This window comes from Rhinatrema bivittatum, unplaced genomic scaffold (genome assembly GCF_901001135.1).
Source record: "Rhinatrema bivittatum unplaced genomic scaffold, aRhiBiv1.1, whole genome shotgun sequence".
NCBI classification, from domain to species: domain Eukaryota; kingdom Metazoa; phylum Chordata; class Amphibia; order Gymnophiona; family Rhinatrematidae; genus Rhinatrema; species Rhinatrema bivittatum.
This window is the reverse complement of record NW_021820736.1, coordinates 21,442-165,620: the sequence shown is the minus strand read 5'-3', so window position 1 is coordinate 165,620 and position 144,179 is coordinate 21,442. Positions and strand designations below refer to the sequence as shown.

Below are 144,179 nucleotides of genomic sequence, written 5' to 3'. Positions count from 1 at the left end.
CCCCTGGATCGAGGTAATTCGTAATGGGACCTCCTGTCTATGCGTAGGGATTCGCAACTGGGAGACTAAGTCGTGCAGGATGAAATTACCTCCGGCTCCAGAGTCCAGGAATGCCATCATCTCAAAGGAACCTCCAGGGTATTCCAGAGTAACAGGAACAGTGCATTGAGGAGCTGTAGCACAGCCTAGGAGGAGCTCCTCCTGATCTCCTAGGCTTTGGCGTTTTCTGCACTCTCCTGGCAGCGTGCCAAGAAGTGGCCCTTCTGGCCACAATATAAACACAACTTCAACGAACGGCGACATTGTCTTTCTTCAAGAGAAAGCGGGGCCCATCCCAGCTGCATGGGTTCACTGGTGGGGACGTCTGGACGAGAGCTCTTAAGAGAGGGCGCAGGTCTCAGCCCATGAGCCGGACTATGGCGCGAAGAGCACTGCCCTTGGCCCATTGTTGTAGTCGGCAGTCTATACAAGCAGCCATCTCGATCAAGGCATTGAGGTCTTCTGGCAAAACTCGAGCCACAATCTCATCTCTCATCCTTAATGCGACCGGAAAGGCCTTCCAGGAAGATGGCCTTAAGACTACCATCCTGCCAACCTACTTCCTGGGCTAAAGTCCGAAACTCCATTGCATAGTCTGCCAAGGAGTGAGCCCCCTGATGAAGTTGCAGCAGATCAGATGTACCCGTGGCTACTCAGGCGAGCTCATCAATGGCCTGGCGAAAGTTCGTGATGAACAATTGTAAATCCGTTAGTGAAGAATCATTGTTTTCCCAAAGGGGAGAAGCCCATATCAAGGCTTTCCCATCGAGCAAGGACAGGATGTATGCCACTTTCACCTCATCCGAGGGAAACTGCCAAGGCAACAAGGAGAACCATACAAAACATTGGTTCAGGAAGCTGCGGCAGGTCCTTAAATCACCAGCGTAGCGGGAGGGTGCTGGCAGCTGAGTCACCGACGAATCTTGAGCCTCAGGTGCTGGTTCTGGGGCAGAAGAGGCCCGGGCATCCAGTTGGGCCGACAACTCCCCTACCAAACCAGTGAGGACCTCGAGGTAGTGTTGCTGATACTGCAGCTGCTGGGCCAACCCTGGCAGGTGCAAGGGAACAGGAGCATCCGCCGAGTCCATGGCCTTGAAATCTGTTGTAGGAGTCTCAGTTTAGTGGACCCTTGGGCCGACCTGCTGGAGACTAGGAAAAGATGGACAATGTCTCTGATGAACAGCAGGCCGGGAGGCAGATGTTCAGGCGGGACGTAGATGCTCTTCACCCTGGAAGCTGGTGCTCCCCCGGGAGGAGCCCTTAGGAGCCCAACCGCTGGGACTTAGGTGGCTTCACCCTTGGAAGCCGAAGCCCCCCTGGGAGGAGCCCGTAGGGGCCCGGCCGCTGGGACTTAGGCGGGTTGTGGATCAGGACAGGTAACTGGAACCAGACTAGGACAGTAGTGATACTGTAACTGGGTACGGGTTCTGGAACCAGGCAGGAACTGTAGCAGGACTCGGGTACTGGAACCAGGCAGGAACTGTAGCAGGACTCAGATACTGGAACCAGGCAGGAACTGTAGCAGGCTTGGATACTGGAACCAGGAAGGAACTGTGCAAGACTCGGGTACTGGAACCAGGCAGGAACTGTAGCGAGCAGGCAGGAACCAAGCAGGTACTGTAGAAAGCAGGCAGGAACCAAGCAGGTACTGTAGCGAGCAGGCAGGAACCAAGCAGGTACTGTAGCAGGCAAGCAGGAACCAAGCAGGTACTGTAGCAGGGATGGAGCGACATAGCCAAGCAGGTCACTCCGGGGCGCAACGCAACAGGAAACCAGAATGCTAACCCATTGCAAGGCAAAGGCTGGATGGGCGCGGCTGGCTTATCAAGGCCGCGGCGTCTGACGTCAGGAATTGGGCAAAGTCAGTATTGGCGGGAAATGGGCTACAAAGGCACCCAAGTGGCGCGCACGCGCGCCTAGGAACAGATCATCCACCGGAACCTTCACTGCGGTGCTCCCCAGCGGGGACGCCGCCAAACAGGCCGCAAGCCAGGACTCCGGAGGCGGGAGCAGGTCCGGGAATCAAGATGTAAGGGCCTGGCCGCGGTGCTCGCGGCCAGGTCCGCAACAGTACAAAGACAAAAAATTTGAACAGCTAACTCTATATAATTTAAAAATGTGGCTCTAATAGTAAGCCCGCTGGCTAGAACTGCTATACATGTTACACAGAACCATAAAAAATATTGCTACCAATGAAAACCTCCGGAGCTGCAATAATCATAAAAAGCTATATATTTCTTCAATGTCAGTGCTGTCTTAACGTCATTTAAAAAAGAAACAATATGCAAGGACAAAAACTTTGTCTTCTGTAGCCCTGAGGTGATGCGCATGTATTGTGCATAATTTTCATTAGATGGGAGCGGTTCAAGACAAAAAAACAAAACAGGTGACTGAAAGATTCAATTACCACACGAGATTAGAAGTAAATATAAATACTGCCTTAACTCCACTTACCAATAGGTACATCTTAGAGTACTAATGCCGCAGACAGCTCAATCTCAAATGCACACGGAAAAAGAATACAAGCTTGTAAACGGGCATATAAACACTGAAAACCGTGCTACAGAAGACAAAGTTTTGTCCTTGCATTTTGTTTCTTTTTTTTTTTGTCCTTGTACTGTGTTTTTTATCTACTATTCTATTCACTTTTTATATATAGCCTGCTGTTTGAATTGACCATTCCCTGTACGTACCAGGATCAGTCCAGGACACCTGGGTTGTGACTCCGCACCAGTAGATGGAGACAGACTAAAACTTGTGGGCGGAGCCATATATGCCCCTGTGTCAGTCACAGCCCCTCAGTCTTACTCTGTCTCCAGTAGGTGGTGCAGGTCCGGTCACAGCCTCTGCCTGCACTGATTCTGGTAGTTAGTCAGGTTTTCTGGAATTTTTCCTTCTTTATTTTGGTTTTGGGCAATTTTTTCTTCTAAGTAAAGAAGAATTTAGTTTTGGCCTTTGTTCATCTGAAGAAAGAAGACTCCCTCGTCCTGAGAGCCTCCCAGGGGGGTTGGGAGGTTCTGAGGGGACCATCCCCCCCTGGTAGAGGCCGCTGCTGAGGGTCGAGGACCTGGCCCTTGCTGGCAGCAGCGTCGGGGGTGACACCGGGGAGCCCGGTTCACTCACCCCCGCTGGAGCAGGCAGGTCAGGACCAGGGACAGCGTCCAAGCGGCAATCGCAAGTAGTAAAAAAAAAAAAAAAAAAAAAAAAGGTCTGTTTTGTTTTGTTGTGCGGCTTCCTCGCCTCGCCGGCTCTCCGTCCTTCGCGGCTTCGTTCCGGGGGGGGGTTGACTTTAGTGGAGATCCCTGGGCACTTGCCGGTCGCGGGGGGGATGCCACGTGGAGCCTCCTGCCGCGCACGCCTGTATAGGGGCGGTCAGAGTCAGGTCGGGGTACCTTGTTTTCGGTCAGCGTCGGGGCCGCCCTGCAACGAGCAGGCAGGGATAGCGCTGCTGTTCCGTGCGCGGGAACGGCGGCCATTTTAGCTGCAGTTTGTCCAGACCACGAGACAGGTCTTAGCAAATGGAGGTCTCCCTCCGGCGTTTTTCCCGCAGCAGCGAGCCCCCGGGGGGGCCTCCCCGGGGTGGAGGGGCTGCTTCTCTGGTTGAGGTCAGTGCGGAGGGGGCCTCCTATGTTTCGGAGGCCTTCTTCGGTTTTCGCGTTCCTTTTACGGACGGTCCTGGAGGGCAAAACATCTAGGCAGCAGAGGGGGAAAGCTGGAAAAGGATCTGGGAAGCCCTCCGATCCTCCAAAGCAGTAATGTCCGGTGCGGGGCAGACCGCAGGTGACGGACTCAGGAGCCCTCCGACCCTCCAAAGCTGAAGTGCCCGGTACGGGGCAGACCGCAGGAGACGGACTCAGGAGCCCTCCGACCCTCCAAAGCAGAAGTGCCCGGTGCGGAGCAGACCGCAGGAGAGGGACTCCGGGTCCTTCTGTTCGGAGGACACAGCCCCGGACGCAGCCCCGGCTGGGGGGGCGCTGATGAGCCGGAGGTAGAGGGGTCAGGCCTGCCAGGTACCAGCACAGGTACAGCAGTGGATGGAGATGACCCCAGGGTAGTCCGCTCGTTCCAGAGGGAGGCGTTGGCTCCCCTTATTCGGGCCATCCTGCAGGAATTGGGAGTGGAGGCCCCACAGGTGGAGTCTAGACCGGGAGCCAGGCTGGATCCGGTCTTTTCCAGCTCTCCGGCCCAGCGGTGGCCTTCCCGTTCCTCTGTTCGGCTTCGAATATATTTTCCGGGAAGGGGATTCCCCGGAGCTGGACCTGAAAGTGAGTAAAGCCGTGGACAAGTTGTATCCATTGCCAGAAGATACCCTGGAGCTTCTTCGGGTTCCCAGGGTGGATGCAGCGGTGTCGGCGGAACCTGAAAGGTCAACGGTCCCGGTTACAGGAGCGACCGCTCTCACGGATATCCAGGATAGGAGGAGGGACTCCAGCTGGAGCAAGTGTTTTCAGGGGTCGGCCTTGATTTGTAGTCGCTTGCGCTGCGTGTTGGGTTCCGTGGGGCTCGGGTGTTCCAGGCCATCGCGGATCGGTCGGAGGAGAAGGCGCGGCAGGCGGATCGCCGCAGATGCTTTGTATGACTTGCTCCGGGCGGCCGCCAGAGCTATGATCTCGCCAGGGTCAGCGAGGCGCCTCCGACAATCGTATAGGTCTTCCTCCTTCCGTACCCCGCAGTGGCAGCGGCAGTTCCTTTCGGGGGAAGCGTTTCGGAAGACAAGGCGATCACAGGGGCCAAGTCTTCGCAATGAAAGCTGGTCGGCCCACCTCCCACCGCGGCCTCAGCTCGCCGTCCCCAACGTCGGGGCGCGGTTGCTGTCATTTTTACGGGAGATGGGCCGGTGTATCGTCGGACCGGTGGGTCCTCAATGTGATAAGACACGGCTACGCGTTAGATTTGGCTCGTACCCCAGTGGACAAGTTCCCTGTCTCACCCTGCAAGGCCCCCAAAAAGAAGGCGGCGGTGCTAGGCACCATCCAACGCTTGGAAAGCTTGGGTGCTATTTCCCCCGGCCCGGTCAGCCAACACGAGGGGCGTTACTCCATTTACTTCATCGTCCCAAAGAAAGACGGCACGTCCGGACCAATTTTGGATCTCTAAGGGGTAAACCGCTGTTTTCGCGTTCCTCACTTCGAACTGGAGACGATTCGTTCAGTCATCGCCGCGGTACGGCCCGGCGAGTTCCTAGCCTCCCTGGACCTCTCGGAGGCGTATCTTCACATAGGCAGTCTGCCGTCGTTCCAACGCTTTCTCCGGTTCTGCATTCTAGGATGGCATTATCAGTTCGAGCACTCCCGTTTGGGCTCGCGACGGCCCCCCGTACATTCCCGAAGGTGATGGTCGTGGTGGCGGCGCAGCTGCGCCGGGAAGGTCTCCTGGTCCATCCGTACCTGGACGACTGGTTGGTTCGGGTGCAGTCCGAGGATCAGTGTCACGTGGCAGTGGCCAGGGTCCTACTTCTTCTGCAGTCCCTAGGTGGGTGGTCACCTTCAGCAAGAGTCATCTGACACCCACGCAGACCTTGGAATATCTGGGAGCTGTTTTCGACACGAAGCAGGGCACGGTGTTCCTATCGCACGACCGGGTGTGCAAACTGCAAGCCCAAGTACGGCGCTTATTGTCTCTCCGCCAACCGCGGTCTGCGACTACCTTACGGTCCTAGGGCCTATGGCTTCAACGCTGGCGCTGCTTCCCTGGGCATTCGCTCATCTGCGACCTTTACAGTCATCCTTACTATCCCGCTGGAAGCCGGTCTTGGAGGGATTCCATCTACCGCTTCCTCTAGCGGGCTACGCGAGGTCCAGCCTGCTCTGGTGGCTGGATCCCAGTCGTCTGTCCTCTGGAGTCTCTCTTCGGGTGCCCAATTGGACAGTGGTGACCACGGATGCCAGCCTCTCCGGTTGGGGAGCGGTCTGCCTGCGGAGCTCGGTCCAAGGCCTATGGTCAGCGTTGCAAGCCCAGTGGTCTATCAATCGCCTAGAGACCAGAGCGGTCCATCTGGCCCTGCAAGCCTTCCTACCGTTGCTGCGGGGAAAGGCAGTCCGAGTGCTATCGGACAATGCGACCACCGTGGCATACATCAATCGCCAGGGCGGGACCAGGAGCCCCCAGGTGGCGGAAGAAGCTCAGCGCTTGATGGCCTGGTCGGAGCAACATCTCAGCAACCTCGCAGCGTCTCACATTGCGGGAGTCGACAACGTGCATCTCAGCAACCTCGCTGCGTCTCACATTGCGGGAGTCGACAACGTGCAGGCGGACTATCTCAGCCGTCATCGTCTGGATCCCGGAGAGTGGGAGCTGGGGGACGAAGCGTTTCTTCTCATTTGCGAAACGTGGGGTGTGCCCCACATGGATCTGATGGCCACGTGGCACAACGCGAAGGCCCCGTGATTTTCCAGTCGACGTCGAGAGCAGGGGGCAGAAGGCGTCGATGCGTTGGTGCTTCCCTGGCCGACGGATGTGCTGCTCTACGTGTTTCCCCCGTGGCCGATGATCGGCAAGATTCTACGGCGCATAGAGTTACATCCGGCCAACGTGATCTTGGTGGCACCGGAGTGGCCTCGCCGGCCGTGGTTCGCAGACCTCGTACAACTGGCAGTAGCGGCACCCCTTCGGTTCCAGGGAAGGGCGGCCCTGCTCCATCAGGGCCCCGTCTGTTTGGAGGATGCGGATCACTTCTGTCTCGCGGCATGGCTTTGAGAGGAATCGACTGAAGAGAAAAGGTTATTCCGATGCGGTGGTGGCCACGCTACTGCGTTCCAGGAAGCAGTCGACGTCCTTGGCCTACGTCCGTGTCTGGGTGGTCTTTGAGAACTGGTGCGTGCAGCGTGGGGTGGACCCCACTTCGGCTTCCGTCGCTGATGTTCTGGCGTTCCTTCAGGCGGGTCTGGCCAAAGGTCTGGCATGCAGTTCCCTACGGGTCCAAGTGGCGACGCTGGGGTGTTTGCGAGGTAAGGTCCGTGGTACGTCTCTGGCGCTTCACCCGGATATTGCTCGTTTCCTTCGGGGTGCTAAGCACCTTCGCCCCCCGTTACGTCTTCCTTGTCCGGCTTGGAACCTCAATTGGGTTCTCTCCGCTCTATGCACGGCGCCGTTTGAGCCCTTGAAACGCGCAACTCTTAAGGATCTCACTTTAAAAACGGCATTCTTGGTGGCGATTGCCTCGGCACGGCGTGTTTCCGAGTTACAGGCCCTGTCCTGTAACTTTCTTGCGTATCTCTGATTCGGGGGTTTCCTTACGGACGGTTCCTTCCTTTCTTCCGAAAGTGGTCTCGTCGTTTCTCGTAAATCAATCGGTGGAGTTGCCCGCTTTTGCGTGCAGAGAGTCCTCTGTTCCAGAAGAGAGGGAGTTACGGAAGCTTGACGTACGGAGATCCCTTCTCCGATATCTGGAGGTCACTAATCCGTTTCGGGTCACAGATCATCTGTTTGTCCTGTTCTCTGGACCAAAGAAAGGAGCTGCAGCGTCCCGCACAACGATCGCTCGTTGGCTCGAGGAGGCCATCAGTTCGGCGTACTTGGTGCGGGGGGAAAACCTCTTCCCGTGGGGCTGCGGGCTCACTCGACTCGATCTCAAGCAGCGTCTTGGGCGGAAGCTTCTCAGGTGTCGCCTCAAGAGATTTGCAGGGCGGCTGCCTGGAAGTCTTTGCATACCTTTATCAGGCATTGCCGGTTGGATGTCCGGGCTACCGAATCCGGAGGGTTTGGAGAGAGGGTACTCCGAGCGGGACTCTCTGCTTCCCACCCTCAGTAGGTTGCTCTGGTACATCCCAGGTGTCCTGGACTGATCCTGGTACGTACAGGGAAAGGAAAATTAGTTTCTTACCTGATAATTTTCGTTCCTGTAGTACCAAGGATCAGTCCAGGATCCCGCCCGCAGTGCTGCGCTGAAGTAATGGAGAGTCCGCTCTTTGTTCTGAATTACTCTGTTCCGCTTGTTTGGCTCTCTCGATTGGAGAGTCCGTTTCCAGGAGGGGTATTTCTTTCCCCGTTCTATTAGCGGTTTGTAGCTAGTTTACTTCTCTGGTTGTGTTCTACTTTGACATTACGTATGACTGAGGGGCTGTGACTGACACAGGGGCATATATGGCTCCGCCCACAAGTTTTAGTCTGTCTCCATCTACTGGTGCGGAGTCACAACCCAGGTGTCCTGGACTGATCCTTGGTACTACAGGAACGAAAATTATCAGGTAAGAAACTAATTTTCCTCTTTTGTTCGCTAACTAATCTCAGCAATACTGACTACAGCAACACACTGCCTGGCACTTGTATCCAGAGGTACCTTTTTATGTATTAATTTATTATTTTTTATTTATTATTTTTATTTTTCATTATTACTGTCCTCCTTTCCTTTATATTTTTTACTATCGAATTTATTAATCCATTTAATTCGTAGCAATAATGTTCTCTATCATTTACATCTTCCAGACCATCTGATGCTTCTCCTTTATACTTTATCTGAATTATCAAGAACTCTTATGTGATGAAGCAGAGGTAATGTTCATATATATGTGCTTTATTTGTACAGTTGTTTCCCAGATACACACTGAATTCGTGTTACATGAGAGACATACACACATGTTGTTTTCACATTTCTATGTTACCATTATATATGTCTGTTTTCTGTTATGTATTTATAATTTAGTTTATTTATAAGTGTTTATGTATTTGTTGTAGCCCCTGACGCAGCCCTGTTGCATGAGGGCGAAACTCGGCCTGAGTCGGGCTTTTTAAAGATATTCAGTTCCACAATAAAGAATCCATAATTTGGACATTTTGGCTTCTAATTCTCAACTGGTTGCCTACACTATTAGTGTGGCCTTCTCTCTATTTTCCTATTATTGATCTTCTATTGTTTTGGCCTTTTTCTTTACCCTTTTAATTTGTATAATTTTCTTTGTATATTTAGTGTGTCTAGTTTTTCCTACTTTATTACTTAATGCAATAAAAAGTTTTGAACTTAAAAAAAAAAAGACTCTCTTAAGATTCTCAACTTTTGCTTAGGCCCCCTCAAGGTGTGGTATATATACCAATGCTAGCAGAAGCGGACCAGGACACTGGCGACACTTCCCCATAGTGGAGATCCCACCATCTCTCAACCCCGCTGAGTGCAGGCCCACATACCAGCATGCTGCCTTTCCACCAGGATCACCTAAGGCATGCATGCATGCTCAACTTCTCCTCTTAAAGGGCCCACTGCGGGAAATCCCCACTGTGCCAGTGATGAGGTCATCCAGCCTTACTATTTAAGGGCTATTCAGACACCTCTCTAGAGCCTCAGAAATGGGTCTCCTGCCATAGTAGTGTGTGTTGCTAGCATTTCTGGTTCCTGTTATCATGCATTCCTGATTCTTACCTCTTCCAGCCTTGCCTTCCTGCCTTGTTTCATCCTGCCTTCCTTGTCTTCTCTGGCTTCCTTCCTCCAGTCCACCTTGTCCTGTTCATCTTGTTCATCTCAGCCAGTGTCTTCTGTGTGTCTTTGTCCTCCGACCATCTGACTGAACCTAACCACGTTTTGCCTGCTGCATGGACCTGGCTTCTTACTTGGACCTGGCCACAACTGTTCACTGTCAGTCCTGACCTCTGCCTGGTGTTTGGACTCTCATACTTGCCACCACCCTAAGGAACCACCGAAGACCTGTCAGCCACCAGAACTCAAGGGCTCCATCTATGGGGAATGTGGCTGCTATAGGCAAATCTCTTCCAGCTGATGGCATGAACCTAGCAGGTTTCCCTGCTAGGCGGCGCCAATCAGCCCTTGGCATCAAGGGTCCACTATCACCAGATCCTCTACAGGAATTATGGTTTGCTGAGGCCATGGATCCAGAAGATCTGGCCACCCTGCTGTCCATTTCCAGCATTGCCCAATGGATACAGCAGTAGTAGAATGTCTTTGATCAGGTCACTGTGGTTCTGGAGAGACTGGTTTCTTGTATGGATTCACTACCACTTACCCACTGCCTGCATTTAGTCCAGTAATCCCACTGCCAGCAGGTTCAGACACTAGCTCCTAAGTCTATGCCATAGCTGTCACCCAAACCTTATTTTCTTGGCAAGCCTTTGGACTGCAGAAGTTTCATTAACCAGTGCCGCATGCACTTCATCCTCCAGGCAGTCCTTTCCCACTAATAAAGCCAAGGTATCATACTTTGTCTCAGTTGGGGGCTTCAGCATTGGCTTGGTCCTAGTCCTTCTAGGAGAGGGACAATCCTTTCTTGTCCAATCTGGATCAGTTCCTCTGGCAATTCCACCTCATCCCTGATAAGCCAGTCGCACCACATCCACTGCAATATAATTCCTCCAGCTCCATCAAGGCACCACCTCAGTGGGGGACTACACAGTTTATTTTTGGACATTTCTTTTGAAGCTCCAATGGAAGTAGGAAAGCCTAACCACAATCTTCTGCCAAGGCCTGTCGGAATCCATAAAGGATGAACTCATGGAGCGAGACCTTCTGGCCACCCTGGAGGGCCATATCAACCTGGCCATCAGGTTGGATCTATTGTTCCAAGAACATGCCAGAGAGAGGGGCTTATCTTGTCATCTACCCACAGGACTTCTATTTCCCACCCTCACCAAAACTCCCAGTGTTGAGAGGACTGCTGCCCCACTGGACGAGCCCATGAACATAGAACGTTGCAGGCTGTTACCTGAAGGAAAGCAGAGGAGGAGTTACCATAATCTCTGACTCTTCTATGAGGGCCAAGGGTACTTTATAGCATACTGTCCTGATAAAGCGGGAAACAGCTAACTCAGATATTCAAAGTTAGCTGGATGACTTAGCCAGCTAAGCCTATTCAGGCCAAAGAGCTGTAAAAAGTTAGGAGGCTATAATTAGCCAGCTAACTTTAAGATAGCCAGCTGCAGCTGCAGCTGCATTATTGAAAATACTTCTAAAAGTTATCCAGATAACTTTGCAATACAGACTGTGTCTAAATTTGGACCTCAGGACATTTATTACCTTGCATTAAGGGCTTATGGCCCTTAGAACCCAAATGTTTCTCAGATATCCCTCATAGGGAGGGTAATTTATTTATTATTTTTATATACCAACATTTGATCTCAATTGAGATATCACATCAGTTTACATTCAGGTACTATAGGTATTTCTCTAGCCCCAGAGGGCTTATAATCTAAGTTTTTGTACCTGAGGCAATGGAGGGTAAAGTGACTTGCCCAAGGTCACAAGGAGCAACTGCAGGACTTGAACCCTGGTCAAATGGTTCATAGTCCACTGCTCTAGCCACTAGGCTATTCCTCCTCATTCTTAATGCTACAAAAACCCATGTAACTTATGCCTTGCCAAAAAGCTTAAGTTAGGCCAGTTTTCAAAGCAAGCCTACGCCCCTAAAATTGCTTTGAAAATTATCTAAAGTAACGTACACTAACTCACCCACACAAAGTTATACCTGCTCTTTGCAGCATGTAACTTGTGCAGGTTAATTTACATGTGTACTTTTAAAATCGAAAGTATGCACATAAATTCCACCTATACATCCCTCCGCACCAGAATGCCTAGCTTTGGTGCATATACAGGTATGTGAGAAATCGGGTTATGCATATATTCTTATGCACACAATCCCATGCAATTTATAAAAAGCTACTTCTGCACATAGACCCATTTTTATGCACAGAAATGGCATTGAACATCAGACCCTAAATATCAAAATAATAGATATTTTTTGACCCCCATTCACCTGATATCCTTCTCTGAATCTAAATTGGATCAATGGGGTGAATGGGCAATAGCAGGATCTATATAAGGTTAGGGATTTGGGCTGGAGAGACCTCTGCTTTAATATCTAGCTGCATTCTAGAATGATTTTAAGATATTTAGGAATCCATTTTCGAGTGCTTGCAAGTCATGGGCATTTTGCAAGGGAAACGTCCTGCAGAGTTTCTCATTAAAAATCCAAGAACAGCAGGAAGACACAGGTGCTTTAGGCACAAGACACTTTCTCATAAAAAAAATCAATCAGGGTCTTATCTAAATCATACTATTGTACCAGCCCTTATTGAAAGTTTAATCATCCCCTTGTAGGACACTAGCTGATTAATTAGTAAATTCACTTTATAAATTTAAAGTACTCTCATTCCAACCCCCTTAGTATCCTAAATTTAACTAGGAACTCAATAAAACTAAGATGAAGGCAGCAGTCCAGCAGCAAGAGGGGGGGGGGGGGTTTCCAGTCTTTTCCATTGAGTGTCACATGTATGATTTTTTACCCGCTGGTGAGAGATTGTAATGTGCACTCAGTGCAAAGAGCTCCTGGCTCTCAGGAAATGAGTCCAATCTCTGACATAGGAAAATGTGGGAGAGAGGTTCTGGACGCCAAATTTAGGATTTTAGGTAGGAAGCTGAAATCCAGAATCTCCAGGGTGGCATTCTCTGAAATGCTTCCTGTTCCACGTGCAAGTCCATAGAGGCAGGCAGAGCTCCAGAGTTTCAATGCGTGGATGAGACAATGGTGCAGGGAAGAGGGATTCAGTTTTGTAAGGAACTAGGGAAACATTTGGGGAAGGGGGACACTTTTCCGAAAGGATGGGCTCCACCTTAAACCAGAGTGGAACCAAGCTGCTGGCACTAACTTTCAAAAAGGAGATACAGCAGCTTTTAAACTAGAACAAGGGGGAAAGCCGACAGTCACTCAGCAGTGCATGGTTCAGAGAAATGTATCCTTGAAGAATACTAATGAAACAGGAGAGTTAGGGCATCCCAACAGAGAGGTTCCAATAAAAGCAAATGTAGTCCATGTGCCTATATGTAAAAAATCACCAAAGCTAATGATTTCTGAATTATCACTAACTGAAAAGCAGGTTGTTAATACAAACAAAAAACACACTTTGAAATGTCTGTATGCCAATGCCAGAAGTCTAAGACGTAAGATGGGAGAGTTAGAGTGTATAGCAGCAAATGATGAGATTGACATAATTGGCATCATAGAGACTTGGTGGAAGGAGGATAACCAATAGGATAGTGTTATATCAGGGTACAAATTATATTGCAATGATAGGGAGGATCAACTTGATGGGGGTGTGGCACTTTATGTCCAGGAAGGTATAGAGTCCAACAGGATAAAGATCATACAAGAGACTAAATGCTCTGTAGAATCTATATGGGTAGAAATCTCATGTGTGTTGGGTAAGAATATAGTGATAGGAGTATACTATAGTCCACCTGGACAAAATGGTCAGACAGATGATGAAATGCTAAGAGAAATTAGGGAAGCTAACCAATTTGGCAGTGCAATAATAATGGGAGATTTCAATTACCCACACATCCAGCATGCAAGGAAATAGTAGAGCAAGTCCACCTTCAAGATTATAATAAATTTTTATTGATTAGCTGAAATTCTTCAATATTAATAGTGGCAACTCCATACGTCTTCAACAACAAATATTAAAGTCCCCCGACACGGTCCGTGTTTCGCGGTCGCTGCATCGGGAGGGACCCACAATCAATATCATCTAAAACATAAAGATAATAAAGCTGATGGACCTGACAAAAATGGCTATACAGTTTCAATAAATTTTTTAAAAACATACCTTATACGTGCATCATGGAGCGCATCGGCTCACACGATTGAAAGACCATTTAAAGAGGTAATTTGGCGCCAAAAGACAGCAGCTATCGCGATGGGTTCGTTTGTATAAGCCCCGCCCTCTCTATACACGGTTCAACCAAACAAATGCCATTCTACATCCCTGTTTAATCCCTTAGGATGTACGGAGGAAAGCATAAAGATCCACTTCTGTTCCCGTCTACCTAAAATTTCTGAATAATTACCTCCCCTAAATGGGGGGACAACCACCTCTAAGACTGAAAACTGCAATTCAGCAATAGTGTGTTGGTATTGAACCCAGTGTGTAACCAAAGGTTCATCCATCCTAAGGAGACGAATGTTTGAACAATGTTCTATAATGCGGGTCTTGATCATCCTAGAGGTCTTCCCCACATATAACATGGAGCACGGACATTGTATAACATACATCAAGCCCTTAGTGGTACAGTCTGATGTATTGCAAAGTTTAAAGTGAGCCCCAGTATCAGGATGAATAAAGGAGTCTGAATGGCTGGTGTGTTTACACCAGCCATGTGTGTTTACACGGACCGTGTCGGGGGACTTTAATATTTGTTGTTGAAGACGTATGGAGTTGCCACTATTAATATTGAAGAATTTCAGCTAATCAATAAAAATTTATTATAATCTTGAAGGTGGACTTGCTCTACTATTTCCTTGCACGCTGGATGTGTGGAGATTTCAATTACCCCAATATTGACTGGGTAAATGTAACATCAGGACTTGCTAGAGACATAAAGTTCCTGGATGTAATAAATGACTGCTTCATAGAGCAATTGGTTCAAGAACCAACAAGAGAGGGAGCTATCTTAGATTTAATTCTTAGTGGAATGCAGGATTTGGTGAGAGAGATAATGGTGGGGGGGCCACTTGGTAAAAGTGATCATAACATAATCAGATTTAAACTAATAACTGGAAGGGGGACAATAAGTAAATCTGCTGCTCTAACACTAAACTTTCAAAAGGGAAACTTTGATAAAATGAGGACAATAGGTAGAAAAAAACTGAAAGGTGCAGATGCAACGGTTAAAAGTGTTCAACAGGCATGGACATTGTTTAAAAATACAATCCTAGAGGTGCAGTCCATATGTATTCCACACATTAAGAAAGGTGGAAGGAAGGCAAAACAATTACCTTCATGGTTAAAAGGTGAGGTGAAAGAGGCTATTTTAGCAAAAAAAAAAATCCTTCAAAAATTGGAAGAAGGATCCATCTGAAGAAAATAGGATAAAACATAAGCATTGTCAAGTTAAGTGTAAAAACATTGATAAAACAGGTGAAGAGAGAATTTGAAATGAAGTTGGTCATAGAGGCAAAAACTCATAATAAAAATGTTTTTAAATATATCCGAAGCAAGAAACCTGTGAAGGAGTTGGTTGGCCCATTAGATGACCAAGGGGTTAAACGGGCTCTTAGGGAAGATAAGGCCATTGCAGAAAGACTAAATGAATTCTTTGCTTCCATGTTTACTAATGAGGATGTTGGGGAGATACCTGTTCTGGAGATGGTTTTCAAGGGTGATGAATCAGAAGAACTGAACTTGGAAGATGTGTTAGGCCAGATTGACAAACTAAAGAGTAGCAAATCACCTGGACCAGATGGTATTCATCCTAGGGAACTGAAGGAACTAAAAAATGAAATTTCTGACAAGATGGAAGCGGTACAGAGAAGGGCGACCAGGAAGGTGGAGGATCTTCATCGGATGACGTACGAGGAGAGATTGAAGAATCTAAATATGTACACCCTGGAGGAAAGGAGGAGCAGAGGTGATATGATACAGACTTTCAGATACTTGAAAGGTTTTAATGATCCAAAGACAATGACAAACCTTTTCCGTAGGAAAAAAATCAGCAGAACCAGGGGTCACGATTTGAAGCTCCAGGGAGGAAGATTCAGAACCAATGTTAGGAAGTATTTCTTCACGGAGAGGGTGGTGGATGCCTGGAATGCCCTTCCGGAGGATGTGGTGAAGACCAGAACTGTGAAGGACTTCAAAGGGGCGTGGGATAAACACTGTGGATCCATAAAGTCAAGAGGCCGCCAATGAAGAGTGGGTGACTCGCCAGAATGATGGCTACTGCCAGGAGACAATACCCTTATTCAATAAACGTACACATGCTTACTGTGACTCCAACATCATTCTAGCTTCAACAGCAAGAGGAAATGTGGAATAAAGGATCTGCACTCACAAAGGGGGGAGTAGCTGGCTTATTACGGCGGTTACTACCCCAAACCAAATAAGCCTGTTACTTCGATTTCTATGCATATACAGCATAGTTCTCTGCTTCAACGGCAGGGGAGAAGAAAAACTGATACTACACACATCCAGCAGAGCTCTCTGCTTCAACGGCAGGGGAGAAGAAAAAAGGGTTCACACTCACAAAGCGGGGAGTAGCTGGCTTGTTACGGCGGTTACTACCCCAAACCAAATGTGCCTGATACTTCACTTTCGATGCATATCCAGCATGGCTCTCTGCTTCAACAGCATGGGAGAAGAATAAACTGATACTTCAAGCATATCCAGCATAGCTCCCTGCTTCAACGGCAGGGGAGAAGAAAAACAACCAATAAGGGCTGTATAACATAGTCTGAGTAAAACAAATAAGCATGGGTGTAGCTTGCTTATTGCGGCGGTTACTACCCCTACTACCCCTAACTTATCAGCTAGATATTCACTTGGATGCAGCTCCATCACTGCTTTCTACATTAATGGTGGGGGTGGAAGGGAAATAGAACCAAGAGCTAAGAGAAACAGATAAGTATGAGAGAAAAAAGTGTGTGAAGCTTGCTGGGCAGACTGGATGGGCCATTTGGTCTTCTTCTGCCGTCGTTTCTATGTTTCTATGTTTCTATATTAGTTACAATTTGTAACCTATCATTAAAATCATCCATTGTACCTGAAGACTGGAGGGTAGCCAATGTAACCCCAATATTTAAAAAAGGCTTCAGGGTGATCTGGGTAAATCTAGACCAGTGAGCCTGACTTCAGTGCTGGGAAAAATAGTGGAAACTATTCTCAAGATCAAAATCATAGAGCATATAGAAAGACATGGTTTAATGGAACATAGTCAATATGGATTTACCCAAGGGAAGTCTTGCCTAACAAATCTTTCTTCATTTTTTTGAAGGGGTTAATAAACATGTGGATAAAGGTGAACTGGTAGATGTAGTGTATTTGGATTTTCAGAAGGCATTTGACAAAGTCCCTCATCAGAGGCTTCTAAGAAAACTAAAAAGTCATGGGATAGGAGGCGATGTCCTTTCATGGATTACAAACTGGTTAGATACATTACAGGAGGACCTTGCAAGACTGGAAGATTGGACATCCAAATGGCAAATGAAATTTAATGTGGACAAGTGCAAGGGAAATTTAATGTGGGCAAGTGCATATAGGAAAAAATAATTTAATTGGACAAGTGCATATAATAATTTAATGTGGACAAGTGCATATAGGGAAAAATAACCCTTGCTGTAGGTACACAATGTTAGGTTCCATATTAGGAGCTACCATCCATGAAAAAGATCTAGGTATCATAGTGGATAATCTTTAAAATCGTCGGCTCAGTGTGCCGCAGCAGTCAAAAAAGCAAACAGAATGTTAGGAATTATTAGGAAGGGAATGGTTAATAAAATGGAAAATGTCATAATGCTTCTATATTGCTCCATGGTGAGACCGCACTTTGAATTCTGTATAAAATTCTGGTCGCCGCATCTCAAAAATATATCGTTGCGATGAAGAAGGTACAGAGAAGGGCAACCAAAATGATAAAGGGGATGGAACATCTCCCCTATGAAGAAAGGCTGAAGAGGTTAGGACTATTCAGCTTGGAGAAGAGACAGCTGAGGGGGGATATGATAGAGGTCTTTAAGATCATGAGAGGTCTTGAACGAGTAGATGTGAATTGGTTATTTACACTTTCAAATAATAGAAGGACTAGGGGGCATTCCATGAAGTTAGCAAGTAGCACCTTTAAGACTAATCAAGAAAATTATTTTTCACTCAAAGCACAATAAAGCTCTGGAATTTGTTGCCAGACAATGTGGTTAGTGCAGTTAGTGTAGCTGGGTTCAAAAAAGGTTTGGATAACTGTAAAGCAGGTAAAGAAGTCCATTAACTGCTATTAATCAAGTTTACTTAGGGAATAGCCATTGCTATTAATTGCATCAATAGCATGGGTTCTTCTTAGTGTTTGGGTAATTGCCAGGTTCCTGTGGCCTGGTTTGGCCTCTGTTGGAAACAGGATGCTGGGCTTGATAGACCCTTGATCTGACCCAGCATGGCAATTTCTTATGTTCTTATGTACAAGCATGAAGCTACTCGCAGAGATTTAGAAATAGAATCACTGCAAGCACTTTCACTCTTTCTGTTATGTTCGTGGACCCTTGGGCCGGTTGGAACAGAGGATGGAGTGCTGTAGAAGTCCACAGCGAGTGTACCAACCAGGAGGCGGTTCGGAGACTCGGAGCAAGCTGAGATACTGGACTACGGTGAAGTCCTATGCGACCAAGGACTCAGAACTCAGTGAAGGATGGACGACGTTGGACCCTGGTGATTGAAGAGTCTTCACCCTGGAGACCGGCACTCCCCCGGGAGGAGCCCTTAGGAGTCCAGCCGCTGGGACTTTTGGAGAATCACCCTGGAAGCCGAAGTCCCCCCAGGAGGAGCCCATAGGGACTCGGCCGCTGGGACTTAGGCGACTCCCTGAAGGTTGAAGATGGTCTGGACGCAGGCGCCTCCTGCAGTTCGTAGGTTCCAGATGGCTGGCGCCTCCAGCAGGTCGTAGGTAGTCTTTGAAGAAAATCCAAAGGCCGGTCCAAGAGTCGGAGTCCAAAGAGCAGTCCGCAACCAATCCAGGGGTCGGTGTCCAGAGAGCGGTCCAAAGCCAGTCCAGGGGTCGGTGTCCAGAGAGCGGTCCAAAACCAGTCCAGGGGTCGGAGTCCAGAAGAGTCAATCCAGCAAGGAGGGCAGAGTAGAAGTGGGACAAAGAACCAGAGCCAAGGATGAAGCGGAGAGGAGCCAGGAGACAAGCCGGGTCGGAACGAAGACAATCCAGGAATGCAGCAACAACAACCGGAGACCAGGAACCTTGTTGCAAGGTGAAGATCCACTCTGAGCTGCAGGGTGATATACCCTGCAGCATCTGACGTCATCCGCCGGCAATCTGTGGTTTTCCCGCACTGGCCTCTTTAAGAGGGGAGTCCCCGCGCGCACGTGCGCCTGTGGGGCAAGGCCAGCGACGGGAGTCGGCGGTGTCTCCCTCGCGGTGGAGACACTGCGGCAGGCAGCAGGGCAGGCCCGGAGGGCTCGGGAAGGCATCGCACAGGCCGGGCCGGCCCCGAGGTGAGTGAAGGGACCGGGCACGGCCCGGTCCCGTAACAGTACCCCCCCCCCCTTACGCCCCCTCCCTGGAGGCCTGGGTTTACCTGGGTGGTCGAGATGGAACTGGTGGAGGAGGTTCTTGTCCAAGATATTGGAGGACGGCTCCCAGGAATTCTCCTCAGGACCATACCCCTCCCACGAGAGGAGGTATTCCCACCAGCGGTGGTGGAAGCGGACATCCAGGACATCTTTTATGGTGTATATGACATTAGGATCTGCCGTGGCGGCAGCCAGCTCGGGCGGTTTCGTATGAAACTTTGAGAGGATCACAGGCTTGAGTAGGGACACGTGGAACATGTTGTGGATCCTCAAAGTGGAGGGCAGCCGCAATCGATAGGAGACGGCCCTGACTCGCTCAAGTACTACGAATGGACCAATGTACTTAGGGGCCAGACGCATAGAAGGAGTCCTTAAGTGAATGTTTTTGGCACTTAACCATACCTTCTGCCCTGGAAGGAAGACCGGAGCAGGCCGTCGAGACTTGTCCGCATATTTCTTAGCCTTGGCTGCAGCCAGACGGAGCTTTTCCTGAGTGTTCTGCCATAAGTGGTGCATTCTAGAAGCACAGTCCAGATGTATTCCACACATTAAGAAAGGTGGAAAGAAGGCAAAACGATTACCGGCAAAACGATTACCGGCATGGTTAAAAGGGGAGGTGAAAGAAGCTATTTTAGCCAAAAGATCTTCATTCAAAAACTGGAAGAAGGATCCAACAGAAGAAAAGAGGATAAAGCATAAACATTGGCAAGTTAAATGTAAGACATTGATAAGACAGGCTAAGAGAGAATTTGAAAAGAAGTTTGCTGTAGAGGCAAAAACTCACAGTAAAAACTTTTTAAAATATATCCGAAGCAGAAAGCCTGTGAGGGAGTCAGTTGGACCATTAGATGATCGAGGGGTTAAAGGGGCACTTAGAGAAGATAAGGCCATCGCGGAAAGATTAAATGATTTCTTTGCTTCGGTGTTTACTGAAGAGGATGTTGGGGAGATACCTGTAATGGAGAAGGTTTTCATGGGTAATGATTCAGATGGACTGAATCAAATCACGGTGAACCTAGAAGATGTGGTAGGCCTGATTGACAAACTGAAGAGTAGTAAATCACCTGGACCGGATGGTATACACCCCAGAGTTCTGAAGGAAGTAAAAAATGAAATTTCAGACCTATTAGTAAAAATTTGTAACTTATCATTAAAATCATCCATTGTACCTGAAGACTGGAGGATAGCAAATGTAACCCCAATATTTAAAAAGGGCTCCAGGGGCGATCCGGGAAACTACAGACCGGTTAGCCTGACTTCAGTGCCAGGAATAATAGTGGAAAGTGTTCTAAACATCAAAATCACAGAATATATAGAAAGACATGGTTTAATGGAACAAAGTCAGCATGGCTTTACCCAGGGCAAGTCTTGCCTCACAAATCTGCTTCACTTTTTTGAAGGAGTTAATAAACATGTGGATAAATGTGAACTGGTAGATGTAGTATATTTGGATTTTCAGAAGGCGTTTGACAAAGTTCCTCATGAGAGGCTTCTAGGAAAAGTAAAAAGTCATGGAATAGGTGGCGATGTCCTTTCGTGGATTGCAAACTGGCTAAAAGACAGGAAACAGAGAGTAGGATTAAATGTGCAATTTTCTCAGTGGAAGGGAGTGGACAGTGGATTGCCTCAGGGATCTGTATTGGGACCCTTACTTTTCAATATATTTATAAATGATCTGGCATCTGGACAGGAACTGTAGCTGCCGGAGAGGGACCAGCTCTGGGTGGGGTAGAACTGGCAGCCATGGCCCCACCGACGCGTTCGGCTAAGGCTTGTACAGTTGCCGTCAAGGTGTCCAGACATGCTTGCTGTTGCTGCAGCCTCTGAGCTATACCGGGAATGGCTTTCAAGCCTGCAAGGTCAGCCGGGTCCATGGCCTTGCAATCTGTTATGTTCGTGGACCCTTGGGCCGGTTGGGACAGAGGATGGAGTGCTGTAGAAGTCCACAGTGAGTGTCACAACAGGAGGTGGTTCGGAGACTCGGAGCAAGCTGAGATACTGGACTACGATAGAGTCCTATGCGACCAAGGACTCGGTACTCAGTGAAGGATGGACGACGTTGGACCCTGGTGATTGAAGAGTCTTCACCCTGGAGACCGGCACTCCCCCGGGAGGAGCCCTTAGGAGTCCAGCCGCTGGGACTTTTGGAGAATCACCCTGGAAGCCGAAGTCCCCCCAGGAGGAGCCAGTAGGGACTCGGCCGCTGGGACTTAGGCGACTCCCTGAAGGTTGAAGATGGTCTGGACGCAGGCGCCTCCTGCAGGTCGTAGGTTCCAGATGGCTGGCGCCTCCAGCAGGTCGTAGGTAGTCTTTGAAGAAAATCCAAAGGCTGGTCCAGGAGTCGGAGTCCAAAGAGTGGTCCGCAGCCAATCCAGGGGTCGGTGTCCAGAGAGCGGTCCAAAGCCAGTCCAGGGGTCGGTGTCCAGAGAGCGGTCCAAAGCCAGTCCAGGGGTCGGAGTCCAGAAGAGTCAATCCAGCAAGGAGGGCAGAGCAGAAGCGGGACAAAGAACCAGAGCCAAGGATGAAGCAGAGAGGAGCCAGGAGACAAGCCGGTTCGGAACGAAGACAATCCAGGAACGCAGCAACAACAACCGGAGACCAGGAACCTTGTTGCAAGGCGAAGATCCACTCAGAGCTGCAGGGTGATATACCCTGCAGCGTCTGACGTCATCCGCCGGCAATCTGTGGTTTTCCCGCGCTGGCCCTTTTAAGAGGGGAGTCTCCGCGTGTGCCTGGGGGGCGGGGCCAGCAACGGGAGTCGGCGGCATCTCCCTCGCGGTGGAGACGCCGCGGCAGGCAGCAGGGCAGGCCCGGAGGGCTAGGGAAGGCATCGCACGGGCCGGGCCGGCCCCAAGGTGAGTGAAGGGACCGGGGCACGGCCCGGTCCCGTAACACTTTCAACCTAACCCTGCCTCTTTTTTTTTTCTGCTGGCAAAGGGGAGGAGCAACTTTCAGACCAATTTTTCACATGGACAAAAAGTCATTTGCCTACATAAAGAGCTCTGAAACTGGCCCTCCCTGTCTTTAATTTGCTTCTCATTACAGCGCAAGGTTTTCCCTTGCAATCGCCTGTTCATGGAGAATTGGAATATCTCGTGTCTATGTAATTTTCACTTTTCTATTCTTTGCCTTGGAATAGATGTTTGCATGTGCATTCTTCTTTGATCCCTGGGTTTGTTTCCTTTCAAGCAGGTTTTGTACAACAATACAAAACTGCTTTGATGAAAAATAAAAGTAATTTTAGTTTCCAATCTATGCACAGCATATTCAAGCAATATTCTGACCACCCAAAAAGCAGATGCAAGTGATCGTTTGTTCTTTGTGCCTGTGGCACTTATCCAAGATGAAAGCACTCATGGGCCTTGGTGTTTAAACATTACTCTCTTAAATTGAACTAGTCATCTATTTTCAAATATGGTCCCAAGAAATATGTAAAATTCACAACTAATCTATCATTCGTATCGTTTACTTATGACCATAGAACCTGTTTTGGATAATTTTGAGTGGCAGCGGGCTTCTCAGGGCATGGGTGCTTTGTAGTACCCTGCAGGCTTGTAAGCCCTTTATTAAAAAGAAATTCCCCACAGAGTTTCCCTTTAAAAATTCACTGCACACCCAGTGACAATGAGGAAGTCTTTATCTCACGCATTCCATGGTGGAAAGCAGGCACGAAGATTTCAAAATGAAATCCCTGTCATACTTTCTCTGGTATAAAGTATGCTAGCTGCCAACAGCATGCATACTTTTATCCAAGTTTTCAAAGGGGCCTTCTCCCTAGATATATACCCATTTACTCATGGAGAATACCTTTGAAAAAATTCCCCCTAAGAAGGCAAGGGTTTTATATATATTATAAATGTTATATTAACATGAATGTTGTTCAGTCATTCAGATGTTATATTATGCATTATAAAACAACTCTGATCTAGAAAAAGGACATTTATTTGATGTCAAAGTTCCAGAAGAGGTTGCTATGGTCACTATAAAACTGAGAGGATTTTTACATTTTTTAAAATTCCTTATTTACAAATCTATAATAATTCATCTGCATCCACGAGTTTAAGAAGAAAAAAAAAACAATACAAAACCAATAGAAAGGAAAAATAATTTAAGAAAGAAGAAACAAATGATTAATTGCTTAATCTACAAGTCCACAATCATGAGAGGATCCAAACACAATTTATAGGAAATTATAGAGCAAATACAGAAGCAAAGGTTACATGACCATATTTGCACATCCAAAAATCCTAAAGCTACAATTAAACTAGGAAGATCATCTAACTGGTCAAGTTATTGTAGGTTGGATATCAGATGACTTATTGCCAAGAAATATCATAAGCTGGGAGGGCTCAAAGAAAATACATTTAATGCCCTGGTACTTGACCAGGCGTTTATAAGGAAAACACAAGAAAATGAGGTTTCCCAACTGTAAAACTAGTGGCTTTAAAAGAAGAACTACTTCTTTTTTAGGTAACTTTACAACCATCCAAAAACATTCCTGTCTAATGATTCAAAAGCAATGAATCTTTCACTTCATTTTAGGAGTTCTTGGCAAATGTAATGATCAGTGTAGATGAAACTGCCTGATTGGTGTCTGATCGTTCTAATACGGCTTTTAAAAGCAAAGTATCAGAGGCTGACTAGGGAGATTGCTCTAATCCCTCAGCCTCTTTCTTTTTTTTTAACTGTGGAAAATAAAATGCCCTAGAAAGGGGTGGCACCAATTAAATACAGAAACAACATTTTTTTAAGCATCTCAGCTGCAGATTTTGAGGGTGCCCTTGGGAAATCCAAAAGACACAAATTGTGCCTTCTCATCACATTCTCCATATTTTCCAGTCTACTACGAACAACTGTAAAATCTCTAATAAATAATTCTTCCTTATCTTCAAATTGTTTAATTTTATCCTCAAATACTAAGACTCGTTTATTTGAAATTTTCAAATCCTAAATTTCACAATTTCTACCAATTCATTGGCACAATAACATTAACTTAAAACACTTAAGGCAGTGCTAATAGTTTATGAGAAAACAAAGATTCAGAATAGAAACATGAAAATTACCTGAAGTTGATTCGATAATAATCTCTACAAAAAAGCAGAATAATTTCAGTTTCAAATATTCCTCAAAAAATACACTTCTTTAAAAACAATAAGCTAATTGAAAATGAAATACGAAGAAAACAGCAGTGATTTTAAAAACTTAAAAAAAAAACCAGATTATTTTAACTGATGTTTTAGTACCTGGAGTGCTTCTTGGTCCTAAAAAGAGCAGAGGGGTTTTAGTTTGTTTAGAATGTTATTAACAACATTTTGAAAACTATTTGAATGTCAGTAATAAAGAAAATAGTAGTGTTTTCAATGCGCTACTAAGATAATAAATACATTTAACTGATGTTGTAGTACCTGGAGTAGTAGTAGTTCCTACAAAAAGCAGAGGGGTTTTTGTTTAGACTTTTGCTTTAAAAACATTCATGAGAAAACATTAAGCTGTTGTAAATTGAAATATGAAGAAAATAGTAGAGGTAGATGTTCAAAGGCTAGCCAGGACGTTAACCAGATACAATTATCCACCTACCTTAACTGGGATATTCAGCAACACAGCCATGCTGCTGAATATACCCGGATAAGTTTTTATTTAGCTGGATAAGTTTTTCCAGCTAACTTTAGTCCTCAATAGTAGGTCTAACTTATAAGGTCATTTATCAAAGTGCGATTTGGCCTTATCGTGCTCATTAAGGTCTTATCATGTGCGTTAGAGCCATTATCGCGTGCCTACCACACATGATAATGACCACATCGTGACGGTATTATTTAAATGAGGGGAAGGGAAGGAGTGTGGGCAGGGTTTGGGCATGGTTATGGACCAGCAGTGCTGCGAGCAAAGTTTTCCACATTATCGCTAACAGCACCTCAGGAAATAACTACACCTTTTCCCATGGTGCTAAGGGTGCTAAAGTGTGCCACCTGCAACAGTGGCGGGCAAAAATGCACCGCCACGATGAGGTGAACTGAACAATTTTGCCCCACCCCTTTTTTAGCACAGCTCATCATTTTGCTATATATAGCAGAATGATGAATCTAGACATTATTCAGCTAACTTATGGCCTGATTCACTAAGGGGCAGATTTTAAAAGCCCTGCGTGCATAAATCAGGCTGGATTTACGCGTGCAGGGGGGGTATGCACGCCAAGCCTATTTTGCATAGGCCCGGCAATGCGCGCAAGCCCCGGGACGCGTGTATGTCCTGGGGCTTTGAAAAAGGGGTGGGAAGGGAAGGGGCGGGGCGCCGGTCCAGGGGCAGCCTGGGGGCGGTCCGGGGGTGGTCCGGGGGCGGTCTGGAGATGGAACTGAGGCCTCCGGCACAGAGGACAGCATAAATAACAAAATAAATACGTCCAATTTTATAACATGTGCGTAGCTGCGCGCACATGTTATAAAATTGGACGTAGATTTGTGCGCGCCAGGTTGTGCGCACAAATCTACTCCCGCGCGTAGCTATTAAAATCCGGCCCTAAGGCTTTTCCCCCATTCTGTGTCTATGGGAAAAAGTCTTAGTGAATCTGGCCCTTAACTAGATAAGTCTCAATATTGCTACTTATCCAGCTAAGGACCAGATTTATTAAAACTTTTTTCCCATTTATGGGAAAATCACCTAGTCAGTAAATTTCATTCTGGCACGTGAACGTACATGGGCGTGTGTTTGTCAGCACTCCCACATGGATGCATCCATTTTATAACATACGAGTGTATATGCACGCATGCTAAAAAATCGGCAGGACGTGCATACATTTGCACACAATTTTATATGGGTGCATGCAAATGCCGTGTCTACTGCATAAGTGGGGGGATTTTGTAAGATATGCACGCCAACATCAATACCCATTTTCCCCAGTCCATTCCCAGTTCATCCAGTTAAAAGACAGTACTTCCTTACCTGCCCCCCCCCCCCCCCCCCCCCCAATTAACTAGCCTTTCTCCTACCCTACCTGCTTCAACCCTTAAGAGACATGAGTGGATCTACCAGTTTTGGCATGCATAGATCTTTTCAAATCTTCCTGTTAATGAATCATGTACTAAGTTAGCCAGATAAATAGCTGCTCCCTCTTATGCACCTGTCCACCCACCACTTAGCCGGAGAAGTAGTTATCTGGCTAAGTGATGGACACTCAGCGCAGCCAGATATTCAGATATTATTTGGCTAAGTGACACTAAATATTGGGGCCCAGAGTATTTTTCAATGCTATGTTAACACAATGGATATTTTTAACTGATATAACATCTGTAATGGTTGATGAGCCCATAAAAAGGATATTATATGTTTTATAATTTTAAAAAATTATAATTATTATTTATATCCTGACATCAAACTTCAATATTTAGGGGTCAAATCGCCCATCTTGATGCTGGAAAAGAAGTTATAGGGCCTCATTTTCTAAAGTATCGCAGGCCTGAGATACTTTAGGAAATGAGGGGCGGGGGGCCGAAATGGGGGACGGGCCTGTGCTAGCTGGCAGCGATCGCACCGTCGCGGTGCGATTGCTGCCGGTTTCGCACCCATAGCGCCACCATAGAAGGTGTAACTATTGGGCGCGAACTCGGACGCGAAGAGGGCCTTATCTTTTCGGCGTCCGCAGCATCTTTGCGGAGTCAGCCCCGGTGACGCCCCAACTCCTCCTCTTCCGGGGCCGACTCCACCCCCATTTTGATATCGCACGCGATAAGGGACTTTTCGCTTGTGAAACGTCCCTTATCGCGTGCGATCCCTATGGAAAATGAGGCCCATAGTGAAATGCAAAATGGGTTGGCTGGTGAATAAAAAAAAAAACAACACTGCTTACCTGCAATAGGCTTTCTCTGAAGACAACAGTTCATCAGTCACACAGCTGATATCATCCAACAACACAAAAACAGAACACTTTCCTTTTTTTAAATTTTAATCTTTATTAGCTTTTAAGCAAAACATTGCAATTAACTAAAATAAGTCAGGGCAAATTAAGGCAGAAATTTGCATTAAGAAAATCAATTTAAGATAAAGAAAAATTACAATCCTCAGTTCCCTCCAAGTCCACAATTAGGAGCCTATACAGGAATATTAAACAAAAGTAAAGTAAAATATACATTAAATACAATAACCTGCTGTCAAATTCAACTTCATATTTAAAATACCTCTTAAACATTAAACTTCCTGAGTAACACAAGATTTGTCCCTAATAAAAATCTCCAGGTGATCGGGATCAATGAAAGTATACTTATTCCTCTGGTGAGTAATTAAGCATTTACAGGGAAATTTTAGGAAAAATATGCGCGCACACACACACACACACACACACACACACTCTCCCTCCCCCCCCCCCCCCCCCCCCGGGACTGAATCTTCGACCTTCAAGATAAAAAATATCTCCTACATAGTTGTATCTAATACAAGACATCTGGAATGATCTGTATCATAGCTCCATAAAACTTTTCTGTCTTATACTTAAAATGCAAGGATTTTTGGCCTCAATATATTTTCAAAAGATTCCATTCTAGAATATATATATATATAAAGGCAATCTTTTATGTTAGCAGCTAATGATGCCTGTATATTAGATATAGACTCGGAGGACATAGCGCTTTGCTTCTCAATATTTGAAACTCTATTGTTTAATTCTGTTAATTTAGAGGTAGCTCCTTCTGAAAAAAAAAAACCAGATAATTAAGCAATAAATTTACTCAAGTTGAATTCAGTTCTAGTTTCAACTGTCTAAATGTCTTCTAAAATAATTTAATCTGGTTCAGCCACATGTTCATTCTCACCCACTCCAGATTCACCCAAAGATGTGTGATAGAGTCAGGCACTGTTAACATCTCCTCTTCTATTGGTGTAGAAGTAACCATATTATCGTCAACATCAGGAGTCCAATAAGGCCAGGGCAGGAGTGGAAGCTTGCATCATACCACTGTCCAAAGATCTGGGTGGTGGAATGACAATAAAAACCTTCAATGAAATTGAAGGAGAATTTAAAGGATCTACACTTTCCAGAACTTTATCCCCATGACCACTGGAAAAGGAAGTAGAGTGGGGTGGAGGGGAAGGAGCTGCATAGTTCAGAAATGTCTCACATGAAGATTCCTGCAATGTACCTTCAAATTGCACAAAGGGATAAATCAGGTGATTGCCTGTTGGCCCTCTCACAGGAACATGAACAGCTGGGGAAACAAAAGTTTTCAGTTTTCATTTCCTTCCCTTTTCTTCTTGCCAAATTTTCCCCAAGGGGCACACCCCTTAGATGGACAGCTTTGGCATGCAGGCGGCATGCCACAGGGCACCAGGTTTTAAAGCACTGGTGTAGGACTCCAGGTCTTGGCTGTCTTCCTCCTGCCTGAAGAAAATTGTGGGGAGCACCAGCAGGTCTTACAGGCTGGCTAACTCTCGCTGCAGGGTGCTGTGTTTTGAAGCATTGGAACGGGACCCCAGGTCTCGGCTGTCCTCCTCCTGCCTGATAAAGATTACAGGGAGTTACAGCAGGTATTACAGGCAGATTCCAGCAGAACACTTTTCTAAGAGCTTTCCAGTAAAATCTTGAATATATCTCTGAGCATTTGTGTAGTTCTCACATTCTTGAGATCGTATAGCATGCCTCACTTCTATAATTAAGCTACTGAACTCAATTTCAGAAAGGAAGAAAGAAGTCTTGTGTGACTTATAAACTGTGGTCTTCAGAAAACACCTGTTATAGGCAATCAACTTTGTTTTCTCAAAAGACAAGAAGTCTGGCTAATCATATAGATAAGACTACCAAGCAAAAGAAGTACCTTCAAAAGAAAAATGAAGACAACAATTCCACCAACTGAGCAGAAATTGTTGACTGGTAGTCTTTGAGAATTTCCACAGCCTCTTGACTTTATTTCTAATTTGATTCATTATAATACAAGGCACATCAGTGAGTCTCTCCTGCATGTCATCACAAAGGCTAAATGAGAGTGCACTAATTTACATTAGCCACTGCAGAGGCTCTCAATGCCATTTCAAAAGCATCATATGCTGAACAGATAAGATACTTCTCAAACACCTGGCTTTGAGCCAATTATTGACCAGAATTTATCCTGATTTTTTGAGGGAGATAACTGGGAATCCCTGTGCCCCTTCCAGAATGGTGTTAAGTATAGGTCTGCTCAGGTACGTAGGATCACAGTATTCTGATATTACTTCCTACCAAAAAGATCCAACATCCTTCACATCCTGAGGAAACCAAGGTATGCTTCTTAGACGTTTTGGTCCATTTAAACATATTTCATAGACTTGGCCCATTATTACCATTTCACAGACTGGTATGGCAGTTGTGGCCAGTTAGATTTCTTAGACACTTGGACATGATATCTAATCATGCAATGCACAGTTAGCATTCTTAATAAATGAGTGCATAAAGCATGAACATTTCCACATTCCCTTATGCACCTCCTGGTACAAAGAGTGAACAGACACTGCCAATGGAGAGGCTACGCATCACTGCCATCAGCTTTTCTTTGACCTACAACTGAACAGTGATAGATTTCGCTATAGTCTGTACAAAATCAGAAAAGAAGAGAGCCTTGTGGAGACCTACTCCTAGCCTGTGAAAGAGAAAGGTCTAAATGAAGTTCAGATGTGAATTTCTCTTCAGACCAAATCTCCATTGTCTTGTAAGAAGATTGCTATGAATGCTCAAAGCTACTCTTAACATAAACTGGAGAAGATTGACTGCCTTTTGGCACTGCTAAATCACTCAGAGTATCAGAGTTGACCATCAATGAATACATGTGGAGGCTTCCTTCTTGGACACTGTCTTTCTATGACTCTGCATGCTTGGAGCTGACATCAAAATGTGACAAAAGCTCGATGAAGCGCCAAAGACATTCAGCTACACTGAAGAGATTACAGTATCACTCAATGCTTCATACAGAATCAAACCAGTTAGAATTCTTCATGTGCTGAGCAACTGCTTTTGCCACTTGCCTTCAAACTTTCTTCTCAAAGATTGCTGATCCAGAGTTGATAAGACTAAGCAAGAGAGATGACTTTCCTCACTGTGTCTCATGGTGTCATTTGAAAACTTGAAATTGAACCTCCAGAGACCAACACAGTGAACATTCTGTCTGGGAGAAAGAGCTTCATTTCACATGCAATTTGGGGTGGAAGTGCAAATGCCTTTATCCCCACTGTTCTTGGAGCCATGCATCATGCTGTAGTTTCCTCTTCCTGGATCTTTGGCGCTGTTTCTCCACACTCCATGCACAAGTGTTCAGAGCCTGATCCTTGATGTGAGTTGAAAGAATGAGATCTGTCTTGTTCTCTGAACGTATCCATAGGTTTTTGTACTAAAGGAGTCAATGCAAGAAGTAGAGAGATAGTGGATGCCCTTCAAGGGGCTCTGCACAAACAAATTATAATGCAACCCGTGAGGGAGGGCATGATACTCTATCTAATGATCACAAATGGGGATAATGTCTCTAATATCCAGATATGAGCTCACCTGGGTTTGATTTCACAAATTGGATACAGAGAGGTCACTCATGGAGCCAAGTGCTGATTTTCAAAAATAGACTTTGTCAAAATGGGGACATACCTGGAGGAAGAACTAAATTAAAAAAAGCTATTACAAAGGCAACACATGTACTCACAAATAGACGATTTTTAAACACACACATGTATATGTGAATATACATGCATATGTTTTAAAATCGCTGCACACGTGCGCCCATGCGCAGCTCTTAAAATGCACCTCTAAGTGGATCGCCAAAGAAGTAAAGCAAGGTGACAAAACATTTTTCAGATATGATCAGAGAAAGGAGGAAGGTCTGAGGTGGTATAATAAAATTGAAAGGTGACAATGAGCAATATGTGGAGAAAGACAATCAAATAGCAAAAATATTAAACAAATACTTCAGTTCGGTGTTCATTAAAGAAGACCCTGGAGAAGGACCACTGCTGGTTGACAAGGCCATGAATGGGAGTGGACTAGCTGCAACTCCATTTACAGAAAAGAATGTAAGTGAAGAGCTAGGAAAACTGAACGTGGGCAAGGCCATAGGGCCAGATGGGGTACATGCTAGGATACTAAGGAAGCTCAGACATGGGCTGGCGGGTCCACTGAAAAACCTGTTCAATATATCACTGGAAAAGAGAGTGGTGTCACAATGTTGTATAAGAATGGTTGTGGTCCTGCTTCATAAGAGTGGTAGCAGAGAAGAAGCTGGAAACTACAGGCCACTTAGCTTCACCTCGGTGGTAGTAAAATTAATGGAGACTCTGCGAAGAAAAGGATTGTAAACTATTTACAATCTGGTGGATTGCTGGACCTCAGACAGCATGGATTCACCGGGGGAAGGTCTCATCAGACAAATCTGATTGACTTTCTTCATTGGGTGACTAGAGAACTGGATCAAGAGGTCATGATGTGATTTACTTGGATTGCACACAGCGGCAGTTACTACCCTTAAAAGAATACATGGGGGCAATTAACTTTGACTGTCATAAACAAATTGATGGGCAGACTGGATTGATCATTTGGACTTTATCTGCCGTCTTTACTATGTTACTATGTAATGCATTCTTCAGTTATTGCATGGTCCTTGTGCTTCTTTGATGCCTTCAGCACACCAATACCTCTTCTCATCTTCAAGATGAGACAATCATTTTATTTTATGTATCTTGATGGTCCTTGGCAATATTCTGTAGCAAATGATACAGTGGGACACATCATGATCCTCTCCCAGATATTTGTAGCTGATTGGTGAAGGACATCTGAATGAAGTCTGGGTCCTTCTTGAAGCTGATCTTTTCTGCCATCATCCAAAAAAATAGATGATGCAAAATCAAAGGGTGAAACATTTTCAAAAAAGAGAGTTTCTGAAGATCCATTGCTGAATTCACCTCTGGCCTATAGGTAGGTCTGTGAGATACTTGGACTCTCTATTAGGTTTTCCCAGCTATGTGCTCTTCACTTCCCCACCAGCCCACACACACAAACATACATACAAAACATTTAGTACAATCACAACTCTATCTCATGATGCATTTCCAAACTATGTGCCAGGACAAAAGCTGCCAGAAATAACCAGTATGTGTCTAAAAGTAAATAAAAACAATTGTTCCCTTCTACCCAACCTTTATTTTCTATTCTTTCCTCATATCTGGCCGCCATGAAGGCACAACTTTCAAAGGAAACAGAGGGACAACCATGTCAGCCTTCAATCTCACATTGCTAGCATGCTTTCATCATTTCCCATCCCATTTCCATACTTTTAAGAAAGGTTAGGGATGCTGTCGACTGAAGTTTCATCTCCTACACACAAGGGATCTATCACTGCTGCATCTCCCCTTCATCTCCAGCACTCATGGCTTCATATAACCTACTCCTGCATGCATGCTGATACCTTCATCAACACAGCCATAATACATATTGACTGCCATTGATCATTCCAGGTCAGGGTTCCCCAAACATCTTCTCTCAGAACTCTGACCAAGAATACATGTCAGTTTTGGGGTGGGGAGAGAAGCAATGAGGGAATCTTGCCACTCCCTCTTCTTAACCCTTCTTTCAAGGTAGAAGAATAGAAACTCCAGACAGCATAAGATGCCTCTCAGCAATGGCAAGGGAATAAAATAGACTTGGCCCCTTTAAGGGCTGAAAGGTGCCACCTTTCAGTGATCACACTTCTAAAAGGCAGGCATTATGTGATCATGCTCATTGCTTGACTGAGAACATTGCCAATAACTCTGCTTTTCCCAGCAGCAACCCCAGCGTGTTACGATCCTGCTCGCGGAGCCCATCCCGTGAGCAAATCCTCCACCTACCGCTTCACTCCGATGATGCCGGTCCCTGTTGATGCGGTCTATGCCACCCCAGACTGCCGCTGCTTCACGGTCCGATGCCGCTCTCACAGCAGGAGGGGCCGTGGCCATCCATCTCCATGGCTGGGAAGCCACTGCTGCTCCTCTATCTTCACGACCTAGGATACCGCCTACTCCGCCTCCGTGGTGGGAAAGCCGCCACCGGGATTCCTACTAGCGTCCGGAAGCCGCTACCGGTGCTGCCTCTACCTTCACGGCCCTGCACCGCCGCCAGGACCTTCTCAGTGGCAGGAAGCCACCTCCAGCCTGGTTCCCCATGCGGCAGGATGCCGCCGCAGGCCTCTGCTCTTCTGGACTCTCCCTAGGCACGGGCGCGTGCCTCTTCTTCTGTATTTAAAAAGCCAGCGGAGGAAAAAGCCCTGCAGCCCTTATCAATGATGTCATCATCCATTGCCTGGATCAGCCCTAGAAAAGAACTCTGCTTCATTCCCTCAGGGCCTTCGGCTCTGGTCAGCACAGTGGTCTGTGGTCTTCATTTTGATCCAGGTCCTCTGTGTTCTTCCTGTGCCTTGATGGATCTTTGTTCCATGTTCTTCGGGTTCCTGGATTTCTTCACCTTGATGTTCCTGGTGTAGTCCCTCGTCAGAGCTCCCTCATCACTTGTTCCTGATGTTCCAGATGTCTAGTCGTCCTCATGTCCAGATGTCCTGTTGTTCCTGATGTCCGATATACCTGTCCTGACTCCGTCCGTCTCATCTTCAGCTCTTCGTCCCGTTCCCAGATCCCTCATCTGTTCACCTTTCCTGGCGTGCCACCAACGTGGTCCATGACCAGCCCATGGGGGGCTGTGTAGGGCACCTTGTGGTACAAGGCCTACCTTCTCGTCTGCAGTGCAAGCCTCCGGAAGATTCCTGTATTTAATACCTAACTTCTGAATCCTGAGTCTTGAATCCTGTTCTGGTCTTTGGAGTTCCTTGTGCTTGCTTCTGTCCATGTCTAAGACTCTGCCAGAACTTACTTCAGCATGGTCCGCGACCAGCCACAGGTGGCTGTGTAGAGCGCTCCCCCGTTCAGGCCTCTCCTGAATCTTCGTCATGTCCTGGCTTCAAGTTCCACTGCTTCTCCTGGAGTCTGCTTCGCTTCCAGCGTGGTCCGCAACCAGCTATGGACGGCTGTGTAGGGCGCGCTGCAATGCAGCACTCACCCAGTACTTTCTCCTGAATCCTTGCCTGAAACCTTCAAGTAACCTGAATCCTTGTCTGAGTCTTCTGAGCACCCTGAATCCTTGTCTGAGTCTTCTTGTTCCTGCCCTCAGTCTCCGTCTGGCCTCACGCACTCGTTGTTCCCAAGCAGCGGGTCTGGAAGGGCTATTGAGTGGCCGGAGGGCTACTCTTGAGACCAGCATTGCGTTGCTGGGTCTCATGGGTTCATGTAGGTCCAGTTGAAGGCTGAGCCTGCCTTGCTCCTGTTCCAGTTGTTCCTTGCCTTGTCTTCAGTCCAGCCTTGTTTCTGCTCTGCCCATGCTGGTACTCTCACCTCCCACTGTGTGCATCTTGGGGCTCCTCCCTGAACTTTCCCGTGGTCCAAGGGCTCACAATCGCCCTTGATAAGCGACCGCACCTCCGTGACTTGCAACAGGATCTGAAGGCCCGCAGTCGTAACACAGCGCTTCTGAAGTTGATCCACAAAGACCAGTACTAGGATCGAGATCGGTAGGGCAGGCATGACTTCTATCTAGTCTCTTTGTTTGATAATGGTAGGGTACACACACATTGATGGGTCCAATGTGTACTGCCAGAGGGGCCAATGTAATAAAGTGCTTTCAGTAGAGTCCAGAGATTAACCTGGAGTTGTGTGCATATTTTTGTGCGTAAATTTTACCGCTGATGCTATAGATTTAGAGGAGCCTCAAATGGAGAAGAAAAATGGCTAGTGGGGATCCCCAGGTTCTGCTAGCTAAAGAACCAAAGAAGTTCTACAGAGAGAAAACATAGCTGGCAGGGATCCCCAGGCCCTGCTATCCGAAGATCCAGAGGAACCCTGCATAGGTATACTGCTATAGACAGAATACAAGTATTTAAAATAAATAAATAAACTCCAGAGTGAGACTGATAATGGCTGGCAAGGATCCTCAGGCTCTACAAGCTAAAGATTTCAGGAGTGCATGCAGTCCTTCAGCTGCATAGTTGTCTGCCCTAAAGCTAATCCTCCAGCTGCTGACTGCACTGTCTGCTGTGCTATCAGCAGCATGGGTAGGAGGAAGAGCAAGTGGGGACTGATGGAGTGGAGAAGGTGAAAGAGTGTAGGTTATCAAACACACACACACAAACACACACACACACACACATCCCTACACTTCACCCACCCTCTCAGCCCTCTATTCAAACCCACGGAAAGAACTGCAAGACATACATGTTCATGCTACCCACCCAACCACCCACACACTATCCACAATACCCATGTTCATACTCTTCCCAGCCCAGTCCTCTACCCCCATGAAGCAAGGCACACAACACGCACATCTTCTATAACAGACATGAGGGTTATGGAATCACAAAATGCACTCTATGAAGTTACCATACACTTATAGACTTGTTTGTTTGTTCACATTCATTTCATGAAAAACTAATTTAAGAAAGTATCTTTTCAGTCAATGCATTATTAAGCTATAGAATTTGTTGCCAAGGATGAGGTCAAGGTTAGAAGTATTGCTGGATTTAAAAAAAGGTTTGGATGAATTCCTGGAGGACAGGTCTATTAACAACAAGTATTAGCCAGGTAGGTTTGCTGAAAGCTGTGAGTGAACAACAGGGAATGGATCTCCCCATTGAGATCTGTTGGATACTTCTTCAAAGTATCCTGGACTGAAGACAGGATATTAGGCTTAAAAGACCATTGGTTGGTTAGTTGTTTTTACTGTGGGCATATTTCCTTTCTTTTTGTGTTTTCTATACTGGAAAGCCATGTGCTATTTCTCTCTTCTTTGAGTAATGTCTAATATGCTGCTCGTCTTTTTATTTCTGGTTACACTATATGTCTTCTCTCTTTTGTGCATGCTTCCTTTGCATTCTTTCTTCTTACTTCTTAATGTAATTGTTATCCTCTTGCGCCTGCATTTCTTCCCACTTTTCTTTTTTGCTGGCTTTTACTCCTGGTTTAACGGATTTTTTGGGGAGTTAAAAACCCTGTTAAGTACCAGTGTTAACTTTCCAGAGAAAAATGCACACTAAAACAGGAGTGTACCTTTTTTAATCGGCCCCACAGTGTGATAACTTAAGAACAGCCAAAGAGCTGCCTTAAAGTTAGCTAAATAACTTATCTGGCTAACTTTAAAATATCCACCTAACTTTGCTAGTCAGCTAGTGGCTGAATATGTAAATCATACATTTTTTGAAAAATTAATGTTTACACTTTTACATATCATCTTTTACAATATGAGGAAATTCATAAACTTTAAAAAGAGTATAAATAAAAATATATTTACCGAATATAGTTATTGAAAATGGACCTTCTATAAAAAAGCAAAGGTTCATAGCTTTAAAATTTAATTTCAGAAAATCATTAACTTAGAACAATTATATAGTAGTTCATACATTGTAAGGACATAGCTGAAGTTTTGAAACAAAAAGAAAAGAAAATGAAAATAAGCAGATAATTTTATTCCTGCTGGGCCCAGCTGCTGAGAGAAAGTGGCTATGGTAGCAATCATGGAGTATGTCAACATGGAGCCAATGAGCCAGTGCACAGGTCCTGTTAGTAGCAGAACAATGATCACTTAGGCTCTGGTGTGTTTTCTTTTTGTTCCAATTCAGACGCACATCCTTTCTTTCTCCCTTCCTTTCCCTTGCCCACTGCTTGCAGTCTTCTTCCCCCAATGCTCTAATCTCTCTCCCCTACGAGTGCTCTCACTCCTCTCCTCCTGCCCAGTGTTTTCACCCCCTCTCCTCTGCCCAGTGGGTTCACCTTTCTCCCTCACTGCTCAGTCCTCTCATCTCCCCTGCCCCCCCCCTCCCCATCTCTCCCAGCTATGACTGCCTCAGTTTCCTGCCAGGGACCCTGCACTAAGTGCTCTCACCTCTCTCTCTCCACCCCTCCCAACACCCAATGCTCTCACTCCTCTTTCCTTTGCCCAGTGCTTTCAATTCACACTCCCTGCCTATCCAGTATATTCAACCCACTTTCCCTATTGTTCCAACCCCTCTCTCTCCCTGCCCAGTGTTCTCAACCCTCCCACCCTCACCCAGTGTATTCTTCTCTCCTCACCATCTGCTCTCATTCTTCTCCACCTTATGCTTCCATCGCTCTCTCCCACCCCATTTCAGTCTCCCTGCTTACCTCCCTTGCAGGGTCATTCATCAAAATGTGTTATGGCATTAACACATGCAATAAAGCATTAACACATGCATTAATGCCATGACGCATGCGATAATAATGCTACTGCATGGCACGAAAGCAAATTTTGGCAAGGGGCAGGATTAGGCAGGATTTATGAAAATGAGGGGCAATACTACACCTTGCAATAGCATAATGCATGCTATTGCACGGTTTTAACACCAGAAATAACTCCACCAAAATGGCTGTAACACAATTCATTTTTATAATTGCATTTTGCCTATTTCTGGGCTTGAGAGAGGTGCTGGTGGTGGTTTAGGGGCCAGTTTTTCATGCACAGTGAGATATACGTACAGCACAGTACACCTCAGTGAAGATTTGACTTCATTTGGAGTGACAAAAATCTCACAAAGATGACATTTTGTACTATGTTATCTCACACTAGCTTAATGGTACCCTGTTATAGAGTCCATCAAGCTAGGGTAAGAGAACATAATAGAAATGTCATCTTTCTAATTGCACAATCGAATCTTTATGGGTAGAAATCTCTTGTTTGTTGGGGAAGACTATAGTGATAGGAGTATACTACTGTCCACCTGGTCAAGATGGTGAGATGGACAGTGAAATGCTAAGAGAAATTAGGGAACCTAACCAAAGGGGTTATTTTGTAAGCAGGGGGCGGAGTCGGGGAGGGGAGGAATCAGGGCGGCGAGGAGGCGGACGCGGTGGTAACTTATCTGGTGGCAATAAGGTAAGACCCATTATCGCCGCCAGTAGTGCGCCCAATAGCGCCACCTTTCACTGTAGTGCTATTGGGTGCGAACGCCGGCAGCGATAACACCATAGTGATGCAATCGCTGCCGGCTTTCGCAGGACTGCCCCCCGTCCCCCGTTACCACCGGGATTCACCATTCTCTGTGAGAATGGAAAATCCCGACCCAAATTGATAGTGCGGTAATAATGGGAGATTTAAATTACCCCAATATTGACTGGGTAAATGTATCATCGGGACATGCTAGAGAGATAAAGTTCCTGGATGGAATAAAAAGACAGTTCTATGGAGCAATTGGTTCAGGAACCGAAAAGAGTCGGAGCAATTTTAGAACTAATTCTCAGTGGAACACAGGATTTGGTAAGAGAGGTAATGGTGGTAGGGCCACTTGGCAATAGTGATCATAACATGATCACATTTGAATTAATGACTGGAAGGGGGACAGTAAGCAAATCCTTGGCTCTCGTGCTAAACTTTCAAAAGGGAAACTTTAATAAAATGAAAATGAAAAAAAATTGTTAGACAAAAACTGAAAGGAGCAGCTACAAAGGCAAAAAGTGTGCAAGAGGCACCTGTTAAAAAATACCACCCTAGAAGCACAGTCTAGATGTATTCCACACATTAAGAAAGGTGGAAAGAAGGCAAAACGATTACCGGCATGGTTAAAAGGGGAGGTGAAAAAAATCTACTTTAGCCAAAATATCTTCATTCAAAAATTGGAAGAAGGATCCAACAGAAGAAAATAGGATAATGCATAAGCGTTGCCAAGTTAAATGTAAGACATTGATAAGACAGGCTAAGAGAGAATTTGAAAAGAAGTTGGCTGTAGAGGCAAAAACTCACAGTGAAAACGTTTTTAAATATATAACAACATGCCATGCTGGGTCAGACCAAGGGTCCATCAAGCCCAGCATCCTGTTTCCAACAGTGGCCAATCCAGGCCATAGGAAGCTGGCAAGTACCCAAAAACTAAGTCTATTCCATGTTATCGTTGCTAGTAATAGCAGTGGCTATTTTCTAAGTCAACTCAATTAACAGCAGGTAATGGACTTCTCCTCCAAGAACTGCTTCACTTTTTTGAAGGAGTTAATAAACATGTGGATAAAGGTGAACCGGTAGATGTAGTATACTTGGATTTTCAGAAGGTGTTTGACACATGAGAGACTTCTAGGAAAAGTAAAAAGTCATGGGATAGGTGGCGATGTCCTTTCGTGGATTGCAAACTGCCTAAAAGGATTAAATGGACAATTTTCTCAGTGAAAGGAAGTGGACAGTGGAGTGCCTCAGGGATCTGTATTGGGACCCTTACTTTTCAATATATTTATAAATGATCTGGAAAGAAATACGACGAGTGAGATAATCAAATTTGCAGACACAAAATTGTTCAGAGTAGTTAAATCACAAGCAGATTGTGATAAATTGCAGGAAGACTTTGTGAGACTGGAAAATTGGGCATCCAAATGGCAGATGAAATTTAATGTGGATAAGTGCAAGGTGATGCATATAGGGAAAAATAACCCATGCTATAATTACACAATGTTGGGTTCCATATTAGGTGCTACAACCCAAGAAAGAGATCTAGGTGTCATAGTGGATAACACATTGAAATCGTTGGTAACGTGTGCTGCAGCAGTCAAAAAAGCAAACAGAATGTTGTGAATCATTAGAAAGGGAATGGTGAATAAAACGGAAAATGTCATAATGCCTCCATATCACTCCATGGTGAGACCGCACCTTGAATACTGTGTACAATTCTGGTCGCCGCATCTCAAAAAAGATATAATTGCGATGGAGAAGGTACAGGGAAGGATTACCAAAATGATAAGGGGAATGGAACAGCTCCCCTATGAGGAAAGACTAAAAAGGATAGGACTTTTCAGCTTGGAGAAGAGACGGCTGAGGGGGGATATGATAGAGATGTTTAAAATCATGAGAGGTCTAGAACGGTGTGAATCGGTTATTTACGCTTTCGGATAATAGAAAGACTATGGGGCACTCCATGAAGTTAGCATGGGGCACATTTAAAACTAATCGGAGAAAGTTCTTTTTTACTCAACGCACAATTAAACTCTGGAATTTGTTGCCAGAGGATGTGGTTAGTGCAGTTATTATAGCTGTGTTTAAAAAAGGATTGGATAAGTTCTTGAAGGAGAAGTCCATTACCTGCTATTAAGTTCACTTAGAGAATAGCCACTGTCATTAGCAATGGTAACATGGAATAGACTTAGTTTTTGGGTACTTACCAGGTTCTTATGGCCTGGATTGGCCACTGTTGGAAACAGGATGCTGGGCTTGATGGACCCTTGGTCTGACCCAGTGAGGTAATCAAATTTGCAGATGATACAAAATTGTTCAGAGTAGTTAAATCACAAACAGATTGTGATAAATTGCAGGAAGACCTTGTGAGACTGGAAAATTGGGCATCAAAATGGCAGATGGAATTTAATGTGGATAAGTGCAAGGTGATGTGTTGCAATTCTGCTTGTGGGTTAGGCCCACAAGCAGCCTCTCATCTCTGTGAGGCCTGGAGGCCGCCGCTGCCGACACCAGTTCCACCGCTGCTCACAGCCGCTGCCACAGCGGGACAATGCCATCATTGCCCTGTCTCCGCGGCAAGAGCCGCCAACGTCCCTCTTCTTCTGTGCAGCCAGGAGGCCGCTGACGCCACTCCTCGTTGGCCCAGAGGCTGCCCTTGTCCGTTCTGCACGGCAGGCCCTGCCATGCTTCCATGCGGCCAGGAGGCCGCCGATGTGGGACCTTCTTGTGCCGGGTACCTCTTTCTCTGGAACCCTCCTGCTGCAGGGAATGCCGTCCTCAGTCCTCGCTGCAGCTGCTAGGGCTGCCCCCCAGTTTTCTCCTGCGGTGGGAGCCATCTCGGGCCTGCTTTTCCTGCTCTGCAGCATGGCTGCTGTCCCTGGTCCTGCCTCCTTAGGCGCGAGGCCTTGCCTCCTCTCCTGATTTAAAGAGCCAGCAATGGGTGAAGTCCCTGGCTCTTCCTCGTGATGTCATCCTGGGTGTTACTCTTCAGCTCTATAAAGATGGCCTTCCTTCAGTCTCTCATCGCCTTTGCAAGGAGTTGGTTAACTCCTGGAGTTCCTTTGGTTCCAGCTCTTCGTTCCAAGAGTCTTCTCTGCTTCACCTCGCTTCTTCAAGGCATTCCGATCTTCATGGGAATTCTCTTGCCTTCATCTGTGGTTCCTGATCCTTTGTCTTCACCTTTGTTCCAGGTCCTGGTCTATCGGATCCTGTGTCCTCGTCCATCTCGTCTTCAAGATGTTCCTGTCTTCAGATGCTCCTCCCTCCAGATACTCCTAGTTCTGATGCTCCTGCTCCAGAGGTATCTGAGGATCCTTGCTCCTTGTCGCAGATGTCCCAGATGTACGTTGTCATCTAGTGGTTCCGATGTCCTAATGTTCCAGTGTACCAGATGTCCTTTGTTCCTGTCCTGACCCTGATGTTTCCTTCACCAGCTCTTCACCCAGCTTCCAGGTTTCTTTTGTCCATTCTTCATCATGCAACACAAGTCTCAGATGTACCCTTGCTTTTAATGTTCCTGATCCGAGCTCCAAGTTCCGAATCTTGAATCCTGAGTCTTGCATCCTGTCCCCGGTCATCGTAGTCCTTGCCTGATTCTGTCCATGCCTAGACTCTAGAAACCACCAAGGCAATTTGAATGTAGTGAGTGGTTTTTGTGTGGGAATTGGTAAATTGTTTTGTTTTTGGTTGTTATAGGGATATTAGAAGTTTTTCCCCTGAGGAAGCCTGCTTGACAGGTGAAACGAAGATCTTCGTCGGGGATTAGTACTGAGCAGTACTTATTGAATCACATTGTGGCAGTAATTAATGGAGGAAAGCCGTAGAGTTGAAAACTACTGGAATCTGCATTGAAAAGCACTTTAATGAACTACATGTGATGACTGAGATGAGATCTTATTGAGTACATGATGTTTATATAGGAGTCACTGTAAAACATTATGATATGGTGCTAGAAATGATGTGTTAAATAAATTGATGATTATATTTGTTCACTGCCTATATGCTATTCAGTATGTGATGTTTTAATGTGTGGCTGATTATATTGTATGTATTTAGGGGGTTGTATTAGGATGTATTATTCTTAATAAATGTGTTTTAAAATTATATATGAGATTAATAGTTAAGGTTCTCCTTTTGTGTTGGGTGATAGACTCTAGAAACAGCAAGGAAGGCTGTCTAACAAAGCCGTGAGGGCAACAAAACAGGATTAGCAGCCAAATGTCCAAAATGGATTTCTTTATTGCAAGGTAACACGAGTGTGTGAAAAGTGCCCGCTTGTACCTGCAGTAGTCTAACAGGGTAGAGGCATGGAGATTACTTCTCACTAGACCTTTACTTATGTTGATAGTCTCTTCCCATTTCTTTATGAAATCCTCAAAACCATTATTGTCTTTGAAAAATGGTTCTTCCGGTAGCATAAGTAAAGGTCTAGTGAGAAATAATCTCCATGCCTCTACCCTGTTAGACTACTGCAGGTAGAAGCGGGCACTTTTCACACACTCGTGTTACCTTGCAATAAAGAAATCCATTTTGGACATTTGGCTGCTAATCCTGCTTTGTTGCCCTCACGGCTTTGTTAGACAGCCTTCCTTGCTGTTTCTTCAGTCCTTCACTTTTGAGGATCATGTCCTTTTCCCCGTGGAAAGACATTTTAAGTTACAATGACGGGCATCTTAATCAATTGCTACTGGAAGAACCATTTTTCAAAGACAATAATGGTTTTGAGGATTTCATAAAGAAATGGGAAGAGACTATCAACATAAGTAAAGGTCTAGTGAGAAGTAATCTCCATGCCTCTACCCTGTTAGTCTACTGCAGGTACAAGCGGGCACTTTTCACACACTCGTGTTACCTTGCAATAAAGAAATCCATTTTGGACATTTGGCTGCTAATCCTGTTTTGTTGCCCTCATGCCTAGACTCTGCCAGAACCTGCTCCGCTTCAGTGTGGTCCGCAACCAGCCATGGGCGGCTGTGTAGGGCACGCCCTGGTGCATGCCTCTCCTGAATCTTCCTTAGTATGGTAAGATTTTCCGGATATCAACAGAGCCCCTGTCGGTGGTACCCGGCCCCCTGAAGAAGGAGGTTTCTCCGAAACACTCAGTGTCGGGGCAACGTCAGAGTCGACCATTTTTTCAACATCTTCACAAGGCTCATTGACGGACAAGGCAAGATAAGTACACTTCCGGATTTAAGCGTGCGAGCAATCCGTTTATAAGTACTTACAGACTCAATGTGCATAAAAGGGCAGCTTTTTTGGTAAAGCGCCCCTTACATTCAGCCCACTGAGACCAATGATTAAAATGTAATTGAATGCTATCAAAAGCTTACATTAGCTTAGCTTGTTGGCATCTAAATATGAGGTCTCTATGAGCTTATCCACTCATGATATTATTTCAGGATCTTTAATGACGTAGTAGGTCTCCTGAATCTTCATCATGTCCTGGCTTCACCTTCCACTTCTTCACCTGGAGTCTGCTTCACATTCAACGTGGTCCGTGACCAGCCATGGCAGCTGTGTAGGGAACGCTGCAATGCAGCTCCCATCCAGTACTTTTGCCCAAGTCCTGAATCCTTGCCTGAGACCTTCGTTTAACCTGAATCCTTGTCCAAGTCTTCTGAGTAACCTGAGTCTTCATCCAAGTCTTCTGAGTAACCTGAATCCTTATCCTAGTCTTATGAGTAACCTAAGTATTCGCCTGAGTCTTTTATGTAACCTGTTTGCCTGTCTGAATCCTCTGAGCATCCTACATCTCCATCCTTGTCTGAGCATCCAGCATCCTTATCCATGTCTGAGCATCCTGTATCTTCATCCATGTTTGAGTATCCTGTACCTTCGTCCACGTCTGAATCCTTGCCTGAGTTCCAAGTTTCCTCGCCTCGTCCATGTCTTCACTTCTCTTCATCTCGTCCAAGTCTCCAAGCTCCTTGTCTTGTTCCTGTTCCAGTACCATCTCTTGTCCTCAACCTCTGTCCATCCTATCGCATCTGCCGTCCCAAGCGGCAGGTCTGAAAGGGCTATCAAGTAGCCAGAGGGCTATCCCAGAGACCAGCATTGCGTCGTTGGGTCTCTTCTGGTACAATGGGTTTGGCAGAGCTCAGGCTCCCTGGTCTTCTAGCTGTCCGCCTGTGCTTGAACACGTCTTACCGCAGTGCTTCCCTGGAGTCCTCTGGGGTCGTGCCAAGTTCTGGGCACACTAAATCTCCCTGAAATCAGAATCGCTTCCCATCGCTCCCCCAACATGATGCATATAGGGAAAAATAACCCATGCTATAGTTACACAATGTTAGGTTCCATATTAAGAGCGACCACCCAAGAAAGAGTTCTAGGCATCATAGTGGATAACACATTGAAGTCATCGGTTCAGTATGCTGCGGCAGTCAAAAAAGCAAACAGAATGTTGGAAATTATTAGAAAGGGAATTATGAATAAAACAAAAAAATGTCATAATGCCTCTATATTGCTCCATGGTGAGACCGCACCTTGAATACTGTATACAATTCTGGTCACAGCATCTCAAAAAAGATATAGTTGCAATGGAGAAGGTACAGAGAAGGGCGACCAAAATGATAAAGGAGAATGGAACAGCTCCCCTATGAGGAAAGACTAAAGAGGTTAGGACTTTTCAGCTTGGAGAAGAGACAGCTGAGGGGGGATATGATAGAGGTGTTTAAAATCATGAGAGGTCTAGAACGGGTAGATGTAAATCGGTTATTTACTCTTTCGGATAATAGAAAGACTAGGGGGCACTCCATGAAGTTAGCATGTGGCACATTTAAAACTAATCGGAGAAAGTTCTTTTTCACTCAACGCACAATTAAACTCTGGAATTTGTCGCCAGAGGATGTGGTTAGTGCAGTTAGTGTGGCTGTGTTTAAAAAAGGATTGGAGAAGTTCTTGGAGAAGTCCATTACCTGCTATTAATTGATTTGATTTAGAAAATAGCCACTGCTATTACTAGCAATGGTAACATGGAATAGACTTAGTTTTTGGGTACTTGCCAGGTTCTTATGGCCTGGATTGGCCACTGTTGGAAACAGGATGCTGGGCTTGTTGGACCCTTGGTCTGACCCAGTATGGCATGTTCTTATGTTCCGAGATTTTCATCACTCCAAATGAAGTCAAATCTTCACAGAGGTGTACGTCTCACTCTGCATGAAAAACTGGCCTCTAAACCGTAAACCATCACCAACACCTCACCTCGAGCTATTTGATGCCCCTCCTATAGGTATATAAATACTTGACTACTATGAAGACCTTATAGATAGTCTCTGTCTCTGTCTCTCAATCTCACAACACAAGCTGCAAAATAAGTTTACTGCATCATGCAAAGCACTATGTTACCACATGGTGCAGTAGTTAAAAAATTACCCTAAACATGCCCCTTTTTTTTATTGTGGGTGTTATCCATGTGTTATTATCACATTTTGATGAATCTAGGGGTTGATGATTTCACCCCTCTCTTCTCCCACCCAGTTCTACTACCCAGACTTTCCTCCATCTTCCCTTGATCTTACCTCCTGCAGACCTGTACACTGGGAATGGGAAGAAGCCCTCCTAAGCAGAGGCTTCTTCTCCCTCCTCCCACAGTTAATTGATACGTCAGCAAAATGAGCCAATCAGTTGTGGGAGGTGGGCCAGCAACAGCTCAACAGGTCTTTCTCTCCTCCTCCTATGATTATCCTGAATGCTTTTCAATCCTTAATCTCAATTAAGAAAACGCTATCTGGTAATACTTTGATTGATTTTAGATTGTTAACATATAAATTATATTTGCCTATCTTTGCTTAATGTTAATTTTTTTTACAAAATGAGGCAATTTTCAAAAGCCATGTGCCTAGGTAAATGGCTATTTTACCTGCATAAATTGGTGCTCTGGAAATTGCCTGCCTTTTTCTCAGGTAAAAAACCCAGGTCAGGGAAGACAACAACGTACAGAGTTTTGTATTTTCAAAACTACACATGCTGTTTTTTTTTCCAGGGAATATCTCTGTGGGTGCTTTTTTTCTCCTAGGCAATTCGCTTTGAAAACTGGTGCAAAGTTTAAATACCCACGGGCTTTGCATCCAGCTGCTGACACTTGAAAATTGCTCCCAATAAGTATTGGCTAGTTCTGTTGCAAATACTGATATAGAGTCACTGAAGTGGAATGAGCTACACCTGAAGAATGCAATACCTGAAACAGACAAATATTTGTACATTCATCCCCATTTAATTTTCAATACAACCTAGGCTAGAAATATTCAAATAAGCAACTATAACAAATCGCAAAAAATTAACTATAATTAATGCTGAATCATTATTTTACATTCACATATGAATATTTTAATATAAAACATTACAAATTCCTAAGTTAAAGTTCTGTTACATTACCTTCTTGTGCAGCTGGTTTGACAGTTGTTGTTGAGGATGGTGTAATGAGCCTGAAATCTGATTAAAAATTAGAAAAAAAAAAGACTACATAAAACACTTAAATCAAATGTTTAATAAGAAAGGGTCACAGTCACATTTTTTTATAAGCAAGAGATACATTTTCTGAAGGGTTCTTCTCATTGTAAATCCCCCCATACAAAATATTTGACTTTTAAGAAAAGGATGGTCTATACTATTTAGAGGAATATATTGTGTGTAATTAAATGGCCAATTCAATTTTGAAATATAATCCACTCGCCATCATAAGCAATATTCAACAACTTATTTTATGCCTTTTGTGCTATTACAGCAGCCAGAGCAAAAGTCAATGAAATTTCCAGGTATTCTTTTCATTTTGCCATGGACTTCATTTCAGAAGTTAAGGCACTGTGTGTTGAACATAACCCTTATCTGTTGTGAAATGCAGTTCTGTAGCTGATTATTTTGTTGTTCTTGTTGTTGACAGAGGCCATTAATAGTTAACATTTGCTGAGTTAGCCCCTACTAATGTCAACCTTCTCTTTCCACCAAAAGAAATGTCTTTAAATCTGTAAAGATACTAGACTTCTATTCATTATAAGGAAGTTTAAGAGAGTAGTGGCCTATGCACTCCACCTACAAAACTTAACATTGCACCTTTGTTATTTCTGGCACAAGATTATATATTTATTTCTATTCTATGTATGACTATGGAATAGTCATCATACTGATATCCAATATAAAAGTACATCAACTACAATATAACCCTTTTTGACCCAGCAGTTTCTTCCTGCTTCTTTTGGACCTCCAGTTAACTCAGAACCAACTTTTATTGGGCTATGTTGTTATTAACCTTCAATCATAGCTATCCAGACATTTTTCTACTTATTTTACTTGCCTTCACAACTCATGTTTCCTAAACATTGCAGCAATAGACCCTGACTGGAGGTTATTATGCATCAGGGTTCCTACAGTAACCTTGCAATTATCGACCGTAAACTGGGCTACTAGGTACTGCTGTTGTACAATTACAAAGACTCCTTCATTCAGGTCCTGTGAATACTGCCTCTGCAGCATTCTCAGCCTTGGTGAACCTACATACCAGAGAGCTCTCTGGATTTGACCCAGAAATTCTGGAATTCTAAAAAGAATTACCATATCTCTGAGCCAATATCAAAATTTCCATGTCCTGCTGCAGAAGCAGGCCTGGAAGAAAACATCTCCTGGGCGCGTGCCCTGTAGGAGATCCATCAGGACCCACGCACCAGATGAAGAAGGAATGTGCCATTGTGTCTCCTGCATAAAGAGGTTAAGCAGGGGCATCCTTAGCATTGTGCACACAGGGCTCATGCCCCTACATTCTTTGGCATCTGTTGGGCCATAAAGAAGTAGAAGCCTGTTGTGGCAGCCAAAGAACAGGCCCATCAGGTCTGCTGGTACATCCCAGCATAATGGCAGCCGGTCAGGAAGAGGCCCACCAGCGCACCCCAAAATCTAAAGAAGGTCCCAGGGCCTCCTGCAACCTGAGTGAGGAGGAGGCCACAGGGACCCCATTCCCTGCAGATACCATGAAAAAGAGAGGGAGAGATCTGTGTGAGACAGAGGGAGTATGAGTGAGTATATGCGTGTGTGAGAGTGTGAGAGAGAGAGTTTGTTTATGAGAAAGAAGGAGCATGTGTGAGAAAGAACTTGTGTGTAAGAGAGAGGGAGCATGTATGTGAGAGCATGTGTGCATGAGAAAGGAAGCATATATGTGTGTGAATGTGTGTGTGCATGCTTGTGCATGTCTGTGTAAAAGAAAGAGGAAGCAGGTCTGTGTGTGAGCATGTTTTTGTGTGACAGAGGAGGAGTATGGCTATGTGTGAGCATATGTGTATGAGTGCAAATGAACATGTGTATGTATATAAGAGAGGACAGAAAGTTTGTGTGCCCACTCCCCACCCCTACTAATCCATGAAAATCTCAGGATGACTGGAATTCAAAAGTTCTCAGGTATGCGAACCAGAGGAGCAAAAGACTTAACACACAGGCCAATACAGTAAAGCGCGGCCGCGGTTACCCTGTTTTTAACCCGCTGTGTACGCACATTTTGGACGCGTATGTCTAACCCGCGATTCAGTATCCGGTTTTTCGCGTCCTTACCGCTTACTGAAATTGATGCGTATCCCTTTTCGCCCACCGGCTGTATATGATATGTTAATGATCGGATTAGCTATTCCCTCCGATACAGTAACGTGCGCCCAGATTATCGCCTTTTTAACCAGCTATTTTGCCTCGTCTTTAACCTGCAAATTTACTGCCTACCCTGACCCTGGTGTTAGTGTGGCGTTAGTGTGGTGAATTTAGCCGCCCAGTCCCAAACCAACCCAATCCACAGAAAAAAATTCTTGACGCACAAGGGGGAAAAAAGTAACCCAACCTGGCACCACCACGCTTAACCTCAGAGTACTTCAGTTCCATAGGGAAGAACGGACACCGTTTCCCGGGGCTCCTCTGGCCATCTTGTAGGTCTGGGCTCCTTGTCGCCGCTGATTTGCAGTGGGCACGAGCTCCTGTATCAGGCCCTATTCCTACACATCCTACGCATGACCTCAGACATCCAGCTGGGCGCTCAAGTCACGGCGTGCGTTCATGCACCTTCCCGCTGCCTTGAGCGCCCAACTTGGATGTCCAGGCAGGCGCTCAAGGCAGCGGGAAGGTGCATGAACGCCCGCCGCGACCTGAGCGTCTGGCTGGACGTCCGAGGTCACGGCGTACGTTCATGCACCTTCCCGCTGCCTTGAGCGCCCAACTTGGACGTCCAGGCGGGCGCTCAAGGCAGCGGGAAGGTGCATGAATGCACGCCGCGACCTGAGCGCCCGGCTGGACGTCCGAGGTCACGGCGTGCGTTCATGCACCTTCCCGCTGCCTTGAGCGCCCAACTTGGACATCCAGGCGGGCGCTTAAGGCAGCGGGAAGATGCATGAATGCACGCCACGCCCTGACCGGCTACGACAGCAGCAGCAAACCCAGCAGCAACCGGTACAGCGGCATCGGCATGGGCTTCGACCAGCGGCACGTCGGCCCTCGCTCCAGCTACTCGGACTCAAGCTACAAGGTCACGGGCAACCCTGAGGCTGACGGTGCCGGCCCACCGCAGGCCAGTTCATGCTCCAGCCTGTGCGGTCAGTCCCTGGAACTGGAGAAGGAGCTGGTGCTGCACATGAAGAAAGAGTATTTTGGTGAGTAATTAGTGTGTGGTACTTGCTTCAATGCCGACAGTCGTTCATGGGCCTTCCCCCTGCCTTGAGCGCCCAGGCTGGACGTCCAAGCTGCGACCTCGGACGTCCAGCTCGGACGTCCAGCCAGGTGCTCAAGGTAGTGGGTCTGTAGAAGAACCATCCACTTTCCTGGTGGAATGATATTTCAAATGACATTTCAAATGTCATTTGAAATGACAGGTATAGGTGCTGTATACCGCTCTATACAGTAAAATGGATTGCGCACGCCTACCGCTTCATGGACGCGCTTTGGACTCCGCTTGCATTTGCGTCTCATTTGAATACTGTATCGAGTGGTATGTGAACCAAATTGTGCGCGCGGCAAACGAGGGTGCGTCCGGCACTGCCGCACTCTTTCTTATGCGTCCTTACTGTATCGGCCTGACAGGAATCAAACACTGTCACTGTCATAGGGCAAACCATAACTGGAAATTTTCATGACTAGTAATCAATGAAGGTCTATAATTAGGCACAGCATTCCACGATGGTTCCACTGATATTAGTGGAACAGGTCAAGTTTAGCCACAGCAAACCACATAAACCCAAAGAACACCAAAGGTGGCTGAAATACTGCATTTTAAAAATCCGGCCTATATGTTGATATATGAATATAGGGGTAGATTTTAAAAGGAGCGCACGTGGTGTACATGTGCTTGCGCTACCCGGTGTGCACACATGTACACCCGATTTTATAACTTGTGCGAGCAAGTTATAAAATCAGGGGTCAGCGCACGCAAGGGGGGTGCACAATTGTGCAGCTTGTGCGCACCGAGCCGCGCTGCCTTCCCCCGTTCACTCCCAGACCGCTCCAAAATCGGAGCGGCCGGGAAGGGAACTTTTCTTCCCCCTAACCTGACCTTCCCACCGCTTCCCCTAAACTTTCCTCCCCCTAGCCCTACTCTAAACCCCCCCCCCCTAAATTTGTATTTTACCTTTTGCGCCTACCGGCAGCCTGCCGGCACAGGATCCTCCAACACAGCAGCAATGGCAGCTCTGTCAGAGGCCTCTGGCCCCGCCCAGCCCCAGACCGCCCCTTTTGTAAAGCCCTGGGACTTACACGCATCCTGGGGCTTTACGCACGTTGCTGGGCCTTTTTAAAATAGGCCCAGCACGCATAACCCTTTTAAAATCCAGCCCATAATGTTCACCTTTATAGATTAATTAATATTTGTTTGTGCAAGTAATTGCTGCTTTATTATAAGCCTGATGTCCAACTAGTAACTAATCTCTCAATTTTATTAAAATCAACAGTAGGCATCAAGTGACATGTGAGAGAGTATACAAAAGACACTCTCAGACCATTTTAAAATCCAGGTTAAAGCCATCTGCCTCAGTCCACCTTAAGGCACAGGGGTGCAAAGGATTCTGTGTTCTGGGAGGTTCCCTACCTAACACTATAAGGAATCAGAGCCCAGAGGAGTTAGTCAGGCCCCAGGGAGCTGCTTCGAGCTCATGGCATGCCCGCATTGTCTATGTATGAATTTCTTTGGACATTTAAGCAAGGTGAGGTACAGTTTTGTTCTGCTGGGGTTTTTTCCTTTTAAATAAACCTTGTTCCTAACCTGAACAGCCAAGTCTGTTGTTATTCCTTGGCTGTTTCATTTCGCCATGGCCAGTCCATATGCTACACATGGAAGAAGCAGTGGGATTTGATGGCCTAAAGAGGAAATCACCAGTACTGAACAATAGCTGCAGTATTAAAAAAAAAAAACCCCACAAACTTCAGAGATTTGTTTTCATCTGTTTCCTGGGGCCTCCCTTGTTTCTCACCTAGCAGTGCTTCAACAAGGCTAAGGAGATAGCCCACCTGGTATAGACAGGGTTCAAGAAGTGAGGCTGGGCCGGATAGGCCAACAAGATTTTATGTTTTTTCTCTTTCTCTCTCCTTTTCCCGGAGAGGCCTATACCCCCCCCCCCCCCACACACACACACACACTCGCACACACAGAATTAAGGCAAATATGGAGCAAGTCATACAAATTCTAGGTACCAAGCAACATCAGCTGCAAAATGCTTTGCAGTTCCAGATAGACCAGCAGCACATGTTGTGGGAGCAAGTGACTCAGCAGAACACCACACTGACTCAAGTTGCACAGGCGGTGCAAAAGATGGTCACTAAACTATCTCCCTTTGCTATGGCCATACTGAAGATGTCTCATGGAGAGGACCCCGACAGCTTCTTAAAGAATTTTGAGTAGACTGCTAGACTGACCAGCTGGCCAAAGGACAGGTGGATGACCTACCTAGGTAACATTTAATTTGAGATTGACAAGCTGTTTTCCAGACCGCGAGCCCCAATGGCACAGCCACATACAAGGAAGTTAAGATTGCCATTCTTCAGAGAGAAGGGCTCACCCCAGTGACCTATCAACAACACTTCCGGTCCAGCTTCCTGCAGCCTGGGGAGAATCCAAGAAACCTCTTCCAAGGACTTTGCAACATCGCCTGAAAGTGGTGGTGCCATCTGGAGGGGAAAATTGGTGTGGAGGTAGCCAAGACAATTCTCTTGGAGCAATTCCTAGATGGCCTTGACACTGGAAAAGGCCTTAGAAGTGGCCGAGGCCTACTACCAGGCTCATTCTATGCTAGAGATATTGTGTTCCCCTGAGAAGGTATGGGACAGACATAGATGCCAAGAAGATCCTAAGATTTAGAGGCTCCGGTTGCCAGAAGAGCAGGTCTGAATTTGAGTCGTATCCCCAGAGCCTAACATGGAAAGATCCCCATGCTTCATTTGTGGAGAAAGCGGCCATTTCGCCCGGGACTGTTCCCACCGTGAAAAAGTAGCTAAGGACATTAATGCTGTGACTCTACATTATTGTCATTTTGCAGACATTCCCAGGCAAAAGACCAGCACTTTTGTAATTCAGTCAAAACAGATGGCATCCCGATGCAGGCCCTGGTAGATTTGGGAAGCATGAAGTTCCTCATTCGACATGAGCTGAAACGGGTCCAAATCAACTATGATAATGTGGTACTATTGATCTGCATATATGTTGACCACAAACAATATCCAACTTACCAACTGCAGTTAAAGATACCCGTCAGCTTAGACAAAATAGAAGTGGGGGTTTTTCCATGGCTTCCCTACTCCATTCTAATTGGGAGAGACTGTCCAAACTTTAACAGTCTTTAGACCTTGCTCATGATGGGGACACCAACCACCATAATGAGGAGCTACTATTTCCCAAACTCTTCCCCATAGAGGACATGGATTTGTTTCCTAAGATCTCAAAACCGCCAAAATCCCGGAGACTGTGGAGACAGGACAAGTATAGTTTTTTGCTGACCAAGTGACAGAGAGGGAAGTTTCCTCCGAATCTGAGGAAGAACCACACCCCAGCTGGAACCTGATGCCTGACCCATTTAACTGGGAGAGGGAGGATAATTCAGAGGGATTCAAACACACCCAGAGGGAGGAGGGGTTCTTTAAGTGGGGTAAGGGAGCACCTACAGAGGATAGATGGTAAAGGGGTTCCAGAGCTCCGGCGTCTGCGCCAGAGCCTCCAAATTTCATAATGAATCCAGACTTGCTACACCGAGTGATAAAGGGTAGAAGGGGAGCTAAAAGAGCAACTTCTAGTTCCCAAGCCCTAAGGCCAGAAAGTCATACAGCTAGCACACAGTCACTTCCTAGGGAGGACACAGGGGCAAGGAAAAAACCAGAAAGAAAATAATGGCCCAATTCTATTGGCAGGAATATATAAACAGGTCCAGTGAATTTGCCACCTGCCCTACCTGCCAACTCACCAAACCTGCCAGTGTTCGGGCAGCACCTCTCATTTCTATGCCCATAACTGAAACTTCTTTTGAAAGGGTGGCCATGGACCTCGTGGGACCACTAGAGAGAACAACTCGAGGTAATAAGTATATTCTTGTGATCCTAGATTATACTACAAGATATCCCAACGCAGTACCCATGAGAAATATGAAGACCCCCAACAGTGGCGACAGCCCTAATGGAGGTTCTCTCTCGGCTGAGGCTTCCTAAAGAGATCTTGATAGATCAAGAAACTGGTTAATTTCTAAAATAATGAAACAACTCTGCAGCATGCTTAAGGCAAAAACTATACATATATCAGTATGCCATCCAGAGACCATCAACCTCATGGAACACTTCAATCGGATACTTAAACAAATGTTGCAAAAAAATTCATAGATGAAGATGGCAAAAATTGGGATTTGCTACTGCTCTATTTACTATTCGCAATTTGCGAAGTGCCCCAGAGCTCAATGGACTTTTCGCCTTTCAAGTTATTATATGGAACAAAACCAAGAGGCATATTAGACGTGGCTCGAGAGACATGGGAGGATTGCTTGGAGTGCAGGATTTTGCTCTTATGTACTGTTGGTCTAGGATAAAGGAAACCCCAGACAAAATCCTGTGGACTATGTTATTCAGGTACAGGAGCATCTAAAAAAGGCCATGGAGGCAGCCTGCATATGCTTAGAGAAGCTCAGATCACTCAGACTTGGGCATATAACCATCCCACAGTTCAGAGAATTTTTCAGCCCAGAGACCAGGCCTGTTTTCTTACCCTCTTCTGAAAGCATATTGCTCGCCCATTGGCAAGGGCCCTATGAGGTCTTGTAAAAAAAACAACCCATTGATAATAACCAGCCTAGCCGGAAAAAAGGAAGAAAACTCAGATTTACCATTTCAACCTACTAAAGAAATGTGTTCCATAGGAGTGTGGAGTTGTTCAAGCAGGATTTGGCCCAGAGCTTGGACCTGAGGCAGACCCAGGTGCCATTTGGGAAGGAGTTGTCAACTTCCCAGGAAGTGGCCTTAAAGATGCTGCTGTAGCAGAATAGGGGTATCTTGTCCAGCTTGCTGGGACGGATATGCATGGTCAAACATGATATCATTACACCGCTGGAGGTGATCGTATGTCAATGGCCATACCAGATTCCAGAAGCCAGCCATCACAACAAAAGTGAAGGAAATGCTTCAGCTTAGATTTATAGAAGAATGTAATAGCAAATGGTCTTCATCTATAGTCCCAGTACCAAAACAGGATGGGAGCATAAGATTTTGTATAGACTTTAAAAAAAATCTACAAAGTCTCCAAACTGGATGCATACCCAGTGCCTAGAGTGGATGAGCTGATCAAACATCTGGGATCGCTCAGTTCATCTCTACCATGGACCTCATCAAAGGATTCTACAAAGTACCCCTCATGCCAATGGTGAAAGAGAAGATGACCTTCTCAACACCAGTGGAGCTTTTTCACTTTACATTCCTCCTGTTTGGCCTCCATGGTGCCCCCACAGTGTTCCAGTGCTTGGTTGACTGTATGTTCTGTCCGTACCAGGGTTATACCACCACATACCTAGATAGCATAATCGTCTACAGCCCAGATTGGAGGACACACCTAAGTCAACTTAAGCTGTATTTTCCTCTCTAAGGAACGCTGGTCTGATGGCGAACCCAAAGAAGTGCTTGTTGAGAGGACAAGAAGTCCAATATCTGGGCTACATTTTGGGGAAGGGTCAAGTCCATGAAGATTGAGGCAATTAGCAAGGTACCAATTTCACAAACCAAAGGGAAGACAAGACTGCTTCTAGGCCTGATAGGCTACTATAGAAGGTTTATAACTAACCATCCGAGAAGGCAGAACAATTTACGAGGCTCTTATTGAAGAAATTGTTAGAAAAAGTCCAATGGTCAGCTGATAGAGAAAGCCTTCTGCAAACTAAAGGAAGTGATCTGCTCCAATCTTGGTCCTAATAAGACCAGACTTTGTAGAGTCCTTCATAGTTCAGACAGATGCCTCAGAGGTAGGATTGGGGGTGGTCCTCAGCCAAACCAAGGATAGCCAAATGCATCCAGTGGCCTATATAAGTCAGAAGCTCTTACCACAGGAAAAGAAGTATTCTACAGTGAGAAGAAGGCCTTAGTGGAAAAATGGGCTCTAGAAGCCTTCCAGTATTACCTCTTGGTTGGCAGTTCACCCTGTGACGGACCACAAACCACTCATATGGTTAAACAGGAATAAGGAGAACAATTCCATGGTAAAGAGATGGTTCCTAGTCCTGCAGTCCTTCTGGCAGAGAATGTCAACACTGACTTTCTATCAAGGGAGATGTCCCTGACACAGGTAGGTGTTTACTCAATTAAGGGTAAGAAGAGGGGAAGGATATATGAGGGAGTATACAAAAGACCACTTTAAAACCCTGGCTAGAGCCTTCTGCCCCGGTCCACCTTAAGGCGCGGAGGTGCAAAGGATTATGGGTCCTGGGAGGTTCTCTGCCTAACACAATAAGGGATCAGGGTCCAGAGGAGTTAGGCAGGCCGCGAGGAGCTGCTTCGAGCCCATGGTATGCATGCACTGTCTATGTGTTGCAGTTGGGTGCTGCAGGCAGGATAGTGGACCCTTGGGCCGGACTATCCAGGGTGACTAGGTAGGCCGGGAGGTGGAGCCACAGGCTGATGGTGTTCACCCGGGAACCAGGAGCACCCCAGGAGGAGCCCGTAGGGTCCTGGAACCTTGGGACTTAGGTGATAGCTCAGAGTCAATGGTGGACAAGCCTGGGCAGAGGGTGAAGAAGCAAAGTCAAGAGAGAACAGTCTCTAGGCCGGCAGCGCAGGTCAAGGGCCAGCTGAAGGCAGGGCAGCGGGCAGCAGCGATACCTGTAGAGGTCGGACCGGGAGGCAGGGTTCGTAGAGTGCTGCAGCAGGTACCGGCTGAAGACTGGAACAGAGTCTGTAGCTGGCTATGGACTGGAGCAGGCTGTAGACCGGAATGGAGTCTGTAGCTGGCTGTGAACTGGAGCAGGCTGTAGACTGGAATGGAGCCTGTAGCTTGGCTGTAAACCGGAACAGACTGTAGACTGGAATGGAGTCTGTAGCTTGCAGTGAACTGAAGCAGGCTGTAGCAGAATCAGGAACGGACCAAGGTCGGAGGCAGGCGGCAGGCAGAGACGAAGACAGGAACGGGCCAAGGTCGGAGGCAGGCGGCAGGCAGAAGCGAAGTCAGGAACGGTCCAAGGTCAGAGGCAGGCAGCAGGCAGAAGCGAAGTCAAGTCAATCCAAAGGTCAATCAGGAACGAGGAACAGACGAAGCACAACTCAGAACTACAAGGCAGTAGTGAACCTCGTTGCAAGGCAAAGCATAGGCGTCAGGACGCCAGTTATATCTGGCTACGGGCGTGGTGGAATTAGCACAGGCGGGGCCAGACTTCCAGGAGCTGTGCGTACATAGTGTACGTCCTCACGCGCGCGCGAGGCAGCAGGGAGACGGGCAAGCAATGGCGGCCGCCACGAGGAACCAGCAGATGCGTAGGCGTCCCAGGCATGCGGAACGCGGCGTCTCCAGCAGCAGAGGTGAGCCCTGTTCAGCGCTAAAGGAGGGGAAGCGGTGGAGACCACAACAGTACCCCCCCCTTACGGCCCCTCTTGAGAGGACCTGGCTTTCCTGGATGGTCCAGATGGAACTGGTGCAACAGGCTCTTGTCAAGGATGTTATAGCTGGGTTCCCAGGTGTTGTCCTCATCACCGCAGCCCTCCCAGGCTAGTAGGAATTCCCATCTATGGTTGTGGAAGCGGACATCTAGGACTTCCCGCACTTGATAAGTAGGGTCCTCGTCGATGGCAGTATCCGTAGGGTCCGGAGGCGTGCGATGATATCGAGAGAGGACCACAGGCTTAAGCAGGGACACATGAAAGACATTGTGGATTCGGAGAGAAGAAGGTAGTCTCAACCAATATGACACCAGACCCACTCGCTCAGCAACCCGAAATGGCCCACAGAACTTGGGTGCGAATCTCCGTGATGGGAGCCGGAGGTGGATGTTCTTAGTGCTGAGCCAGACTCGATCCCTGGGCTGGTAGATGAGAGCTGGTCGTCGGTGGCGATCAGCCGCTTGCTTGGCGGACATGGCCGAGCGGCGTAGCTGTCTCTGTGTTGTGCGCCACAATGTCTGTAGTTGCCGAGCCGTAATCTGAACAGCTGGTGAGGCACTGGGAACTTCCAGCGGCAGTGGAGGTCTCAGTGGTTTCCCGTAAACCAGTTCAAACGGAGATTTACCAGTAGCTGCGTGAACCTGGTTGTTGTAGGCGAACTCGGCCCATGGCAAGAGTTCAGACCAATTGTCCTGTCTCTCATTGATGAAGGCCCGGACATAGGCCTTCAGTGACAGATTCATTCTTTCGGTCTGTCCATTGCTCTGCGGGTGGAAAGTTGTAGAGAAACTGAGCTTTACCTTAAAGCATCGGCAGAGAGCTCTCCAATAGCGGGCGACGAACTGAGGGCCCCTGTCTGAGACGATGTCTTGGGGGAGCCCATGAAGCCTGAAGACGTGCTGGGAAAAGAGGCGAGCCAGTTCGGGCGCTGAGGGAAGTTTCGATAGAGGAACCAGGTGCACCATCTTAGAGAAGCGGTCAACTGTGACCCAGATGACCGTATGCCCACAAGACGGAGGTAAGTTCACCACAAAGTCCCTGGCTATGTGGGTCCATGGTACAGTGGGGACCGGTAATGGCTGTAGGAGGCCACACGGAGATCCAGGGCTGGGCTTCTGGCATGCGCAGGTGGGGCAGGAACTTACATACGAGAGGACATCCCGCCGGATGTTGGGCCACCAATAGAACCGATTGACCAGCTCTAAGGTCCTCTCGCGTCCAGCGTGTCCTCCTATGAGGGAGTCATGAGCCCAGCGTAAAGCAGTTAGCCGATCCCGGCGGGGAAGTACAGTCCTGTCCTGAGAGAGGACCGTGAGAGCAGATAGGCGGATCTTAGACGGGTCCAGGATAAATTGAGGAGGTTCATGATCCTCCTCGGCACAGGAAGTGCGAGAAAGGGCATCCGCTCGGAGGTTCTTGGCTGCTGGGCGATACTGTAGAATGAAGTCAAAGCGACTGAAAAACAAAGCCCAACGGGCTTGGCGGGGGTTCAGTCGTTGAGCCTGCGACAGGAACTCCAGGTTCTTGTGATCGGTATAGACGGTGGTGGTGTGCTGGGATCCCTCGAGCCATTGCCTCCATTCTTCGAAGGCGAGTTTTATCGCAAGGAGCTCCTTGTCCCCGATGGAGTAATTGTTCTCGGCTGGAGAAAACTTCTTGGAGAAGAGCAGGGAAGGAGCTGGCCAGAGTCGGAGTGTTGGCTGAGAACTGCCCCAACCGCGATGCTGGAGGCGTCGACCTCCACGATGAATGGTTTGGAGGGGTCCGGATGCCGAAGACACACATCGGAGAGAAACGCCTCTTTGAGATCAGCGAAGGCTGCCACTGCTGCATCAGGCCAGTTCTTGGCGTCAGCTCCATTGCGGGTCAGGGCCGTGAGCGGAGCCACTCGGTGAGAGTAACGTGGGATAAAGTGTCTATAAAAATTAGCGAAGCCCAGAAACCGCTGGAGGGCCTTAAGTCCCGTGGGCTGGGGCCATTTGGTAATGGCCACTACTTTCTCTGGGTCCATGCGGAAGCCAGTAGAGGAGATGATATAGCCCAAGAAGGGCAGAGACTCGACCTCGAAGATACACTTCTCCAGTTTGGCATACAAGTGGTTATCTCGGAGGATCTGAAGCACCTGCGTGACGTGATGGCGATGAGAATCCATATCCTTAGAAAAGATGAGCACGTCGTCCAGGTAGACTATGACATGTGAATGGAGCATGTCTCGGAGGACCTCATTCATGAGGTGTTGAAAGACGGCGGGGGCATTGCAGAGCCCGAAGGGCATCACCAGGTACTCGTAATACCCGTCCCTGGTGTTGAACGCAGTCTTCCATTCGTCCCCTGGGCGTATGTGGACGAGGTTATAGGCCCCTCTGAGATCCAGCTTTGTGAAGATACGGGCACCCTGGGGGTGATCCAGAAGCTCTGGGATGAGTGGGAGAGGATACCGATCCCGCTTGGTGATGGCGTTCAGGCCGCGGTAATCGATGCATGGCCGGAGGGAGCCATCCTTCTTGGCCACAAAGAAGAATCCGGCACCAGCCGGTGAGCGAGACGGGCGGATGAACCCCTTGGCTAGGTTCTCTGTGATGTATTCCGACATTGCCTTGGTCTCGGGTAGTGACAAAGGATACACCCGGCCACGAGGAGGCATGGCACCTGGCAGCAGATCGATGGGGCAATCGAACGGCCTGTGCTGGGGAAGAATCTCCGCCATCTCCTTGGAGAAGACCTCTTGAAAGCCTTGATACGATTCCGGGAGGAGGTGCGAAGAGCAGATGCGCAGAGACTTGGGTGGACGTGGGAGGCGTAGACAATGTTCAAAACAGGCGGGACCCCAACGGACCAGCTGGAAGTCATCCCATTGAATAATGGGAGAATGCTGACGTAGCCAGTGGAGTCCCAACACTAGTGGGTGCACAGCTCGTTCTAGGACGAGCAAGGAGATCTCCTCAGAATGAAACAGCCCTGTTTGCAGAGTCACTGGGGCTGTGGAGCAAGTAATAACCCCTGGAAGCAAGGTCCCTCGGATTGAGGAGATCCGCAGGGGAGGGACCTTCTGAAGTGTAGGTAGTGCAAGTTGGGTCACCAGATCGGCCACGATAAAGTTCCCCTCAGCTCCTGAATCAATAAATGCTCGAATCTGGATCTCCCCACCTGGGTATTTCAGGGTCACCGGTAAAGTGCAGAGAGGAGCTGATCCTGTAGCGCCTAGGTGTAGCTCCTCAGTATAACCTAGGCACGAGCGTTTCCTGGACGCTCTGGGCATGATGACAGAAAATGTCCTTTGCCACCACAATAGAGGCAGAGGCCTAGAGAGCGCCGCCTCTTTCGTTCTTCCGGGGTAAGTGGAGACCTGCCCAGTTGCATAGGTTCCCCAGTGGGCACGGCAAAAGGAGGAACCTTGGGGGCCGGTGTTCGGATGGAGGCAGACAGATGTGGTGAGGCTCTGCGACTCAAGCGAGTCTCTCTGTCCCGCTGCTGGAGACGGCGATCCACTCTGCCCGCTATGTCCATTAGGTCATTTAAATCCTCAGGAAGCTCCCGACCTGCCAGTTCATCCTTAATGCGACCTGCCAAGCCCTCGAGGAAAATCCCTTTAAGGCAATCATCATGCCAAGCGAGTTCCATGGCCAGGGTTCGGAATTCGATGATATAGTCGGACACCGGGCGTGTCCCTTGTCGAAGGTGTAGGAGCTCTGAGGCCGCGGTGGACCGGCGTGCTGGGTCATCAAAGGCCAGGCGAAAGTTCAGGAGAAAGTCTTGTAGGTTCTGTAGCAGAGGGTCGGAGCATTCCCACAAAGGTGAAGCCCAGTCGAGGGCCTTGCCATCCAGTAAGGAAAAGATATAGGCTACCTTGGTTGCATCTGAGGGAAATTGGGATGGCAACAAGGTGAAGCAACTTGACACTGGTTCAGGAAACCACGACATGCCTTGCTGTCCCCGGCGTATCGAGTAGGCGTGGGCAGCTGAGTACAGGAAGCAGGAGCAGGTGCAGGAGGCAACTGCCGCGTGGATACCTCGAGGCGAGAGACTAGCTGCTCCACCGGGCAGCGAGAGAGTCAAGGCAGTGTTGCTGTTGCTGGAGACGTTGAGCCATTCCCGGAATGGCCTGTAGGATCGGAGTCTCCGCCGAGTCCATGGCCTTGCAAACTGTTGCAGTTGGGTGCTGCAGGCAGGATAGTGGACCCTTGGGCCGGACTACCCAGGGTGACTAGGTAGGCCGGGAGGCGGAGCCACAGGCTGATGGTGTTCACCCGGGAACCAGGAGCCCCCAGGAGGAGCCCGTAGGGTCCTGGAACCTTGGGACTTAGGTGATAGCTCAGAGTCAATGGTGGACAAGCCTGGGCAGAGGGTGAAGAAGCAAAGTCAAGAGAGAACAGTCTCTAGGCCGGCAGCGCAGGTCAAGAGCCAGCTGAAGGCAGGGCAGCGGGCAGCAGCGATACCTGTAGAGGTCGGACCGGGAGGCAGGGTTCGTAGAGTGCTGCAGCAGGTACCGGCTGAAGACTGGAACAGAGTCTGTAGCTGGCTATGGACTGGAGCAGGCTGTAGACCGGAATGGAGTCTGTAGCTGGCTGTGAACTGGAGCAGGCTGTAGACTGGAATGGAGCCTGTAGCTTGGCTGTAAACCGGAACAGACTGTAGACTGGAATGGAGTCTGTAGCTTGCTGTGAACTGAAGCAGGCTGTAGCGGAATCAGGAACGGACCAAGGTCGGAGGCAGGTGGCAGGCAGAGACGAAGACAGGAATGGGCCAAGGTCGGAGGCATGCGGCAGGCAGAAGCGAAGTCAGGAACGGTCCAAGGTCAGAGGCAGGCGGCAGGCAGTAGCGAAGTCAGGAACGGTCCAAGGTCAGAGGCAGGCGGCAGGCTGAAGCGAAGTCAAGGCAATCCAAAGGTCAATCAGGAACGAGGAACAGACGAAGCACAACTCAGAACTACAAGGCAGTAGTGAACCTCGTTGCAAGGCAAAGCATAGGCGTCAGGACGCCGGTTATATCTGGCTACGGGCGTGGTGGAATTAGCACAGGCGGAGCCAGACTTCCGGGAGCTGTGCGTACATAGTGTACGTCCTCATGTACGCGCGAGGCAGCAGGGAGACGGGCAAGCAATGGCGGCCGCCACGAGGAACCAGCAGAGCCGTAGGCGTCCCGAGCATGCGGAACGCGGCGTCTCCAGCAGCAGAGGTGAGCCCTGTTCAGCGCTAAAGAGGGGAAGCGGTGGAGACCGCAACACTATGTATGAATTACTTTGGACATTTAAGCAAGGTGAGCTACAGTTTTGTTCTGCTGTTTTTTTTCCTTGTAAATAAATCTGTTTTCTAATCTGAACAGCGAAGTCTGCTGTTTTCCCTCGGCTGTTTCAGATGCTATGGCCAATCCATATGCTACAGGCTGATGTACTGAAGTGCAATCAATTTGGTAAGCTGCTGTGGGTGATTCACCAAACTCACTGTGTGTGAAATCTTGAGTAATTTTGTGCTATCTTTGAAGCTAATGAGATGCAAAAATATTGTCCGGTATTTTTACTATATAAAAAAGACTACTACAGTTGTCATTTGAGACCTGGGTATCACCAGGTTTAAAAAACTGCAAAGTCATTTGACTGAGTAATATCTGCTCCACACCCAGGAAATACCTCCCCCATTAAAGCCACTTGTAGATAGTGCTGCTAGAAGGCTCTGGAAGCTACTGGAGGGAGGAGAAGTTAGATGAAAAGGAGAAACAGAGGAAGAAGAAGAGCTAGAGAGAGAGAATACAGAAGATACTTTTAGAAGATCATTTATCATGATTATTAAAGGCTGAAGTGCCTCATGGCTCCACACTCTTCCAAGGGCTATTTAATATCTGCTTACAGCCTTTAGATGTAAGATAAATTATGGATTTGGAATTCATTATCACTTTTATGGTAATAATATCCAGCATAATGGGGTGTTAAGTAATTAAACTTATGTCATATGACTATTCCTAATTCTTTAGGATCAAATAGACTAGAATTGAACCCTGAAAAGTGTGAGATTCTATGGATAGAGGAAAAAAGGGAATTTAGTAGTTTTGTTTTGAATATTGTACCAGAAATCAATGGGGTAAACCTTCCTTTCAAAACCTGTCTACATACTATAGAGGTTGCATTGTATTTCAACCTGTTGATGGAACTGCAGGTTGCAGCTGCAGCAAGAAGCACATTCACACGACTAAAATTATTGTGTCTGTGTCGCCCTTTCTTTCAGGCCAATGCAGTAATCTGGGCACTAATAAAATTTGCGCTGGTTTTCAGCACACATTTTTAACACCCAAATTATTATTATTTTTAAACCCCCATTGAAGTAAGCTAATGCTATTCTAATGCAGCGAGAACTTAAAGAACACACATAACCATTAAAATGTGCGTTTTTGGCACAGGCCAAACGCACATTTTAACTCAGGAAGGGAGGAGACATCCCTGACAGGCTATCACTACTGCCACTTATCCGGATAAATACTGATTTATCCCTCTATCTGTCAGCTGGAAACAGCCACCAGATAGCCACATAAGTCAGTGTTTAGCCAGGTAAGTACTTTATGTAGCTTATGTGGCTATCTGGTGGCTGTTTCCTGCTGACAGATAAATGGATAAATCAGTATCTATCTGGCTAAGTGGCGTTTGCCCCCACCATTTACCTGGATAAGTCAGTAATTATCCAGTTAAGTGGCGGAAGTTGCCGACTCCTGATTATATATTGAGGTCCACATTCCAAAGCATTTAGCCAGGTAACTCAAAGTTATCTGACTAAATGAAAATGTGGGCACTTCTCCAGCTAAACTAGGGGCTTTTCAGGGGTGTAACTGGGAGGAGTTTAGTTAGCTGGCTATAGTCTAGCTAACTCCGATATTCAGAATTAGCTTCAAAGCCTTTGAAATGCTACAGATCTGGGAACATTACGACTGCTTCTCACACTCTGATGATATCAATGGAGCCTGCATGGATGAAGCGTGATTCCTGTGATAGAGGCAGACCCCAGCAGTACTATGGACTAGATTTCCTCCCAAGAAAGTGACACTCTAAGGGGAGCTTTGCCACCAGAAGCTGCAGTCAATGCAGCAGCTTCTGCAATATGCTTGGTAGCGATCAGATCAGGGCAACTGGAGACACAGCTATTCACCAAGCATTGCCTTCTCCTCCCACCTCAAGCCTCCTCTCATCTGTCTGACAACCACCCATATTGAAGCAGGGTTGTAGCACCATGGGGACAACCATTTTCAATTGTATCAGCCCCAGCTGCTCTGTACTTACCGCTGCAGTTCTGCAAGTGGTCAGTACAGGCATGCCTCACACTTCTTGAATGTACGAGTTTTGAGTGGACCGAACCATTACCACCCATGCTACTTGCTTCACCATCAGGCCCAGGAAGGCATGTGCAAGCAGTCATGATAGCTACACTGACACAATTTTGGACCCTTGCTGGCTAAGGATGGCACCTGCGTTCAGTTTCTAGGCCCAGTTTCTGCTCTTTTACCAAAAAGGGTTGGGAGTATTGTGGGATCAATATTCACATGCTCTAAGAGAAGGCAGTCCTAGCTATCACTTAATAGTACTCTCTATTAACTGGCTCATGAACACACTTGTGCTAGGTTCCAGAGAGAATTGCAATCCTTGACTTTCAGACTCAGGACTACAATGACTGGGCTAGATGAAAGGAGGAATAGAGAACAAAAACATGGAAAACCCTAGCTAGCTACAAATGAAGTTTTATGACCATCAACTCATGTCATGCCTGGCTCTCCACGCCAGATGAACTTATGGCTGTGGCCAGATGCTACTGCCACATTCCTCCTGACTCTCCGTGCCTCACGTGGCAGCTGGGATGCCGCCAACCAACGCTCTGACTCGGGCCTCCTTAGGCGCGTGTTCCATCTGTCCTCCCTTTAAAGGCCCAATGGCGGGAACTCCAGGATCGACCCCGGCTGATGACATCACAAGCCTGAGATATTTAAGCACCTCCTCTGGCCTACGCTAACTGACTTGGCAATGAGTTCCCTGAGCTCTTCTGGTGCTTGTTCCTGTTCTCCGGACCTGCGGTTCCTGCCTTAGATCTCTGCTCTCTGACTGCGGACTCTGGCTCTGGGTACCCACTCCTCAGGGGCCTGCTCTGTGCTTCCTTTCCTGGAACTCTGTCTCCGCACTTCCCCACTCCTTGGGGGTAGCCGCTGCACTACTTCACCAGAGAACCTGCCTGTACACTTCCCCGCTCCTCGGAGTAGCCACAGCACTACTACGCCTGAGACCCTGTCTCCACGCTTCCCCGCTCCTCAGGGCAGCCTCTACATTACTACACCAGAGATCCTGTCTCCACACTCCCCGTTCCTCGGGGTCTGCCCTGCACGCTTCCGTATTGGAGATCCTTCCTCTGGTATATCCTCTCTCCAGACCTGCTCAGCACTGCAATATCATTGAACTGACTCTCTCTATCCCCGTTCCTCGGGGTTCTTCGCAGTAATTCTACAGTGCAGGCGCCTGCGATCATGTGGCTGTGAAGCAGGCAGTTCTCCTACATCTCCTCTCTGCTGGGCCACAGCCATGGTCCTGTTGCCTTTGTTTCCAGACAACCTCGCCTCCCGACGGTGGGGACCTGTGGGACCCAACCTCTCAGCTATCGTCAACCCCCACCTCGGGCCAAGGGTCCACGAAACCTACAAAACCTAACAGATTGCCAAGTCCATGGATCTGGCAGAGGTCTCAACTATACAGGCCATTCCTAGCCTGGCACAAAGAATCAGCGAGCAACAAAAGTTCTTGGAAACACTAGCAGCTGCCACAGACAATTTGAGCACCCGATTGGACGTCGCTGGGACGGTAACCACTAAGTCTCCCAAGCTCAATGCTTCTACCTCTGTGCCGGTTCCTCGGCCGGCTGTTCCATTGCCGGCACCTCCACGCTTCTCTGGAAACCCCCTGATATTCAGAGGTTTCCTGAACCAATATAACATGCACTTCTGCCTGCAACCGGCTTATTTCCCCGACGTGATTACCAAGACCATTTACATACTTTCTCTCTTGGATGGTAAGGCCTTGGTCTGGGCTTCATCCCTTTGGGAGCTTGCTGACCCTGTCCTTCGAGATCTGCCCAGGGTCGCTCCATCTTCGACGACCTTGGCAGAAAATCCGCTTCTGGATCCACACTTCTCCATCTCTAACAGGGCACCAGGTCCTTGACTGATTACGTCATAGAATTCCAGACCCTGGTGTCAGAGCTCCATTGGGACCCTGACTATCTTTGATCCATTTTTCTCGAGGGAATGAGCTTTCAAATCAAAGATGAATTGGCGGCCTGTGAATTACCTGCATCTTTGGACTCTTTAATAGATCTTGCCGGGCAGATTGACCGCCATCTCCAAGAGCATTCACAAGAGACCCAAGCTGCCAGAAGATCTACGCCAAGCCCATCTCGCATTCAACGCTCTTCTTCTCCCAGGCTGGACTCAGCTCAACACAAGGCTGAGGAAGAACCTATGCAAATGGGTCAGAGCAAGCTTTCAGCCAAAGAACGAGCCGCCGCCAACAATCAGGCCTCTGCTTATATTGCAGCAAATCCGGACACGCCTTAGCCACATGCCCCATCTGTCTGGGAAACTCCCAGGCCTAGGTTCAGTGGGAGGACTGCTCCTAGGCCTGACTTCCCCTTCTCCTCCAGTGACTCTGCCTGTCTCTATCAAGCTGGACAATCAAGAATTTCATACCCTGGCTCTTGTGGACTCTGGTGCTGGTGGAAACTTTATTTTAAAACAATTGAGGGAACACCTCTGGATTCCCACCATCTGCTCCCCAGTACTCTTTTCTTCCATCCATGGAGAGCCACTGCCTGGTCAAGTTACCCATACCACAGCTGCTATCCTTCTCCACACTGGGTCTGTGCACATGGAGTCCATCTCCTTCCACATTCTGAACAAGGCTATACATCCTGTGGTCTTAGTCCTGCCATGGCTACAACAGCACCCCCCATTTGACAGGGCCACCTTACAACTTTCCCGCTGGGGTTCCTCCTGCCACGCCAACTGACTGGAGCCCATCTCGCCTTTACCCTGCCTTAGTACTTCGCTTTTACTACCTGGCCTTCCTCCTCAATACTCAGCATATGCAGATGTGTTCTCCAAAAAAGTCGTGGACACTCTACCTCCATATCATACGTACGATTGTGCAATCAACTTGTTACCCAACACAGAGCCTCCTTGGGGCAGAATCTACCCATTGTCACTCACAGAGACTCAGGCCATGTCGGAGTACATCCGCGAGAACCTGGCTAAGAGGTCCATTTGACCCTCCAAGTCTCCTTCCAGAGCGGGTCTTTTCTTTGTAGGGAGAAAAGATGGACCGCTCCGTCCCTGCATCGACTACCGGGGTTTGAACGAGATTACCTTGAAAAACCGCTATCCACTAACTTTAATTTCTGAACTTTTTGACAGGCTCCAGGGAGCGAAAATCTTCTCCAAATTGGATCTCAGGGGAGGCTATAATTTAGTTCGAATCTGCAAAGGAGATGAATGTCCAGGCCTTCGGTCCAGGCCAGCTTTTAATACTCGAGACGGCCACTTTGAATACCTTGTGATGCCGTTTGGCCTTAACAATGCTCCAGCTATCTTCCAGAATTTAATGAACGAGGACTTCAGGGATATGTTAAACCAATGTGTTGTGGTCTATCTCGACGATATCTTAGTGTTCTCCAAAGACCTACAGAGCCACCGCCACGATGTCTCTCACGTCCTCCAGCGACTACGAGACAACCAGCTCTATGCCAAACTCGAAAAGTGTTCTTTCGAGCAGGCGACCATTCCCTTTCTTGGCTATAGTCTCCAGTCAAGGTTTCAGAATGGAGTCTTAGAAGTTGAAAAGCATTCGAGATTGGCCTCAGTCTACGGGCCTTCGGTCCTTACAAAGATTCCTTGGCTTTGCCAATTACTACTGGTCCTTCTTTCATCATTACTCCATTCTGACCACAGCCCTCATGGCCATGACTTGCAAGGGCGCTAATCCATCCCATTAGTCACCCGAAGCTATGACCACCTTCCAGGACCTCAAGACCACTTTTCTCCATGAGCCGTATCTCTGTCATCCGGATCCCAGACGCCCATTCATTGTCGAGGTCAATGCCTCTGATGTAGGAGTAGGGGCAGTCCTAAGCCAGTACTTGACTACTCATACCGTACATCCATGCTTCTTCTTTTCCAGACGCTTCTCCCCCGGAACTACGCTATAGGGAATAAGGAGCTACTGGCTATCAGGCTAGCCTTTGATGAATGGCGTCCCTGGCTCGAGGGAGCCCAGCATCAGATCACAGTATATACCAACCACAAAAACCTTGAGTACTTACACCGTGCTCAACATGCACAGTGGGACGCCCCTGAGGACTCTTGTAACCTCTGCCTATCCCTAGTGAGCTGTGGACCCATATCACCACTGATTTTATTGTGGACCTTCCTCCCTCCTTGAGTAACAACACCATTTGGGTCACAGTAGACAACTTTTCCAAAATGGCTCACTTCGTGGATCTCCCTGGTCTTCCATCGGCACATCAACTCGCGCAATTGTTTATCCACCATGTGTTCCGGCTCCACAGTCTTCCAAAACATATCCTTTCAGAACGTGGAGTCCAGTTTACTGCCCAATTCTGGAGGTCCCGCTGCAAAAAGTTCAATGTCTCTCTAGATTTCACCTCTGCTTATCACCCCCAAGCCAATGGGCAAGCGGAGAGAACTAACAGGACTCTTAAACAATTTCTTTGGGCCTATGTTAACCTCCAAAAAAATGATTGGTCTGACCTCCTTCCCTGGGCTGAGTTCGCCTTGAATTCACACCCTTCATCATCCACTGATTCATCACCTTTCCAGGTAGTCTATGGACGTCAGCCTCTCCCACCACTACCACTTCCATTATCTGTTCCCTCACCAGTGACCCAGTCAACCGCCCAGGAGTTACATCAACTCTGGAACTACACAAAACAGTTGCTACAGCAAGCATCCCAAAGGGCTAAAAGGTTCTTTGATGCTCATCACCGAGAAGTACCCCAGTTTAAACTAGGCGACAAGATGTGGCTCAGCACCTGGTTTATCCGTCTCAAGCTTCCTTCACCTCGCTTTGTTCCCAGGTACATTGATCCCTTTCCGGTGCTCCGCCATTTGGGTCCAGTCTCCTACAAACTCCGGCTTCCCTCCTTTCTCAAGATCCACAACGCCTTCCATGTATCCTGACTAAAACCCTTAGTAATGTCTGGATTCTCCAGGAATCCACCGGACCATCAACCATTGTCATCCGAAGTGGACGTGACATACCAAGCTCAAGATGTCCTTGATGTGCGTAAACGTGGAAAGAAATGGGAGAACCTCCTGTCTTGGGAAGGCTTCAGACCAGAAGAAAACAGCTGGGAGCCTGCCACTAATATTCTTGATAAGGATCTCATCAAGCAATTTCATGCCACGTATCCTCTGAAACCCAAACCCCCGGGGGGCCTAAGGAAGGGGGGTACTGTTATGACCGTCGGCCGCGGCCATCCACGGCCAACCCAACTCACGTCATGTCATGCCTGGCTCTCCACTCCGGGTGAACTCGTGGCTGTGGCCAACCGTTACCGCCACGTTCCTCCTGGCACTCTGTGCCCCACGTTGTGGCTGGGATGCCGTTGACCAACACTCTGACTCCGAGCCTTCTTAGGTGCGTGCGCCATCTGTCCTCCCTTTAAAGGCCCGATGGCGGGAACTCCAGGATCGTCCCCGGCTGATGACATCACAAGCCTGAGATATTTAAACAGATTCTCTGGCCTATGCTAACTGACTTGGCAAGGACTTCCCTGAGCTCCTCTGGTGCTTGTTCCTGTTCTCCGGACCTGCGGTTCCTGCTTTAGATCTTTGTTGTCTGACTGTGGACTCTGGCTCTGGGTACCCGCTCCTCGGGGACCTGCTCTGCACTTCCTTTCTTAGAACTCTGTCTCTGCTCCTCGGGTTAGCCACTGCACTACTTCACCAGAGAACCTGCCTCCACGCTTCCCCGCTCCTCGGAGTAGCCTCAGCGTTACCACACCAGAGATCCTGTCTCTACACTTCCCTGCTCCTTGGTAAACCTCAGCATTTCTACACCAGAGATCCTTTCTCTACACTTCCCCACTCCTCGGGGTAGCCTCAGTGTTTCTACACCAGAGATCCTGTCTCTACGCTTCCCCGCTCCTCGGGTAGCATCAACATCATATACCAGAGACCCTGTCTCCACCTACGTTTCTACACCAGAGATCCTGTTTCCACGCTTCCCCACTCCTTGGGGCAGCCTCAGCATTACCACATCAGGGGTCCTGTCTTCACGCTCTCCGTTCCTTGGGGCCTGACCTGCACGCTTCTGCATTGGAGATCCTTCCTCTGGTATATCCACTCTCCAGACCTGCCCAGCACTGCAATATCATTGAACTGACTCTCTCTGTCCCCACTCCTTGGGGTTCTCCTCAGTATTGCTACAGTCCAGGTGCCTGCGATCATGTGGCTGTGATGCAGGCAGTTCTCCTACACCTCTTCTCTGCTTGACCACAGCTGTGGTCCTGTTGCCTTTGTTTCCAGACAACCTCGCCTCCTGACGGTGGGGACCTGTGGGGCCCAACCCCTCAGGTAGTGTCAACCGACACCTCGGGCCAAGGGTCCATGAAACCTACAAAACCTAACATGAAGATTCATGTCTTCATAGCCAACTTTGGGCAGGTTCTCATTATGCTAGAAGCCCAATGGAACAAAAGAAAATATCAATAAATGAATAAAGACTTAACAGACACCTGTACCAATCTACCCCCTTCCCCAATTCCTTTTTGTCTCTTTCAGCCATTTTCACAGTCCAGTTTCCCCTATTTTGATACCCAATCCTATGAGGCTGGATCTTCCAACTCCCATTATCTGTGTCATAGGCTTACCCAGCAAACATGGGAGGAACCTGTCTCCCCACCCTTTTTCTTTCAGACTTTGAGGCTGATATTCAAAGAAAGACAAGTTCTTAAATTTGTAAATCGTTGTCATCGTGATTTGGAATGACTGTATATAAAATGGCTAAATAAATAAGCAAACAAATAAATAAATAAATAGATTAGGGACCTATTTTCAGCTGGATTTAGGAACCTAACAGGCTAATTTTAAATTGAGCATGTATGCATCCATACATGCACGTAATGGAGTGTGAGCAAAGATATGTAGGCATTTTAAATCATGCGCACAATTTTGCACATGTTTTAAAATACACCAACTGCACTTAAGTATGTTCCTAATTTTAAGAGGTTACTTGAGCATAGTGCATGTGTATTCCATAGATCTTTGACAGCTTTTACATGCGTACGTAAGCGGATTTTAAAACATGCTCATGCAAGGGACATTCCCAGTTTTCCAATGAGTCCACTAGTATGTCCATTTATTCTTGAGGTCTTCCAGACCCCTCTGGCTCATCATCATGCATGCCCCCCCAGTTGAACTGGACTCCTAACCCTGTTGTGTAAGCCCTAAAGTGCAACATCTGCAGACTGGCTCCTCATCAGGAGCAGCAGTAAAGTTAAACGGATAAAAGCCTACACGCATTGTGGTTTCCTGTTTTAAAATATGAAGTTATGTGCGAAAGTGGTGGCCCCGCCCATGCCCTGCTCTTTTCTGCCCCCTTATATTTCACATGGGTAGATATGCTTGTAATTTGCATCTTTCTAAAATCTGTGTTGCTTGCGCACAGCCTACATTGGGGATGGATTCTTCGGGGCAGGAGCCCCCCTTCCGGAGATCGTTTCTTCTTTGGGGCAGGAGCCCCCCCTTTCAGAGATCGTTTCTTCTTCAGGGTAGGAGCCCCCCCCCCCTTCCAGGGATCATTTCTTCTTCAGAGCAGGAGCCCCCGCTGGGATGAGGTGAGTGGCCTCCCGATGTCCGACGCCTCGACGCAGCCCAGCATAAACGCGCTGACGTCATCCAGCCATGACAAGAGAGCCCTTTAAATGTCGGGCTCTCTGCAGCGGCATGCCACCTTACCCTCCACCTGCGACCAGCTTCCACCATCCGGGCAGGAGCCCCCTTGCCATCTCAGGGGCAGGAGCCCCCACGCCACATCGGGGATCGATTCTTCAGGGCAGGAGCTCCCCCTTCCTGGGAGCATTTCTTCTTCGGGGCAGGAGCCCCCCCCCTTCCAGGGATTGTTTCTTTTTCGGGGCAGGAGCCCCCACTGGGATGAGGTGAGTGGCCTCCTGATGTCCAACGCAGCCCGGCACAAACGTGCTGACATCATCCAGCCGTGTCGTGTGCACAAAGGAGCACAACCAAAGGAGAATGCCCCTTTGTGCGCCCCTTCGTGCACTCCCAAAAAACAGTACAACCGTACTACAACCTCCTAAGGAAAGGTAACAAAATTATCTTGCAAACCAACAAGAAATGGCAATCACTCACCCACCAGAAAACATACAACCAGAGTCCCAAAAGGAAAGCAACAAGGACTAGCTAAAGGAATCGACAAAAGAAAGAAATAACAAGAAACCACAGAAGGCAACACAAAAAATGAAAGAACCAAAGAAATATGTCAATCAACAACAAGAAAACATCACCCGAATTAACACTAAGTCATTCAGCAGCTACATAACATTATCATTCCTCCTATTCAATGCACAATCTATAGTAAAGAAAATACCAGTCATATCCAACCTACTCGATAATCATAAACCTGATTTCATAGCCATCACGGAAACATGGATAAAAAACACCGACACAGTCCTAATCAACCAAATAAATAACCCCAACTACAGAACGTTCTCAATCCCCCGACCAAAAAAGGAAAGGAGAAGGACTAATGCTCATCATAAAAAAACTACAGATGAAACTTCTCCAAACCAACATCAACCTACCACTGGAAATCACTCTATTCGACTCACCTCATCTACAGATATGCCTAGTTTACTGTCCCCCCAACTCTCTAGATCGGAACAACTCAACCCTTATAGAATTCTTCTTATCTAAGCTTACTATCACCAAACCCATCATCATCTTAGGAGACTTTAACATCCACACCGATGCAACTCCCCAATCCCCCACCTGCAAAATAATAGATGCACCATCAACACTTGGACTTAATCAAATCATCAAAGTTCCAACGCACAAAGCAGGGCACACACTAGACCTCGTCCTCGTCATCATCAACACCAACATACGGACTATCCACCATATAATTACCACTAATATACCATGGTCAGACCACTTGCTAATCTACACCAAACTGTCCTCCAACTATATACTGACAGCAGAAAAAAACCCACCTAAAACTTTCTCCTACAGACCACCATTCAACATAGAGACACTTTAAGATAATCTACAAATAGAACTAACAAACCTAGAATTATCCAATGCAGAAAACGCCACCTCATCTTGGCTCAAAATTACGAAAACAATAGCTGATAAGATAAACCCCATGATAAAGAAAATTATAAGAAACCCAAAATACCAAAACCAATGGTACAATGAAAACATCAGCGCAGCCAAACGCGAACTCAGAAAAAAAGAAAAAACCTGGAAGATCAACAAAACACCTAACAACTAAATGCATACCGAGCACAATTAGCATACTACAAAAAAATTATCCTCGAGGCAAAAAAAGACTTCTACACTAAAGAAATAAACGAATTCCTTCATAACCCAAGCATGTTATTCAATATAGTACATAGTCTAACCAAATCCACCAATAAACAGAAAATACCAAACTCCAAGCTATCAAGCAATGACCTTGCAGACTTCTTTAATGATAAAATAAAAAAACCCTCGTAAACAACCTCAACAACACACAAGATATAAAAATACTAATTAATCAAACATCAAGTTGGCCCAACTTTGAACCAACATCATCGCTGGAAGTCCAAAACATCATAAAAAGAATTAATCCAGCCAAACACCCTATTGACAGCATACCCATACAGACAATCAAAGCAATTGAACCATCAATATCCAAAACATTAACTGACATCATGAACCTATCACTCACAGAAGGAACCTACCCTGAATGCCTAAAATCTGAAATTATCAAACCCATCCTAAAAAAGACCAACTTTGATCCAGAAAATCTGCTAAACTACCGTCCAATATCAAATCTACCATTCATGGCCAAAATCATTGAAAAAATTGTCCACTCACAACTCAGTGACCACCTGGAAAGGAACAACATTCTACATCCCACGCAATTCGGCTTCAGGAAAGAACTAAACATGGAAACCCTACTCCTATCATTACATGACACCATCCTCAAAGGCTTTGACAAGGGCCACAGCTACTTTCTAATTCTACTAGACCTATCTGCAGCCTTCAACACAGTAAACCATGCAATACTGATCAACCGCCTCACCAAAATCAGATTAAAGGATACAACACTGCAATGGTTCTCATCTTATCTAACACAAAGAACATACCAGGTATCAATCAATGACATCCTTTCAAGGAAAATAAACCTTGACACAGGAGTTCCCCAAGGATCAGCACTATCAGCAACGCTTTTCAACATTTACCTTCTACCGATATGCCACTTCCTATCGAAACTGAAACTGAACCACTTCATTTACGCTGATGACATACAAATACTCAACCCAATACAAAACTCTCTAGAAGATACATACAAAAAAAGGCCAACTACCTCACAAAAATAAAACAATTGCTAAATAACATGAGACTCATTCTAAACATTGATAAGACCGAAATTATCCTGCTAGACAGAAAAAACAATCCCATACCCATGCCACCCCTCAACATAACGAATTATAACACAGCAATCTCCCCCGTCACACACGCATGCAACCTTGGAGTCATAATTGACAAGGAACTATCCTTCAAGAACCACATCTCCGTAAAAATAAAAGACGGTTACCACAAACTCCTAACACTACGACACTTAAAACCATTCCTGTCTCCCAATGATTTCAGAACAGTACTCCAATTACTCATCTTCTCCAACTGGATTACTGCAACTTGCTGCTGTTCAACTTACCTCTCACCACCATCCGACCCCTCCAAATCCTTCAAAATACAGCTGCCTGAATACTCACAAGAACAAGAAAATTCGATCACCTTACCCCTACTCTCATTTCACTACACTGGCTTCCAATAAAATACAGGATTGACTACAAAATACTCTCCATAATTCACAAAATAATATACAAAAAACAAACTAACTGGCTCAGTGCATCCATAAAACTCCACGCACCAAACAGAAATCTCTGATCAGCGAGCAAAGGCCTAATAAAAATCCCATCATCCCGGCACAAACTCATCTCAACCCGGAAGAGAGCCATATCCCTTGGAAGCCCAGAACTCTGGAACTCCCTACCAATAGACCTGAGAACACAACAAAACATAAAAACCTTCAAAAAAGACCTAAAAACTTGGATGTTTACAAAAGCCTACCAAACCTCCAAATGTCACCATTCTTAAAATGACTATACCAGAGTAAACTAAACAAAACTACACCTTAACAACTCTATGAAACAGCATAAACGAGATTGACTAAAGAAAAATACCACAAACTAATATATGTTTTATTAATTGTTTAAATCAATCCTTTGTAAATCATTGTGACTCTAAAAATGTATATACGAGATTGACCAAAAACACTACGTTAACTAATATATGCCTATATGATTATAAAATCGATCCTTTGCAAACCGTTGTGATGACGATATCGAACGACGGTATATAAAACTCAATAAATAAATAAATATACAGATGTATGTAAGCAGTTTTGCACGAACAACGCTTTTAAAATCAACCTCTAAGTTTTTAGCTGAAAATTAACAAATTTTTCCTAAAATTTAGGGGTCTAAATTTAGGCCTGCTATTCATTTCCCTAGATTTAGGATCCTCAATTAGGTATCTAGTGTTGCAAATCAGTGTTAAGCCATTAATTTTGTTTACTTTAACTCAACCCCTGTAGCAACCCACTTTTTAGAGACCTAAATTTAGGAATCTAGAGAAACTAGGAGGTCCATAGTCAGCTGCTAAGCAGCTCAGCTCGTTTAGCCGGACAAACTTATCCATCTAACTTATCCTATATATTCAGCAGAATGGCCATGCTGTTTAATGTATCTGAATATCTTAAAGTTAGCCAGACAAGTTTATCCAGCTAACTTTGGATAGGTGTACAGGCCAACCAGAGTTAACAGGATACGTTATCTGGCTAACTCAGTTCCTCCCAGTTAGTTTCCCGAAATGCCTTTGACTTATGGGTAGAAATCCCTGGTGTATCAGGGAAGACTACAGTGATAGGGGTATACTACCGTCCACCTGGTCAAGATGGTGAGATGGACAGTGAAATGCTAAGAGAAATTAGGGAAGCTAACCAAATTGGTAGTGCAGTAATAATGGGAGACTTCAATTACCCCAATATAGACTGGGTAAATGTATCATCGGGTCACGCTAGAGAGATAACGTTCCTGGATGGAATAAATGATAGCTTTATGGAGCAATTGGTTCAGGAACCGACGAGAGAGGGAGCAATTTTAGATCTAATTCTCAGTGGAGCACAGGACTTGGTGAGAGAGGTAACGGTGGTGGGGCCGCTTGGCAATAGTGATCATAATATGATCAAATTTGATTTAATGACTGGAAAAGGAACAGTGTGCAAATCCAAGGCTCTCGTGCTAAACTTTCAAAAGGGAAACTTTGATAAAATGAGAAAAATTGTTAGAAAAAAACTGAAAGGAGCAGCTACAAAAGTAAAAAATGTCCAAGAGGCGTGGTCATTGTTAAAAAATACCATTCTAGAAGCACAGTCCAGATGTATTCCACACATTAAGAAAGGTGGAAAGAAGGCAAAACGATTACCGGCATGGTTAAAAGGGGAGGTGAAAGAAGCTATTTTAGCCAAAAGATCTTCATTCAAAAATTGGAAGAAGGATCCAACAGAAGAAAATAGGATAAAGCATAAACATTGGCAAGTTAAATGTAAGACATTGATAAGACAGGCTAAGAGAGAATTTGAAAAGAAGTTGGCTGTAGAGGCAAAAACTCACAGTAAAAACTTTTTTAAATATATCCGAAGCAGAAAGCCTGTGAGGGAGTCAGTTGGGCCGTTAGATGATCGAGGGGTTAAAGGGGCACTTAGAGAAGATAAGGCCATCGCGGAAAGATTAAATGATTTCTTTGCTTCGGTGTTTACTGAAGAGGATGTTGGGGAGGTACCCGTAATGGAGAAGGTTTTCATGGGTAATGATTCAGATGGACTGAATCAAATCACGGTGAACCTAGAAGATGTGGTAGGCCTGATTGACAAACTGAAGAGTAGTAAATCACCTGGACTGGATGGTATACACCCCAGAGTTCTGAAGGAACTAAAAAATGAAATTTCTGACCTATTAGTAAAAATTTGTAACTTATCATTAAAATCATCCATTGTACCTGAAGACTGGAGGATAGCAAATGTAACCCCAATATTTAAAAAGGGCTCCAGGGGCGATCCGGGAAACTACAGACTTCAGTGCCAGGAAAAATAGTGGAAAGTGTTCTAAACATCAAAATCACAGAACATATAGAAAGACATGGTTTAATGGAACAAAGTCAGCATGGCTTTACCCAGGGCAAGTCTTGCCTCACAAATCTGCTTCACTTTTTTGAAGGAGTTAATAAACATGTGGATAAAGGTGAACCGGTAGATATAGTATACTTGGATTTTCAGAAGGCGTTTGACAAAGTTCCTCATGAGAGGCTTCTAGGAAAAGTAAAAAGTCATGGGATAGGTGGCGATGTCCTTTCGTGGATTGCAAACTGGCTAAAAGACAGGAAACAGAGAGTAGGATTAAATGGGCAATTTTCTCAGTGGAAGGGAGTGGACAGTGGAGTGCCTCAGAGATCTGTATTGGGACCCTTACTGTTCAATATATTTATAAATGATCTGGAAAGAAATACGACGAGTGAGATAATCAAATTTGCAGATGACACAAAATTGTGCAGAGTAGTTAAATCACAAGCAGATTGTGATAAATTGCAGGAAGACCTTGTGAGACTGGAAAATTGGGCATCCAAATGGCAGATGAAATTTAATGTGGATAAGTGCAAGGTGATGCATATAGGGAAAAATAACCCATGCTATAATTACACGATGTTGGGTTCCATATTAGGTGCTATAACCCAAGAAAGAGATCTAGGTGTCATAGTGGATAACACATTGAAATCGTCAGTTCAGTGTGCTGCGGCAGTCAAAAAAGCAAACAGAATGTTGGGAATTATTAGAAAAGGAATGATGAATAAAACGGAAAATGTCATAATGCCTCTGTATCGCTCCATGGTGAGACCGCACCTTGAATACTGTGTACAATTCTGGTCGCCGCATCTCAAAAAAGATATAATTGCAATGGAGAAGGTACAGAGAAGGGCTACCAAAATGATAAGGGGAATGGAACAACTCCCCTATGAGGAAAGACTAAAGAGGTTAGGACTTTTCAGCTTGGAGAAGAGACGACTGAGGGGGGATATGATAGAGGTGTTTAAAATCATGAGAGGTCTAGAACGGGTAGATGTGAATCGGTTATTTACTCTTTCGGATAGTAGAAGGACTAGAGGACACTCCATGAAGTTAGCATGGGGCACATTTAAAACTAATCGGAGAAAGTTCTTTTTTACTCAACGCACAATTAAACTCTGGAATTTGTTGCCAGAGAATGTGGTTCGTGCAGTTAGTATAGCTGTGTTTAAAAAAGGATTGGATAAGTTCTTGGAGGAGAAGTCCATTACCTGCTATTAAGTTCACTTAGAGAATAGCCACTGCCATTAGCAATGGTTACATGGAATAGACTTAGTTTTTGGGTACTTGCCAGGTTCTTATGGCCTGGATTGGCCACTGTTGGAAACAGGATGCTGGGCTTGATGGACCCTTGGTCTGACCCAGTATGGCATTTTCTTATGTTCTTATGTTCTTATCTAGGCAAAGTATAGCCAGATAAAAAGTTATCCAGCTTGAATTTAGCTGGATAAGTGCCCAAACATTAATTTAAACAGATAACTTCTGTTATCTGGATAAATGCTCCTGAATATGGACCAATGGGAGCCTAAATTCAGGCACTCAGAATTTCAAATGCACCAAATTAGGTGCCTAACTCCCAGAGTTAATCATCTTCTTTCTGTTTTCATCACTCTTGGCCATGGTGGGGTAGGGGACAAGGCAGGACTGAAACCATGTTCTGCCTCCTCACAACAGAATATCATGAATTAGATCTGAAATATGTGTATAATTCAGCCTATTGCTTGTTTCTTTTACACCCTTTTGAAAACAAGAGCCCATATAAACTCAGATATGCTTGAAAACAATCCTGCGCTATAGTTCCGTATGGAGTACAGAGGCAGTCTTGCAACCTATGATTAGTCAGCCCATTGCTGTACCGGCTTCATAATATAAGCCAAAACAAGCACATTGAGGCATTATATGAAGGTTGCAAGGCACTCACACCAAACGATTGGATTTCCCATTTATATAGTTGAATCTTATTTGTGTGATTGAAAACATATTTAAGCATGATTTTTAGAAGCAAAAAATGAATACATAAATCTGTGTAAACTATACATTTAGTCATATACCAGTTTGATAAGGTTCAAAACACAAATAACTAAATAATCATCTTCATCTACAAATAGGTTTCACAATTAACTTCTTTTCTGCTATTCAGGCTGATCCAGTCCAGCAAATAACCCATTGTTGGCCATATTTACTAAGTCACAGTAAAATGTTGCTAAAAGCACTGTTTTAGCACAGGAGAAAACTTTGCTGGATTTACTAAACTGCAGTCACTGGACTACTTCAGTTTAATAAATCCTGCAGAAATGTATACTTGCATATCATGAGGCTCATTAACACAGCTGCATTAGGCCTGATTTAAGCCTCAGGAAATAAGACAATGAAGGTTTGCAATAATTGCAGATTTCACCCATTATTTCCAGTGACAGCACAATAATATATTTTACCGTTCATTAAATCGCTTTTACCATGCATAAATGCTTCATCATAGCTTAGTAAATAAAACCCTATATGAATGGACTTATAGTCCTGCTTTTCTTACAGCAATCCAAGTTATGATCCATGCATGCAAAAGAATAAAACCAGGACTGGATTAGCTTGATGAACAGAAATAGTTTCAGTTGGAAACGCTTTCTACAAGAACATACCAAATGATTAGACTACTTTAAACAAGAAAGGAAGTGAAAATTATGCGTAAGAGTGAATTCTCCAGCATGTTTCAACTTTACCATATTGGAAATTACCTGAACCTGATATTTTCATTAGGGTAAATTCTAGGCCCATGGTTGGCCTTCACCCCATATTTGAATCTGCTCAGCCTACCCTGAGCAAAATTACTGTGCTTCTGGACAGCCTGATTCTATCACCTCATAAGCACTGTTCTGACTTGAGTTGAAATATGCTAAAAATATACAAATTCTTTATCATTAACCAAATAATTCTGATATCTTTAAGTCAATCACTCTGAACTGAAATATAATTCAAGACATACCTGATTTGTTGAACGCTTGTTCTTCTGCAAAAATATTTTAGAACATGTAAGATTATTCATATTTACAATTGACTTTTTAATGATCTTCAATTTTCATTAATATTATAAAAGCAATAGCCAAAAATATTTATACATGCAATGTGGTTATATTTATGCAGTACTTATAATACTCAAAAAAATGAATCATACAGTGGATTCTATACAAGATAAATAGATATATGAATAAAATTAATGACAATGATAAATTAGAACCCTTTATAAAAACACATTTTTACCTATTTATGTCATACATAAATTCATTCTTAATTATTCTCATTATCAGAATAAAATCAATAGGTATGGGATTACTAGGCAGGCATGATGGTTCACTAAAACTTAAGATATTTTATTCTAGAATGCAATATATTTATGATAAACAGTGAAAAATGTTTCTTCCTAAAACAGGCTTTCTAAAGATTTTCTTCGTGCTAGTCTTACAAGAAGTTAATCTGCCCAAGTGGACTACCAATTTGCTTGCAAAAAATCATCAAAATACATAAATTTATGTTGTTGAATAAACTTGTGATAGGTTGGCTAGATGAGTGACTAGAAAGATGAGCTTCACATGGAAAATTGAGTTTTAAATGCTTCCTTGAGCACTTTATTTTAAAACTTTTACAATCTGAAGGCTATGCCTCTGGACATAAGAATCTCTGGCCTGCCTCAGCAGAAACAAAGCATAAAAAGTCTTTTGATCCTTACCTCAGAGAATTAAGAAAGTCCAGGACTATTAGTGCAGCAATAGGGGTATGCATGAAAACTTTTGTTTTACTTCCCATTTTTTCTTCTTTTGTTCATTTTGTTTTATAGTTTGTCATTTATGGTGCATTTGTGGTTTATGTCATTTCCATTAAGGTCAATGGGGGAAGCAAGGCTTCAGATTTTTTACTACAACATTGGGGTTTTCCATCTAAGCTTTTTGAAACTTGCAGGTAGGTATCAGAAGCAGTGGCAAGAGCATCCCAAGGCACTGAGAGAAAACGGCAAGGAAGCCAGAGCGGAGGCATCAATTAACCAAGGCACAGAGAAAGGGCCCAAGGCAGAAAGAGCAGAGGCAAAAACATCCCAAGACACCAAGGTGAGGCAAAGCAGCAGAACCACCGACGTGAATACCCCAAAGCATGAGAGAGGGCCAAGACAAAATCAGCATCAGTAACCATGTTCCAAAGCACCAAGGGAGGGGGCAAGGCAGCAGTAGTAGAAGCATGTATTTTGGGGGGGTTTTAGCAAGCGACACAACTTCCAAAGATTGTTTTCTCCAGGAAGAATAGCGTGCACTAAAGAAATATTATAATACCTCGCAGGTTAAAAAATATAAATACAATTTTTAGCTCAGGCCTGTGAATGTGAGAAGGAAAAATGATATGAAGGTATGGTTTTCCTCCACACTGGTCACTGGAAAGCTTTGGTCCATACATACCTGCAGTGGATTTACTTTATCCTTTGTTCTGATACCCAAGGCACTGAGAGGCATGGCAGAGGAAACAGTGGTATCAACACCCTAAGGAATTGAGCGAAGGAAGAGCAACTACACCCTGGCTATTTTCCTCTGCCTCAGATCCCAGCTCAAGATGACGCAGCTGCCATCCATGCACTCCAGCCCAAGGGCTGAAGATCAGAGGCATCAACACCTGAAGGTACTGAATGAGTTCTTAGGCAGAGTTAAACGAAAGACAAGGCAACAAGAGAGCCCAGCACCAATTACCTTTCTCTCTGGTCAGTGCAGGAAATGTGACAAACAGAAGACTGCCTCCCTAGTGCCACTCAAGCACTGAAGTCCTTCAAATTGAGCTTAGAGCTAAGAGAAATTAGGGAAGCTAACCAAATTGGTAGTGCAGTAATAATGGGAGACTTCAATTACCCCAATATAGACTGGGTAAATGTATCATCGGGTCACGCTAGAGAGATAACGTTCCTGGATGGAATAAATGATAGCTTTATGGAGCAATTGGTTCAGGAACCGACGAGAGAGGGAGCAATTTTAGATCTAATTCTCAGTGGAGCACAGGACTTGGTGAGAGAGGTAACGGTGGTGGGGCCGCTTGGCAATAGTGATCATAATATGATCAAATTTGATTTAATGACTGGAAAAGGAACAGTGTGCAAATCCAAGGCTCTCGTGCTAAACTTTCAAAAGGGAAACTTTGATAAAATGAGAAAAATTGTTAGAAAAAAACTGAAAGGAGCAGCTACAAAAGTAAAAAATGTCCAAGAGGCGTGGTCATTGTTAAAAAATACCATTCTAGAAGCACAGTCCAGATGTATTCCACACATTAAGAAAGGTGGAAAGAAGGCAAAACGATTACCGGCATGGTTAAAAGGGGAGGTGAAAGAAGCTATTTTAGCCAAAAGATCTTCATTCAAAAATTGGAAGAAGGATCCAACAGAAGAAAATAGGATAAAGCATAAACATTGGCAAGTTAAATGTAAGACATTGATAAGACAGGCTAAGAGAGAATTTGAAAAGAAGTTGGCTGTAGAGGCAAAAACTCACAGTAAAAACTTTTTTAAATATATCCGAAGCAGAAAGCCTGTGAGGGAGTCAGTTGGACCGTTAGATGATCGAGGGGTTAAAGGGGCACTTAGAGAAGATAAGGCCATCGCGGAAAGATTAAATGATTTCTTTGCTTCGGTGTTTACTGAAGAGGATGTTGGGGAGGTACCCGTAATGGAGAAGGTTTTCATGGGTAATGATTCAGATGGACTGAATCAAATCACGGTGAACCTAGTAGATGTGGTAGGCCTGATTGACAAACTGAAGAGTAGTAAATCACCTGGACTGGATGGTATACACCCCAGAGTTCTGAAGGAACTAAAAAATGAAATTTCTGACCTATTAGTAAAAATTTGTAACTTATCATTAAAATCATCCATTGTACCTGAAGACTGGAGGATAGCAAATGTAACCCCAATATTTAAAAAGGGCTCCAGGGGCGATCCGGGAAACTACAGACTTCAGTGCCAGGAAAAATAGTGGAAAGTGTTCTAAACATCAAAATCACAGAACATATAGAAAGACATGGTTTAATGGAACAAAGTCAGCATGGCTTTACCCAGGGCAAGTCTTGCCTCACAAATCTGCTTCACTTTTTTGAAGGAGTTAATAAACATGTGGATAAAGGTGAACCGGTAGATATAGTATACTTGGATTTTCAGAAGGCGTTTGACAAAGTTCCTCATGAGAGGCTTCTAGGAAAAGTAAAAAGTCATGGGATAGGTGGCGATGTCCTTTCGTGGATTGCAAACTGGCTAAAAGACAGGAAACAGAGAGTAGGATTAAATGGGCAATTTTCTCAGTGGAAGGGAGTGGACAGTGGAGTGCCTCAGAGATCTGTATTGGGACCCTTACTGTTCAATATATTTATAAATGATCTGGAAAGAAATACGACGAGTGAGATAATCAAATTTGCAGATGACACAAAATTGTGCAGAGTAGTTAAATCACAAGCAGATTGTGATAAATTGCAGGAAGACCTTGTGAGACTGGAAAATTGGGCATCCAAATGGCAGATGAAATTTAATGTGGATAAGTGCAAGGTGATGCATATAGGGAAAAATAACCCATGCTATAATTACACGATGTTGGGTTCCATATTAGGTGCTATAACCCAAGAAAGAGATCTAGGTGTCATAGTGGATAACACATTGAAATCGTCAGTTCAGTGTGCTGCGGCAGTCAAAAAAGCAAACAGAATGTTGGGAATTATTAGAAAAGGAATGATGAATAAAACGGAAAATGTCATAATGCCTCTGTATCGCTCCATGGTGAGACCGCACCTTGAATACTGTGTACAATTCTGGTCGCCGCATCTCAAAAAAGATATAATTGCAATGGAGAAGGTACAGAGAAGGGCTACCAAAATGATAAGGGGAATGGAACAACTCCCCTATGAGGAAAGACTAAAGAGGTTAGGACTTTTCAGCTTGGAGAAGAGACGACTGAGGGGGGATATGATAGAGGTGTTTAAAATCATGAGAGGTCTAGAACGGGTAGATGTGAATCGGTTATTTACTCTTTCGGATAGTAGAAGGACTAGGGGACACTCCATGAAGTTAGCATGGGGCACATTTAAAACTAATCGGAGAAAGTTCTTTTTTACTCAACGCACAATTAAACTCTGGAATTTGTTGCCAGAGAATGTGGTTCGTGCAGTTAGTATAGCTGTGTTTAAAAAAGGATTGGATAAGTTCTTGGAGGAGAAGTCCATTACCTGCTATTAAGTTCACTTAGAGAATAGCCACTGCCATTAGCAATGGTTACATGGAATAGACTTAGTTTTTGGGTACTTGCCAGGTTCTTATGGCCTGGATTGGCCACTGTTGGAAACAGGATGCTGGGCTTGATGGACCCTTGGTCTGACCCAGTATGGCATTTTCTTATGTTCTTATGTTCTTATCTAGGCAAAGTATAGCCAGATAAAAAGTTATCCAGCTTGAATTTAGCTGGATAAGTGCCCAAACATTAATTTAAACAGATAACTTCTGTTATCTGGATAAATGCTCCTGAATATGGACCAATGGGAGCCTAAATTCAGGCACTCAGAATTTCAAATGCACCAAATTAGGTGCCTAACTCCCAGAGTTAATCATCTTCTTTCTGTTTTCATCACTCTTGGCCATGGTGGGGTAGGGGACAAGGCAGGACTGAAACTATGTTCTGCCTCCTCACAACAGAATATCATGAATTAGATCTGAAATATGTGTATAATTCAGCCTATTGCTTGTTTCTTTTACACCCTTTTGAAAACAAGAGCCCATATAAACTCAGATATGCTTGAAAACAATCCTGCGCTATAGTTCCGTATGGAGTACAGAGGCAGTCTTGCAACCTATGATTAGTCAGCCCATTGCTGTACCGGCTTCATAATATAAGCCAAAACAAGCACATTGAGGCATTATATGAAGGTTGCAAGGCACTCACACCAAACGATTGGATTTCCCATTTATATAGTTGAATCTTATTTGTGTGATTGAAAACATATTTAAGCATGATTTTTAGAAGCAAAAAATGAATACATAAATCTGTGTAAACTATACATTTAGTCATATACCAGTTTGATAAGGTTCAAAACACAAATAACTAAATAATCATCTTCATCTACAAATAGGTTTCACAATTAACTTCTTTTCTGCTATTCAGGCTGATCCAGTCCAGCAAATAACCCATTGTTGGCCATATTTACTAAGTCACAGTAAAATGTTGCTAAAAGCACTGTTTTAGCACAGGAGAAAACTTTGCTGGATTTACTAAACTGCAGTCACTGGACTACTTCAGTTTAATAAATCCTGCAGAAATGTATACTTGCATATCATGAGGCTCATTAACACAGCTGCATTAGGCCTGATTTAAGCCTCAGGAAATAAGACAATGAAGGTTTGCAATAATTGCAGATTTCACCCATTATTTCCAGTGACAGCACAATAATATATTTTACCGTTCATTAAATCGCTTTTACCATGCATAAATGCTTCATCATAGCTTAGTAAATAAAACCCTATATGAATGGACTTATAGTCCTGCTTTTCTTACAGCAATCCAAGTTATGATCCATGCATGCAAAAGAATAAAACCAGGACTGGATTAGCTTGATGAACAGAAATAGTTTCAGTTGGAAACGCTTTCTACAAGAACATACCAAATGATTAGACTACTTTAAACAAGAAAGGAAGTGAAAATTATGCGTAAGAGTGAATTCTCCAGCATGTTTCAACTTTACCATATTGGAAATTACCTGAACCTGATATTTTCATTAGGGTAAATTCTAGGCCCATGGTTGGCCTTCACCCCATATTTGAATCTGCTCAGCCTACCCTGAGCAAAATTACTGTGCTTCTGGACAGCCTGATTCTATCACCTCATAAGCACTGTTCTGACTTGAGTTGAAATATGCTAAAAATATACAAATTCTTTATCATTAACCAAATAATTCTGATATCTTTAAGTCAATCACTCTGAACTGAAATATAATTCAAGACATACCTGATTTGTTGAACGCTTGTTCTTCTGCAAAAATATTTTAGAACATGTAAGATTATTCATATTTACAATTGACTTTTTAATGATCTTCAATTTTCATTAATATTATAAAAGCAATAGCCAAAAATATTTATACATGCAATGTGGTTATATTTATGCAGTACTTATAATACTCAAAAAAATGAATCATACAGTGGATTCTATACAAGATAAATAGATATATGAATAAAATTAATGACAATGATAAATTAGAACCCTTTATAAAAACACATTTTTACCTATTTATGTCATACATAAATTCATTCTTAATTATTCTCATTATCAGAATAAAATCAATAGGTATGGGATTACTAGGCAGGCATGATGGTTCACTAAAACTTAAGATATTTTATTCTAGAATGCAATATATTTATGATAAACAGTGAAAAATGTTTCTTCCTAAAACAGGCTTTCTAAAGATTTTCTTCGTGCTAGTCTTACAAGAAGTTAATCTGCCCAAGTGGACTACCAATTTGCTTGCAAAAAATCATCAAAATACATAAATTTATGTTGTTGAATAAACTTGTGATAGGTTGGCTAGATGAGTGACTAGAAAGATGAGCTTCACATGGAAAATTGAGTTTTAAATGCTTCCTTGAGCACTTTATTTTAAAACTTTTACAATCTGAAGGCTATGCCTCTGGACATAAGAATCTCTGGCCTGCCTCAGCAGAAACAAAGCATAAAAAGTCTTTTGATCCTTACCTCAGAGAATTAAGAAAGTCCAGGACTATTAGTGCAGCAATAGGGGTATGCATGAAAACGTTTGTTTTACTTCCCATTTTTTCTTCTTTTGTTCATTTTGTTTTATAGTTTGTCATTTATGGTGCATTTGTGGTTTATGTCATTTCCATTAAGGTCAATGGGGGAAGCAAGGCTTCAGATTTTTTACTACAACATTGGGGTTTTCCATCTAAGCTTTTTGAAACTTGCAGGTAGGTATCAGAAGCAGTGGCAAGAGCATCCCAAGGCACTGAGAGAAAACGGCAAGGAAGCCAGAGCGGAGGCATCAATTAACCAAGGCACAGAGAAAGGGCCCAAGGCAGAAAGAGCAGAGGCAAAAACATCCCAAGACACCAAGGTGAGGCAAAGCAGCAGAACCACCGACGTGAATACCCCAAAGCATGAGAGAGGGCCAAGACAAAATCAGCATCAGTAACCATGTTCCAAAGCACCAAGGGAGGGGGCAAGGCAGCAGTATTAGAAGCATGTATTTTGGGGGGGTTTTAGCAAGCGACACAACTTCCAAAGATTGTTTTCTCCAGGAAGAATAGCGTGCACTAAAGAAATATTATAATACCTCGCAGGTTAAAAAATATAAATACAATTTTTAGCTCAGGCCTGTGAATGTGAGAAGGAAAAATGATATGAAGGTATGGTTTTCCTCCACACTGGTCACTGGAAAGCTTTGGTCCATACATACCTGCAGTGGATTTACTTTATCCTTTGTTCTGATACCCAAGGCACTGAGAGGCATGGCAGAGGCTATTTTCCTCTGCCTCAGATCCCAGCTCAAGATGACGCAGCTGCCATCCATGCACTCCAGCCCAAGGGCTGAAGATCAGAGGCATCAACACCTGAAGGTACTGAATGAGTTCTTAGGCAGAGTTAAACGAAAGACAAGGCAACAAGAGAGCCCAGCACCAATTACCTTTCTCTCTGGTCAGTGCAGGAAATGTGACAAACAGAAGACTGCCTCCCTAGTGCCACTCAAGCACTGAAGTCCTTCAAATTGAGCTTAGACCTGGTTTTAGGCCAGGAGTGGCCCACAAAACATGTAGAGCAGGTCTTTTCTTAGTTGGGTTATATGGGAATGCAGCCCATAATGAATGGTATATGCCACTGAACACTAACTATCAGATAAGACTAATAGTCAGAAAGTACCATAAGGGAATTTGAAAATGACTTTGAAGACAAAGTTTAAGGCTGTGTGAAATTATTAAAGATAAACAGGTGGCGTTCCAGCCATCCACCCACTGGAGTCAACCCCATGGTATAGTCAGTAGTTTTGGGATGGTGGATCACCTGTATCATGTGTAACCAATTTGGACACCCACAGCATTCAGCAAGGGCCAATGCGGCAGGAGGGTGGGCAAAAGGATAAAGCATCTTGAGCACTGGCATCAGCATCCCAAGGCACTGAGTGCAGCATCAAAAGGAAAAGTGCTGAAGGGGAGGGGATCCAGCATAGAGACTGATTTTCTCTTTTCAATGCATTTGCTGATGCTGTTGCTTGTAGTAGGACACAGGGTCCTCAGCATGAAAGTTTGCCCAGCAAGCACCAAGAGAGGAGCAGGACAGCATGAGCAGTGGGCGAGGGTTGAGGACACCATAGTTATGGAATCAACATTCCAAGGCATCTAGGGACCCAAAGGCACCAAGAGAAGAACAGGACAGTACAGCTGAGGAAACAACACTCCATATCATCAGCTGTTACAGGTCTGGACTGTTGGAAGCTGTGACGTAACCTTAATGTTCAAAGTAAGTAGTTCAACAGAGAGAATGCATAGCCTCTTAATGATAAGTTCCAAAAACCGTTTAGTATTGTTTTGAGAAACAAAACATCTATGCAAAACAAGAAAGCCTAGTCTCTTTAGAAGCTGCAGCTCAGTTGCAGGGCAGATCAGGAGGTAAAACTGAAAGCAGGAAACAGGGAGAGAGAGAGAGAGAAACAAGGTGTGTTTTATGACACCAGCTCAGCCGCCTTGTCCAATTGCAAGCCATAAGTGCTAAATGGAGAAAGAGGGAAACAGTTTAATATTATCTTATTGGGTGCAATCATGCATTAGTTCAATACACACTAACATACACAAGAAGCTATTCAGCTTGGAGAAGAGATGGCTGAGGGAGAAGATGATAGAGGTCTTTAAAATCATGAGAGATCTTGAAAGAATAGATGTGAATCAGTTATTTACACTTTCGGATAATAGAAGGACTAGAGAGCACTCCATGAAATTAGCAAGTAGCACATTGAAGACTAATTGGAGAAAATTATTTATTACTCAATGCACAATTAAGCTCTGGAATTTGTTGCCAGAGGATGTGGTTAGTGCAGTTAGTGTAGCTGGGTTTAAAAAAGGCTTGGATAAGTTCTTGGAGAAGTCCATTAACTGCTATAAATCAAGTTGACTTAGGGACTGGCCTCTGCTATTACTGGCAGCAGTAGCATGGGATCTTCTTGGTGTTTGGGTACTTGCCAGGTTCTTATGGCCTGGATTGGCCTCTGTTGGAAACAGGATGCTGGGCTTGATGGACCCTTGGTCTGACCCAGCATGGCAATTTCTTATGTTCTTAACCTTTCCTCCCTTTCATACTTTTAGGAATTGATGTTCCCATCATGGACAAGGAGACCTGTAGCCATTCTGAGGCTTGAACATGAGCCATTTGATATTCGAATGATGGTCATTAATTTTGCTATGTTTGTTTGAGCCAAAGTTCACTGTAGGTATTCAGAGGATTGATTGTGAATTAGTTTCTTTAGGTAGATTCATCCCTATCACCTACTCGCATTCAAACAACAGAGGCCATAGTATCCCAAGGCACTGAGAGGGGCAAGGCAGCAGGAATAGTGGCATCAACACTCTAAGGCACTGAATAAAGGCCAAGGCAGAAGAAATGGAGGCAAAAACATTCCGAGGGGAAAAGAGAGGGCAGTGCTAAATTTCTGCCCATCCATTGGATGCAGCAAATGTGGCATACAGAAGACTGCCTACCTGGTACCACTCAGGGGCCCAGGTCTTTCTGATTAAGGTTAAGGCTGTGAATGATGTTAGACTGGTAGCACCTTGCAGTTCACTGGGATCAGCTCTTCTCATCTATGCGTTGTTTGGCGTTACAGCCCGAAATTGGTGTTAAAATTCATGAAAGGCTCAATACCTGATAACACTAATAGCCTGTAACTACCAAAAGGGAATTTGAAAAGAATTTTGAGCATATCTTATTACTTTGGGCCCACAGAGAGTTAGTTTTGCTTAAGAAGCAGTGCTGTGCTGCTGTGTCATGCAAACACATAGAAAATATGCAACATGGAACCAGCAGAACAAGAGCTTAGATCATTTACTTATGCACTGTTTGGAGGCTGCTTTCTAAACTTTCATTTCTCCGACTCTGGCATGCTTTCTTTAAAACAAACAAAACAAAAGTGGCTCTTCAAGCTGTATATTCTCTCCCTTGCTCCCTTATCACACACAGCCTCAGATTACAAAATATTTAAACCTTCCCCCCCCCCCCCCCACCCCCGAAACAATCAAGCCAGGATAGGATGGTTGAAGAATCCTACCAAGTGATTGGTCACAGCTTCTTTTTCCTCCCTCCCTACCCCCAGCTGGCTTAGTCAAAATAAATAAATAAACGTGCATTGCTTCCCCCATAGGTTTTAATTTGGAGAAAAACAACATAAATGACATAGAAACAAAATTTCTTTAGCAATTTTGTTTTATTTCAGATGTAAATGACACAAAATGAAATAGCTTATGTTGCTGATGTTTTCAAGTCATTTTCAAATGATGGCAGTATTCATACCAGCCATAGTAGTCATTTAAACTTTATCTCAGGGTTAAAATCAAAAGATAAGTTTAACATTCTTATTGAAAGGCTAGAAACTGATTCTGCCTTCCAGGTATCAAATGGCCTATCCCACATACAGGAAGCAGTCAATTGTTCTACTTCCTGTATAATTCTCCTATGCCCTTCTGTTCCTATGTGTTTTTAAGGCAGCAGACAGACTCAAAATCAGTTTCACTGAAATCACTTGGCTGTCTAACCAAACAGCAAGACCCTTTCCACTGGTAAACGTTTAAGCTTCTTAGTGCAAGGTTTAGCAACCCTGTCATATTCCCCTCTCCTCAGAGTGCTGCCAGTAGCCTCTTTAGTGCTTTATTGATCCCTCCTTTTCCAGGAAAAGAAATCTGCATTGGTATACAATCTAGCTGCATAGCAGTCAAGGGATGTAGGACCAAATATCAGTGAGTTATTATGCCTTTGGGTCTTTCATGTGATACAATCATTTTAAAACTGCATGGTTAATTAACATTGTCAATTGGTTTCTAAGGAGAAAAAAATGGAGAGTTTCTACAGCCTTGGGTTGCCTTTTCTCCCAAGTGTTTTTTTTGTCAGCAGCGCCTCCTTCCACCCTCATTGCCTTTAAGTGCATTCTTACCACCAGCCTGCGATCAGCTGTAACTAGAAACGGCTGATCGTTTTTGTTTTTTTTTTTATTATTGTCTCAAACCCAAGAGTCAGGGCTGCAGCAATTTTAGAAAAAGATCAGCTGTTGAAGGGCAGGCAGGAAGGAGATGCGTGGATAGCCACTCAAGAGGAAGGAAAAATTGTTGAGAATATTTTCAGCTGAGATGTTCATGGTGTAAAGTCTGGCTTCCTCGCTGCGCTCCCTGCACCCTTGTTGTCACCTGCCAGCAGCCAGGAGCTGCACTTAAGCTAGCATCTGCTTCCTGTGCTGCACGGGTGCAGTCTTGAGGTCTGAGATGCACATGGTTCATTCTGAAAGGCTTACACCTTGTACAGCTTAGAAAGCTGACACAGTATGAAGGGCTGCTCCTCTTGCCTTGCTGCCTTTTCTCCACTTCCACTGTTCATTTGATTTTCTCAGTGTTGGAAATCTAGAGAATTTCTCCTCCAACACAGAAAAGGGGAATATTGGAAAATTTAATTTTGAAAAAAAAAAAAAAAGTCCTATTCAGGAATAGATAAACCTCACTGTAAACAATTATTCACCTAGCATGATGTGCGCTGATATAGGCAGACAACAAATATTTTAAATAAATAAAATTACATCTCTACACATATTTTAAACAACAACCAGAATCTAGATTTAATTTGTTCAAATTAGTGTACCCCTTGGAAAAAACTAGAAAGCTACCATTGACTTTTTAATGTCCAATGTTTTCTTACAATAATTCCATTTTTTCTGCAAATATCACAGCATGGTTTTCTAACCATGTATTGAAGATCCATTTTAAATGTAGTGTTGTGGTCTAACCACATGCAACATGCTATTCTAGCCAGATGATGGGTAGTCATTCTGATTGGGGAAAATGAAACTGGTTCTCCATAATCTTTTCTAGTGGTGCTTCTGATGAGGACAATTTTGCACAGCCATTTGCCCGGGTAACTACCAATATATCCAGATAAAAGGATTGTCTGAAAATTGCCCACCCAGCTAAAAGTAGGATTAGGATTCAAGAGCATGCATGCTTTTAGCCTGGATAAGTAGAGGCATTCCTAGGGATGTTTTGGGAAAGATTAGGAAATAGTGCGCATACATGATATTTTCCAAGGCATGCCTCCTATTTCCCAGACAAATCTTACCTGCACAAGAGTTTCCATTTAAAAATGTGCACAAAGTATGGAGATGCAAAGTACCCATGGACTTTCCACCCAGACAGGCAGTTTTGAAAATTACCTTATGGCCACTAGTTGGCATATTGATAATAGAAAAGAATGGAACAGGTATTCTAAGGGAATCTTCCAGCAAGTGGAAGGTCAAATAGAGTGCAGAGGTGTTCTGTAGCATGTGCTATACTGTTAGCATGAGGAAATTGCTGGAAAAGAAAGTCCAAAAGGAGGACAAGGGATATGAAAGCCATTTATTTGAGTGAAAGAGTGGCTCTTCCCCCTAAAGGGGAATGTAAAACTGAGAGTAGAAAAAAATGCCTCCTGTGAGGTATAGGCACTGGCGGTAGTTGAGAAGCTGAGGTGAGTTTGTGGTGCTTTCACAAGCCCTCAAATGATTCTGCTATGAAGGGAGTCAGATATGAAGAGAGTCTGGCAGAAGGAAAGTTTGGTGAAGTGAAAAATGTGAAAAAATGGAGATTACAGAAGGTAAGAAGGAACTGTGTTGGAAGCCTAAGGGACCAGAAGAAGAGTACTGTGCCAGGTCCTAGAGTCAACCTTGATCTGTTGTGAGTACCTGGGATTATTGAAAAGAAACTTTATGTTTGTTTCTGGAGCCACAGAGGATCTAGGAGGGTGAAGAGAAGAAGATCTGTATAAAGACCACTTTCTTTTTCGTAGAGTGTTGACTATGATTTTTGTGATCTGATCTATTTTCCTGCATTTTTTCCCTGTATTTGATTATGGATTTTTTTATATCCTGCTGAACTGGTTAATTTTGAAGTAAATTATTTTTTCTTTTCAAGCACAACTGAACATTGTGTTTTTTCAAGGTATTCTTAGCCAAGTTTAGCCTTGCAGCTAAACCTGTCTTCAATTCAAAGAACCCCAAAATAAATTCTACCACCCCAGCTGAGTGTACCCAGTGGCTCTCCAGGGCTGGGAAGGTAATCTTATTTATTTTTATTTATTTAACATATTTCTATACCAATCTTCATGAAGGGATTCATATCAGACCGGATTTCATGGAACTTAGGGGATTAACTAATTAACCAAAAACAGGAGAGCTGAAGCAAAGTTACATAAAGCAAGGAGATTGAACTTGGGGGCTAGAGTAGCCAGGAAGAAGAAAGACAAAAATTAACTAGCGATAAAAATACATGAGAAGAGTACTGGGGCTAGTGCAACCTTTCCATCTGTTTGGCTGGGAGTGGATTGACCTAATAGACATTATGGGAAAGCTTGGAGGAAAAGCCAAGTCTTAAGTTTTCTACGGAAGGTAAGAAGGCAGGGTTCCAGTCTTAGTTCAGTCGGCAATTTATTCCAGAGGCCTGGGCCCGCTGTGGAGAATGTAGAGATTACTTACCTGATAATCTCCTTTTCCTTAGTGTATGCAGATGGACTCAAAACAAATGGGTATTGTGTGCTCGTGCTAGCAGTTGGAGACGGATCTGACGTCAGCACGGGTACATATACCCCTGCAGGAAGTGCAGCCATTCAGTAATCTTCCTTGCAAAAGCTTTTATGGATATATGTGTGACTGACCGATCGATTAATCAACAGGATTATCCTGACCGATTGATAGTAGCTGGAGACCGCCAGCGATCACAACCGGAAGGCGTCGACCCCCGGCAGGGTGGATGGCCTATCATAAGAAAACATGGCTTACCGTGAGTCGGTGAATCCCCATGTATGCCGGCAGCTGGGCGGGATACTGAGTCCATCTGCATACACTAAGGAAAAGGAGATTATCAGGTAAGTAATCTCTACATTTCCTAGCGTGTAGCAGATGGATTCAAAACAAATGGGATGTACAAAAGCTACTCCCGGACTGGGTGGGAGGCTGCCCGAGGACCGTTTAGGATTGCCCTCGCAAATGCTGTGTCCTCCCTGGCCTGGACGTCCAGACGGTAGAATCTGGAGAAGGTATGGAGGGAGGACCACGTCGCCGCTTTACATATCTCTGCAGGCAACAGCAGCTTAGCTTCTGCCCAAGAGGCCAATTGTGCTCTGGTTGAATGAGCCTTGACCTGTAGAGGCGGTGGTTTTCCCGCCTCTATGAAGGCTGCCTTGATAACTTCTTTAATCCAGCGGGCGATGATTGGCCGTGAGGCCGCTTCCCCTTGCTTCTTCCCGCTGCGCAGGATGAACAGGTGGTCCGTCTTTCGTACTGCTTCTGACATTTCCAGGTATCTGGACAGCAGTCTGCCGATGTCGAGATGACGTAGCATTCGACCTTCCTCCGACTTCTTCAAACCTTCCGTGGTAGGCAAGGATATGGTTTGGTTGAGGTGAAAGTGTGAGACCACTTTGGGTAAAAAGGATGGAACTGTGCGAGGATGGATAGCCTCTGGAGTGATTCTGAGAAATGGATCATGACAGGATAGTGCTTGTAGCTCTGAGATGTGGCGTGCTGAACACACAGCCAGCAAGAACACCATCTTCAAGGTTAACAAACAGAGGGACAGGCCTCGAAGGGGCCTGAAGGCTGATCCCACCAAAAATTCCAATACTAGGTTGAGATTCCACAAGGGCACTGGCCACTTCAGTGGCGGGCGAATGTGTTTGACTCCTTTCAGGAAACGTGAGACATCTGAGTGTTTGGCAATAGTGTTGCCGTCACTCCTAGGACCGTAGCAAGACAGCGCTGCTACCTGAACCTTGATGGAGCTGAGGGACAGACCTTTCTGAAGTCCATCTTGTAGGAAGTCCAAAATGATAGGAATCTTAGCGGCATGCGAGTTGGTGCCGTGAGAGTCGCACCAGGCTTCAAAAACTCTCCAGATCCTGATAAATGTTAGGGAGGTGGAGAACTTGCGTGCTCGGAGAAGTGTATCTATAACCGACTCCGAGTATCCCCTTTTCCTCAGTCAAGCCCTCTCAATGGCCAGACTGTAAGAGAGAATTGAGCCGGATCCTCGTGGAGGATGGGACCTTGCCGCAGCAGGTCCCTGTAGGGAGGCAGAGGTAGAGGGTTCCCTGCCAGTAGTCTTCTCATGTCTACGTACCAGGGTCTTCTTGGCCAGTCCGGGGCCACTAGAAGAACTAGGCCTCTGTGTCGCTGAATCCTGTGTACAATGGCGCCCAGCAGGGGCCATGGAGGAAAGGCGTATAGCAGTATCCCCTGAGACCACGGCTGTACCAGGGCATCGATCCCCTGAGCCCGAGGATCCCGCCTGCGGCTGAAATATCTGGGTACTTGAGCGTTGGACCTGTCTGCTAAGAGGTCCATGGCTGGCGTCCTCCATTGATCCACAATTATCTGAAAGGCCGTGGGTGACAGCTGCCACTCCCCCGGATTTAGGCTTTCTCTGCTGAGGAAGTCTGCCATCGTGTTGTCCTTCCCGGCAATGTGGACGGCGGAGATGTCCTGGAGATTTGCTTCTGCCCAAATCATCGGGGGAGTTATTTCCAGGGACACCTGTTGGCTTCTGGTTCCGCCTTGACGATTGATGTATGCCACCGTGGTGGCGTTGTCTGACATCACTCTGACCGCTCTGTCATGAAGTCTGTGGGCAAATCGCAGGCACGCTAGCCTGACGTCCCGTGCTTCTAGTCGGTTGATGTTCCACCTCGACTCTTCTCTGGTCCACCGCCCTTGGGTGGTGAGTTCCTCGCAGTGTGCTCCCCATCCATTCAGGATGGCATCTGTGGTGAGCAGAATCCAGGTTGGGGAGGACATTCTTGACCCCCGGCTCATGTGGCCGGGCTGCAACCACCACCGTAGCTGATACCGCACTCTGGCCGGTAGAGGTAGACGTACGATGTAGTTCTGTGACTGTGGGCTCCATCGAGATAGAAGGGCGCGTTGCAATGGTCTCATATGAGCCCGCGCCCATGGCACCACCTCCAGAGTGGACGCCATGAGGCCGAGGACCTGTAGGTAATGTCGAGCTGTGGGCCGGCTGGCGCTCAGCAGGGCCTGCAGATGACTCTGGAGTTTTGATTTTCTCTTGGAGGTCAGGCTGACCTTGTCTTCTCGGGTGTCTAATTGGACCCCTAGATATTCCAGCAACTGGGACGGCTGTAGGGAGCTCTTGTTTACGTTGACTACCCATCCGAGGCTTTCCAGAAGAGCTATAACTCTGTTGGTTGCCCGGTGGCTCTCCTCCGGTGACATTGCCCTGATCAGCCAATCGTCCAGGTAGGGATGGACGAGAATACCTTCCTTCCTGAGTGCCGCCGCCACTACTACTACTATTACCTTGGTAAAGATCCGCGGCGCGGTGGCCAACCCGAAGTGTAAAGCTCGGAACTGGAAGTGCTGATTCAGGACTTTGAAGCGTAGATAGCGCTGGTGATCCCGATGGATTGGGATATGCAAGTAGGCTTCCGACAGATCTAGGGTGGTGAGAAACTCCCCTGGCTGTACTGAATTCTTGACCGACCATAGAGTTTCCATGCGAAAGCTGGGGACCCGTAGGTGTCGGTTGACTGACTTGAGGTCCAGGACGGGCCTGAAATGCCCTCCTTCTTGGGTACTATGAAATAGATGGAATAATGCCCAGAAGTTACCTCTTCCGCAGGTACTGGGATTATGGCTTTTAGGGCCAGGAGCCTCTGTAAGGTCACGTCTAGTGCCACTGCCTTGAGCGGCGAACAAGGAGATTCCACAAACTTGTTCGACGGAAGCCGAAAGAAATCCAGGATATATCCTTCCCGGATGATGGCGAGGACCCACTGGTCCGAAGTGATCTCGACCCACCTGCAGTAGAAGAGGGTTAGCCTGCCCCCTATGGCTGCTACCCCCGGATGGGTCGGCCGATTTTCATTGTGGGTTGCAGCCGGGGCCGGAACCCGAGCCGGTTCTCTTCTTGTTATGCTTAGTCCGAAAGGACTGGTTCCTGGCCTGGGAACGAGGTGCTCGATAACGAGTCCTGTAAGGGTTGAAGCGCTGCGAATTTCTAGCTCTAGATGGTCTATAAAAAGAATGCTGGCTCCTCCTCGCCCTGTCTTCTGGTAGGCGGGGTAACGGAGAGGCACCCCATCTAGTAGCCCAGTTCTCGAGATTGCTGCCGAACAGTAGGGAACCCTTAAAGGGCATTCTTGTGAGTCATGTCTTGGAGGACGAGTCGGCCGCCCAATGACGTAGCCAAAGCTGCTTCCTGGCTGCCACTGAAGAGGAGACTCCCTTGGCTGCCGTACGGACGAGGTCGGAGGCTGCGTCAGTGAGAAATGCGAGAGCTGATTCCATGGTCTGCTCCCTGGGTGTTATTTCTCGCCTGTGATAAACAGGAGCGCGTCACCATGGTGCAGCAGGTCGCGATTCGTAGGGACATGGCTGCTACCTCAAAAGCTTGTTTCAGAATGGTGTCCATGCGTCGGTCATGCAAATCCTTGAGGGCCGCTCCCCCCTCAACCGGAATGGTGGTGTGTTTCACTATTGCGTTAACTATGGCGTCTACCCTGGGGCACGCCAACAGCTCCTTGGACGCCGGATCCAGAGGGTACATGCCTGCCAAGGCCCGACCCCCTTTAAATGAGGCCTCCGGTGCCTTCCATTCCAGATCGATTAGCTGCTGTGCTGCCTGTAAGAGGGGAAAATGGTGAGCTGGTTGGCGCAGGCCCTCTAACAGGGGGTTCATTTTAGGGTCCCCTGGGGTATCCTGGCCCAGAATGGCCAGCTCCGATAGGCATTGTGAGACCAGGCCTGAAAGATCTTCTTTCTGAAAGAAGCGCCTCATGGTCCGATATCGCTCTATCTCTGAGGGAAGTTCACCCTCCTCGGGGGGCTCCTCACTGTCCGGGGAGCAATCCGAATCCCCATAAGTGGGGATGTCGGGTGGTGAGTGGCTGCGCCTAGGTCTCGAGGGTCCAGGGACCGGATCAGCTGGAACGGAAAGACCCATTCGAGGAGCAGACTGCATCTGGACAAAGGCGTGAATCCCTTTGAATAATTCCACCCAGGAAAGCGAAGCCGGATCTGGCCGTAGGGGCACCAGGTCTCTCAGGTTCCCTGGTTGTTCGCTGCAGCCCGCTAAGTCCAGTGTGCTCCCTGAGGAACCGCTGGGCTGGGACCGGTCCCGTCCTGGGACTCCCATGGCCTCCTCACATTGGGCACATAGTGAGTCTGCATCCTCGCTCAGTGTGGCTCTGAGGTTGCATGCTGAGCAGAGGCTTAGAGCTTTCATGCCAGATTCTGGAGGTGCCGGCTCTGCGGCCGCATAGGCTCTCTTATGCTCCATTCACCTGAAATTCGGTATCGCCCAATGATGTGTGTTCAACAAGTGCGCATAACAGCATGCGCCTAGACCGGGCGTTTTATAGATGTGCGCTTATCCACGGGCGTCTTATCAATGTGCGCCTATCTACGGGTGTCTTATCAATGTGCACCTATCCACGGGCGTCTTATCAATGTGCGCCTATCCACGGGCGTCTTATAAACGTGCGCCTATCCACGGCATCTTATCAACGTGCACCTATACACGGGCAGCTTATAATGTGCGCCTATACACGGGCGGCTTATAAACTTGCGCCTATACACGGGCGGCTTATAAATGCCTATACGCGGGCGGCTTACAATGCGCTAACAACATGCGCCTATCGCGTGCGCTAACAATACGCGCCTATCGCGTGCGCTTAGCTTAGCAATGTGTGCCCATCGGCGAAGATGGGTAGGCAGGCAAATGGCGACCTCCTTGGCGTGCTGCCTTGTAGGCAGGCCCAGCGAATCCACACATCCTCGGAGACCAAGTAAAGATATACGCCTTACCTTGTCTTCGGCACTTCCTGGCTGTGACCCGGGCGGTCTCCGGCTGCGGGGGTAGAGTACCTTCAACCGCCGCGCATAAGGAAGTGCGCCCGCTGCCTCTAGGCCGCTCCCGAACTCGTCTTGCTCGGGGGCCAAGCCGTGCACGAGCCCTTCTCACTCGGGGGGGCCAAGTCCACGCCGAGACCGAGGCTGTCTCCAGGCCGCGCCCGAGCTCGTCTCGCTCGGGGGCCAAGCCGCGCCCGAGCCCTTCTCACTCGGGGGCTAGGTCTCTGCCGCGAACCGGCCACCGGACCGAGGCTCTTACCTCCGAGGGACCACGGAAGTCCAGCTCGGGAAACTCCAGTGGGTGAGTGACTGCCAGCTATCACCGCAGGAGTGCGGGGCTTGACTTCAATAGGTTTCTTCTAGGAATTTAGTCGTTAGAATTTGGAAACACGCTCAGCGAGCGTGAGGTAGCTCCAAACTGCTTTGGAGACGGAAATTACTGAATGGCTGCACTTCCTGCAGGGGTATATGTACCCGTGCTGACATCAGATCCGTCTCCAACTGCTAGCACGAGCACACAATACCCATTTGTTTTGAGTCCATCTGCTACACATTAGGAAATGCACATTCTTTGGTAGACGTTAGGCGGGTGGATCTAGTTGGTGGGACAAGTAGAGTTCCTTTATATACTTCGCGTTTGAAGGGGATCTGAAGGTCTAGTGTCTGCTGTTGGTGGATGGTTTTGTGGATTATGGTAAGTGCTTTATGTAGAATTCTGTATTTTATTGGCAGCCAGTGCAGGTTTCGGAGAATAGGGGTGATATGAGCTCGCCAGTTGGTGTTGGTTAAGATTATGGCTGCTGCGTTCTGGAGCATCTGAAGTGGTCTGGTGGCGGAGACTGGGAGCCCCAGGAGTAAAGCATTACAGTAGTCAATTTTAGAGAATAACGTTGACTGAAGGACGGTTCTTAGTCCTGAAAGTGAAGAAGGGTTTTGAGTCTTTTTAGAACTTGAAGCTTGTAGAAACAGTCCTTAGTGATATTATTGATCGATTTATTTAAATTCAAATGGTTATCTAGGATTACTCCTAAATCTCTTGCTTGAGATATCTGTGTGTCAGGGACTGTTTGATCGGTGTTGGCAGAGTGGTCAGGGGAGATAAGAAGGATTTCTGTCTTGGATGCATTGAGAACCAGGTTCAGGCTGGTGAGGAGGCGGTTGATGGAATTAAGGCAATTTTCCCAATAGGTAAGCGTTTTTGTAAGAGATTCTTTTATGGGGATCAAGATCCTTACATCATCTGCATAGAGGAAATGTATTAAATTTAGGTTTGTGAGCAGTTGACAGAGGGGAAGTAAGTAGATATTGAAGAGGGTGGGAGTTAAAGAAGAACCTTGGGGGATGCCTAGCGATGACTTGACACTTGGGGATTCTTTGTTATTGACTCTGACCTTGCAGCTTCTATTGTTGAAGAAGGAGTTGAACCATCTGAGGGTGAGTCCTGATAATCTGATGTCTGAAAGACGGTTTAGAAGTATAGCATGGTTCACGGTATCGAAAGCCGCAGAGATATCTAGGAGGACAAGTAGATAAGACAGCCCTTTGTCTAGGGCCATAAGGATGTGGTCTGATAGGGAGATGAGAAGGGTTTCTGTACTGGACGATTTACGGAAGCCGTACTGGGAAGGGTATAGAATTTTATGTTCCTCAAGGTAGTCTGAGAGTTGTGAGTTTACTACTTTCTCTGTGAGCTTCACTAGAAAAGGGAGGTTGGAAATAGGTCTGAAGTTAGAGAGTTCTTTTGTGTCCAGGTTGGGTTTCTTCAAGAGGGGTTTGATGGACGCTGTTTTTAGCTCATCCGGATAGATTCCATGAGCTAGGGAGTAGTTTATGATGTTGGCCAGCGCTCTGGAGATAGTGCTCGGGATGAGGATCAGCAATTTGGTTGGAATGTGGTCCATCGGATGGCTGGAAGATTTCAGTTTCTTGAGTGTGGATTCGATCTCCAAGGGGGTAGTGGGCTCGAAGGAGTCGAGAGAGGCTCCAAGGTAAGAAGTAGAGTTTGGGTTTAGGTCAGGGGGTATTGAGTTGGTAGGTAGAAGTGCTAGTGTGTTTGTAATTTTATCCTGAAAGAAGAATGCTAATTCATTAGCCTTGGATTGAGCCTGTTCATCTGGGATGGTAGGGGCAGAGGGTTTTATGAGTTGGGATACGTAGGCGAATAGAGCCCTAGCATCATATTGTATATCGTGGATCTTGCTGGCATAAAAATCTTTTTTTGTCTGTAGAAGCGACATCTTGTAAAGATGGAGGGTGCGTTTATAAACTGCTAGTGTTGTGATGTTAGGGTTCAGCGAAGGTGGGGTTACACCTATTTCAGACTGTCATTATGCTAACTACTGGATATGTGAATTACTTCAAAAGGTGTATAGAGACTTGCTAAGGACAAGTCATATTTGGCTACATGCTTTAGGGGGAAAAAGCTTCAGCAAATGTAGATCACTTGCAGTCTCACTCATGCATTTGACAGATCATAGGGTCACTATAAAATTTGCCTCAAATGATAAAGTAAACCTTTATTACTGAAGATGGCAGGTAATGTGCCCTGAGAAGGTCTAATGCATACCAAAGGATGTGCCTACCAAGTCTCAGAAGAACTAGAAGAGAAGTTTCACTAGAAGAGAAGTTTACCCAAGAGAAAAAAGGAGACACCCTAAGGGCAAGAATAAGTCAGGGGAGGAAAATAAAACATGTAGATTTTATTTCCAAATCTGCATGCAGCGTTCTGCCCTCGTTCTGACATCCATAGATATTGCAGATGCAAACTACATGGGCACTTTGTACTTTTGTACCTCATAGACAATTAACAAGGGGAAACTACCCATGTGCTTTCCATACAAAAATTAGCCATAGGTAAAAAAAAAATAAAAAATACCAGCATACTTTGCAGCAAAGTAGGTTGCTGAAAATTGCCCCCTAAGAGTACATGAAGCACTTCTCATTTAATTGTCCTTTGAGTTAAAATCAGATGGAAGCTACTTCAGGCACAATGGTTGTTATCTAGAGCCAATGTAGTCTATAGGTACTTTTTACTCGCAGATTTGATTATCAAAATGATTTACAGCTACCAATAATTTCCCTGGTGGAATTTACTCACATACTTTCTAAAATTTATAAATATACACCTAAGTCCAATCCTTCCCCAGACTCCGCCCACTGGAATGCCTCTCCAATATAAGGAGGAAAAATGCACATAGAAAAGGTGTACACTCCCATTCTCCCCGTCCCCTCTGCATAATGGGCAGGCAATTATAGAAAACAGCATTTATGTGGGTAAAGTCTACTTTAGCTGTCTTTTTAAATTACCATAAATGTAACAGCTAGGAGCACAGTTTGGACCGATGTAAGCAGTAATGTGATAAGCTGCTGCCTAGAGGCCTTCAGAATTCAGAAGGGCTGAGAAAGGTTAGGTTAACCATTTACTATGACTGTACCTGTCCCTGCAAACAATGGGCAGCTAGCTAGCTTTATCTACCAATGCAGTATCAATCCATTGCCTGTAAGGTTCAATATTGTTATGCTATTAAAGGACAAAGAGCGCACCTGAAATCAGCTTATATTTGGTTTCTGATTAGCTATGGCCCTCCTAATATGTTATAATAACGAATATTGCATGGTGTGAAACATTTTCTGAGATATGCATACGGTTGAGTTAAATGTTCAAAGTGCAGGAGTAGCCTAGTAGTTAGATCAACAGGCTGAGAATGACGAAAACCAAAGTTCAAATCCTTATGACACTCTTTGTGAGTTTGGGCAAGTCACTTCACCCTCTATTGCCTCAAGTACAAACATATTACATTCCTGGTCCTTAACTTGTAACAGTTAAAATGACTAATATCTTATCTGTAGAAAACAGCCTAATCACATATAAAGACAATAGCTCTTTACATATGAAGCTAATTAATTTTTATTTCAAACACTTCTAAGAGGATCATCATATTCAAAGGCACATTATATATAATGCTGTAGGCTTCAAGCAATAGTGCACTATTTTAGAGCCTGAAATATAATCATAACTTTTTTCAAATTGCGTTTGTACATTTTTACCTTTACAATTAAAATTAAATGAACGTGGCAACTTAGCTTTTGTTACAACTTCACTGAATACAGCCCAGATCCTGACATAGTCCATGCTTCGGAATGCCTTGGGATTCCTGCGTCAGCCGCATAAGTATTCAGTGAAGCTGTAATGAAAGCTAAGTTGCCACACTCATTTAATTATAATTGCAAAAATAAAAACATACACAGAAAATATGACTACAGTTATGGACCTATGGTTATATGTAGGGCTCTAAAATAGCGCACTCTCACTTGCAGCCTGCACCATTATAATGTGCCTTCCAATATGATGGTCCTCCAGCTGTGTTTGAAATAAAAATTAATTTGTTTCATGTGCAAAAGAGCTATTGTCTTTATATATGACTAGGCTGTTTTCTACAGAAAGGAGATCAGTTATCTCAAATACAAACATACATTATAAACCCTCTGGTGAAAGGGAAATACTTTCAGTATCTGAATGTAATCTGTTTTGAAGTAGATGACCAGTCACAAAACGACAGAATAAATAACAAAACTAAATGAAACAACAAAGAAAATATAAAATAGATCAGTGAATAATATTTTTCTTTTTACCTTTACGAGGAGAAACAGTAGTAGATCCTTTAAAAAAATGCACATATTGTTAGAATTATTTAAGATTATTGTATGAAAGACACACTGTTTACAACCCTGCTCATGACAGCTGACAGGATTAAAAGCAGCTCATTTTCTGCCTACAGTACAACATAAAAAATAAAAAAATAATGGAAGGAATTAAAAATAAATGGATTTTAAGCAGACAATGTTTAAAGGAAGGATATGGCAAGGAGGAGGGAGAACTTTTCATTTTGTTGTACCACACTTTGCTGTCTACTTGATGAAGAGCATGTAATTAAATTTAATTAACCAAATAAATAAATAAAGGGAGTTAAGCCCAGCAACTGAGGTAGATATTCAGTGAGCCAGCGAGAGGTAAAGTCTGTTATTTATTTATTTATTTATTTATTTGATGGTTTTCAATATTTATTACACACTTATATTTGCAAATTCTAAGCAAGGTACAAATCCCAAAAGGGAAACATAAAATCACAACATTAAATACAAACAATTAAAATTAAAAACAAAAAGTCATTATAACCAGCACTCTCAATAATACTATCCCAACAACTAACATAATATAATAACATTTCAGCAAGTAATAAAATACAATAAAAATCAAAATTACAATCCAAACAATACTTACAAACTACTAATATCCTATCACACTACTCATCAATAAAAATGAACCCAGGTAACTTCACCTAGATATTCAGTGTCATTTAGCCGGAAGGCTCTGCCACTGAATATAGTTATCTAGGTAACTTTAGGACAGTGATTTCTCCAACTGGACTTACCCTTTGAAGTTTATCCAGGAAGCACTGAATAACAACCTCTGAGTAGCTACCTGGATACATTGCCAAGGTTGAAAAATGTCCTTCTCAAAGCATTTAAAAATATGAAGTCTTTCATAGCACATGCAATTTTAGCTGGATTACGAATGAGATGTTTCCAGGGAGAAGGATGTTTAGGTTGTTGGAGTAAATCACAGGCGTGCACTTGGATATTCAAATGTATAAGCGCTGCAGTATAACAAATCAGAATAATAACAGCAGAGCCTTTAATGTTGAATAACGCCAAACCACAAAGGGGTATCGATGTTTCTGTAATATATAGGAATTGTTTTTTAAGTCTGTAAATAGAGCTGTGGCCATTTTCTTTCTACTTATGCCTTCTTCTAAATGCATTATTCGTTAGGAAAGGGGAAAGAAAGGAGTGTGAGGAGTGGGGAGTGAGTTGAAGGAATGAGAGAGTAAAAAGCTGGTAGAACAAACTACTATGCTCAAATTATGTACTAGGGATGTGAATCGTTTTTCAACGATTAAAATTATCGTCCGATAATGTTAATATCGTCTTAAATCGTTATAGAACACAATACAATAGAAATTCTAATGATTTATCGTTAAAAATCGTTAAATCGTGTTAGTGCGCACTAACAGAAAATGATACAAATTGACACTTTCCAGGTCAGTAAAGGTCAGTTAGGAATGAATATGAGTTCCTATTGGCTGGCTGCCCTCTTATCTATTGATGTTACCAAGGTTCCCACTGAGGTGATGGTTGGGGGGATGGGAAATGGAACTGGAAACTCACGAACACCAACAGAAAATGTCCAGCGGGGTTTTGGGAGCGGGGGTTCCGGAACGCCGCTGAATGACCTCCTGCAGTCGATCTCCTGCCGGCGCCATTTTCCGTACGGAAAACGATTCGCGGCAAGAAATCCTCCCGGAACCCCGCTGGACTCCCAGGAACTTTTGGCCAGCTTGGGGGGGCCTCCTGACCCCCACAAGACTTGCCAAAAGTCCAGCGGGGGTCTGGAATGACCTCCTGCGTCGAATCATTTTGGTCTATGGCCGCCGCCATTTTGTGGCGGCCATTTTGCAAAATGGCGCCGGCTGAAGACAACAGGATTCAATTGAGGAGGCCGTTCCGGACCGCCACCGTTCTGGACCACCGCTGGATCCCCAGGTAATTTAAAGCATTTGGGGGGGGGGGTTCGGGAGGGTGGAGGATTTAATTTAAAGGGTCGGGGTGGGTTTTAGGGGGTTTTAGTGTGCCGGCTCACGATTTTAACGATTTTCACGATAGTTTACACACCCAAACAGCAACAATACGATTCCCTCCCCCTCCCAGCCGAAATCGATCGTTAAGATGATCGAGGACACGATTCACATCTCTAGTAGGAATAGAGGCAGCATTGTTATAAGCAATAAACTTTTTATCAAGTCATTTCAAAATCATTTTACATTATAAAACTGGGTGATCAATAAAGCTAATACGTGTGTATGTGCATGCAGTTTTATGTCTGCATATACTTCATTTGACTCTGTTCTAGGATTTGTTGAAATGTATAACAGATTTGATGAGCTGAATTAGGGAAATAAAAAAAAATGGGCTAGGAGTTAAAGAAGGCTTGAAACCTTCTGCAGCTTCAGGCAAGAACATATTAGCATTTTTTTCTGAGAAACTATAGAAGAGGAAGAGCTAATCTGAGCTTGCTAGTTTCAGTAAAATAATAATAATAGACCTTGAGGTAGTTTAGAAGCTAAATTGATTGAGTTAAGGGAATCAAAAGAGTTTAAACAATAAAATCATTGGAGACTATACAAGGCAGAACAGTTAAGGGATTTCAGTCAAGAAGGTAATCATAATAGATAAATGGTAGGGATGTGAATCGTTTTTTGACGATTTAAAATATCGTCCGATATATTTTAAATCGTGAAAAATCGTTAGGGCCACGATACAATACCAATTCCCCCGATTTATCATTAAAAAATCGTAAATCGGGGGAAGGGGGAGGGCAGGAAAACCGGCACACTAAAACCCCCTAAAACCCACCCCCGACCCTTTAAATTAAATCCCCCACCCTCCCGAACCCCCCCCCCCAAATGCTTTAAATTACCTGGGGATCCAGCGGTGGTCCAGAACGGCGGCGGTCCAGAACGGCCCCCTCAATTGAATCCTGTTGTCTTCAGCCGGCGCCATTTTGCAAAATGGCCGCCGCAAAATGGCGGCGGCCATAGACCAAAACGATTCGACGCAGGAGGTCGTTCCGGACCCCCGCTGGACTTTTGGCAAGTCTTGTGGGGGTCAGGAGGCCCCCCCAAGCTGGCCAAAAGTTCCTGGGAGTCCAGCGGGGTTCCGGGAGCGATTTCTTGCCGCGAATCGTTTTCCGTACGGAAAATGGCGCCGGCAGGAGATCGACTGCAGGAGGTCGTTCAGCGGGGGTTCCGGTCCGCCGCTGAACGACCGCCGCCGTTCTGGACCACCGCTGGATCCCCAGGTAATTTAAAGCATTTGGGGGGGGGGGTTCGGGAGGGTGGGGGATTTAATTTAAAGGGTTGGGGGTGGGTTTTAGGGGGTTTTAGTGTGCCGGCTCACGATTTTAACGATTTTCACGATAGTTTACACACCCAAACGGCAACAATACGATTCCCTCCCCCTCCCAGCCGAAATCGATCGTTAAGACGATCGAGGACACGAGTCACATCTCTAATAAATGGTTGTTTATTGTGTCCTGCAGTTTGTTGCTAAAATGTCACATGTCTGATCTAAATATGTTTTAACATAAATCAGGGTGTATTCATGACTTAATGGAAAGTATTCATGACTTAATGGAAAGTAGACACATACAAGAGCCGAAAAACAAATTTTGAGCTTTCTTGGTGACTTAAAGTATTTATTAAATTAAAGTGTTTTGACCTTAGTTCAGCCAAAGTTTAATTCAAATGACAAATGGAAATATAAAGCAATTCATGGACACTTATTTGAAATCAGGAAATGTGTAATTTGCAGGGAAAAGTAAATGCTCTTGAAAGACAAGAAGAGTAATCAACTCTTGTTTATGATTGGCTATTGAGGCCAGCACTCTTCCTTTAAAGTCCCATGGGAAAGAGATCTTAGTGCCTAGCAATTGCAAATGATATCAGTAATACTGTTGGCTGGAAGCTATTTGCTGGTCAATACTGTCACCCTAAGGAAAATCCAGTAAAGGAGGGAGGATATTATAACTTATTATAATTAACCTTTCTTTGGCAGTCTATCAAAGGTTGAAATTTAAACTTGGGAAATGCAGACTTTTGCATCAGAGCTTAATTAAGCAATTTTTTTACCTATTTCCCTGTAAGTACACAGATCAGTCCAAACTCCTGGGTTTTGCCTTCCTCCAGCAGATGAAGAAAGAGAAAGTTTTACTGATACTGACACTTAACACGAGGTGCCACCTGCATTCCCTCAGAATTTCTCTGTCTCCAGCAGATGGTGGAGGTGCAAAACCTGCAGTCTGAGTTAAAAAAAAAAAAAAAGAAAGAAAGAAGGATTCATCTGCAAAGTTCAGAAGTACTTGCCTCCAGGACCTAGAGGGTTGTTAGGTCATGGTGGGTCAATATAGCATTACATGGGTAACCCACAGGTATAATACTTACGAATGAACAATACTGAAAATATACCTGTATTTATTTCAACACATCTTTATTAATCTTTTAATTTAATAAAATTTTATAATTTAAGATCATAAACTTTTTTAAAATTACATCAACACTCATCACTCATACCACATTCACACATACTAGAGAATATTGCACCGATAATATTGCACCTATTTCTAATACAACAAAATACCTATTACTAACATGTTAAAATACATTCATGTGTCACTTATATTAAATTATTATACAGTTTTTTATAACCACAGATAGCACAAATACTCTATATTTCACCTTATCTCTTGTTCTTTTGCCAACAAATATCTTAACGCTTCCTTATTTGATTTCTTCTTTTCATACTTTTAGTTCCCTTCCTTGTTCTCACTAAATAGTGAGAACAAGGAAGGGAACAAGGAAGGAATAGTGAGAACAAGGAAGGGTACTAAAAGTATGAAAAGAAGAAATCAAATAAGGAAGCGTTAAGATATTTGTTGGCAAAAGAACAAGAGATAAAGTGAAATATAGAGTATTTGTGCTATCTGTGGATATAAAAAACTGTATAATAATTTAATATAAGTGACACATGAATGTATTTTAACATGTTAGTAATAGGTATTTTGTTGTATTAGAAATAGGTGCAATATTATCGGTGCAATATTCTCTAGTATGTGTGAATGTGGTATGAGTGTTGAGTGTTGATGTAATTTTAAAAAAGTTTATGATCTTAAATTATAAAATTTTATTAAATTAAAAGATTAATAAAGATGTGTTGAAATATATACAGGTATATTTTCAGTATTGTTCATTAGGTCATGGTGGGGCCATCCCCCCTAGTTTAAGAGGCAGACAAGCAGGAGGTAGGGGACCTCTTTTTATAGCTTGCTCCTTAATCGCTGGACAGGGCTGAAAGCCAGGGTTCCAGGTTCACTCGTCCTGGGGGACGGACTGAGCCTGCAGCCATTCTTAAGGGAAGTGACTACTTTATTTCTTTATTAAAGTTTTATACAAAAAAAAAAGAGGAGAGAGAGTTTGAGACGGCACATTTTTACCCTAGCTCTGCTCCATTTTCTCAATTCAGCAGCTCAGCTATTTCTTTTCTCCCCATTCCTCTGGCACCCTTTTGTGGTCACTGCCCGGCGCTGCTTTCATGCTGCATGGTACGACCTGTGTGGCTTGTGGGGACGTGCGCGATGGCATATGCTCCCGGTACCTCTCCGATTGGGAGGGCACTTCAGGGAGCATGACAGCAGTTAAATCGGCCAGGCGCCATAAGCCTGAGAGGCTCTCGCCGGTGCAGCAGCTCCCTGATGATCCTTTTCCTCTAAATATGAAAATGGCAGCCAATTTATCTAAATTCAGGGCTGCTGTGTGGGCCACGGAGGGGGATGGGGAATTCCCTCCTTCTTTGTCTCCAGTGGTGGTGGCCTCTGGGGGAGGTCCAGGCACTGAGGGGCCCCTTTTCAAAATGAGGAGGACCCCGAGGAGGATTCTTCTTTTTTCTCCTCAGAATTTGTTCTTTTGCTGCACAAGGCCTATAAGACCAAGAAGACCATGTAGCGTAGATCTGAGAAGGGGGTTTTCCCTAAGGCTGGCAAAGAGATCCAGGCCCTCTGGGGATATGGGGGCCACAAGGGTCAGGTAGTTCCTGAGGACCCTGGTGCTGCCTGCCATGGACAGCTCCTCCAAAACGTCTGGAGCGGATGATCAGCAAACACAGGACCCTCCTGGGTTGGATCCAGGTTTGGTGGATTAAGACCCAGATCAGGCATTAACGAAGGTCCCATTCATCATTGGCGATGATCCCAAAGTGAAACAGTTGTTCAACAGGGAGGAGCTGGGTCCCATGATATCTGTGGCTCTGGAGGAGCTGGGCATAGAAGTTCCGCAAGAGTATTCCGAATTGGGAGCAGTGTACCCGGTCATGGTTGGTCTCTGGGGTCCTGTGAGGTCTTTCTCATTTCAAAATTTGGTCAGCACATTGCTGTTTAGGGAAATGGATACTCCCGAAACAGGCCTAAAAGTCAACTGGGCTATGGGTAAATTGTATCCTTTGCCAGAGGATACGCTTGAGTGTCTGAAAGTCCCGAAGGTGGATGCATCTGTTTCATCTGTTGCTAAGAAGTCAACAGTTCCAGTTGCCAGTTCTACAGTTCTGAAGGATCTTCAAGATAGGAAGCTGGAGGTGCACCTCAAGAAGATTTTTGAGGTGTCTGCTCTTGGTATTCTGGCTGCTGTATGTAGCAGTTTTATGTTGAGGGCAGGCCTACGCTGGGTGCAGAAGTTACAGGCAAACAAGTCCTTGTCTGAATCTGTGACCCAGCAGGCAGAGCGGCTGGAGGCCATTGTGGCGTATAGTGAGGATGGGTTGAATGATCTCCTCAGGACCTCCTCTAGGACTATGATTTTGGCAGTCTCAGCCCAGAGACTCCTCTGGTTAAGGAATTGGTCAGCCATAGTTTCATCCAAGTTTCATTTGGGGGCTTTGCCTTTCAAAGGGAAACTTCTTTATGGTAAGGACTTGGATGAAATAATCAAGTTTCTCAATGAGAATAAGGTCCATAAATTACCTGAAAACAAGCTGAAAGGGAAATGTTCCTTTCTTCCTCATTCACACTTCAGAGGGAGTCAGTGTTTTCAGGTTCCCAGGGTGACAGGGAGTTCTCAGAGGCAGATCTTGAACAGACAACCATCCTGGAACCAGTCCTATTGACGGCATAGTTCTGTCAGAGATGGCTCTTCCCATTGTGGAGGTGGAGCCAAATCAACCCAATGATGCGATGCTGGTCCACTCCTCAGTTCTGGTGATCAGGGACCGGATGACTCTGTTCTATAAGGAGTGGACCAAGACCACATCGGAACAGTGGGTCTTAAGTGTGATAACACAAGGTTACGCTTTAGAATTTGCTCAGCTACTAAGAGATTGGTTTATGGTCTCCCTGTGCACTTACGACGCAAAGAAGCTGGCAGTTTGAGAGACCATTTGTCGCTTATGCAGGCTGGGAGCAATTGTTCCTGTCCCCCTGAGGAGCAGGGGACAGGTCACTGTTCCATTTATTTCATAGTTCCCAAGAAGGAGGGCATGTTCTGTCTAATCCTTGGTTTAAAAAGGTAAACATGGCTCTGAAGGTTCCCTAGTTCCAAATGGAAATCCTGCATTTGGTGATTGCCTTGGATTTAACCAAAGAGTACTTGCATATAGGAATCCGGCCTGATCATTAGAGATATCTGAGATTCATGATTCTGGGAGAACATTTTCAATTTTGCGCTCTGACCTTCGGTTTGGTGATGGCACCCAGGACCTTTACCAAGGTGATGGTCATGGTGGCGGCATCTCTCCAGAGGGACGGAGTCTTCATCCACTCCTATTTGGATGACTGGCTGATTCAGGCAAAGTCAGAAACCATTTGTCAGAAGGCAGTGGACTTAGTCTTCTGGACCCTGGAGTGTGTAGTCAATCTGTCCAAGAGTCATCTTGTCCCTTCCAGGATTTGGGAATTTCTGGGGGCGCGTTTTGATACAAAGGGGGGAAGGTGTTCCTCACCGAAGAGCGGATTTCCAAGTTGCAAGCTCAAGTTCACGGATTGTTGAAGAAGCGGGTACCCAAGGTCTGGAATTACTTGCAAGTCCTCAGTTCTATGGCTTCCATATTGGAGTTAGTTCTTTGAGCATTTGCTCATATGAGGCCTTTACAGTAGGTTTTACTATCTCACTGGGACCCGTTGTTGAAGCAATTTCAGCTACCTCTCCCTCTTACAGAACTGGCTCATTCCAGTCTTTCCTGGTGGCTCCTTCCAGACAAATTAAGTCAAGGTGTGGACTTGAACATTCCAGTCTGGATGATCATCACCACCGATGCCAGTCTCTCCGGGTGAGGAGCAGTATGTCAGAGTCAGTCTGTGCAAGGGCGGTGATCGGCGGAAGAAGCCTCATGATCCATTAATCGTCTAGAGACAAGAGCTGTGTGCTTGGCCCTGCAGGTGTTTCTGCCCCTGGTGAGGGGAAGGCCAGTGAGGGTTTTGTCGGACAATGTGACAACAGTGGTTTACATCAACCATCGGGGAGGGGGGGGGGGCACCAAGAGTCAAGCAGTGGCTCAGGAAGCCAGGAGTTTGATTGCTTTGGCAGAACAACATCTGGAATGGTTGGCTGCCTCCCACATAGCGGACATGGACAACATGCAAGTGGATTTTCTGAGCCGGCAGCAGCTGGACCCTGGAGAATGGGAGCTGTCAGTCACAGGTGGGGCACGCCATGCGTGGATTTAATGGTGACCTTCCGCAATGCCAAGTCCCCGCGTTTCTTCAGCCTGCCCAGAGAAAGAGGAGCAGGGAGGTAGATGCTTTGGTTCTGCCCTGGCCAACAGATATCCTTCTGTATGTGTTTTCTCCTTGGCCCTTGGCGGGCAAGATCTTGTGGCTCATAGAGATTCACTCCAGTGACATGATGTGAAGACCCCCTGAAGCAGATGAACAATCGAAACATGGCCATGTCTGGGGTGATGTACAGACTGGACATTTAAGCTTAAGTGTTTTGATAGGGATTGTGAATCGTTTTTTGACGATTTAAATATCGTCCGATATATTTTAAATCGTCAAAAATCGTTAGGGCCACGATACAATACCCAATTCCCCCCGATTTATCGTCAAAAATCGTAAATCGGGGAAGGGGGAGGGCAGGAAAACCGGCACACTAAAACCCCCTAAAACCCACCCCCGACCCTTTAAATTAAATCCCCCACCCTCCCGAACCCCCCCCCCCCCAAATGCTTTAAATTACCTGGGGATCCAGTGGTGGTCCGGAACGGCCCCCTCAATTGAATCGTGTTGTCTTCAGCCGGCGCCATTTTGCAAAATGGCCGCCGTTTGCAGCGGCCATAGACCAAAACGATTCGATGCAGGAGGTCGTTCCGGACCCCCGCTGGACTTTTGGCAAGTCTTGTGGGGGTCAGGAGGCCCCCCCAAGCTGGCCAAAAGTTCCTGGGGGTCCAGCGGGGTTCCGGGAGCGATTTCTTGCCGCGAATCATTTTCCGTATGGAAAATGGCGCCGGCAGGAGATCAACTGCAGGAGGTCGTTCAGCGGGGGTTCCGGAGTGGAGTTAGGTTTCTGACAAACTTAGCTGGGTAAACGCTGGTATTCATCTATGCTGCCGAATATCTCAGCAAAGTTATAGGGTCATTCATCAAAATGCATTATGGTGTTAACGCATTGTAGAAATCTCATCTTTGTGAGTCTTTCCTCACTCCAAATGACATCAGATCTTCACTGAGGTGTACTGTGCTGTTCGTACATCTCACTCTGCATGTAAAACTGGCCCCCAAAAACCTTAAACCACCACCAAAACCTTACCTCAAGTTATTAGCTGGCCCTCCTATAGTGATATAAATAGTTGACTACTATGAAGTAGGGATGTGAATCGTTTTTTTGACGATTTAAAATATCGTCCGATATATTTTAAATCGTCAAAAAATCGTTAGGGCCACGCTTACAATACCAATTCCCCGATTTATCGTTAACAAATCGTAAATCGAGGGAAGGGGAGGGCAGGACAACCGGCACACTAAAACCCCCTAAAAACCCACCCCGACCCTTTAAATTAAATCCCCCACCCTCCCGAACCCCCCCCCCCCCAATGCTTTAAATTACCTGGGGATCCGGCGGCGGTCCAGAACGGCGGGCGGTTCGGAACGGCCCCCCCCCGCTGGACTTTTGGCAAGTCTTGTGGGGGTCAGGAGGCCCCCAAGCTGGCCAAAAGTTTCCTGGGAGTCCAGCGGGGTTCCGGGAGCGATTTCTTGCCGCGAATCGTTTTCGTACGGAAAATGGCGCCGGCAGGAGATCGAGTGCAGGAGGTCGTTCAGCGGGGGTTCCGGACCGCCGCTGAACGACCTCCTGCACTCGATCTCCTGCCGGCGCCATTTTCCGTACGAAAACGATTCGCGGCAAGAAATCGCTCCCGGAACCCCGCTGGACTCCCAGGAAACTTTTGGCCAGCTTGGGGGGGCCTCCTGACCCCCACAAGACTTGCCAAAAGTCCAGCGGGGGTCCAGAACGACCTCCTCCGTTGAATCGTTTTTGTCTATGGCCGCCGCCATTTTGTGGGCGGCCATTTTGAAAAATGGCGACGGCTGAAGACAACACGATTCTATTGAGGGGACCGTTCCGGACCGCCGCCGTTCTGGACCACCGCCAGATCCCCAGGTAATTTAAAGCATTTTGGGGGGGGGGGGGTTCAGGAGGGTGGGGATTTAATTTAAAGGGTCGGGGTTGGTTTTAGGGGGGTTTAGTGTGCCGGCTCACGATTTTTTTAACGATTTTTCACGATAGTTTACACACCCAAACCGGCAACAATACGATCACCCTCCCCCCTCCCAGCCGAAATCGATCGTTAAGACGATCGAGGACACGATTCACAATCTCTACTATGAAGGCCTTATAATGAGCAGTCTCTCTCTCTCCCTCTCTTCTCTACAGGGTTCATTGCTCTCTAAATATCTACCAACCCGACATACTTAGTTTTTGGGTACTTGCCAGGTTCTTATGGCCTGGATTGGCCACTGTTTGGAAAACAGGATGCTGGGCTTGATGGACCCTTGGTCTGACCCAGTATGGCATGTTCTTATGTTCTTATACCATATATACCTACCATGCCCACATATTCATACCTCCACACATATCGCATCTCTACCCTCTCTCTCTCTCTCTCCTGGAGATATATGTGGGATCTATGGAAAATTGTATGGGAAGGCTATACTGTGCCCCACTGCCTCTTCTCAAGATATCTATTCACAGTGTAGGAAAGAGCAGAGCACAGTTCTCTGCTGTAGATGCTAGTCTATCCAATCTCCCTCTAATGAGGAAGCACTGCTGGAGAGAGGAGGAGCCACCTGACACAGTGAACCTGTGGCACAAAATGAACTTTCAGTGTGCAGTCAGTACTTTGGATCAAACACTGTACAGTATGCTGAAAAAAAATGGGCTGTCTGGTCTAAAACTGGGCAGTTGGCAACCCTAGTGTACAGCCCCATTGGAATCTCTACTAGAGACTTTGGCCTTGGGTTAAGACTAAGGAGTGTAGGTTACAGGAACATCCATCTTGCCACAACACCCCTGCTGGAGGTTATTGCAATGGGCAATTCCTTCCTGCATATTAGTAGATGACCTCCTAGGAAGAGATGATTTTTGTTGTTTCCATATTCCATTTGATTATTGGCCTATAGCTTTCCCTGAAAGGTTTAAGAAGTGAGAAAACCACATTGCCAGGACACAGCCAGTGGTTGGCAAAGTGGATTGCAATGGTTTTTGTATGTGGTGGATAATTGTGATTTTTGTTGGGAGGTAATTTTTGCCCACCATTCCCACCCATGGGAGAGAGGAGTGGGAAAATCACTGTGGATTTGGTGTGTACAGTCAATGTTTGATTCTACAGACCAAAAGATCTCTGTGCCATTTCTAAGAATTATGGATGCCAACAGGAATCCTGAGCTAGGAAGAATCTGGGATCACACACCAGCATTTCAGCATGGAGAGGAGAAGTTTGGAGAAGGAAGGATCAAGCAAGTTGGATTAGGAAATATACAGCTGAAAATTCTTTGGGTTTTTTGTTTTTTTTCTAGTTGCTCCATCATTTTCTGGGGGGGAGGGGATGTTTGTTCCATTTAATGTGCATTAAACCAAAATAGTTCACATTAAATCAAAACTAGTGCATGCTAAATCAAGGTAGTATTCACTACTTTGATTTGGTGCACATTAATTTTTTTTAGTGCATACTACAAAAATCAATGTGCACTAAAAACTAAAAATGAATTAAATTAATTTACATCCCTATAGTGGACCCATGTATTGGGATAAGAAAACTATTACAGCATGCCTGGGCAGCCCTACATTCCATCCAAGGGAGTATAAGATCAAGGGACCATAGAACAAATTATATTTTATTTATATTTTGATTGTGATTATGGATATGATAAGAAGAAAATCTAATTGGTGCCAATTGATTTCTTTTACACAAGTGAAACAGTAAACTTTTATTTTTAGAATACCCCACACTCATGTGCCTAGTCTGTTTACTGACACAGATAAATTACTAAGACACAAAGTTGAGTATACATCCACAGAAGAGAGATTTACACTCTGCCTTGGACCCTGGAGTTCTATCCTTCCCCCCCCCCCCCCCCCCCCCCTTCCCTTTTGGAGAATACATGTTGGACTTAGTGGGATTTTGCATGGATTAAGCCTTGGTAATTAGTGTGCCCTTTCCTTCATAGCTACACCTAGAGGAGGGACTAAAAATGCCTCGCAAACCTTAGCAAAGAGAAAATACCCAGATCTACAGCATGGCATAAAGTCCTCCACCTGCTATTTGTAGTATGACCATGGTAAAGGCAAAACAAATGAATACCTGCAAAAGATCAGGTGGAACATGTTTACTGTGTGGCCCACACCCTAGCAAAGAGAAAATGCTTCACTTACCACACCCTTCTTACCAAGCAATCTCAAACTTCCCTATATAGCAATGTCCCTTCCCTATATAGTCAGCAACCCCTCCCCAATAGTCAGGAATCCCCATCATAGCATCATTTGCTGGCAGCAGCAGTGCAAGAAAGAGGTCTCTGACATCCAGCCCTTCTGGAATGACAAGACATATTTCCGGAGGAGTGATTCTTTTGTCATTAGGAGGGTGGATGATACCTATCGGTGGAGGTTCCTGCCTATGCAGGGGAAAGGCTACTGACTACTGGGGGACTCCTGCCTAGCACCTGAGAGTTCTGTTGTGGGTGTGGGGTGCAGTCACTTATTCAATAGAGAATGAGCCCTTGGATCACAGCACAACCTTAGGACGAGGCTCCAAGGTAGACACTATGGGAGGCGAGCATATCCAGGCACGGGCTGGACTTGGAGCACAACTTAGACTTGGAACATAGCTTGGAACTCTTGGACCTCTGCTGAACCTGCACACACAGAGTGAGCACCAACAACGCAATGCTGATCTCTAGGTTAGCTCTCCGGCCACTCGATAGCCCTTTTGGACCTGCCACTTGGAACAGCAAGTGCTACAGGACAGACACAGGCTAAAGAAAGGACATGGCATGATGAGGAATGTGGACAAAGATATTGAAGACATTGGCACTTGAATGAAGACTAGGAACTTGGACAAAGACTTGAATCTGAGGAACATGGACAAAGGCTGGAGACAAGGAACATGGACAAGGCTCAGGTTCGTTAGTTCGTCACTTCTCAGGGCATTGCACATCAGCGTGCTGTACACAGCCCACCATAGGTTGGTCACAGACCATGCTATCTCGCTGCGTGCCCTACACAACCTGCCACAGGTTGGTTGTGGACCATGCAGGGAGCAGGGCAGGCTCAGGACTCAGACGAGGATGAGCCCAGGAGCCAGGACATGGTTTGGAATGAGGATCATGGCTTGGAGAGTGACTTTAATTCCACTATTTAAAAAGGGCTCCAGGGGCAATCTGGGAAACTACAGACCGGTTAGCCTGACTCAGTGCCAGGAAAAATAGTGGAAAGTGTTCTAAAGATCAAAATCACAGAACATATAGAAAGATATGGTTTAATGGAACAAAGTCAGCATGGCTTTACCAAGGCAAGTCTTGCCTCACAATCGACTTCACTTTTTTGAAGGAGTTAATAACCAGGTAGATAAAGGAAACTGGTAGATAATTTAGATTTTCAGAAGGCATGACAAAGTTCCTCATGAGAGGCTTCTAAGAAAAGTAAAAATCATGGGATAAGTGGCGATGTCCTTTCATGGATTACAAACTGGTTAAAAGACAGGAAACAGAGAGTAGGATTAAATGGACAATTTTCTCAGTGGAAAAGGGTAAATGGTGGAGTACCTCAAGGAGCTGTACTAGGACTCATGCTTTTCAATATATTTATAAATGATCTGGAAAGGAATGCAATGAGTGAAGTAATCAAATTTGCAGATGATACAAAATTATTCAGAGTTGTTAAATCACAAGCAGATTGTGATAAATTGCAGGAGGACCTTGTAAGACTGGAAAAATGGACAGATGAAATTTATGGACAGATGAAATTTATTGTGGATAAGTGCAAGGTGATGCATATAGGGAAAAATAACCCATGCTATAGTTACACAATGTTAGGTTCCATATTAGGTGCTATAACCCAAGAAAGAGATCTAGGTGTCATAGTGGATAATACATTGAAATCGTCGGCTCAGTGTGCTGCGGCAGACAAAAAAGCAAACCGAATGTTAGGAATTATTAGGAAGGGAATGGTGAATAAAACGAAAATGTCATAATGCTTCTGTATCGCTCCATGGAGAGGCTGCACCTTGAATACTGTGTACAATTCTGGTTGCCGCATCTCAAACAAGATATAGTTGCAATGGAGAAGGTACAGAGAAGGGCAACCAAAATGATAAAGGGGATGGAACAACTCACCTATGAGGAAAGACTAAAGAGGTTTGGGCTGTTCAGCTTGGAGAAGAAAAGGCTGAAGGGTGATTTGATAGAGGTCTTTAAAATCATGAGATGTCTATAATGGGTAAATGTGAATTGGTTATTTACTCTTTCGGATAATAAAAGGACTAGGGGGCACTCCATGAAGTTAGAATGTAGCACGTTTAAAACTAATCAGAGAAAATTATTTTTCACTCAATGTACAATTAAACTCTGGAATTTGTTGCCAGAGGATGTGGTTAGTGCAGATAGTGTAGCTGGGTTTAAAAAAGGTTTGGATACATTCTTGGAGGGGAAGTCCATTACCTGCTATTAATCAAGTTGACTTAGAAAATAGCACTGTATTACTAGCATCAATAGCATGGGATATACTTATTTTTTGGGTACTTGCCAGGTACTTGTAGCCTGGATTAGTCATTGTTCAAACAGGAAGCTGGGTTTGATGGACCCTTGGTCTGACCCAATATGGCAATTTCTTATGTTCCTATGGAATAAGGATCATGGCTTGGAACGAGGAACAAGGAGATCTGCTGGTTAGACAAGCTCCATGAGCCCTGGAACTAGGAACATGACTAGGAATATGACTTGGAACTTGGAATTCTAAAAACAAGGATGGACTCTGAAAACTTGATCCAGTGAAGACAGACTTGGAAACAGGCCCTGTGCTAGGAAGCATCCTACACAGCCTCCCATGGGCTGGTCATGACCAGGACACTGGCACACCTGGAGGAAGGGTGATCTAGAGGACTGACCTTGGAATGAAGACAGGAACATCAGGAACCTGCTCGAAGACTTAGATGAGACACCGATGAGAGACCAGGAACATGGAATGTAGAACATGAAAGAGCTCTACCGAGGATCAAGGAGACCAGGAACTTGGAACAGGAACATGGAACAGGAATAAGAACATCGGGAATAACCAACGAAGAATATGAAGACCATCATGACAAAAAACTGACCTCGGAAGACCTTGTAGGAAGAAGAGCCATGGAAAACCATGAGGATCCATTGCGAAGGCCCCAAGGAAGTAGCAGAGAAGCCCATTTATAGGGCTGAAGGACTGACAAGATAGTGACATTATCAAGGAGGGCCATGGGACTTTTTCCACCATGGGCCCTTTAAATTATGAAGAGAGGCGTGCACGTGTGCCTAGGACATCAGGTGCAGGATGAAGTCGACAGCATTCCCAGCTGCATCGAGGGGCCTGCATTGTCAGCATCCCAGCCGCGAAGATCAGCAGCAGCAGCTTCCCAGCCACAAGGATGGCAGGAGCAGCTGCGGTGGCTTGAGCCGCAAAGAAAGGAAATGCAGGTGGCATTCATGCCGCAAAGAAGCAGGTGTCAACAGCACCGGAGCCGTGAGGAGCTGGAGATATCGGCGGCATTCCTGTCGCGAAGATGGCAAGGCAGCAGCAGGTGTGATGATGGCTTCAACGCCGCAAAGACTGGCTCTTCAGCGGCAGCAGCAATAGTGTCAATAGCGTCAGCAGCAGCCCTACTGCAAGCAAGCACACTTGCTGGCAAGGTGAGAGGCCACTCGTGGGCTTCTCCCGCGGCTGCATCACAACAAGTTCTTGGTAAGAGGGGTCTGGTAAACGGGACATTTTCTCTTTGCTAGAGTTTGGGAGAAAGGAAATCTCCCTTGCAAACCAATCCTAAAATTAAAGAGCCAGTCAGTACAGGGGATTTCAGACCACAGCACACAGTAAAATTTTACAATTCTATTTATTTATTTATTTAACTCTTTTCTATACCGACATTCATGTTACCGATCATATCATATCGGTTTACAAGGAACAAGGGGATTATAACATTAACATTAACACTGAAGAAGAGGCAAACATAAGAACATAAGCTGCGAAGGCGACGCAGAGTCAAAAAAAAAAAAAGGGGGGACTAGGAGGGAGGGAAGGGTAGGCTTGCTGGGATAGAGGGGTGGAGGGGGGGTGGGCTGGGTTAAGGGAAGGCTTGTTGAAACAGCTGGGGCTTGAGTTTTTTCCTAAATGTCAACAGGCAGAATTCCAGTCTGAAATCTGGAGGAATGGCATTCCAGATGGCTGGTCCCGCTTTCAAGAAGGCCCGTTCTCTGGTGACTGTACGAAGGGTGGATTTGGTTGTGGGGGTGTGCAAGGTTCCTTTGTAAGCTTCTCTGATGGGTCTTGTAGCGGTGTGGATGAATCAAGCCCTTAGTATGTTACCGTGTCTATTTCCTGCAGGATTTTACAAGCATGTGGATAAATTATCTGCCTTTTTGTGAAAGTCTAAACTCCTAAAATCGCTTTAAACAAGCTTAAAGCTTCAATTTGCCAGATTTTCTTAGTTATCATTAGGCATATATATTAGAACAAATTCAATACTGGTTTGCTGATTATTTACCTGTGTCTAAGCAACCTCGTTGGTTAGACTTGGAACAAGGTTTGGTGTATCCTTTACACTTAGCAGCATTCCCTGGGATGAAGCAGCCTTGGTGTTTAACTTGTTCCCCAATTATCTTTTACCTCTACAACCTTGGCAGAATTTGCCAGTTTGCAACCCACTGATTTCCTTACCCGGCTGTGGTAAAATTCTGAGATTCCTATAGGAATTCACGGTGCTTCTTGGAAACAGTGTGGAATATTATTTTTATGTCAGGTAGTAGACAGTGCAAAAATGATCCCATTTGCTGATTTAATCTCATATTCTCTCCCACGAACCCAAGGCTTTCGATGGCTTCAATTATATAACTCACTCCATTCTTCTGAATTTTTAACATCAGAACCCCTTCTGGTTTTGGGAGTCTTCACTTTTTATATTGATATGCTTCAGAAAGGTCACTTAGCATCTGCTATTTATAAACTTGTTAAATAAGGTAACTTTCTTAGATGTCCTGGTTTAGCAAAAAGTTGGGAACCAGATCTGATTGACCAGACTCCGATGTTCGATGGGGAAAATTTTGGCTTTCAACAGAAAGTGTGTCTTTATCATTATTGATCACTCAATCTATGTACTGAGCAGCACCTTATAAACTCTTTAAAGCATGTTTGCTGGATTATCAATGCTGTTGCTCTGGTTTGTATGATAAAGTTACCCTTTCTCATATGCTCTTTGAATGCTCCTCTTTTAAATTTTGCTGGCATAATGTATGAAAGCAGATGCAAGAATTTTCACCTATTTCTAACCCTATTTCTTATTGAATTGTTGTTCTTAAATCTGTGGGTTTGAATGTTACCCTCTGTCCATCTCTTAGTAGACTTTTGGATTTCTTGTCAACCATTGCAATGAAGCAAGTTCTTCATAAATTAGAAGAATACTGCATTGCTGAATAAGCACTTCTGGTGGAACTATGTGCCTCTTTTAAATATGAGAAATAAGCAGCAGTTAGGTACCACCAGATTACTCAATCATTACTCATGTGAGGTTTGATAAACCGTTTTCTTTACCATACCTAATCTACCTCCTGCTTTCATAGAAACATAGAAACATAGAAATGACGGCAGAAGAAGACCAAATGGCCCATCCAGTCTGCCCAGCAAGCTACGCAGTTTATCCATTTTTTTTTATCTTCCCCCCCCCCTTTTTTTCTCCCCCTCCCCCGTCACTATTGGCTTCCAGCACCCTCTGGCCCCAATTCCCTTCCACCCCTCCACCAATGCAGAGAGCAGTGCCGTATCCGCATCCCAATGAACATCCAGCTCAATCAGGGGTAGCAACTGCCGCAATAAACGGCCACACCCCTGCCCCATACTCTTACCCACCTCTGTTTTGTTTGTTTGGTTTTTGGTTTTGGTTTTTTTGTTTTTTGTTTTTTTGGAGATGGCAGCCCTCCAACCTTCCGCTCCGTGAAGGTGGAACACAAACCACTGGCATCCCGCTCCGTGAATGCCTCTGTGGCTACTGCCGCTCCGTGCAGTATTTTGCTGCCTGAAGGTGGAACACTACTGGCCACTGGCATCCCGCTCCGTGAATGCCTCTCTGGCTACTGCCGCTCCGTGCAGTGTTTTACCACCTCCTCTATATTTATGCCCACTAGACTTGATGGATCCACAGTGTTTATCCCACGCCCCTTTGAAGTCTTTCACAGTTTTAGACTTCACCACTTCCTCCGGAAGGGCATTCCAGGCATCCACCACCCTTTCCGTGAAGAAATACTTCCTGACATTGGTTCTTAGTCTTCCTCCCCGGAGCCTCAGCTCGTGACCTCTGGTTCTGCTGATTTTTTTCCGTCTGAAAAGGTTTGTCGTTGTCTTTGGATCATTAAAGTTTTTCAAGTATCTGAAAGTCTGAATCATATCACCCCTGCTCCTCCTTTCCTCCAGGGTGTACATATTTAGATTCTTCAATCTCTCCTCGTACGTCATCCGATGAAGATCCTCCACCTTCTTGGTTGCCCTTCTCTGTACCGCTTCCATCTTCCACCGCTACCACCTATCATTGTTATGATGCTCCTTTTGCTTACTAGATGTCACGTAGAGTGCTGGGTTCTGGAAACACCCCCTCAGGAGCAGGGCAGGACTACAGGGCAGGAGCTGGGTTTATCTTTTTCCTAACCAGCCCCTGCCCCCAGAGGTTGAGTCCTGGATTCGAGGGGCCAGCGGGACTTGGTTACTATGACTGAACATCATGGCTGCTTACAGCTGAAAGATGGGCTGGTCTTCTGCCTAGCCACCCTTTCCCTGCAGTTTGAGCTCTTCCATTCTGGGGTTGGTAGGGCTTAACTGAAAGAAGCTGGACACAGCAGAACAGGCTGGTTAGGCTAGACAAACTGGCAAGGCAAGGCAGACAAAGCTATAACTTGAGTTCAGGCAGGCTGGACGTAGTGGGCAGAAACAGACTGGAAGCAGAGATCTGGATATTAGAACAAGGAAGAGGCTGAGGACTGGATACTGAAACAGGCTAAGGACTGGATACTAGCACAGGCAAAGAGCTGAGGATTGGAAACTGGAACAGGCAAGGAGCTGAGGACTGGATACTGGTACAGGAGTATAGCAGGATACTGAACAAGGGCAGGGAATGGGTAGATAGGTAGGTTGGGCAGGATATCATATAAGGATGGGAACTGAATACACACCAGGCTTGGGCAAGATAAGCAGGGAATGTATGCTAGGGATTAGACTGGGCAGGGCACAAAAAGACCAGACAAGGACATAAGCAAACAAGGCAGACAGGGGTAGGAGCAGACAATGACAACACAGAACAAAGAACACTAAAGCCTAAAGGCAGCAACACAAAAGGCCCGTAGGCCACTAAGCAAGGAGAGGCTGAGTAAGTCACAGAGCAAGGCCTAAGGTAAGAGCAGACCCAGAGGCCACAAGGCAAAGTAAGACCTGAGTAGGCCACAGATCATAGTACAAGGAGACAAAGGGCCCAGAGGCTACAAGGTAAGTTAAGGCCTAAGTAGGCCACAGAGCAACATAGGCCACAAGACAAGGTAAGGCCTAGATAGGCTGCAAGACAAAAGCAAGTTACTAGAAGACCCAGAGGCCAAATAGGCATGGAGCAAGGTAAAACCGGTCAAATCAGAGAACCAAAGGTGACTCCATGAAATGGCATCTAGGTGCTGGCAAGGCAGGGTCAAATGGGGCTAGAGTTTGGATGTGGTGTGAGCAGCGGCGTGGAGATGGGCAAGGCTGGAGGTGAAGCTTGCAGAGGATCCCACATGAAGAGAAGGCTGCACCACATGCTGAATCAGGTGGCCAGTGAGGAGATGGCTCGGGAAGCTCAGAACAGACCTCACTGGAGGCCTCTGCTGATAGGGAGGAGTCATGGCGGACAGGATCAGGGCACAATGAGGCTGAACACCAGGCAAAAACCATGATACTAGTTACTACATCTTAAATGGCTTTTGTGTTACTGACTGAGGTTTGCTTGTTACGAATTTTGTACATTTGTTTTTCCTTATTTCTTTTAATCAAAACATTGAACTTAAAAAAAAAAAAGTTTTTTTTTTTAAATAATATTGTTTTTTAGACTTGGACTCATCTCAACAATAACACACTTATGCCTCTTTTAGACTTGAGATCGACTGCAGGAGGTCGTTCAGCGGAGGTCCGGAACCCTCGCTGAACGACCTCCTGCAGTCGATCTCCTGCCGGCGCCATTATCCGTACGGAAAACGATTCGCGGCAGGAGATCGCTCCCGGACGCCCGCTGGACCCCCAGAGACTTTTGGCCAGCTTGGGGGGCCTCCTGACCCCCACAAGACTTGCCAAAAGTCCAGCGGGGGTCCGGAAGCCCTCCTGCGGTCGAATCGTGTTGGTCTATGGCCGCCGCCATTTTGCGGCGGCCATTTTGCAAAATGGCGCCGGCTGAAGACAACACGCTTCAACAGCAGGAACCCGTTTCGGACCGCCGCTGGACCCCAGGGTACTTTAAGGCATTTGGGGGGGTTCAGGGGGGGATTTAATTTAAAGGGTCGAGGGTGGGTTTTAGGGGGATTTAGTGTGCCGGTTTTCGGCCCGTTTCGGACCGCCGCTGGACCCCAGGGTACTTTAAGGCATTTGGGGGGGGATTTAATTTAAAGGGTCGGGGGTGGGTTTTAGGGGGATTTAGTGTGCCGGTTTTCCTGCCCTCCCCCTTCCCCCGATTTAGCTATGGACCGCCGCTGGACCCCAGGGTAATTTAAGGCATTTGGGGGGGGGGGGTTCGGGAGGGTGGGGGATTTAATTTAAAGGGTCGGGGGTGGGTTTTAGGGGGTTTTAGTGTGCCGGTTTTCCTGCCCTCCCCCTTCCCCCGATTTATGATTTTTTGACGATAAATCGGGGGAATTGGTATTGTATCGTGGCCCTAACGATTTTTGACTATTTAAAATATATCGGACGATATTTTAAATCGTCAAAAAACGATTCACATCCCTAATGATTACATTATTGTGGAGATTACATCTCTCGTTCAGTGAGATCCTATTGAACCTACATAAATTTAGAATGAACCCGTTGATGTAGAAGAGATTACTGGCTGAAAGAATTTTGAATCAATCCAGTTTTTCAGGTTTTATACAATGAAGACAACTTTGTGAGATTCAAGTGTGCAGTCGCCAGTCACTGTTGCCTAAGTTCCATGAGACATCCGATTTGCTCACAGTTAAAGATTATCCGAACAGGAAAGTTCATGAACAAGAAACTCAAATAATGTTTCACAGTAAACCTGTCTTTAAAGCCTATTTAATCCCGTTAAAAAAAGACATGGAGAAGGTTCTTACCATTAGGCAGAGTGCCCTCGGTGAAAAACAAAAGAGACGGCTTTCAGAGTCCCTTGTCCATAATGGCAATACAATAAAATTGGAATAAAGCTAATCCAGCTTTTGATATGTGTATTTTAAACTTCTTTATTATTATTTTTTTTTTTGTAATGGAAGACCTATGGCAGAAAATGTCCAATGACTTATTAAAGTAGAAGAGAGAATCAGCTGAAATAATTTTCAGATGTCAGTTTTTCAAGCTTATACAATGAAGACAACTTTGTGAATGTCTAGTTTATTACTACTGCTACTATGAACTACTACTTAACATTTACTATAGTGTTGCTAGGTGTACACAGCGCTTACTATCCAGCTGAGACACCCCCAGACAAAACAAATCAATTTCTAGTAATCCCTTAACCTGAGAGGGCCAAGATGAGGAAGATTCAGGGTTTCTGGATTTAAAAACAGTCTCAAAGACGTGGGCACATACTTCTTTCACTGATGGCACTACACCAAACATCTGATCTTCCTCATAGTATGAGTGTTAACTAGGGAAGTCTTCAAAGTAATTTAGAAATATGCCATATTGTAAAGTTTCTACAAGGAAAACAACTTTGTGTGAATCTACTTTACATTCGGCAATGATTAATGCCACTGATCCAAGAGATATCTGCTCTGCCACCTCTCAGTTTCAGAGTGTGCATGAGGGGAATCATCACCCAGGAAGAGAAGGCGAGGACAAAAGCAGTAAATTAATTCAAAAGGGCATGGAATAAACACTGTGGATCCCTAAAGGCTAGAGGTTGAAAATGAAGAAAAGAGTGCATGGGGGTGATCCGCACAGAACAGCAGTTACTATCAGAAGGTATGGGGACTATCAGAAGGTATGGGGACTACTATCCTTAACTAATTAGCCTTAATATTTTTTGCAACATTGCTCTCTACTTCGACGGTTCGGGGAGGGGGGTGCGGGAATGGGAATTGGATTCAGTTGACAGCCAATGCTGGGCCTCAACTTTTACGGTGCAGGGTACTGATGAGCAGACATTATGGAAAAAGAACAGGACAGCTTCTACGGCCAAGTCGAAAAGCAAAGTACATTCAAGCAGTATGGTCAGCATTATCATGAAGGCTGCTCACCCAGTAATAATGTTGCTAGCAGTAATTTTGTGATGGCTTTGACAACTGCTTGGTTTTGATTGTAGATATTACTAAACAGAAGGCTTGGAGGTTACTGGCATGGAGAGGCAGTTACTACCCTTAACAGAAAACATGGGGGTAACCTGCACAGAACGGCAGTTACTATCATAAGAAAATTGCTGGCTAGCCTGGATGGATCACTTGGTATGTTTCTGCCATCATTACTAGGTAACTATCATTGAAGTGTACTTATTTTTTGAAAATAAAAAATAGCCTGCTTAGGCCTTTTTGCACATATATTAGCACTGCAAACTTATTTAATGAGCTGGTCTGCATGATTTTTTTGCATCACAGTCCAATGGGTGGGCTGCCCAGAACTTAGGACTCATCTACAGGCCAGGGGAGGAGGGTGATGGGAAGAGGGCCACACCAGGCCCAGCAGGCTGCTCTTAATGACACCAGCCATAATGTTTGACAGCAAGCACAAGGATCTAGCATCAGCAGTGCCTTCCAATGAAGTTGGCACCGACACACACTGTATTTGGTTATCATAGAGCAAGCTCACATTATTGGACAGCACCGCTAACATCCATGCTCCTCTAATTGGCCTACAGCAGTGTTATAACATCACCAGGATGAGGTGGGGCAGACGAGAGATTTAAAATTGGCCGGTCCCAGCATCTTCCCCTCTTCCTATGCGACCTGGGGCTGGACAAATTCCTTCCCATTCTGCCCCTGTTTTGTTAAACAGCTATTAGTAAGTAGCATTTTTTATATGTTTATGCAATATTTACATGTTCTTTTAATTTTGTTACCCCTGCACACCAGGGTGATCAAATTTAGTTTGGGGGGGCAGCATATTAGGGGAAGGGCCTGAGGGTTCATGCAAGAAGGTATGACTAGGATTGCCACCTTGGTCCAAGAGGTGGAAGGTCCAGGGGTACAACAGCTGATGGGCCCAGGGATTGGGCCAGGATGACACCAGTGGATACTGATGTGTGTGGTGGTCTGCCCAGTTTTCCCATCATCCATGACATCTCAACTTCAAGAGGGCACCGCTGACCAGAGGCAGGCCCTTAAAGACTGACAAGATGGTGGCTTAGTGACCTGACAGCGCCTCTCATGGGATGGCATGGTATAGGACATAGGTAGACTTGAGCACCCACATTAGGTACTCAAGTCTAATTAAAAGCTACAACCATTGATATTCAAAATAATTTGTCCATTTTTATTGTTGTGTATCTCTGTACACGTCAAGGGTGACAATGCCAGGTTTATCACTACTGCCACAGTTATGGAAGATCATTCATTCACAGCAAAATTGCACAAGAAAACGTTCTACAGGATGCTCTAAAGGGACTTTTGCATGGAAGGGCTAAATTTAAGAACTAGGAAAAAGTTCCACAAAAGTGTTTTGTTTGCAAGATTTTTTTCTGTGGGATTCTTTTCCCTTCCAGAAACTTCAAAAAATGAAATCCTTGAAACAAAAGATATGCCCCAGCCAAAATTAGGATCCTCATCTTACAAACATCCGCAGTCATCGCACAGTGATGAGCTCCCATGATCATATCACGGCTACATGCACACTACACTCAGATTCCCAAATGAGGTGTAGACAAGCTAAAGAATTCTCTACCAGAAAGATTTTGGGAGGGGAACAGAATGAACAGTTAACAGTAGTTTGGGGTTTTGGTTCCCCCAAGTGGGAGACTCAGATGGTGTGCTCTTGCAGTTTATAAACTCCTGCCACCATCTTAAGGTGTGGATTCCTTAATTGACCCCTTTTGGGGCAGCATATCCTTTGCTGTCTTTAATTTGGTTATATTTCCTTGGGTGAGACCCCTGGCATCTCTGGGGCTGATACCTGGATAAAGAGATGGAGTTAGAGTACCTTGTCCATTATTTTGTCCATAGTTTTTGGAAACCTTTTTGTTATTTGAGGATGGGGTTTTCCACCCTTCCTGTCTTGTTTGGTTTCCCTTTTTGGTTAAAGAATTTTCCTTTTTTTGTGTTGCTGAGTGCCCTAGGGCCCAAGGACTAAGATTCTTTGCCATCTGGAGGAAATTATTTCTTTCACCTAGAAAGAACCTCGGGACCATTCAGGTCCTCAGGCTGCAATGGATTCACAATCATTATCCGGGAGAAGGAGCACTGGGGGAAGAGATGAAACCAGAGGCACCATCTAGGTGCATTTACTATCATCTCAAAAGAAATCTGCAAATGAGATGTACTGGCTATGCTTGAAATTAGCCAGCTGGATTTTTTTAGTTATGCGACCTTGTATGGTCACATAAGTCGGTACTTAGCTAATTAATCAGATACCTTGTAAAGATATCTGGCTAAGTAGCACTGTCATCAACTAAAGAAAAACTAAGTTGCCCCATCCCCTTCCCCCTTCTTTCCAAAGCATAAGTCAATTCATAAATTGTATCCTAAACCCCCCCCCCCCCCCCCGCCCCTTAAACCTTTTTAAGTTGTATAGTTTTGCCCCATTTTGGAAGATGGGCCCTCATCCTGATGTTACCTTTAAAAGGAGCTCAGCCTCCCTCTCCCCTTCCACCCACCTAGGAAAAACCATGGCTCCTAGACCTCATTCCCATCTTCCTGCTCCTCCTCATCTCCACCAATACCTTTTTCTTCATCATCAGGAGTGAGGTACCCTCTGCCCCTCCCAGCACTTCCAGCGCTGAAGCAGGTCTAAGGCAGCAGAATATCTCAGCCTCTTCCAGGAACACCCCTGAAATGACCCTTTTTTATCTGGCCAAATATAGGGCCGGATTTTAATACCTACGTGCAGGCATACATTTGTGAGCGCAACCCGGCGCGCACAAAGGTACGCCCGATTATATAACATGCGCGCGCAGCCGCACGCATGTTATAAAATCCGGGGTCGGCGCACGCAAGGGGTGCACAATAGTGCACCTTGCGCTTGCCAAGCCCTTGGGGAGCCCTGCTGGCTTTCCCCGTTCCCTCCCCCCCCACCTTCCCCTCCCTTCCCCTACCTAACCTGCCCTCCAGCCCTACCTAACCCCCCCCCAACCTTTATTTTACAAGTTGTGCCTGCCTCTAGGCAGGCATAAGTTGCACGCGCCGGCCAACAGCCGGCCCACGATCCCGGGCACAGCACCAAATGGCCGCTGTGCCTGGATGCACCGGCCCCGCCCCCAGACCGCCCTGGACAGCCCACACCCTGCTCATTCCCCACCCCTTTTTTCAAGCCCCAGGACTTACATATGTCCCGGGGCTTTAGGCGTGCCGCCGGGCCTTGAAAATCTAACCCATAGTCAAGTAAATCATTTAGACAGAAAATGATTACATTTTCTGTCTAAATGTCTTTTGAATATAGACCTCCTTATTTCTACCCCTTTCACAATGGGGAAGATTGAGGGAACCTTATTTTATTGGGAGGGATATCAGTTATTAAGGAAATCAGCTGCAACATCTTAAAATGTTGCTGGAAGCCTAAGGTCACAAATCTATTGGAGACCTCAAGTATACTATCAGTGGAGTGTGATGGAGCATGTAAGGAACTCCCTCAGAACACCTTAAAACACAGGCTATAGCTATCTGTACAGGTTCTCCTTAATGTCCATCCCAGCAAGGGATTCTGGGATAGGGTGGAGCACATCAAGCAGGGATAAGAAACCAGGGCCAAAGGGATGAAGGAAGCCCAGGGAGAGAGACTTGAGAATACGAACTGTAACTTACGATTGTTTTGTTGAAGTGCTCAGACCAGCTAACTATTTTGTTTATTATTGCTTAACAATAAAGAAACTTATAAAGTCTGCTCTCTGGCTAATCCTGACTGCTAGGCATCACAAATAGTGGCAGCAGTGGGATTGCTTGCCTAAGCAGGAAGCTCAGGCAAAGTCCACAACTGCAGCAGGAAAAAAACAAAACATAAAGGGTTTTTTTTCCTTTTCTTCTCTTTCTCCTGGGACCTCCCAGTTTATTTATTACATTTATATACCTTCATTCTGGAACCAAATATAATGGTTTACGAAAAATAATATGATAAAAATAAGTAAAATCAATAAAATTCTAACATTACATTAAAATAAATCATAAAATTACATTAAAAATAAGAAGCAGAAATAAGAGTTAAACATAGTAATTACAATAAAAGCAATAGTACAATTTGTAAATAAAAGAGATAAAAAAGAGGGATGAGGAGAACAGACAAAAAGAAAGAGAGGCCTCAATCCTTCATAATTCCAGTTCCATCTTAGTCCTTAATATTAACCTGATTCCAATGTGTTGCCTAATTTAACTTAAATCAGAGCTCTCATACACATGTTTGAAGAGCCAGGTTTTCAAGTTTTTCTTAAAACCCAAAAAGTCTCTTTGTAGCCTTAGTTCAGAAGGCAGAGAGTTCCATAATTTGAGTCCAGCGACTGATATAGCTCTCTTCCTCACCTTACTTAAATGTGCATGTCGTACTGAGGGAATAGTTAAAAGGCCTTTATTCGCAGATCTCAAATTTCATTGGGGGGGTACAAAGGTGTAGAGAGGCATTCAACCATTCTATTTTATCAACAGGCTAAGGGGGATAGAACTGCCTGTGCAGTCAGGGCTCAAGCAGTGATTCAGGGCTGAACAGACCAGCAGGTTCTTTTTTTTTTGGGGGGGGGGGGGAAGGCGTTCTCACTCTCCTGTCTGGAGAGACACCCAGTATGGAAATGGCTCAGAAAGCAGAGAAGATGGAGCAAGTGATCCAGATCCTTCAGGGCAACAGCAATTGCAAAACACCCTACAAACTCAACTCGCCCAGCAGCAGGGCAACCTGTGCAGCAAAACACAGTGTTAACTCAGGTGGCACAGGCTGTGCAAACCACTGTGTCCAGTTTAACCAAGGCAAATCCGTTACCTCAGACCATGTTTAAAATGAAGGCAGGTGAGATCCAAAGGTCTTCCTGAGAAACTTTGAGAGGACTGCCCACCTTTCAGCTTGGCCAGAAACCAATTGGAATATGTACTTGGCTAACTTACTCACAGGCAGATGTTAAGCGGCTTTCCAAGCAGCCCACCCAGATGGGACGGCTACCTATGCGGAAGTCAAGGCCAGCATCCTGGATAGCTGAGTATACCTCAAAAACATACCAGCAGCAGTTCAGCAGGAATCCCTGCAGCCTGGGGAGAGCCCCAGAAGTCTGTTTCATCTCCCTAAAGGATGCCAGATAGAAGTGGCTACAGCTGGAGGCAAAGATTGATCTCGAAGTATCCCAACAGGTTGTTCTGGAACAATTCTTAGTTGGATTTAACCAGTCTCTGAGAAATTGGGTCTGCCAACACACAAGGCTCATGTTGGAAAGAGCTCTATAAGTGGCGGACACCTTCCACCAGGCGCAGTTAATGCCAATGTGGTAAGGAGGCAACAAAGAAAACCTGCACAAATGACCTGGTGAAGCATAAAGAGTGAAGCTTCCAAGCAGTGACCTTTAGAAGCAGAGAGCTCATCTTCTGTACCAAGAACCCAGGCCACAGTCTCATCCATGTGCTTTAACTGTGGTCGGTGGGGTCATTTAGCAAGAGGCTGTTATTTTGAGGGGCCTGATGTTATGGATATCAGCTTAGTGACCCAGTCAACACTAGACTATAAAATCTTTGGGGATAAAGGAAATATCCTCACTTCAGAAGAAGAAATGTATTCTCCCGGGAACGAAACTGGGGACTATTTTTCCTTCTGTGTCTTTTATGCAGGGAATGGTCAGCAGGAGGACTGCTGCCCATTTAGAAAATACGAACATAAAACGCTCTCAAGGAGAATGACTAAAGGCAAAAATGAACCCATACAGTGGGCATGCTCTTCTTCTAAAGGGCTGGACAATAATGTCAAAGAATGTCCATGGATAGATGACACGGAATGTGAACACCAACTGGAAGAACAGCCCAAGAAAGAGAAGGGGGCAATAACAGAACCCCAGAATGAGAATGAAAAATGAGAAGAAGAGTGAGCGAACACATTCGCAAAGCTAAAAAATTGTAGTTTAGTGGATATCCCTCATCAGAGTCACAAGGAGTTTGTGATCTAGGTGGAACTGGACAAAGTTCCCACCCCAGCATTGGTGGATTCAAACTCTGTCAAGGCTCTCATTCGTGAGAACCTCTTCCAAAAAGAGTGGATCAATCACAAGAAAAGAGAGACACTTACTGCGTACATGGGGACAAACAGGAAAACCCAACCAGTCAGATTCTGCTAACGACCACGGCAGGTCAAGCCATTATAGAAATGGGAGTCCTTCCTGAGCTCCCATACCCGATAATTCTGGGTCACGATCATCCCCAGTTTATGAGCCTATGGGCCCAGCTCACAGGGAATCAGGGTAGCCCACCCAAGGTACCCCACTGGTGATGAAGAGCCAGGAATTAGTCCGGGCACGGCTGAACGCCTGGCCTCACAAGGCCAAGCTGAGGGGGAGGGTATGTTTGGGAGCATGTAAGGAACTCCCTCAGAACATCTTAAAGGACTAGTTACTGCTATCTGTATCATCTTCCTTAATGCCCAACCCAGGAAGGGATTCTGGGATAGCACTGGGTAGAGTACTGCAAGTGGGGACAAGAGACCAGGGCCAGAGGGATGAGAGATGCCCAGGGTGAAAAACAGAAGCCTCAAGAATATGAACTGAAAGTCACGATTGTTTTGTTGAACTGCTCAAACCAGCTATCTGTTTTGTTTATTATTGCTTAACAATAAAGAAGCTTATAAAGATTTTGCCAGTTCCAGAGTGGAGGCTGTTCTCTGGCTAATCCTGACCTCTCAGCATCACATGGAGTTAAAGATCTGTACAGAACTTTCCACTTATTTCCATCAAACTTCAGTAAAATTGAGTTGGAAACCATACTTGCTTTCAGCGTAATTTTTGCTACTGTCCACTTTTATGATATTATCAGTGCTGTTTACATTGAACTTAAATGGTGGATAACAGGTAAGTAACACACAGGCCTAGAAGTTAATCTTCCCCCCACTCAGGGAATTCTGAACACTCAGAGTGTTTTTCACTCTTTTTTGAGAACTGAGCAGTTCTCATCTGAAATGAGATGGCCCCCTGGGTCCTTATCTGGGACTACCCACCTGGAGGTTACAATGGTAAAAATATGTTTGCTTGCCAAGGCTATCCCTAAAGTAGGACAAATTTGGGTTTCCTAGGCCCCATGTTTGGGATAGAGGTAGTCCTGAGCGTAAAGCATGTGCTTCTTCTAGTGTGCCTCCCGCCAGCCCATGGCAAAGTCCTTGTTGTACCATGCTAAGGTAATAGCAGCTAGTTCTACCATACTGGATCCACTACAACCCTCTATCCATCAGCCCCCCACCACCACCACTCCACATAATCCTCTCCCTTCTTTCACTCACCCACCAGCAGGAGCTGAGGCTGGTGAGTCCTGTGAGACCACAGGGCCCTTCAAGTCTCAGACTTCAGACTGAAGCTTGCAGAGGAAGAGCAGCAGCCATACACAGGTAAGAAGCATTGTTTTCCTTCTCCCACTGGAAGGGATGTGCCTTAGGGGCAGGGGTTAGGAAAAGGATCGTGCCTAAGTAGGGTGGAGACAGAAGAAGCTGCTGGCATTACTGTGGAAGGACTTTGCCATAGAACTCTCCCCCTGGGATGCCCTGGTATTGAGGTTGGGTGATGGAGAAGAGAAATGCATAAGTGTGCATGGGAGCTGGGTGGATCCCATCACAGGCTGATTTGCCTTGGAACTCTCATCCCCATTACGATAGACCATGTTCTGCTGTGAAGTATAACGTTTTGTGCATTTACTTGGGCCGTGGGTGAAAAATGTTTAAACCTCACCTTTAATATGCATGAATTTGGAGTTGTCCAGCAGCTCCAAAACAACCAGCGGTATTTAATGCTGCCCATTAATCTAGCACATGAATTTCTGTACCGCACTTTGAACAAAAAGGGATCTAGAAGCGCATAGACAGGGGCATACTCAGATACTACCTACAAGTGCCTGTGGCAAAACTGAATATTAGATTATGAATGCTAAAGTTTCAAACAGCAAAAACTCTCTCATGCACATCAGAGAGGGATCAGATTAATAAGAACATAACAAAGAAAATGCCATACTGGGTCAGACCAAGGGTCCATCAAGCCCAGCATCCTGTTTCCAACAGTGGCCAATCCAGGCCATAAGAACCTGGCAAGTACCCAAAAACTAAGTCTATTCCATGTAACCATTGCTAATGGCAGTGGCTATTCTCTAAGTGAACTTAATAGCAGGTAATGGACTTCTCCTCCAAGAACTTATCCAATCCTTTTTTAAACACAGCTATACTAATCTCCTGCCTTTCATAACAATTCCCAAGACTGGCAAAGCTGCACTCTGGGGGAACTTCACATTCTCTTTATAATGACACCGGATGCCAACAAGACAAAAACAGGACAAAAAAAAAAAAAAAAACAACCAAACCTTCAGAGATACAAGTTCTGGATGTTCTTTATATTTTAGTAGACGAAAAAGAGACATAAATTCAGTAATTTACCTGAGTCAGCTGTAAATAAAAACAGACATTGTTAGTAGAATACAAAAAAAGATCTTTATTCAAACAAAAAAAGCATAAATGTTCTGCAAAGAGAAATATTTGAACCATCTTGATATTCAGGAAGGAGAAAACCATTTCTGCAATTTTTTTTTTAATTTTCCCCTGAATTAAGACAAGATTGACATTATAGTAAGCAAAAGCACATAATTGCTTTTGCAGTTAATTTACTCATTTATACGTCATAGGGCTAGAAAGTAAGCAATGATATGCTATGTTTGATGTTTCCCTCTATTCACAATAACTTTTCTTCCTGCCAGGTTCCCTTTGCAGACTGAAAAGCAATGTCTCCAGACTGCATGCCCTGTTCTGTCAGCGACTTGAGTGAATGCAGCCCCTGGGCTATGTGCTTTGTCCCAGAGAAGTGTGAGCCCCTCTGATCTAAGCCATTAATACTTGTGCCCCAGGGAGGGAGGTCAGCATGCTCTAAAGGGGGGTTTGGAAGTGAGGATCGGAGGAGTGAGATGTTGAGGCAGCATGTGAAGGAGTTGAGAGATTACAAAAAAAAAAATCCCCTGGAAGGATAAGAAGATCCTGGGAAGCTGGAGGGGAAAGGGGGGAAGACCGGGGAGGGGTGGTTGTATTTTGTTATTGTTGCAGCAACCTGAACTGACTTTTTTTTTTTGTTTGTTTAGTTTTGTTATTCTTTTTTTTTTTATTCTGGGTTGTTTGGGGTTTTTTTGTTTGTTTGTTTCAAATAAAACAAAACAGACAAAAGAAAACGAAATGCAAACAAAAACAATGCGTGCGGATGCCCCTGATAACCAGAGGCGTGAGAACAAAATGTCTCTAACTCGACGCCCAGCTGCTCAACAGACCAAAGCAAAATCTGTGTCCAGTCACCGCACCTGTGGAAGCATCATATAAATAATTTCCAGTATAAAAATAGATCAGTTTTGGAATAACAACTTGGGAATTGTCTGCAATTATTCCAGGTCTTGGCCACAGTGAAAGGTGCACTGCTACAGAGAGGACTGGTCACCCTTACTATGAGTGCAACACCCAATTGATGACAGATATAAACTAATAAAGGACCCTAAGACCTTGCAGGAAATGATTCCTGACCATACTGTAACCTGGAAATTAGCACAGAGGTAAAGGGGCTTCCTTAAAGAAGCAGTAAAGAACAGTAAGGAAAATCTGGTAAAAGTGTGACAACTACTGCAAATTACAGCCCAGCCCTAGTGTAACATTTCAAGAGAGAAAGCGGCTTAAGTCTGAGAATGTACCTGATGTCTCGTCACCTGCAAATTAAGGAAACAAAACACAGACACTATTAGTACCGCACAAAAGGGCAAAAACTGATTATACGTCAAGCCTTCAAGGGATAACTTGTAAATCGCTGACTGGATTATAACAGTGAGTTCTTCCCCTGCCATTAAAACAAACAAAAATCCTTGCATTTATATTTCTTCTTTCATTATTGGTCAGCTACTTCAAAGCAGATCACATTCAGATACTGGAGGTATTTCTCTGTCCCCAGAGGGCTCACAATTTAAGTTTTACCTTTGGTAATGGAGGGTGAAGTGACTTGCCCAAAGTGACACGGAGCATTAGGAGGAGCTTCTCTGGTTTGCAGCCCATTGCGTTAGCTACTAGGCTACTCCTCTGCTCCATTATAGCAAGAAACTACAACATATTCTTTCAACCGCAATCACTAATCATTCCTAATCATTTCAAAGGGGTGGTATAAATGCAAAACCCAAAAGTGTCCTGCTAGCATGTTGCAAAACTCAGCACAAGGCTCAAGATTGAACTAAGCACATTTGTTAAGACAAGTAGATTATAGCTGGTGTAGTTGTTCTCATGTTTCCTTAAGTGTATTTGTATATGCATAGAGCCTCATTGAGGTGTAAGAAGGTTCGCAAAGCCTTTTTCACATGCATGAAATATGAATATTTCCTATTTCCAAGGCAACAGCCTAACTATGCTAATCTGAACTGATAATATAATAAGCTGAATAAGAAACAATGGTTATATCTGCTTTCATATTTCATTCTAAATATAGATATAATATAAAAGATATTTAATATTTAATATTTTTAGAATCTATGACACCCATAATTTTATGACCCTTATTCTAAAAATCAGCATTTTCTGTACAAGAAATGTTGCAGTCTTTGATGTATGGAAAGGAATAAAACCTTACTTGGATATCCTGATCCTGCAGAGCTATCTTCACCTGTTGATACAACACAGAAACATTATTGGGATGTGTTAAGAAAATTCATTACGTAGCTTCATTATTCTCATGAATCATTTTAAGTATTCATTTAAATTTGGCAATGAAAATGAATATTTGGCCATGAAATACAATTACAGTATCTGTTACTATTTGGTGTTTTGATTATTATCCATACTCCTAACTGTGCTCTCGGCATTGTAGCATAGCAACAGAATGACCAAAAAATAAGCCTTCAAGATGCTCTTGAAGGACTATGGAGTTGTTTGGCTTTTGCATTTTGAATTAATTGACGCTAACAAAGTATGTGTGCAGTAGGATTCCCTGATGCAGAGTGAAATCAAAACATAATGCTATGTTGGACTCTCTTCTCTGAAGTTTCATCTTCATGACTTGATACATCTGAGGGAAGTAATTTTTCCTAAACTGCCATTTTTATTTGCAATATAAAACTGCCTTAAAAATGTGATATTGATGGATGAATGACTACTTATGGATCAATGATTAAATATGACTCGTAGAATACGGCAAGTGTTACAGTGATGGCCTCCACTACCTCTACTCCTACTACTACCTATCATTTTTAAAGCATTACAAATGTACACAGCACTGTACAAATACACACAAGAACAGTCCCTGCAACTTAGAGTTTGCAAATCCAGTCAGATAAACAGACAGGACAAAAAATACTTTGAGAGGTTTCATATTTTAAGAAAATGATTAAAATCAACAAGGCTGTTATTAGGAGAACTAGGGGATAAGATTTAAAAGCAGCATAAAAAAGAGGGGTTTGTAGACTGGAGTTGAATAAGGACAGAGAGGTGTAAAGAATGGAGCTGAGGGGGAGGAGGTGGAGGAGAAGGCCATAGATAAGAGTGACTTGCTTAATGAGCAAAGTTCGTAAGTGGGGATGTATGGACAGCTAAGAGAAGAGAGGAGTTGAATGAGTGCACTCATAGGGGAGTAAGAGAAGCTTTATCTGCATGCAGAAGCGGATAGGGAGCCAGTGTAGTGACTTGACAAGAAAAGTTACAAGTGTAATGACACCGATGATACAAGTCATGCAGCTGAATTCTGAATAGATTGCAATGGAGAGAGATGGCTCTCCAGCAGATCTGTGAGAAGCAGCTTGCAGTGAGTGGTATAACAGGGGATGATGAGTGGGTGGTCTTTTGGTAATGTGTTCAAAAAGGAAGGGATGGATTTTGGTGATAGAGAAAGAAATGATATCTAACAGCAGTGTGTTGGATGTATGTATAGAGTGTAAGGTGGCTGTGGGACATCCAGGCAGCAATGGCCAACAAGCAGGTTGAGGTGTAGAGAAATAGTGGTGGAGGAGGATCTGCAGAGGACACAATGCAAGTGCAATGGGAGAGGTAAAATGATGGCCAAAACAGAATGGGGTCCTGAAATCCAGCTTAGAACAGATTATGAAAGTGTGGTGATTAACAGAGTAAAAAGCAGCAGATAGATCAAGGAGGATGAGGATCAAGAAATGTTTGGCAATGAATCAGTCACTGGACTAAAACCAGATGGGAAATGCTTGAGGAGAAAGTCAAAACAGTAGAGGCAAACAGCATGTTTAAGAACCTTCATTTTCAGTTTTTATTTTAATTTCCTCTGGAATGTATTAGTGTTTATAATGAACAAAATTTAGAGAAAAATCCGCAGAAACAATGACTCTGCAATTATTCCAGGTCTTGGCCACAGTGAAAGGTGCACTGCCACAGAGAGGACTGGTCACCCTTACTATGAGTGCAACACCCAATTGATGACAGATATAAACTAATAAAGGACCCTAAGACCTTGCAGGAAATGATTCCTGACCATACTGTAACCTGGAAATTAGCACAGAGGTAAAGGGGCTTCTTTAAAGAAGATGCAGTAAAGAACAGAAAGGAAAATCTGGTTAAAGTGTGACAACTACTGCAAATTACAGCCCAGCCCTAGTGTAACATTTCAAGAGAGAAAGCGGCTTAAGTCTGAGAATGTACCTGATGTCTCGTCACCTGCAAATAAAGGAAACAAAACACAGACACTATTAGTACAGCACAAAAGGGCAATAACTGATTATACGTCAAGCCTTCAAGGGATAACTTGTAAATCGCTGACTGGATTATAACAGTGAGTTCTTCCCCTGCCATTAAAACAAACAAAAAATAAACCCTTGCAATCTAATAAGTGGAAGAGATCTCAAGCTCATCCAGCCCAAGATCATCAAATTCCACCCAACCCCACTCACTCCCACCGCCCCACTGAGAATTATTTCATGAAATCTATTTTGGGCCTCATTTACTAAGCATTTGTTCCATAGACACAGAATAGGATAAAGGCCTTGTAAACCAGGCCCACTGATATTGTAATCCAACCGACTTCAGATGTTGGCTGTAATTAATGTTACCTAACAAGACATAGGATCAGCAGTGGAAGGAGATGATTAAAGCAACAGTTCTGTCCAGAAACCTATCCATGAAGTTTCTCCTTTCCCCCAGGAAAAGCTTTTTTCTATTTCTTTCATTTCATTGGTTTTCATTGTTATTTTTCTTGGTTCATCCCCCTAGTGTCTAAAGCATCTCTTCTTTTTTTAGCTCTCTCCTCATCTATAATTGTTTAAGCCAATAAGGTCTGACACTCCATGATATAGAAGAGACATGAGAACACATTAGAAAATTATAAGAAATGAATTTGTGGTCACATTTAAAGAGGCAATATTGCAGGGTACATTTATCAAAGATTGCCACCAAACTCTAACTTTTATTCTTTTCTTTAGCAAATTACTCAGGGGTGCTAATACAGCACCCAGATTGGCATTGTTTTGGGGTTTTTTTTCCCATTTTTGTTCATTACAATAAACTGATACATTTGAGAGAAAAATCAAAATGAAACTGAAAATAAAGATTTTTAAGCATGTCCAAGCAGACTTGAAAGGAAGGAGAGAGATGCGACAATAATTAGTAGGCAGTGTAGGGTCAGTGAGAGCTTTTTAAGGAATGGAGTCATTACAGCATATTTGAAGGCGGTGGAATGTCATACATTGAAGATGTGACAGATGGAGGGGATCATGGCAGAGGAAACAAGAGCTAAAGAGCTGGGGTGGGAAAGGGATCAGAGGAACAAATAGTGAGTTTGGAAGAGGACAGAAAATAGGCAGTTTCCTCCTCTGTCATTTCAGAAAAGGAAGAGAAGGTGGGAGTGGTCAAAGGAAGGGGTGGGGAATTAAATGGGGGAAGGAAGAGAAAGTTGACTGGGGAAGAACTCAAGATTAATCTTGTGAACCTTGTCATTTTTCCATAGCCTGAGTATAGAGTGAAAGAGGGCTGCAGAGGCATTTTGTAAAAAGGGAATTGAATGTGGTAAGGAGATAGCAAGGGTCATAGGGTGCGGTCATAGTAGTCTTGCTTGGTAAGAACGATAGCAGACTGGAAAGAGGTCAGCATGAGGAGTTTAGGCAGAGATGTTCTGCAGAGCTGGTATAGAAACCTAGGAAGCAGATTGGGTGTGAGCCAAGGCTGAGATTTAATACCCTTTATAGGAAAGGGAAAGAGAGGGGGAAGAGCAATCATGTCCAAAGCAGCGGAGAACAGGTAATAAGAAGAAACTGTCTCATCAACAGACTCTGACAATGGCCTGACAACCTCAACTTTGCTTCTTATGCAACACTCAGGCCCCCATCTATGTCTTATTACAAGGTTTTGTATTATTCTTGACAGCCCCCAAGGCTAGTGAAGCTGTTGTAAAAAAATCCAGGCTCCCCTCTCACAAGTTTGAGTTTTAACCATGGTCCCTACATGCAGGTCACCCCAGTGCTTCCTTGGAGGTCCTATGGCAATCATACCCCTGCTGTTTAGGGTCATAACCACCACATGCAGGTCACCCCTATGCCTTCTTGGAGGCCATGCAATCCCACCACTGCTGCTTAGGGCTGTAACCCAACACTCCATTCAGATTACCCCAATGCTTTCTTGGAAGCCAGATGCCATCATACCACTACTGTTTAAGGCTGTAATCACCGTTCCATGCAGGTTATCTCAGCCTATGAAGAATTAGATCAACCTGGAGCAAGAGAGTCTGTGTTTCATAACCTCTTTGTACATCAGTGAGCATTTTTTGCCATCTTATATTCCTGTGTCTTCTTTTCCAGTAGTCAAGGTTTTCATTTTAATTTGTTAATACTTATGGCGCTATATGAGACTTCATGTACTAAGCATTTTTCTCATTGGCACAAGATGGGGAAAACTCTTTAGTACATCAGGATCATTAGGGATATGGAAAGGGAAATTTTTCTTTTTTGTTTGTTTGGTTTTTTTGTTCAGAGGTGGGGGGTGTTAGGATTTCAGTTCATTTAATGTTTATTTTGGATCATTTGGCAAAGTGAAAAAAACATTAAATTAAAAAAAAATCAAACCAAAACAGCCATAAAGTTTGTTTTACTACTGTATTGCTTTTTGGTAGTAAAACAATATGGCACTGGCCGGTTCTAAGGCTGGTACCATTTTTAAAGGGGAGTCAACAGGGTAGGAGCAAGTGGGGATCACTTCCTGCTCCTTTCTGTACTGAAGACCCCACAGAAGGACTAAGTGAAGGCCCTGGCTCGGGCTCGGTATATTTGCAGGAAGCAGAGGGGTTAAGGGTCACAGAGAGGTCCAAGCTTATTTGCATGGGGTGAAAGGAGGGGCCTAGAGAAGCCCCAGTCAGGCCATAGTGAATACAAGCAGTGGCAAAGCCTGGGGAGTGCCTGCCTTTTTTGGGGGGGACTATTTTGGTAACAAATTGAAAATATTCAAATATTTTCTGATATTTTTTAGTAAGTTAATTTCTACTCCAACCCATTCATAATAAACTGAAAATCAGCTTTTTCATTAAAAAAAAATGCATTTGTTTTAAATGAAGGCACATCACTATTGCCCATGACTGTTTTCACTGTAACTCATTAAGGGTCTGATTCATTAAAGCTTTCCCCTCATTATGTGTCTATGGGAAAAAAATGTTAGCATTCTAGGCTTTAAATATTTGTACTTATTAGTAATAAACTGCTCCCTTGAGTCTGGGTTTTCTTCTGAATATCAAGATTTGGTACGTATTTTGGAAGCCATTCGCTGGCATTCTCTTGTTTGTGGCCAGTTCTACATATTCTGATGAAGCTGAACACTTCCAAATGGAGGCTAACTGAAGCCCCAGTGAGAAATATGGTTTCATTCTTGACCTTAACAGAAAAGGTAAAGATTAGGATAGAATGTCTGGTTTATCAAGGCTTATAAAAAGATTTATGTCATAAATGTTATTTTATTTTGGTTCTCTATTCCTGTGGAAGGAATGTTGCAACCTTCTTTGCTGTCTGTAGAGGTAAATAAAGCCATAATTTTAGATACTATACCTGCTGTGCCATTTATATCTTGACCTGTTGATATAAAACACAATCTTTGTTAGGACACTTTAAAACATTCCCATGTGTAGATAATAGGAAAATAAAACATTTTTCTAAACATTTTTTATTAAACATCCAAGCCTGCAGCAGTAGGAAGTATTGTGAGACATTTGCCTGTCCTTATAGTTAAATGCACCAGCCCCAGATGAGACAGCATTTTATGATATTATTTTAGCCACCATGTTAGCAGCAAGACTCTGTAGGCTTTAGTTCTTAGCTAATGTTAAATCTGCCTATTGATTAACCAGTGCCAAGATTCTATTTTCAAATCATAAATAGTTGTGGTCATAAAGGAACCACTAGATGGCAGAGTTTGCCTAAATTGTAATTGGAAAGATCCACTTGTGAGGGAAGGAAATTTGGTTTAAAGGGGTAGAATGTGTCCTACAGCAGCACTCAGCCATCATAACCCACTTTCCAAACTGACTAATGGTTATATATAGAAAGAAACCCTTGGTTTATTCAAGCCTTCTGCTTTCCTTCCACCAAATGTTCATTTTCATTTACTTTCTTATTTATTCCATTATCCTTTCTGTTCG

The 144,179-nt window shown here is 45.1% G+C and overlaps 1 long non-coding RNA gene across 2 annotated transcripts; it reads right to left on the bottom strand.

Annotated features, from left to right (window-relative positions):
* Positions 1-24,097: 24,097 nt before the first annotated feature.
* Positions 24,098-143,614, bottom strand: LOC115082051. 2 transcript variants are annotated; one of them, XR_003854061.1, is made up of 8 exons: positions 143,590-143,614; positions 140,210-140,224; positions 138,183-138,215; positions 86,546-86,569; positions 80,527-80,550; positions 46,364-46,420; positions 36,335-36,361; positions 24,098-24,122 (listed from the first exon to the last, which is right to left on the bottom strand). It is a non-coding gene; the product is annotated as an uncharacterized LOC115082051 (long non-coding RNA). The 2 variants fall into 2 exon arrangements; XR_003854062.1 differs by lacking the exon at positions 140,210-140,224 and having other exon boundaries at positions 143,590-143,603.
* Positions 143,615-144,179: the final 565 nt, after the last annotated feature.